At 40.0% G+C, this 144,179-nt stretch overlaps 2 protein-coding genes across 4 annotated transcripts; one reads left to right on the forward strand and one right to left on the reverse strand.

Moving 5' to 3' along the window:
• Window positions 1-7,414: 7,414 nt before the first annotated feature.
• LOC149311450 (microcephalin-like) lies at window positions 7,415-118,206 on the forward strand. 3 transcript variants are annotated; one of them, XM_089531087.1, is made up of 13 exons: window positions 7,415-7,495; window positions 9,259-9,377; window positions 13,747-13,831; window positions 17,037-17,151; window positions 19,129-19,269; window positions 20,529-20,624; window positions 22,109-23,086; window positions 26,925-27,025; window positions 28,008-28,045; window positions 29,239-29,401; window positions 33,526-33,603; window positions 114,393-114,630; window positions 117,389-118,206. In XM_089531087.1, exons 1-13 carry the CDS (start codon window positions 7,484-7,486, stop codon window positions 117,448-117,450), a joined length of 2,226 nt encoding a protein of 741 aa, XP_089387213.1. In that variant the 5' UTR covers window positions 7,415-7,483; the 3' UTR covers window positions 117,451-118,206. The 3 variants fall into 3 exon arrangements, with proteins under 3 accessions (XP_089387213.1, XP_089387215.1, XP_089387214.1); XM_089531089.1 differs by lacking the exon at window positions 22,109-23,086; XM_089531088.1 differs by lacking the exons at window positions 33,526-33,603; window positions 114,393-114,630; window positions 117,389-118,206 and adding an exon at window positions 32,135-32,210.
• Window positions 33,960-83,392, reverse strand: ANGPT2 (angiopoietin 2). Its single transcript, XM_089531090.1, has 10 exons — window positions 83,358-83,392; window positions 78,127-78,837; window positions 53,702-53,857; window positions 51,228-51,349; window positions 47,202-47,434; window positions 45,277-45,407; window positions 40,806-40,907; window positions 39,584-39,750; window positions 36,397-36,527; window positions 33,960-34,825 (listed from the first exon to the last, which is right to left on the reverse strand). Exons 2-10 carry the CDS (start codon window positions 78,412-78,414, stop codon window positions 34,665-34,667), a joined length of 1,491 nt encoding a protein of 496 aa, XP_089387216.1. The 5' UTR covers window positions 78,415-78,837; window positions 83,358-83,392; the 3' UTR covers window positions 33,960-34,664.
• Window positions 118,207-144,179: the final 25,973 nt, after the last annotated feature.

The following is a 144,179-nucleotide window of genomic DNA, read 5'->3' on the forward strand; positions in this document are numbered from 1 at the left end:
CTGCTTCTGTACAGCACTGACTAGTGTTAGCTATGATGCCACTGCCATTGACTCTGAAAGATCTTCCATTAGTGTCACCCCAACCACTACTGTATCTGGTAGCAGTTTGGCACATTTAGTCTGGCTCTTTAGCAAAAGCCTGTCTGACATGGGAGACCCTATCAGTATCACTGCTACCATCAGCAAAGCCTCTTGTCTCATAGGAGCACACAATCCCACCGCCATGGAAAGGCAGTGCTTACATTCTGAGCAGCTAAAATTTCAAAATAAAGAAACAACAAAGCATTGGCTGAATGACACAATTAGGTAAGCAGGAATCAAGATAAACATGCAACTCCACTACAGCATGCCTGGATTTTCACCAGGTAAATCTGGACTTAATGCAAACTTCCAAGTAGATGTAGGCCTCTCTGCATCCTATGGAATCCTGGAATTTCTAGTTTGATCAGAGGTACCAGAGGAACTCTGTGGCTACCAGTTCTACATCTGTTGTTATTGTGTGCCTTCAAGCGATTTCCAACTTATGGCAACTCTAAGGTGAACCTATCATGGGGTTTTCTTGGCAAGATTTGTTCTAACTGCCACCCCCAAAACTACCAACTGCAGGTTTTCACAGGATGGCACCATTACCATCGTTGCCAGTGCTATCAGCTGGTGAGGCACCCTCCCTCCATTCCAGCTGCCACTGCTGTAGACTCTGAGGGAGAGAAGAGCGTAAAACACCCCAGCAGAGAGGGAAGGAGGGTCACAGTGACTATCAGGAATCCAGGGGGAGGTAGAACCTACTGGTTCTACTGGTACTTAGACCTCTGCCTTCCAAATGGATTCCTCTCTCTTCAGGACGGAGGCCCTGACTCAGTAGGCACTGTGTTTGCCATCATTCACAACTGCTTTGCCTGCTAGGGCTATAAAATCAGGACCTGACAGGGCTCTTCTGCAGAACCCCCCAGCAGAGAGAATGGGAGGACCACAGTGACTATCTGGGGCCGGGGGAAGAAGAAGCTGCTGCTGGTTCTACTGCTACTTGGACCTCTGCCTTCCAAGTGCTTTCTAAGAAGCAGAGCCCTCCCTCCAGTCCATCTGGTGCCACCTAGCCATGGAGGGAGAGATGCAGGCCCAGCTCCATCAGGCCTGGCCTCGATTAAGAAGAGCCCTCCTTGCAGTCCATCTGCCTTGGTCCAGACCTCAGAGGGAGAGAAGAATCTGCTGGACCTGATCCCTTCCCCACCACCATTCCCTTCTGCCTTCTGAGTTTGTGTGTGTGTGTGACAGAATTTGTGTGTGAGACTGTGTATGAATGTGCATATGTCAGCAGGGCGATCAGATGCCATAACCAAAAAGGAAGATAAGGCACTGCAAAATGTAGGGTATTCACAAATTATCCACAAATTCAACCATCCACAGCTTGAAAAAAAAATTAAAATATAAATTCCAATAATCAAATCTTGATTTTGCCATTTTATATAAGGGAATCCATTTTACTATGCCTTTATATTTAATGGGACTTGATCATCCATGGATTTTGCTATCCGTTGGAGTCCTGGAAGCAAACCCCAGGGAATACCAAGGGCCCACTGTATTGTACAGTGCGCCTTTGCCTTACGCGGGGATCCATTCTGGACCCCTCCCCCACGTAAGCCAAATAGTGCATCTGCTCAAGCCCCATTCACTTGAACAGGGCTTGTGCACACGGCAGCGGCATGGTGGTGCGACAGTGTGCGTGCCATGGGCACGCACCCCATTCATTCCAATGGAACGCACCACCCCTTGCGCCCCCGTGTGCTCTCACGTGGCTCTCCGCAGGTTTGAGCATATGACGTGGGTGCACTATATGTTATTATTTATGCAACCGTACATAATATGCGTATGCCAGAGGAGCCCCAAAGAGATGGACAGTCTCTTTTTTAGTGTGCTAAAACAATGATCTGCATCAGGTGTAAAAAATGCTCAAAATGGAGGACATTTTTTAATTCCCGCTGAACAAAGAAGGTTGAATTGTAGGACATGTTTTGGAAAAGGAGAACATCTGGTCACACTGTATGAGGGAGTGTCAGAAGAAGAGCATTACTGAGTGTGTGTGTGAGAGAGACAATTAGTGTATGAGAGGAAGTCATTCACACACCAAGAGAGGTACCAAGAGTGTGAGAGAGAATTAATGAACATGTGACTGTGTGTGAAAGTGTGTCACAGTGTGCGTGTGTGAGAGAGAATTAACATGTAAGAAAGGCTGAGAATGTGTGTGAATCAGTGGAGTTTATCACATGGGAGGGAAGTGCCCAAATCCCGTGGCTAAACGGGGTTTCAATCTGTGAATATTCCACAAGTGCAGTATTGTTTTCAAACAATTCAGAGCACTTTGGCATTAACCCGTGCAAAAAGCTGCAAAATCACGCCATTTTTTAACTTTAAGAAAATCCTGAAGTTAAAAAGCGGTGAGATTTTGCAGCTTTTTGCAGGGGTTAATGGTGGGTTAATGCAGTTCCCCGATTCCCATTGCATTGCGCCATGGCAGTTAAAGCATTGTCAAACCAGATTATTCCTCCAGTGTGGATCACATCAACTTCCTCAAATGCAGACACTGGTCCAAAACAGACTGCAGAAATAATCCAGTTTGAGACTGCTTTAACTGCCCTGGCTCTGTGCTAGAGAATCCTGGGCATTGTAGTTCATTGTGGCACCAGAGTTATCTCTGACAGAGAAGGCTAAATGTCTCACAAAACTACAAATCCCTAGATTCCCTAGCATTGAGCCAGGGCAGTGAAAGCGGTCTCAAACTGGATTATTTCTGCAGTCTGTTTTGGACCCTAGTCATCAAAAGTTTATACTACAACTTCTGTCCCTCAGTTAGGTGGAAATAAAGCAGTTTGACACTCTTGACTGTCATGGCTCCATGCTATGGAATTCTGGGATTTTCATTTTGCTGTGGCTCCAGCTCTCTGACAGGGAAGGCTTACCTCACAAACTACAATTGCCAGAATTGTCATAGGACTGAGCTATGGCTGTTAAAAGTGGTGATAAACTGCTTTATTTCTGCAGTGTAGACACACCTTTCGTCTCAAAAGTTGCAACAACATCCCTTTGTGCCAAAACAGACTGCAGAAATAATTTTATTGGTTTGTATTTTAATATATTATATTTCAATTTATAACTGTTTTAATCCTTAAAATTGTGTAATTGTTCATTGAAATTTTATATTTATGTATTTTAACATTCTGTATTGTTTTTAAATTCTGTTGTTTTATACTTGTTCGCCGCCTTGAGTCCCTGTATTCGGAGAAAGGTGGAGTTGGTCATTTACACTCTTTTTGCTTTTAATAATGGCCAGAAAAGAAGAGGAAGCAGGGAAAGTGCAACAACAAACCATGACTCTGTGGAGAAAATGTATTTATTTTCATCCTGTGGAATCCTGGGATTTGTAGTTCTTGGTGGCACCAGGCCTCTCTCTGACAGAGGCGACCAAGGTCCAAAACACACTGCAGAAATAATCCCAGTTTGAGACCGCTTTAACTGCCCTGGCTCAGTGCTATTTGGGAATCCTGGGAATTGTAGTTTATCGTGGCGCCTGAGAAAGCTAAATGTCTCACAAAACTACAACTCCCGGGATCCCCTAGCATTGATCCAAGGCAGTCAAAGCAATGTCAAGATGGATTATTTCTGCAGTGTGTTTTGGACCCAAACGTCTCACAATGCTACAATTCCCAGAATGCCATGGTATTGAGCCAGGGCAGATCACGTGGTGTCAAACTGCATTATTTCTGCCGTGTGGAGTGTACAGGAGGGCTTTGGGCACATAAAAGTGGTAGTAGTCTCAATCTGCAGGGTTATTATATATACACTGAAGCCTGTCCCTGCATGATTGATTGATTGATTGATTGATTGATTGATTGATTGATTGCGAGGGAGGGGGAGGAGGTAATGAGTCACCGCCTGCAGCACTGAGTCGTTGCCGGGGCAACGCTCTTTGACAACTCTATGGTTCCCAACTTCAGGCCAGAGCGGCGCCGGAAGAGGGGAGGAGCCAGCCGAGAGACCTCGCTCTAGGCCTGGCCACGTGACACGTGACACCGCGCGCGCGGTTTAAACGGGGCTGGCCGCTTCTTCTTCCTTCTTCTTCTTCTTCCAATGGAGGCGACTGAGGGCCCTTCTGTCCTCGCAGGTACTACTGCGAACACTCACAAGGAAGGAAGGCAGGCTCTGGATGTGTGTCTGATGCAATCCCTTCTGTTGGGGCGACAGGACAGCCAGGGACCCCTGGTTCTCATGGGAAAGGCTCAGGATTTATATATGTCTGTGTATATGTGTCTTGTGTGTGTATAAATTAGGTAATATATATATATATATATATATATGTAAATAGTTATGTATATCTATAAACGTGTGTGTGTGTATATACACACACCTGTATATAAATGAATTATATATGTGTGTGTGTGTGCATGCATATATATATATATATATATATATAACTATAATATAGTTATCTATAATATATGTCTGTGTCTGTGTGTGTGTATATATATATCTCACTATAGTATAGTTATATAAATATATATATGTGCATATCTATATAAATATCTATAACTATAATATAGTTATATATTATATGTGTGTATGTGTATATGTGTGTGTGTGTCGGTATCTATATAATACTATAATATAGTTATATATAAGTATATATTTATACTTGATGTATGTATATATACATCAAGTATAAAAATAATATATATATATATATATATATATATAGGTGTGTGTGTGATATACGTATTTTTGTATTTATATGTATACATATATTTGTATATAAATGTGTGTGTGAGTGTGTGTATCTTGACAGTCAGCATGGCCTGGTGGTTTGACTCTAGAGACCAGAGTTCGATTCCCTGCTTGGCCATTGAAACCCACTGGGTGACCTTGGGCCAGTCACAGTCTCTCAGCCTCAGAGGAAAAGTAAACACAAACCTCCTCTGAACAAATCTTGTCAAGAAAACCCCAGGTCAGGTTCTCTTTAGGGTTGCCATAAGTGGGGAATGAATTGAAGGTACACAGCATCCACAGTTTGGTGGGGTGATCCTACCTTGGCACGAAGGGAAGCATCTCTTTCAGTGGAAGAGAACTAGAATGGGGCAGGAAGGGATAAAACCTTATGATTGTCGTGAGTCGGAAAGGACTTGAAGGCACACAACAACACACACACACACACACACATATATATATATATCAATCAGAGCCATTGTAGGTAGTAGTTTTAGTGTTGGACTCTCACTCTGGAGACTAGGGTTAGTTCCCTGCTCAGCCATGGAAACCTTCCTCTCAGAGGAAGGGCAAACCTCCTCTGAATAAATCTTGCTCAGAAAACTGCCTAATAGGTTTGCGACTTGAAGGCATGCAGCAACAGCAACGTGGAGAGCATAGAACTCTATAACTAGTCAGTCTGTGAGAGCCAGTGTGGCCTAGTGCTTTGAGCATTGGACTGTGACTCTGGAGACCAGAGTTTGATTCCCAGTTTGACCATGAAACCCATTGGGTGACCTTGGGCGAGTCGCGCGCTCTCAGCCTCAGGAGAAGGTAAAGGCAAACCTCCTCTGAACAACTGAAAGCCTCATATCCATCCCTAGGGACTCGCTGTCACCAAGTATTCTGAGTCTGGCAGTGCTGCTTCTGATTCAAAGGATAAGCACACTCACCATCTAAGTCAGTTGGCACTTGTGGACTAATAACAAATAAACCTCCAAGCTCTGGCCCCAGCTGTGCTCTGTGTTCAGAGTGAAAGCTGACTACATACATATCTCCCTGCTGGTTTAAAGCAACATATGGAGCTAGTACTGAGTGTACCCTTTTATCATAAAAATAATTAGTTAATTGGAATACAGTTATAAGTAACCTTGAAATAATGAAGTAGCAGGGAACAATGTTTGTATGCAAATAGTAACATTAAAAAAAAGGTCATCAAAATCTTTCTTGCAGAGCACAGTTGGAAGATGGCAAGGGGTGACTCCGTGAAACATCACTCTGACATTGATCGTATCTGCCTCCCTCTCCTGAAATCCTTCCTACACAGCCATTAATAGCTACCTCTATTCCCGCTACCATTCCCAATGTATCATAATAGTATAATAGTACAGTGCGCCCTTGCTATCCGCAGGGATCCGTTCTGGACCTCCCCCCCCCCCCCCCCGATAGCAAAAAATGCAGGAGCTTAAGTCCTGCTCTTTTCAATGGGAAATGCTCCTGCTCATGCCACTGCTTGCGCGTGTCCCTTGGAAAAACTGGGGGGGTGCTGTCCGTGGAAGTTCAAACTGCGGATCGCAAGTTGATGCGGGCGCACTGTACCTCTTTTTATATCTGATACCTGTCTTGATTATATACTGTCTGTCACAGGAAGGCTGCTGCCACACTGCAGAATTAATGCAGCTTGACACTGCTTTAACTGTCATTGCTCCATTCTGTGCAATTCTGAGATTTGTAGCTTATTGTGACACCAGAGCTGTCTGACAGAGAAGGCTAAATGTCACAAAACTGCTAATCCCAGAATTCCATAGCATTGAGCAATGGTGGTTAAAGTAGTGTTAAACTGCATTAATTCTGCAGTGTGGCTGCGGCTGAAGTCTACAGTATTGCCTTGGTTCTGAAATACGACACATTAGAGAGTTCTAATTGTTGAGAAGCAAAAGTTGCTGAAGGAAAGCTTCAGTCTGCAGGGATATAGTTGAAGTCTCTTCCTGTGTTACAACTACCTCAGCAGGAAATTGAAGACATCTGCAGCAGAGAGACTTTGGAAAATAATGATTTTACCATTGGTATTTCACCCTAGAAAAGATTTCCAAGAAGTATAAAGGTTCCTCAGATTTGTACTTAAAATGTCATAGAAAAGAAGGGACTATTTTTTTTAATGTGAAAGATGAAATATTTGGACTCAAATCCATAATTTGATGGAGGACATTTTAAAAATTAAACTTTAGTTGGATCCAGAATTATTCCCATTAGGACTTGGATGATCACTTGGAGAAGACTTAGGTTAGAATGCTTCAATATATGGCAGTTGCACCTAAAATAACCTACACAAGAGTCAACGATCCCTTTGCATGACGATTGGTTGTTAAAATTATATGATTTAATGGAAAAGAACTAATACACGGGAAAGCTTGGTTTAATTTTAAGAAACCATGGAGGATGTTTATTGAATACATGAAAAATAAGGGAGGTTCTGTTATGGCTTTAGTTTTTAGAAGAAACAAAAGAGAGTTAGATATAGGAACCCTAGTTGTGCAGTGGTTAAAATGCCAGTACTGCAGCCACAACATTGTGAGTTGAATCCCAGAGGGCTCCAAGGTTGACTCACAGGTTCAAAGTTTGACCTCCCACTTCCATCATTTAAATTCACCTCTTTTTTATTTCATTCTTAGGTGTTACAGCATATGTTGAAGTATGGTCATCCAGCAGAACAGAAAACTATTCTCAAGCCTTTACCCAACAACTCCTTGATATGGGAGCAAAGGTGAGTTAATACTTTGCAAAGGAAGCTGAATGTTTTAGTTTAAATCGCACTGTGCTTGTGTTGTACGTAATTCTGGTTGCACATTCTTATCATGCATTACTGACTTGAATTTTGAACTGTCAGAGATTCAGATTTTATCCAAAAATGTAGGAATCAGTGAGATATCCACAGATAATGCATCTTTTCCCAAGCAAAGTCACTTTTTGTCATTGCGTTGTTATGTTACTCTCTATAACAATACAATTCAGATATTTTGTCAGTCTCTTTGAAACTGCTTCCAGAATGCCTATCAGTACTGGAATCACAGTTGTTTTCTTTTCCTAGAGACAACAAATTTGGATTGGTAGGTCTCAGTATTTCATAATGTTTTCCATCACTTTGTCTTCAATTCTGTTGTCTCTAGGGATTGTTACATCTATAATCCATATTTTTTTCCTCAGCAACTGTTGTTTTTCTGGCCCTTTAAATGGTAATTGTTTATCAGTATGACCTTTCAGGTTCAGTTGTTGATGTTATTGTCCATTTATGAGTTTTTCTAATATGAACATTGTGATATCTTGTCACATACAAATGCACCAATTTAGAGTCTGTTTTTGTGAAGTCTTTTGCATAACGCCTAATACTGGCAATCACCCAGTTAAGTATGTTAATGTAACCAATAAAGTGTGGCTGTCTTCATGTGTGTGTGTTTTTTTGTTTGTTTGTTTAATCTTCCCTTCATTTCCTTTCTCTTCTTTTGTTGTCCCATGACTTTCCCTAAATTGAAAAAAAAATCCCCTCTCATTCTTTGTAAATGTTCAATGATAATTTCATATTATGAATTAATTAGTATTCAGTGGAAAATATGGAAAATGTGTCCACCATTTTTTAAAAATAGTAATTCTATGGATTCCATGCCCCCTTTCATTGCTGCTGAGTTATAAAGAGTCCATTTCAGCCATGAAACAGAGGGCTGTTGTTCATTGCCTCCAGGGGCCTCATATCAAGTTCATTCAGCATGTAGGATGGTATCAGTCCCCCCAGGCTCTGCTGCCTTAGCAATAAGAACTCAACCAATATACAAATACCTGCTGAGAAGTGCTTTGCGTGTTGTGAATCATATCTATTTATTTTTATTTTAGCCTTTGTATTATTAGTGATAGGAGTTCTTGCACACTTGCACTCATTATTGCGCAGTAACATGCACCCATCATTATGGAATAATATAATCACCTTACTCTGCAATCTTTTTTAGTCTTACTACAATCCTATAATGTTTTTTAAAAAGAGAGAGAAGATTCCTCCCTTCCTGCCACCCTACATATTAAATGTCTCTGTAAATATGTGACTAGGAATATCTAGGATACCAAAGACTTTAGATATGGAAAACACATATGGGATTTCAGCAGTCAAATGACCTAGAATTTTAAGGAATTTTCCCAAATAGTGGATCTACTGAAACCAGTATCATAAATGAAGAGCTAAGAAATAACAGGTTTAATTTTTTTTAGGCATGCTCCTAACTGAGGATGTCAGTGAATTTGAGGGTTTCTGTTGGACTAAGTGTGCAGTAACCTACTGAAGAGTAATAATCCTCTTTTCCCTTCAGTTGTAAGCAAACTAGTGAAACAAGAGTGTAAGATTATTTTGAAGGCTGCAAATTCACTGACACAAGTTATCTATAATAATGTATTACTTTTAGACATAACTGATCAACTTAGTTTTGAGGAAGAGTTTCTAGTCTCTCTTAAAATACTTTATGCTCTTTCCTTTATATTCTGTAGGTTTCCAAGAATTTCAACAAGCAAGTGACTCATGTGGTTTTTAAAGATGGATTCTCATCTACATGGAAAAGAGCGCAGAAGGCTGGGATTAAATTGGTGTCGGTACTTTGGGTAGAAAAGTAAGTGCTAATATATTCTTTAAATGTGCCAGGAAAGATAATGCTGAAAGATGTTATTGTCATCCACATGGAAATTTTATAGTTGGATAAAATAATTATAGCTGAGAACAGCTGGCCACAAGTTTCCAAACTGAGCATCCCAAAGGAGGCATATATTGCAGAGAGCACATAATTCAGAAGTAGCACATATGCTTTGCAAGTGACAGGTTCTAAATTCAATTTTGTGATATTGCTAGTTAAAAGTATCTTGGACAGTATGACTGCATGGCACATCCAGAGACTTGCTGCCAGTTAACACAACAGTGGACATTACTAACAATAGTGGTATAGATAGAAACAGTGGTCTGCCTCAGTACAATGAAAATAAAGAAAAGGACAAACCAGATATTAAAAGATGGATGGTAACACAAAGAATCAACTCATTTTGAATAAACTACCCACATAATTGCTGCATGAATTAAAAAGAGATATTCAAAAATACATGAGCGTACAAGGGCAGAGCAATGCTAGATGACAAAAAATACCCATGCCTTATTCTTTTTTCTTCACAAGACTATTTATTGTCATATGTTCTTGTATTATTGGATTATTTGTTTACATTTTTAGGAATATCAGTCTGTTTAGCTTTGATTTTGGAACAGGTTTCATAGTATATTCAGCTTGTTCATTCACATCTATGCAGTAGCAAACTGTACGTAATTATGTTCTTCTTGCTTATTTATTTTCTACAACAATACACAAAGGCTTTTTTATACTATGGCATAATCTAAACCATTGAAATAATGTAATTTGATATTTCTTTAACTGCCATGGCTCAAATGCTACGGAATTGTAGTTTCCTATGCTATTTAGCCTTCTCTCTCAGAGCTCTGGTGCTAGAACAAACTACAAATCCCAGGATTCCATAGGATGGAGCCATGGCACTTAAAGCTGTGTCAAACTGCATTAATTCTGCAGTGCAGATTCAGCCTATGTGACCTACTGTCCTGTGTTTTGTTACTGACAAAAGTATAACTTATTTTGACATATTTATATGTCGTCAGCAAGTAAAGGACTTCCAATTATTTTTCCTTTAGAATGATAAGTAGTGTGATAGAATTCACATTTTTCTATACTTTGGCTCAGTCATTAATCAAAATGTCAAGAAATCAGAAGAAAGCGAAGAATTGGAAAGACAGCCATGAAGGAACTAGATATGATTTCCAAATGTAAAGGCATATTATTAAATACCAAAGTCAGAATCATCCAGGCCATGGTATTTCCCATTTCTGTGCATGTGTGTGAATGCATTAAAAAAACAACAGCTCATTTAAAATGTGATGCTGGAGCATGGTCTGCTAAAATGACAAATGAGTTGGTTTTAGAGCAAATGAAGCCTAAATTCCCATTAGAAGCAAATACGACTAAACTGAAGCTGTCATACTTTGAACATATCATGAGACAATGTGACTCATTGGAAAAGACAATAATGCTTGATAAAATGGAAGGTAGTAGGAAAAGAGGGAGACCACACTACAGGTGGACTGAATCAAGAGAGTCACAGTTCTGAGTTTGCAAGATATGAGCAGGGCAGTTGATGACTACATCTCTTGGAGGTCTCTCATTCATAAGACTACCATAGGTCAAAGTAAATATGATGACTGGTAACAACAAATTGTTCCAGACCTAACTTATGTAAATTACAAATGAAATATATTAGTGCATTAGTAATGTGAAATATTTATTGAGAAATGAGTAGGATATTGTGGACATAGATGAAAATCAAAATATATAGTGATTAACAGTTCTGTTTAGACAGTGTTCAGGTTAATCTTCATTGTGAATATCTGTACCAACTTGACACTTAGGCTGCATCTGGACTGCAGAATTAATTCTCTTTGACACCACTATAACTGCCATGGCTCTAGCCTATGGAATCCTGGGATTTGTAGTTCATTGTGGTGGCAGAGCTTGCTGGCAGGGCTGATAGCTCACAGATCTACAATTCTCAGAATTCCATAGCATTGAGCCATGGCAGTTGATTACCACAGCAGTTATAGATTTACAGCGACAGAAGTACAAGGAAAATGAAAATTGGCTGATGTTCTCAAATAATTTTAATTTTGAAATTGAATCTCCTAACACAGCAATAATTCTGATTAGTGTTCTCATGACCATATACATTTTCAGTCCTATTATTGAAATATGCTATATATCTAGGGTATAGTTATACCGTATGTGCTTTACAACTGTAAGATCACTAGGTGTCGCTAAAATCATACATGCTACTTGAAGTTTGTATTAATTTCTTTGTTGTGAAATTGCTTTCTTGATCAGTCTTCTGAGATATTTGAAGGTGGGCACTGAGTCCTCAAGGGGCAGTCTCCAAGACTGCCTCAGTATTGCTGTGTGTAAACCAAAGGCCTATTCGAACAATACCCTAGAAATTGCATTTTAGGTCAGGTCACAACTGCAGCCCGCAACAAAATGTTGCACTGTGTGGAATGCGTGGTTGTTCAGTATTCAAGCAGGTTGATCATAGTCTTTTCTAACATGCTCCATTTCCTGTCCTGTCCTGTCCTGTCCAGGTTTCCATCCCTACTGCACCTCATAACCAGCCAAAATATTGCCATGATGCCTGAGCAAATTTAATCTATACTAGTCTGGTTCGGGAGATTTGTACCCACTTAATGTATTTTTGTTTGTTTCTATAAATATGTTTTGCTACTTTCTCACATTTTACAGTTCTTCCAGGTTTATTGATATTCCCTCTTTCTTGGTATCCTTGTTTTTTCTACACAGTTATTACAATTCAGCACCTGAATTTGCTAGTAGTATAAAGAGATAGATTTGCAAGAAAAATTGTAGTGCAGAGTGCTTCTGTTCAAGATGCCAGCCAGCCATTCTCTCTTCCAGCATTCCTTGTTCTGCTCCCTGATTTCCCATTGTTGTTCTTCTACAGCCAGTCAGGCTGTTGTCAGTGTTCTAAAGCTTTTTTTTTTTTCTGTTTGCACATCTTGGGGGTTTCCTGAGTTTGCTGATAATTTCCTATTCTTTTTGAATGGTGTCATTTTGACTATATTCCCTTGGGGAATGAATTTTCTATTAGGCTGTATGATGATTAAGAGCAAACCATCTTCAGGAAAGTTTGGCCTGCAGTGCCATCCTTTTCATTAAGATACTATTTGTGAAGAACTTAGTGCTGCTTTAGGGGGTGGTCTGCGGAGCAGTGTCAGTCCCTAAACCACGGGCTGCCAGTCCCTAGTAAGTTTCTAGGGAAGAAAAAAAAGTATCTTGGGCTCAGATTTAGCATCTGTCCGTTGCACACTTGGAAAAGTAATTTCTGGGACGCCCCACCCATACCAGATAGCCGGAGAAGTGCAGCCATATAGTTTTTGTAACACTGACTGTAAAACACTGCTCTAGGGTAACACAATAATTTTAGAATTAGAGAACTGTTAGTTCAAATGATACAAAGGAAGTGTTTATATCTTTATTCACACAAAATTCAGTTTCATTTTTATATAGACTATAGTTGCTTATTTATAAAGCAAGATTCTTGGGGAAGAACTTGTGACCAGGAAAGAAACATAGATCTCATTGCAATAAGGTGGTTTTGCTTTCTATTAACACTCTACATGCTTGGAGTGGGGGGAAGTCAAGTCATGCTTCTTTTCTCCCAAATTTGTTTTGGTTGATTTACTACTAGATTATACATGTCATACAGAATTGTGATTTCTTGGCATATGTATAAAATGCAGCCAAGAGGTTCCTTAGGCAACTAGATGATTTTGTATTCTTCAGTTTTCAGGACTGAGGAAATGAACCAGAGAACTATCAGATTTAGGATATATGGTCTCTAAAATTCCAATTTGGTATATAAAATTCCAATTCACAAAAAGGGTGAGGGCATGATGGCCTTTGCTTCTTAGAATGTAAACCAAAGTGATTGGTCTGAATGACATTTAAGACTTGCCAAAAGTGCTTTGTCTTGGATTTTGACTGCCAGCAAAACTCAGGAATGTGACCCCTGTCCTCAAAGATTCTCTGTTCCCTTCCTATCTTGTGTCTAAATTACTAGCTCTTTACAACTTCATGCTCTATCTTAATTCAGATGAATCAAAATAGAAACTGGCATTTCACATGTGACTTTTACAAGCAAACAAGTGGCTCTTTTGATGACCTGAGTTTTCTGTACAAGATATGTTGCACAGAGATTTAGATATCACAGAAGAAACAGATGAGAACTGGCCTGAAAATAGTTCAGCTATCAGAAAGAGTAGACATAGCTTGTACTAATTTGTTCTCACATTTAGCAAGATTGTCAGCAATAAATCCATAAAGTGTTCACCAAAGAAATGCATTTAATAACTTAATTTGTTCTACTCAGATGCCGAGAAATTGGAGCACATGTTGATGAATCATTGTATCCTGCAAAAAATAGCAATGAAGGGTTACCTCCATTTGTTAAAAAGGTGTGTATGTCACTTGAAATTGTCTTGGTACTCTTTAATTTCTTATAACAAATCTGTTTTAATAATCTCAGATTTTCATTAAACATATCCCAACATACCTATAAGATCTCACTTCAAGTAGAACTCTCATGCAACCATAGATAGTTCCCTGTTAAAAATTTCTTGTAATATTTTTAAATAAGAATAAATAAAACATAAATAATTAATAAGAATAAATAATTAAATCTGGTAACTATTATTTATAAACCAACTCTGTTTGAAACTAGATTTTTTTCAAATAAAGCCAAAATGTTTCATTTTGCATATCACAAATAATATAAAGGCCAAATTCCTGTTGATAGTTCTAACTAGAGCATACCCAGTGAATCAGATGTTTATTAATGAGTCAACACTTAAGTAATTAATTCATTGGGCTTATTTTGATTGAGACTAGCAATAGGATTCAGTTTAAAATGTGTAAGCACAATTAGGTATGGCAATGTTTAAAACGTGCCCTTTGTTTCTGTGGAGTTTTCCTATTTGATTTCCTTTTTCTTGTAAGTGTGCAAACTTTGGTGAGTTTCTCTGTATTTCTGAACATGCAACATTCTTCTAGTGCAGTTTACCCCACTTCTCTGAAAACGAGGAATAGTTCTCTTCCAAGAAGTTTAAATATCTTGTCTGCAGAGAGCTTTTGAAATTAGGCCAAGGGCTGCAATTTCTCCACTCTAGTCTATATAATTGCAACTTAGGGTCACTAAAATGAAGTTTGACCCTTTTAAAATGGAGTCCGCTTCAAAAAGACTCAATCACATTCCTCTTTTCCTCTTAGCTAAAGAAGGAAAGTACAGTTAGGGAGAAAGATGAACAACATCTATTTTTTTTCCAGATTATAATATCAATTGATAGTTTAGCACTTGGCTTCTCTGGCTTTGTCTGTTTTACTTTATTTTGGTATATATTCAAAATTCAAACTTGGGCATTAATTTAAAAAATGCATGTACAATGCGCCCTTTTTTATGCGGGGGATCCGTTCCGGAGCCCCCCATGTAAAAAAACCACGTATGCTTGAGCCCCATTGAAAGTAATGGGGTTAGTGCATGGCCGCAGGCATGCGTCCCATTAACCTTAAAGGGACGTGCCACCCCTTGGACCCAGCACGCTCCCGCGCACTCCTTTGCAGCTTTCAGCATATGCTGAAACCCGCGTATAGTACGCCCACATATGACGTGGGTGTACTATATATCTTTTTCCTGCTTTTTGTAGAACATGTAGAATTAGCACAACTGAGGGATAATATTTCTGTTTCTCAGCTCCTATAAATAATAAATAAATAAAACTTTTATTTATATACCGCCCTTCCATTGATCAGGGCGGTGAACAACATAGTAAAAAATTTATACATACATTACATGATACATAGTAAAAGCAGTACATACAATTAAAGCAATTTAAAACAATCGTAAAAAACCCCTCGGTCAGCCATCCGACTTGCCGTCAGCAAAGAGAGGGAGGCCGTCCAGGTCTTCACTCGGGGAATGCCAATTGAAATAGAAGGGTTTTTAAATCCCTTCTAAACTGGGCCAGGGAGGTGGCCGAGCGGAGCTCTGTGGGCAGCGTGTTCCAAAGGGTCGGGGCAACGATGGAGTACGTCCTCCTCGTTGTGGAGGAGAGTTTGGCCCCAGGAACCCTAAGTAATTGCTGCCCAGAAGTTCTGAGGGTGCGGGGCGGAATGTATGGGGAGAGGCGGTCCTTCAGGTATCCTGGGCCCAAGCCATGTAGGGCTTTATAGGTAATCACCAACACCTTGTACTGTGCCCGGAAGCGAATAGGCAGCCAGTGCAGATCTTTAAGCACCGGTGTAATATGGCTGGTCCTGGAAGTACCAGTGACCAGCCTGGCCGCCATATTCTGTACCAGCTGTAGCTTCCGAGTATGATACAAGGGTTGCCCCATGTAGAGCGCATTGCAGAAGTCCAATCTAGAGGTTACCAGAGCATGTACCACCGTTTCAAGGTCCCTCTGGGCCAGGTATGGGCGCAGCTGGCGAATAAGCCGAAGCTGATAACAGGTGTTCTTGACCGTCGCATTCACCTGAGATGTGAGGTGGAGCGACGAGTCAAGAGACACCCCCAGACTGCGCACGGAGTCCTTCACAGGAAGCGTGATCCCGTTCAGGACAGGTGGAACCACCGCCATTCCTGGACCAGGGGAACCTATCACGAGTACCTCTGTTTTCTCTGGATTCAGGCTGAGTCGGTTTTTCCTCATCCAGCCCATTACCGACTCCAGGCACGCCACGAGAGGGGAGACGCCATCCTCGGTCACTGCATCAGTCGGAGACATAGAGAAAACTATCTGGGTGTCATCAGCGTACTGATAACCCCGCGCCCCATGTCTCCGGATGATCTCTCCCAGCGGTTTCATGTAAATGTCAAATAGCATGGGAGACAGAATGGCTCCTTGGGGGACCCCAGTTATAAGGGCCCTCCTATCGGAGCACACGTCTCCCAGCTGCACCATCTGGAACCTCCCAGAGAGGTAGGACCGGAACCACTGGAGCGCAGTGCCCCCGATTCCCACCTCAGCCAGGCGTTCCAGAAGGATACCATGGTCTATGGTATCGAAAGCCGCTGAGATGTCCAAGAGCACCAACGGACACGCTTCCCCTGTCGATGCCCAGACGGAGATCATCGACCAAGGCGACCATGGCCGTCTCAACCCCGTAGCCCGCCCGAAAGCCAGTTTGAAATGGGTCCAGATAATCCGTTTCATCCAAGACCGACTGAAGCTGGATTGCAACCGCCCTCTCGATCACCTTCCCCAAAAATGGCAGCAGCGAGACTGGCCGATAATTATTATGTACCAGGGGGTCGAGGGAGGGCTTTTTTAATAAAGGTTTTACAATGGCCAATTTTAGCTCCGATGGAAATTGCCCTTCCCTCAAAGATGTATTAATAATCCGTTGCAGCAACAAAGTTACTGCCGGTCCCCCCTGTGCTGCTAACCATGAGGGACAGGGATCGAGAGAGCAGGTTGTCTTCCGAACACTTCTGAGGATCTTGTCCACATCATCGGTACTTACCAACTCAAACTGATCCAGTTTAATGGAGTCCACGGAGGCTCTGGACGCCTCTACCCTAGATTCTGCTCCAATGCCAAATGTCAAATGTGCAGTGTTATTGCAAGATTTATGAATAAGTGCTGTAATCTTTTTGTTTTGCAGCACAAATGCATGCAGCCCAAAGACTTCATTGAAAAAACTCCTGAAAATAATAAGAAGCTACAGAAAAGGTTGGAAATTATGACTAGAGAGTTGGCAGTACAAAAAGCAACAGTAGGCAAGTATCTGATTTGTTCATATTGATCCAAAACACACTGGATAATTAATCCAGTTTGAGACCACTTTAACTGCCCTGGCTCAGTGCTAGGGAATTCTGAGAATCGTAGTTTATTGTGGCACCAGAACTCTCTGACAGAGAAGGCTCAATGTCTCACAAAACTGCAGTTCCCAGAATTCCCTAGTTAAAATAATCTCAAACTGGATTATTTCTGCAGTGTAGTTTGGACCATTATTAATTTTTTAAACCAATGCAGTAAAAAAAAAAATTCTGGTGGATTGTGAAACTTGACGATAGAATTAAGATACCATTTTACACCCGTGTTTGCAAACTGATATCAACAAATGGGAATCTCTGTGAAATTTGTAGAAGGAGATGAATTGTGGACAGATAAAAGGAAGAGACCAAAAACTACTGGTATCTTCATTTTTCAGTCCTCTCTCCCTTCCCTCTTCCCACTGATGGATTCTTTCTGGACGAAGAGGTATAAAAGAATAAAGAGAGAATACTCATGTTTTCCTGTGCACACAGTTACCAAATTCTTCTTGGCAAGATCCTCCCCTCTGTTCCCACCGTTCAATAGAGGGTCAGATTAGCAGCGAAACTGTCATTTCATTGCCTTTGGTGGGGGCAGGCGGTGCTCAGCCGTATGAAACCAGTACAATAAAATGAGCTCCTGATCTGTGCTGTTACCTCTAGGGGTAACAAAAGTGCATCACCACTATTCATGTACAGAATCAGCTTTGACACTTACACTCCTCCAATATGTTTTGAGTTGGTATAAAAGACCCTTCTATCCTAATCTCTCACCCCTCCACCATTCAGGCTCCCAGTCTTTTCACAATGTGGTGGAATATTGTAGAATATTTAAACTGTGGAACACAGTGGAATATTGTAGAATAGTGTACATTACATAGCATCTGTTTGAAAACATATATACTCTTAAAGTTGCTTAAAAATTGTTATCTTTAAACACTGTGCTTAAATGCCAAGAGTAAAATCAGCGTAGTACAAGACAGAGCGCAGGAGATTTACTTTTGGCAATTTCACACAAATCCCCACAAACCTGCTGCTGTATTCACATGTCACAACAACACTATCCCTAAATGTATGAGGGCCAGGGTCTTGTGTCTTATACTGTTCAGAAAACTTTTTCAAAAACATTAAGCAACCTTTGGAACAATTCTGCATAAAGCTTGGTTTTGAAATTGTTGCTTAATCTATATGCTCATGTATAAGTCTTGAAATGTTAGTTTTAAACAAAGTCAACCCCTAAACATGGGCCGACTTATCCACAGGTTGATGTAAGTACTGTGCCTTAGCTCTTACAAAAAAAGGAGCCATCCTCTTCTTTGAGTAGAATGACAAAAAGCAAGAACTTAGCCTTTCTCAGGAGAAGCTAAAAGAAGCACTGACACTCCCCAACTATGCCCACCGTGGCACTGCTTCTGTCCTTTTCATGTGCCTGGATGGATAAATGGTGTCAGCAGCAACTCTGGTGTTTCCCCTCAAAGCAGCATTGAGGGGAATCGAGTTTTGGAGGATTTAAATAAAGATAAAAACTATAGTCACTACTGAGGTAGTCATCATTTTCTTTGCTTTGCCTTTTCATCCTTTTTGACATTCATACATTTCCTTAGCCTTGCCTGTGCCTGATCCACACATTGCACAGCCACCATTTAATGTAGTTTCCTCCTCATCCATCCAGCTTTAATAATGAGCACAAAGTTTTGCCTGTGGAATTTGTAAATGCTTTGGCATCATTTTCCTTTGCTCCATCCCTTACATCCTTTGCTATGTGTCCCTAAGTTTTATCCTTGACTTATCCACTTATCAAACGCCATAATTTTGGCCCCAAAATCTGCCCCCAACTTATAAATGAATATATATGGTGCATGTTTATATTTGTTTGCTGTTGAAATAGACAATCTTCCTAAAAATTAGTCAGTTTTTCCTAATAATTTCTGCACTTTTCAGAAGCGGATACACCAGTATTAGTATTTGAAGATAATGGTTCACTAGCATACAGCCCAGCAAGTAAAATAAAGTATCAATGCAGTGCAATGGAGAGGAGAATAAAGGACATGAAGGAGAAGCGGGAAAATCTTTCCCCTACAGGTATGATGATAAATGTTGTTTGCAGTTTCTAAAATGAGAGAAGTAATTTCCCCTTTTATTGCTCACACTTTCTTATCATTGCTATTGCTTTGTCCCCTCTCCTTGCTGAAAGTTTGGCCCTGCACTACCCTTTATTCCTTCAGTTTTGTTGAACTGTAATCTTTGCTGTTTAGTTTGTTAATACATGAATTCTGCACTTATGCATACAGTCAGCCCTCCATATCCATGGATTCACACATCCATGGCTTGAATATGTTAATATATACATTCAAGCCATGGATGTGTGACTACACACACACACACTCACGCACGCACACATATATATTCCAAAAAGTTAACCTTGATGTAAGAGACACCATTTTACTATGCCATTGTATTTAATGGGACTTGAGCATCCATGGATTTTGGAATCCATGGAGGGTCCTAGAACCAAACAGTGGTGGATACCAAGGGCTCACTGTATATATTCATATGTTGTTCACCTTGTTCGTAATGTACTCAAGGTGAGTACCTTTTTAGGTGCTCCTGAAGGGTTGTATTTTAACACACACAAAGAGAGTGTACTATTCTTGTCCCCTCTGTTATCACTTCCCATTGCAATCTGAAGGGGAGAGCCTCTTCCACCGTGGAGCCTCCAACATGGAGGAAAATGTTGCATTCTTGATCATGAGGCAAACCTCCATAGTTAAAAAGGTTCTCCTTTTCAAATAAGTTGATTTTGAACAAGTGAAGGAAAGATAGATGAGGTTGGGACAGCACACTCCTTGTGTGTTTAAATATCATTCTTTGAGCATGCTTGATAAACAACAGGCGATGTGTGTAGATTTCCCCATAGACTCAGGAAATGTTGTTGTTTACTACACACACAGATAATTCTTTCTCTTGTGGCTGTGCTTATGGCTTCTCTGATTGTAGAGTGCAAGTGAATTCTTGTACTGTGGTGGAAATGTAGTAGCAATATAGAAAAAAATACACATTTTCAGAATGGGGGAAGGGGTGGTGAGTCAGCAATATATTCTTTTTCCTCCTTTCATGTACCATAGCTTCTTCAGTTACATGTATGACAAGGTGACAGATATCTGCATTCAGTTATGTAAAAAAAAATGTATTTTAATGTAACAAGTCATCCTAAGCTTTTTGGAAAGCTGGCTACACATTCAGGTTATCATGCCACTCTGGAGAGAAAGTTACAATTTCTCAGCACATTCAGGGTATTTCCCAAAATTGTTTTAATCTATCTGAAATTTAGTTTCTTTTAGCTTCACAGATGTCTCAGGTGTCTTATTCCAGTTCTGGTCCAGCATTGCATGAACAGATCCCATTTTCTACCAGTGCAACTTGTGAATTGTCACCAGGTAAAAAAGAAAAAGGGTTAAAAGCTTTTAAGGAAAATTGTAAAATTGAGTGTACATCTACTTTTAAAAACTCAATAGAAAAAAAATGCTCTCCATAATTAACATTTTGAAACATAAGTATGAAATAATAATAATTTATATCCAAAATTTAGCCTAAAATTGAGATATTGTGAAATATCTCTCACATTAGTATAATTTAAATACAGGTTGAGTATCCCTTATCTGGAATTCCAAAATACTCCAAAATTGAGCTATGTACCTTTACTGTATTTGTGAGGCTGGAGAGAGACTTGGCTGGAGAGAGATGCCAAGATCTCTGACACGGTGGAAAGAGTGGATTCATGCCAAGCACTACTCTTGGATTCCTGCCACTTCACAGATCCTTAGTTTCTCTCCAGCCTTGTCATGCCTCATTATGTATATGCAAATACTCACATTCCAAAATCCGAAAAACAAAACACTTCTGGTCGCAAGCATTTCTGATAAGGAATATTCAACCTGTAATAAATATTTGAGGTGAAATCTATATTATGATATCTTAGATGGTTCTGTAATAAACAGTATAGTATGGTTTAGCACAGGGAAGTCAAATGTGTGGCCCTCTAGTAGTTTTTGGAGTGCAACCCTCATCATTGCTTGTGCTAGGCTGCTGGGGATTGCTGTCCAAGAGCACATTCTCTATCACATGCAGAACTGTCTTAACATATATAATAGAGAATTAGAGAGTTAAGAATCCCATTTAAAATATGTAATATTTAACTACTTAAACAAATTTGAATTCAGAGTTGCCTAGAGATGCCTATCTTTTCATGGATATCATTCTATGCTTTCAGTTGTGAAAAGTTACAGACATGTAGTATGTGTATCAAAACTGAAGTCATTGCAGCAAAACCCTAGTCCTATATCAATACTCTTTCTCTGTGGGGAAATCACGTGTATTCTGTTAGTGTGGACAGCTGTACGCATTCTGTTTCATCATGGGTGCCTGTGGTGACCAGAATCCCATTGGAATACTATGCTAACAAGAAAACTATTATACAGATAGGTATGCATTCTCAAGGTAACCTAACTGAGGTCCTTAGCACAGCCAGTCTTTACTCATACATTCACAGCCACCCTCACTTTTTACTTGGCGAGCAGAGAGCTGATTGTGTGTTGCATAATTGATGAGTGCAAGGTCCTGGCAACCATTGTTCAGCCAGTGGCACAACTGTTAGATCCATTTTATTTATCTTGGCATATAATTGTACTGCCTTAGAAGTGTATAAGTTTTAGCTCTATATTTCTGTTTAGTACACATTGTTGTTCATACAGTAAGTAGCATTTCATTAGCAAAATCAGCTCATAGAAGATTTGTCCTTTAAACTAGTAACAATCGATAGAGGACTGAACAGTGTTGTGTTTAATTTTATTTCAGTTTTTAATGGTTAAGATACTGTTTGGGGGTTTAAATAGTTTTTTGGTTTTTGTTGGGTTTTTTTTAGGAGACAGCCGTGACCTTCTAAGTTTAGCGAATTTATTGGAAAACGTTGACACAGAGAATCCTGTGAAAGACTCAAATGAATTAATGTCTGAAGGTGACAGTGCTACAGATATTTCTATAGCCTCATTATGGAGCTCTCCACTATCTACATCTGACTTCAAACGTACAAGCCTAGAACAACCTAATGGCGAACATTTGAGAAAAAAACTGATTGCGCCCAATGGCTTGAAAGATAAGTATCTTGTTGAAAAGGCAAGATGTGACATGTCCTTTGCACAAAAACACATTGAGAGGAATGGTTGCTTTACAACTCTGATTGGAAATCATCTTTCAACGGCAAAGAATTTGGATTACAGCGTTTCTTCAGAAAGAAGGGTCCATTTGAAAGTTACTGAAGAGACCAGCAGTAATCATTTAAATTCAGAAGTCAATCTGCCTTCTATTAATCCTATTGATTCTTCTTCAAAAGAACAAAAGAAACCCAGAAGGAGATCAACTCTTACAAGGAGCACCTCATCTTTACCTAAGAGAGATTCTCCTGATGACTTTTTGCAAGCAATGCTTCATCCTGTTGGGACCATCAAAGACCAAGATACTTCTTTTGAAGATTATTTTTCACCATCTAACGTTAATAAAAGTAAAAGAAGAATTAGCCTTCCTTTTTCACGCCTGCAGAAATTGCAGAGTCCTGTTGAAATGGTTTGCAAATACAGTTTATCAAAAAGCAAAACAGAGAAAGTTTTAAAAGGGCCTAGTGAAATCAGTGCAGATTGCAACAGAAAGAGAAAAAGAATGAGTGAAATTAATGAGACTCCTGCAAGTAGAGACTGCACACTATCGCCAATGCCTCAAAATAAAAGAAGTCCAACTCTAAATTATATGTCAAAGAAACAAAAAGGAGACACAATGGAAGCAGACTCCCTTCTGAATCTCAGTGTTCAGGAAAAGATAACTTTAAATAGATGCTCTCCCAAAACTGGTAAGTTGCTGCTGAAATATGAACACCCTAGGAGATAACACTGAACTATTTTAAAGCATTTGAATATGGGCATTCTAACAGTTAAGAATTACAAGAAGGAAAATACTGCATGTAGTGTCAGTATTTTTATTGGAGAAAAACAAACCTGCACAAAGATATAATTACAGGGACCAAAATATGGAAAACGAATGGGGTGAAAAAATTGAAACATAATTGGCTAGTGGTAGGGTTCATCAGTGATTCATCAGTGATTCAGTGCAAATTGTCCATGTGTGGATACACAATTGGCTTCTATTTGCAAATTCAAGACAACAGTTAAAGCAGCACAATGCATACACCCTGGATTTTTTTTGATGCTTTAGATCTCGTTCTCATTTGGGAGAAATCTAACCTGATGAATCTTATGTTCTGGAATGGAATCAGGTTGGCAGGGTTCTAAATACACCATGAATGTGTTTCTAGCCTGATTTATTGCTCATTAAGTACTTACAAGTCTTCAGATTAGTGAAACAAATTCCAAAATGTCTCTTGCATTCAATGTAAAAAAAAAATGGTTACAGATCAATTAGCAGACATTAAAGATGATAACTCCCAAGAACTGGCCAACTTGAAAATGTGTGTCCCTTCTGTGAAAAATGAAGGAAGGGAAGCTCTTACCATGTATGAAGGACGTCTTTCCGGAAGCACTTAGGACATTTTGATACAGGACTAACTTTATATGTGTAAATGATGTCTGAGATTGTTAAAATTAAAATCAAAAATTATGTTGTGCATGGGTCAACAGTGATGATTTGTTCAAACTCATACAAGCAATTGTAATGTCATTCTGCCCCTAAACATGTCATTACTAAAAAACTTTATACGAAATGAGTCAGTACTACTGTTAGAAAAATGCACTAAATTCTTTCTGCTTTTAATAGGGAAGCAATGTGATTGATTTGTATAAAATCTAATGTGTAGAAAATTTAACATAACAGAACTTGTAATTTGTTCAAAAACTAAATTAATTTCAGTATGTATCATTGTTAAAGGTGGGGAAAGTGGCACAGACTTCTTATATCACTGAATATGTTTCAAGACAAGTTGAATTGCTCCTATGAATTACTGAAATGCTTATACCTAGACACACATCTTGAGTTCCTGAAAATAGTTTTGACAGTTTTGCATAGGGCATGAAATTTTTATGTTGATCGGAATTTACATTTAAGCTTTACATAATTCTGTTATTCAAAGAAAAATAGAATGTAATATGTAGAGCCAATTTCTTGCATGGAAAATCTTGTTTAGTAATTTCACAGAGTTACAGGCTATAGTGAAGATGTATTTGCATTTAAATAAGCGTTGTCAGTGTAAGATTTTATAAAGGTTTAAACCATGGCCACAGAAGAAAGTTATTACTTGGATAAATCAGGTCTCCCAAAAATGTAGTTCAAATAATCTTGAATGTAATTCCATGTTATCAACATGAATTATTTCAATCATAAAAGTGAATGTCTGCTGTGTTTTTTGTTCTTTTTATTTCTTTATTGCAAATGTTTGTACATGTGCAGCAATCATTTCTAGTGTGAAGTTCTAGTATGAAGCAAGATACACACACACACACACACTTGTGTATTAAAAGCCTCCTTTAACTAGGCATTGTTGGAAATGCCCCCCTTCTCTCTATATATATGTCTTTATAATGGGAAGTTGTTAACTGTACCTCTGCAAGTCATAATTCTTGACTGCCCAGCATATGCATAGGTTTGCACTAATGGCCTGCAGTTCTTAACACACTTATGGTATGATCTCATCTTACATACTTTGTTTTTCTTTGCTTCATTCTTTGTTACATGCCCCTAGGTTTTACCTTTATCCATGGGTCATATCAAAATCCATAATTTTGGCCCCCAAACCTGCCCTTGTAGTTGATTTCTATTTGGCGTGGCTCCTTGAACGTCTGAGCTGAATTCTGTTGTGGTGGAAGCCTCTCAAAATTCCCACAAAGATGTTATTTGACACCAGCTGATAATGAGGGTTGTCAGTTGGACATCATGGTCAAAAAGTTCTATTCCACTTTTGCTTTGGGTCTGTGAATCTAGTACTACACAGTCTGTAAGGGGTTTACCAGCAGAATTCATGGGAATAGCACCTACCTTTTCTTCACAATCTCCCTGACAAAGAGAAATGCCTAGCAAACACTCTCCAGTCTGAAGTGCATGTGTTGACAAGGCAGCAAATCAACTCTGTATGCCATGTAAGCTGGTTGCTCTATCAAGATCCTAACAGGAGCTGTAACTCTTAGAAGACTTGTATGGTTATGTTCCTCAGGCTTGTCAACTCCAGTGAGAGCCACTATAGAGGACATGCCATTTGATGAATCTGGCCTTTTTAACAAGGAGACAGATGAAAAACTGGAGTTTACGCAAAAGATGAGGTCTTCTGTTAGGCAATGTAGCATGCTCTCAAGTTTTCAAAGTTATTCAAGACTGAGGTACAGTTGGCATAGGTCAGCTCTGGTAAAGAGGCATACTTTTAGTCCATCGTTCTAACAATCACAATTCCTTTCCCAATCTTCATCTTCTTTAGGGAAACAACTTCTATCCTCTAAATACCAATCTGTGTTCAAGAAAAAGAATCAGGACCAAGGCAAGAGGTGCCTTTGACTGCCTGTTCTCTCCTCTTCCCACTCCATCTGCAACTTCCAGGACAGACTATCCCATTTTTCCATGCCTGGGCAGCAAAAACAACTGATTCGTGGCTCCTTAATATCACCCAAAAGGGGTATACAACAGTGTTGGAGGAATGCCTTCCATTGGAAGTAATCTGCATGACCTCCGCTTCTGAAATTCTTGACAAAGTTGTTACATTACTGTACAAAGGTGCAAATGAACCCATCCTAACAACATCTATCCATTGGAGGGGGGTGTCTTGATATTTTATCATCAACAGAAAGGATAGAGGACTTTGCCCAATTTTGGACCTCAGACATCTCAATGCATACATCTTCAAATGCTTCAGGATAGTCACCCTGTCTACCATCCTTTCCTTGTTGCAAAGCCAGGACTAGTTTGCCACAATAGATCTCATGGATGCATATTTCCACATTTTGGATTCAATTATCGTAAGTCATTTCCTGTCCTTTCCTGTGAAAGAAGAGCATACCAATTTTGAATCCTTCCCTTTAGTCTCTCCATAGCACCACGCATATTTATAAAATGCATGCCTAAGGCAAAAAGAAATAATAGTGTATCCACACATGGACAACTGGCTTCTATTTGCAAAGTCAAGACAACAGTTAAAGCAGCACAATGCATACACCCTGGATTTTTTTGATGCTTTAGATCTCGTTCTCAATTGGGAGAAATCCAACCTGATTCCATTCCAGAACATAAGATTCATCAGTGCAATCCTAGACTTGGTGTCAGATATGTCTTACCTTCTGGAGGACAGATTTCAGACTTTGCTTTATGCTGTTCACAAATATCAGTGTTCTTGAAGGATATCAGCCATGTTCATACAAGTACTTCTTGGACATATGACATTAGTCATGGCTGTCACTTCTTTGGCTCAACTTCAGTTTTGGTTCAATATACACACTCACTTTTTAAATTATAGATAGATTACAAATTACAAATACTATTTTGGGAGAGATCCAAGATATAAAATAGATTACAAACAGACTTCTCTGTGCAGCTTGAAGCTAGTTTATCAGTCACATTTTGAAAAATGATTATGTTGAGAAAATCACAGGCTATAGATAAATGTTCAATTACTCCCTTAATTGAGATCTTTTGCAGAGTACTGCATCATATTTTACTCTTGTTGCAAATTATTTCTGAATGGATTTGGCTTCTAGGTGGTGACAGCGTTTCTAATGTCAAAGATGATTCTTGTGATCTTTTGCATGACCCAGTGAATGAGCCTAATAGGAAAGTAAAGAATACTAAGGAGATGAAGGTGAGTACAGCCGGTCAAGACTTGCTTTGATCAAGACCAGCAATGCAATATTGAGGAACTCCATTATTCTGGGTTAAGAGATCTGTAAATTGTTTGGGGTCTTGATAACACATTGTATTTGCATAGTTGATCCCGCCATATGTGGTAAAAGCATTCATTCAAGGATTACAAGTTGCACTAGTTAGCATCTTCAGCAACATTCCCACCCACTGTTTCCCTTTCTAGTCCATGTGGCATGGAATCCTGGATCGGTGAGGATTTCTTTCCATGTGAAGAGGAACCTTATGTGTGTACAGATCACACACGTTCCATACAGGTCTCATGGGGTTATGGCCATTGTGTGTGCCTTGCCAGTAGTAGAAGGGTGGTGCTAGTCTTTCATTTCACAGTTGCTCACAGTGTGATAACATACTTAATTGTAGATACCTAAGAACTTCTCTTTATTGTGAGTAGAGAGGGCAGAGGATGCATGTCCCTTCCCTCCACTCCATGTGTTGTCTAGAAGAATCTTTGCACATTTGCAGAGTCCAATGCTGATAGAGACCTATTAAGGCAGGGCTTCCAACTGCATTGATCACTGCATTTCAATACAGTTACATCTTTTCAAAGCTTCCCTGTCAGCAAAGGGAGGGGAGGAACAAAGGACAGGATACCCCCAGCTCCCTTTATTCATGTAAAGCAAAGGATGCTTGAATAAGGCTCAGAGTCCAATCCATCCATTCAGAAAACCCAAGATTTTATTGAATCTGCTGTAGTACTGAGTCTTTTTGGGAAAGTGGATGCGTAGCTGAGATCTGGTTAAACAGAAAACAAAATCAAGTCCAGTTATTATTTGCTATCACTGCTAAAGCCTTCATATGCCATATCATATAAACCTGCATGCAAAAACATTAACATAATTTAGGTCTTCAGTGGAACTGTACATATCTGTGTGGAAAAAGAAATGTTATAATTCTCTCATTTTCCTTCCTTAAATCTCTAGCCGTTGAGAACATTAGTCATGACAAGCATGTCACCTGAGTAAGTATCGCATATTAAGAATAAGAGCTGAATTTCTCACAAGCTATAGGTACTAAAACTACCATACCAAGCTTACTTTTTTAGTATGTTGTATGATTGGGAATGTGCAATTACATAAAGATGGTGCTGAAATTTTATATTTATAGGGGGGAGGAGTTATGCACAGCTAAACTTTCCCACAGAGCTGAGACAAAGAACATCCGATAAACTTGAACTTTCAATTTATGTTGTTAGTGTGTTCCTGTATAAAAAGAAGGTGATGATAGAGGGAGAAGGAGTCTTATGACATTTTTAAGATTTGGTTCATTGTGAACTTGCTTGGATCCATTTCTTCAGATGAATTGAACAAAAATGTTCTGTTCATGAGGGGAAAAAACAATCTCCCAATGCACTGATCATCAAAGAAATGCAATTTTTACATTTTCCATTAAACTTTGTGGCAGTGTCATGAATATCTCAAATACCTATACTATTTTTTTTTCCAGATTTCACCTTGTTATCTTTAAAGGATGCGGGGAAGGTTTCCTTTATTTTTCTCTAAAGATCTGTAAACAAAAATAATGGGGATGTTTCCTGTTAGTATGACTCCAATGACGGAAAGCTCTTTGACCTAGCAGAACTGTCTGTCAGTAGAACAAAAAGGGAGGTAGTGTTTGGTGATTCCTTTTACTTCTTGCAGGCTCTCCCAAAGTTGCACCAGAAAATTGAGGGGCTCTCAGACCAGTGTGAGTGTTGGTGGGGGAGCTGAATAGAGCAATTTGTGTATTTTGGAGGGGGAGAATCGTCACCATTTCCTTTCTGCTGATGAAAATCTCTGCTGGATGGAAGAGCATCCCATAGATGGAAATGTGTCAGTTGAATCCAGTACGATAGCTGCATGAAGGAACAAGTAACTGAATAAAACTGACATCTGCCTATGTATATTTACTCAGAAGTAGGCCCTGCTGCTTAAGAATTCTCTTGCAGCTGTGCTTAAAGTTTTAGCCTGAGACAACATTAGATATAGTGATCAAAGTGCTTTCTTCTTTCAGAGTTTATATCCTATGTGATTAATTTAATACTTAATATTATTGTATTATCTGTATTACTAATCTGTAATAGTGTATTTTGTACTTAAAATCATGTAATTTTAAGCAAATATAGTATTTTCTCTCTCTCTCTCTCTCTCTCTTTCTCTCTCTGTCTTCTTGAAGGAAGCAGAATGTGGTTGTTCAAGTGGTGAAAACGTTGGGAGGCTTTCTATTTTCAGATGAAGTGTGCAAAAGTACAAGTCATGTTATTGCAGGGAGCCCACGCCGCACTTTAAATGTGCTCATGGGAATTGCTCATGGCTGTTGGATTGTCTGTTATGAATGGGTAAGACAGGTGATCCTCATTCATTGCAAATCATACAATTTTTAGCTAGTTAGAAAAACAACAGTGATTCACCTTATGTAAAGTGCCTAGGGATTATTTATTATCAGGATTGCTTGGGTCTCTACAAATGAATAAATGGCTGAAATAGAATGAATGCATACATTTAGTTAACACCTATTTATTTCAACTAAACATATCAGTGGATTGCAAAGGATTTAACAACTTCTGTGATCTACAGAGAAAAAAATTATCAGGCTCAAAATGTTAAATGGATTTTTCTAAACAGATAATCTGCATATGTGGGAATATTTTGTATGTGTGATCTCGTGGAATAAATCCATAATGACATACCCCCCAGCCTATACATAGACAGCAGTAATATCATAAGAAATATCATAAGAAATTGAAGCATCTGAAATATTGCTAGCTTTGAAATGAGGTAACCTGAAAGATTTAGAATAGATAAGCAACAGGAAAGTACACTCTTGCCATATTTATTTTGAAGGTGTTTTTAAAAGAAAAAGAATCAAGAGAACAGTCATATGTTCAGTGAAAAATATGTATAAACTGGGGGTATGCCATTATGCATTTATTCCTCGAGATCATTCCATACAATTATGGATAAAAGTTGGTTATGCATATTACACAGCCAAGTTTTTACTCTGCTAAAAGAATTTTGGAGATGAAAGGGAAACTAACAATAAAAAGCAGAAAATCAATCCAAAAAGGCAAATCAAATTATTAATCCGAATTAGAATAGACACACTGAATTGATGGGACTTAGATGACACACACCATTCATTAAATAAATTTACTTTAGCTGGAAAATTGCTTTGCATCCTCAGTATGATCATTCATTTCAAAGTTATGGCAGTTTATAAGGCTACTGTTAATGAATTGCTTTTATCAGAGTCCAGAGAAACCCTTTTTGCAAACAGAAGACATTTATATGTTTATATGGCAGTTTGGTTTTCAATTTCCACTATCTGTCCAAACGCCATGCTGGAATGTCCCCCAGTTTTCAGGAACAGGTTTGTGTGTGTATGTACCTTCAAGTCTCCTGTTGAATTATGGCAACCCAATGAATCTAATAGGGTTTTCTTAGGTATGGAACATCCAGAGATGGTTTTTCCAGTTCCATCCTCTGATATATAGCCTATAGCAACTATTATTCATTGGCAGTCTCCATCCAAGTACTGACCAGGACAAATCCTGCTTAGCTTCCACAATCAGACAGGATCTTGTGCCTTTACGATATTTAGGTTCTAGGAGCAGATTTACTGGAGGCAAAAAGGGAAAAGTAAATCTATATTGCACAAAGTAGAACTCTTCTTTGTGATTATGCTGAATCCCACCCAGTGCTAATTTTTTTGCTGTATACCTCTTGGTCCAGATTAATTGGATGAATTTTGACTGGAATACACACACACACACACTATGTCTCTGTGTTTTACACATTTAAGTTTTAAACTTACAATGTTACATTTGCTATGCTGTGACATAGCAAAATAATTTTTTCTCTTCAATTGAGCTTCCCTAAGCACTGGTCAAAGTGACCTGAGCATAAGACCAATATAAGACATTCTGTCTACAACAAATGAAGCCTTCCTCCTTCTCCCAAAGTCTTAGTGCACAACGTTTACGGCCAGCCAAGTTATTTTGGCTAATGAGGCCAGAAACAACTCTCCCCTTTCCTGGCAAGAATAGTATCACAATAATAAATTTAAAGGACTCGTGTTTACTAGTCTCATGACATCAAAAACCAGTTGCGTGCTGTGCCCTAAATGTCCCATTTTATGTATACTAGTCAGGATGTGAGACTTCAGACTCTTGAAATCAATGGGGCAGGGTGTGGTGGCAGAACTTTCAGTGTCCAGGGGCTTAATATGACCCTAGGTGGAATGCCACACAAAAGATATGTGTTTTCCTAAAATGTATGGAATTTAAAGAAAAGAATAGTGGGGAATGACATTGACTTTCTTTTCTGGCAACATGGATATGAAGGGTGATGAGGGACAGAGGGTTAACATAGGAAGCTACTACATATTTGCCAAGTCAGATCTAGAATTGGAATAATCTCCTTTTCTTTGCTTGGATTACGATTCCCAGAATCCACTGACCAAGCTAACTGAGTGATTTCTGAGAATTTGGGTACTTAAAAGTGATTTTTCTAAGCTTTGATCAGATCATTGGTACATTTAGTCCAATATCATTGACATGAAAGTGCTGTCCAGAGGTTCAGGTAGAAATTTTTCATATCCTACCTGCAAATTCCAAGGATTGAATTTGCGACCCCTTTGGCATTCAGGGTAAGTCCTTCAGGGCCACTAACTTGTCAGAATTGAGAAGGATTATTATGCATCTACAGGCATTTGGCAAAAGTTTTGATAGCATTAATGAAATTTATGCCTCATTTACCAGATAATAACAGTGTTAATATTTTATTGGTGAAAAATAAAGAGGCATACATTGAGACTGCTACTTATTTTAAATAAAGGCTAGTGGAGGAAATGACACATTTAAGCAGGTTACTGTAGAGGATGTCATATTGTTCCTGTGGAAAAAGTCATTGAACAGTTTTAAGGTCCTCTTGTTTTGATCTTTTGTTAAAATCCTTTTGTAATGGTCCTTCCGGGACTGGACCTGTTAAATCATTGTTATAAACATCCCAGCTGCTGACCACTGACTGATCTAACAATGAATGGTTTTGATTTTTGTTTCACACATACTCAGTTTTGCACATCACTGACAATAGAAGACTGCAGTCACAGCTACTGTAATTACTGAGAAGTTACAGCTGAAAAAGGTGTACTAGTTTCTGCAAGGAAGCCAGACTATTTGTGTAATCCCAATAGCAGTCTTCGATGGAGGACAGCTGGGTCCGTCACAAACTTCTTTGGCCCTTCCCCCCCACCTCTTAGCCTATTCTCCAGTGGAATTACTGTCCCGTCACCCATGATAGGGTAAAATTTAACTTCCAGTTCAGTTGCCTCTCTACATGGAATTGTGGTAAGGGGCATCAACTTATTCTTTCCCTCAGCTAGTAAAACATCTGGGACCATTGCTACAAGAAAATGATACAAAAGACATTAAATAATGACATACATGTTGTGACAATTATGTGTTGCATTCAAAATGTATTCCCACATCCTGAGGTTAATACCTTTTAGACCTACTGTTTTAGACCTCTGGCAGAAGTGGATGGCACTCCATATCACACTGAACAGAATTTCTGGCTTCCATCAAGCTATTTCTCTAGCTGCTGGATTTTTAGCACATTAAACACTATCCTGGAACTTCACCCAAACCAGCTTAAAGGGAGGGTGTTTGGGTAGGTTCAAGGGGCTACACTGGGAAAACAGAATCTCACTGTTCATCCTGCAAGGTACAAGACACATTCATTCATTTCCTGAATGACTGCAACTACAGTATACCTGCGTCCACTTGCTTAAAAAAATATGACCCTAATTCATTCTTCAGATTATCAGGATGTCTCATAAAACCTTCCAAAATAAAATTTTGTAAAATGTTAGCACTGGTATTCTTGTGTGGCTCTTTGAACATGGAAGGGCTGGGCTGGATTCCAAGAACCAGGCAACTTTTTCTCATTCTCAAAATGATGTTTGAGTTGTGTTCTTGAAAAAAAATATTCCCATTGCTATGAAGCAAATTTCTGAAAATGGGAGTACCCCAAGAAGGCTTTGTGACAGCTCAGGCATCAACTGCTTGATCCAAAATCTGAAAAAGCCACTGTGTGCCATACCTGAAATAGCATTAAGCATCCAGAAACAGACTTGGAAACCTCCATTCATACTTTTATTAGAGTCTAGTTCCTTGCCTCAGATTTATGTCCATTACATTGCCCACATATCATTGTTCAGTTTGTATTTGTTAAGCTGAAATTTTCGCTTCTCAGAAATGTTTAAATAGACTAAACTATATATGGTGTACAGTATTTTCTTTGCCATAGTATGTGTAAATCATACTACTGTATTTCAGAGTGGCCATGGGGGGGGGGCACTCAGCTCCTAATTTATTTTTTATAATATATTCAAAAAAGTCCTACTTCATTGCTTTTGAATACAACTATTGGTTACAGTTCCCCCCCCCCCTTTACTTTGTAGGTGCTGTGGTCTCTAGAATACGGCCACTGGATTTCTGAAGAACCCTGTGAGCTCTCAGTGGATTTCCCTGCAGCTCCTGTAAGTAATAAAAGCTCATTTTTAAAAGCTACTCAGAAAAAGTCACATTTATCATGCAAAATCTAGAGGATAATGATTTGTTTACAGCATTGCAGATCAAATGTTGATAGATAGGGCTATCTTCTTTCCTTCCTCAATGAATACTCATTGGTAAAGGAATATGCACACTTGAAGCTTTTAATCAGTAGCTAATTTTCAGCTAGAGAAAGCAAAAGTTGTTTGGTTTGGGATTGTTTAAAATGTATTCAAAATACTGAGTAATTTTAATTACCAAGTAATATTAAAATAAAGGAACTGAGAAAGAAAAATGGTCACTTTTGTACAAATTATATTTCAATCACATAATAAAACTCTTATCAGCTGCAGGGATATTTCAGTCTTAAAATATTGATACATATTCAGGACATTTTAAGAAATAAAAAATGTGATCTAATTATACACAGTACTGGACTTTTAAAGAAGACATGTAAAGTGGAGAAATATACATAGATATGTATTTATGTATGTATGTATATTACAAAAGCTTATTAAATATACTAGCCTGTGCTACCAAATATCCCTGAATGTGTGATTACTAATTGCAAGAATCTAAATACAGAAATTAATTACAAAACGCCAAATTATCTACATACTTACAACTATGGCATGAAAAAGGAGTAGGATATAGTTTACAATGGAGTGTCTTTTTAAGGAGGCACTTAGAGTTCGGTGAAAAAGCATAAAAATTCTTAAGCTTGGTAATTGTATATGATGATCTAGATGTATTTCACAGTTCCAGTTATGCTCATGTGCTATAAATGCTGAAGACATTGTAGTCTTTAAACTTGGGTAGCATCCTTCTAGCTCTTTCTTTTTGCCAAATCATTCTTCCATCAGATATCTCTAGTTCCTTGACATTTAACCGTCCTGAACCTTTAATTCAGGACATGATTCCTGCAGCATACTTAAGCATATTGTCTCGGCAGGAAGAGCAGTCAAGTTTGATCTGTAGCTGTTTAAAATTGGAATACTTGTCAAGTGAAGTATTTTGAAGTTATTTCAGTATGCAAGTGCAAATACTTTCAAAAATCCGCTGGTCGGATCATCATACTTGTGGCCTTGAGAGAATAGCCTGCTCCTTTCCAGTAGTACCACTTAATCCCTTTAAATTTGTTTGTGTTCTGTCGCAGTGGATAATATACACCATTCAGATTGGAAGGACCACATGCATCAAACCACCATCCTGTTTTTAAAAAGAATAAAATGTTAAAGAGAATTCTGAAAAAAGAATGGATAGCTACTTGTGCACAGCATATTCCATATGTATTAAAATTGTCTCCTAATATCAGATCTCAGTCTAAGCCAATAGTTCAAGTGTGATCCCAGATTGGCTTCCTTAACAAGAGCTGCTCATGAGCTAACAGAAAACACCTCTTTTCTGTGAGGCATCTACCATGCTTGGAAATACTGTACTGAAATACAACTCCCAGAATTGCCCAGCAAGAATGGTGCCTCTTACAGTATGGCATCTTTGGTGTTGTTATCACTATGTTGTTTGTGCTGATCCCACCAATGATCTGCATGGGAATTGCCAGAATTCCTGCATAGTCTACAGCAGTGGTCCCCAAACTGTGTCCTTTAAGACATTTTGGACTTCAGCTCCCAGAAGTCCCAGCTGTGTTGGCCAGTAGTCTGGAATTCTGGGAGCTGAAGTCTAAAATCCCTTAAAGAGCACCGTTTGGAAACCACTGGTCTACAGGCTCTAGGCAGATGTATTCCATACACTGGACATTCAGTAATGTCCCCAGTGGAAGGTCTGTGAAGCAGCTTATGCTTTTGCAATAAATAATAATAATAATAATAATAATAATAATAATAACAACAACATAAAATAAGTTTCAAATGATTTAAAAGAAAGCATTTTAAATGATCTATTGAAAATATTTTTTAAAACAAAACTTATGATTCTGATGTGCATTCCACAACTGGTTTATATTAATGCTGACAAGGTGTTACTGGTAATTTTCAGTACTTAATGATGTTATCAACAGGTTGTAGATTCCAAGTCTTGACATTAAAAAGTCAGTAGTACAAAATTTTAGTGTTCATGTGGGACTTACAAATAATTATTTTCAGTACATTTTTGTATTAATATAAAGCAGGAAGGATACAGAAAGATTCAGATGATAAATCTTCTTTGGTTATATGTATTTTGTGTTTTCACACACTGTGGTTAATCCACAAGTGAGTAAATGGCTTTAGTCTCCATATTGTATCTGTAGTAAAGGAAGAAAGGGGAATGAAGAATGTGCAATCCTGGATGAAGCTTAAACTGCTATTTCTTTTGTCAGAGTCACATTCCAATACCTTAATCTTAAGTAGCATCCTGAGATCTTTTTTGAGCCATGGATCTTAATTCTTTGTTCTTATATCTTAACTTAATGCTCTTGCACTATTTTGATTACTTCAGACTGGTGCATAAGGGGGGTGGGTGGGTTTTGTTTATTTCCCCCCCCCCCCATTTTTTCTCACATCTTCTCTGCCTCTACATATCTGATCTGTGCCAGATGTGGAAGGGTGCATTCTGGTAGGCATAATGTCTGGAGTAGTTATACTAGTGCTGTGAATGATCCTCATCTGGTTCATGAATCTACTTATTCAAAAGTAAGCAGCAGAATATGAAAAGTGGAGAGTAAAATAATAGCATCTCTCTGCATAACAAAATTCGCCAACAGTTTGCTTTACAGATTGATGAAGTGCCAATAGAAATAGGAAAAGTGTGAAAATAGGAAGAGTAGAAAATGCTACTCTTACCTCCTGTTAGCATTTGTGAGCATTTGCAGATACATTTGTCATTGTCTGCATCCTTTGTGCTAAACCCATTTCCTGGCTGGCTTATGCTGCTTATTTTGCCGGCTGTACCAGTAAGTCCTTTAAGGTTGATCCTGTAGAAAAAGCAAATACATGTTGAAGTGATTGTTGTGGTTCTGCAGTAGAGAGGAAGTATTTTCGAAGAAGTATCCTGTGCAGTTCTCTGGTTAATGATCTCCACTGTGTCTTTTGCAAAATATTTGCCAGGGACTTGTTGTCAACAGAATATGTTGTTCTGGAAAAGGAATAACCTGTTTGCTCCTGAGTTGCTGTACTAGGGCTTTGTTTTGCTTTGTTTTTTTGCAGAGGAGGCAGTTGTTTTTTTAAGTAGAATGGATTTTTTTAAACTATCGTGCAATTGCCTGCGTTCCAGGATCATAATGTCAAAACAACAGATGGAATTATATGTATTAGAAATTACTGGTGGTGCCTCCTTATCACACAAACAACCCAGTTCCAAATAATCTTCTAATCTGCATCAGAGTCACAGCTTGTCTAAGAAGTTTGCATTGAATATGCGTGTAATCAAAATGTTATTTTTCTAATTATGTCCTCTGGCGTGTATCAGTTTAGGTCTGTGGAGTGGAGGAGACAGAAAATGCAAATCATTTTGTTCATGTTCTCTGATTTTAATTGTTTCAGTGTTAATTATTACTTATCCATTTATGTACACCATAAATGACTATAATGTTTAATTTCTTGGTGACAAGAATACCAAACAATAAAGTGCTTCATAAAGGGGAAAAGTAGCCCTCATCATACAATGCATTTTTTAATATGAGCTTTTAATAAAGATACATGATTTCAGTTCTCTCGTAAAAGATGCCTTTCCTCTTTCATCCATCCCACTCAAAATATGTCCTTCTCTAATATGGTGCTTCTGTGAGATGTACGTGCATTGTTTAAAAGTTTGGCTTTTCCAGATGTGGGACTGCAGTCTCAGCAGACTCAAGCAAACATAGCCAATCAGAATGGATTGTGGGAGTTGTAGTCCAAGCAACTGGAAGGTCAAAGGTTCTCCACAGTGTTTTGGGGCAGCATTCATGCATCCAAGGTGGAAAATAACAGGAGGTTACTCTATAGTTACATGCAGACTTATGGACCTTACATAGTACATCCTGCTCTTGGGATGAGGAAGATTTCATTGTTAGCTGATGTAGAATGTCTTTGTCAGTCTGCATTTTAATTCATATGTACCAGTGTTTCAATGTTATGTTTGGCTTTTCTTCTACTGTTTTGTATTTCAAGGTTTTTAAATGATAAGCAGAAATTGGTCTTAAGTAATGTTACAGTATAGCTAAACAATTAGGTTGACTGTAAAAATATGTCTGTTTCATCAGTCGAGCATGTTTTTAAACACACTGTTTCATGGCTCAAAAACTTGGTTGCATTTCAAAAGGAACTGTATTTGCAGATAGCCATTTTTGTCTGTAGAAAATATTTTTTAATAATGTAAATGGACAAGAGTAATGGCCCATTTTGCAAAGGTTACCTTTCTAAACATTATAGTGCCTTAATTTTAAAAATACGAATCCCTGCTGTAGAGTCCAACTATTTCCAGATGAGGAAATATTTGGGTTGGAGTCAGAATGATTTTTTGCTTCCTAGCCATGAAAGATCTACAGCTTTCTGTAGGATATTGCTATGACCCATAAATGTTTAACAGATCACTCCTAAGCAGAGTTGTAGTGAAATGTTAGTTCTCTCCACTAGCACACACATGCACACACCCTACTTCCAAAGACCTTCTGGCTCGCAGGGTGTGAGAGGTTTTTCTTTTGCCTTCCCTGTTCAGTTCCACAAGTCTTCCTTGCCACATGAGTTTCAGACATGGAAAGGAGTGGAATAGTTATACTAGCCTATGGGAAAGAGGATGCCTGATCCAGGATTGTGTCTGGTGAAGAAAGGACCTTTGGATCCTGCAGTTCCAAAGATAATTGGAACTTGGGTAATTTTAGGATCTGACACATACTACTGCCAGCAGTAATACCACTGACAGTAGATTTTAGCCAAGACAGTAGGCATTTTAGGAGCCACCATGGTGATCAGGATGGAACTCTTCACCACAGGCAGAAAGTGGCCTATTTAAGTGACTTCATTGTTTCTGTAAGTAGGAAAATAAATAGTTGTACTCTTGTCTTTTCTTCACTGAGGTTTCCAGAGAAAGGAAAATGTATGTTCCCTCCCACTCTAATGATAATTTTTACATTTATAAAAACCAAGCTCTCCAGGGTAAGTTGTAGCCTTTTGTTCTCTCACTTAATGGGAACCCAAGAGAGGAAATTAATCATGTTGCTGCACTGGAGAGCAGCATATCATCCCCTTCCCCATTCTGTTCTGGGAAAAGGTGTTTAATACATGAATAAACTGAGGATAACTGTAGTCCTGAAAAATAGGATTGATACAAATAATTAACATAAAATAATACTCCTGATTTATTTTATTTTATTGGTGAATCCAAACATAAGAGTGACTTCTGTTTTTAACTACGTATATATGAGGCTGTGCTACACATTGTTGTTAAACTGAGGTGCACTTAACTTAAGAATTCTCCAGGAGAAAAGCTTCCTCTTCACATTTCTAGGATTTTTCTTGTCTAAATTATATATAAGCATGCTAGTGGTCTATAGTCCAAGTGGAATGGAAGGTTATGCCTCACTCCATGTTTCATACATGGTTCCTACCCCCTCCCCCCCAGTGTGAAACAGACCGATATAAAAAGCCAGCTTCCGGGCGTCTTGGGTGCATGGTGTACAGACAGTGCACACCCCTAAGATGCCCAGAAGCCAACTTCAAGCCGCCCGGTTGCCCGGACATGAGTTGGCTTCCGGGTGTTCTGGAAGCACAGCATGTGTACGCTGCACGCCACCAGAGTGCCTTAAAGCCAGCTTCCAACCACAGTGGGGAGGAAAAGCCAGCTTTTTGCTAACGCAAAAAAGAGCGGCTGTTTGCCACTTCTTTTTTGGCTGGCAAAAAGGCAGATTGAGGCCATGGCATGCAGTTACTGCAGCCCCCATCCACCTTAAAGCCACCCCTTCAGGGTGGTCTGTTTCAACCCCCCTCTCTCACACATACACAATCAGTATATTCATGTCTAAGAAACTTTAAATTTATTTCAGTGTTGATTTACCTGTATTTTTGTTCTTCATTTGCTAGATAAAAATGTTCATATAAGGAATATGCCTCATTTCCTTCCCAGTCTTTCAAGTATATTCTAAGAGCATACTGCTTCTGGCTGGTTAGTTGAAAAACTAGCTCATTTCCTAGCCAGTGTTCTCCAGAAGGATTCCCAAATCCCTGTAATCCAAACAGAAAACATGGGTTAGTTTTGTTTTTCTTTCATCTGTTTATGCTTTATTTGTGTGTGGGGGGGGGGGAGTTATGGCCATAAGCCTGTAACATTAGGGGTATTACAGCTCCATAATTTTTAGGTACAGTTGCCCCTTTGGATCTGCATGGGGCTCTGTTCCAGAGCCCCCACCACCACCAGACAGATGGCAAATTCTGCAAGACCACAAGTCCTGTTTTCCTCAATGGTGACATGACATGCGCGTGACTGCATTGGTGTGGCTGTGTGCACACACCGCCATCAAGGAGAATGGGATAGGGCCATCTGTGGATGTTCCAATCTGTGGATGGCACGCCCACGGATAGACGGAGTTGACTGAATTTTTCCCAGTTTTTGAGAAGGCGAGTTCAACAAATACAAATTTAAAGGTAGAAGAAATTACAGGTAGCCATGTTTTGAAAAAAAACACTGCAAATTAAACAACTGTCTGTTACCAGCCTACAATGGGGGGCAAATTAATTATCTGTTTAGGTATTGATGTTGGGAACCTCCACCTCTGCTCAAGCTGCATATTTGTAAATAAATGCAAACAACCAAAATATAAGTAAGATTGTTCAGAAGAAATCAATGTGGAACAATCACCGGGATACCCAAAAACCTCACCACTGGGGCACACACAAGACAACTACATAGGTCAAAGAAATGTAGGCCATCTTCAGCATCCAGAACCTGTGGTTTGAATGCAGAAGAGCCTGGTTTCAATCTCTTGGCTTCTCAAATGAAAAGGATTCCGGATACCAGGGAAAGATATTAAAACTAGAAATTGAGGTAGATGACATCAGTAGAAGCATGAAGAAAAATCTGCCAAGGTTTAATCAAGACTGTTCAGAAGTGTATTAAAAGCTAAATTAATAGAGAATAAAGAACTTACTTTGTTATATTCTCATGTTAGAGATGAGGAACCTTCTTCCCCCAGTGGCTTGGACTGCAACCCTTTCAATTCCCTACCATTGACCTTACTAGGGCTTTGGGAACTTCAAATCCAAAAGTCATTATGTCTTACCGTTTTGTACTCAGCCCATGTTCGGTCAAAGTCTACACTGCCATCTGAACGTTGTTGAATTATCGTCCAACCTCCTCCACTGGTTTCCATGTCACAATATGCCTGTTAGAACACCACAAGCAAAGAGTTTACTTACTCTTCATCCTATTCATTGTATCTAATATTATGGGAAAGATAATTCACATATGCATGTCTGTAAAGATGGTGGTAGGGAGTATTGTAAAATAACCAATCTGGTAACAAAACATTGTTGCCATTATCCAGCACATATGTAGTGAATTGGTGTAGTGGTTTGAGTGCTTGGGCTATGACTCTGGAGACCAAGGTTCGACTCCCAATTCAGCCATGTCAACCCACTGGCTGATCTTAGGCAAGTCACACTCTCTCGGCCTCCGAGGATGGCAATGGCAAATCCCCTCTGAAGACATTTGCCATTAAAACCCTGTGACAGGTTCACCTGAGGGTTGCCCTAAGTCGGAAGTGACTTGAAGGTACACACACAACAACAACAAGATAGTGAATACTGTGTTAAGAGTGAATCCTATTATTAGTCTCCAGTAGAGTAAAACCTAGTGTACTGATGTTATTTACTTATGTGTTTATTCACTATTCAATGTTGGATTCAATGAATCTACTCTGGTTGGGAACAATCAAAATTCAGGCCAGAAACCTCACTTCAGAGTGGGAATGTGACCAAATAAATACAGCTTTACTTGCACACAGACAGTCATATGCCTGATGGTCATCCCTTTGGAAGCCTGAGTGGCACTAATTTGGGGTTGATCAGTTTCCTTAAATTTATCAGAACCAGACATCTGTTTGGTGAAGAAAATCATTGTGCACAGTCCCATGCTTGTACATAGGAGTGCATAGATAGGAGCATGTTTAACTACTCTGTGTTGCAATTAAAGCATATTCCAGAAGTGGTTAGAAATGTCTAAAGCCTCTTTCCAGCAGATCATGTAACTTTCTGCCAATTTTGGTTTCCAAAACATTTCTGTTTTTGTTTTTGAAGTCTTTCCTCTGTTATCCTGAGGGAGACTTACATATAGCTGAAAATGTAGAAGCATCATTCGGGGATAGAAGCCTGTACTGTATAATCGGGGGGTGGATTAAAAATATAATAGAAAGGAGCATATTGTCTCCCCCCAAAATGCATGACTAATCACAATAAAATTTTCAAGAGATTATTTTCTGTAACTCTTCACTTTTCTGAACAAGATAGGTTTGGACATTTTAACTACCAGAGGGTATAATTTAAGCTTTAGAAAGGAAAGATTGTCTCTTGAGCTTTTCAAATAGATGTTGCCATTAAATGTTAAACTACCATATAATTCACAAGGTTACTGAAGTGCACAGGCTTGGCGGGTTTTTTTTTAGAAATGTACTATATATAAATTCCACAAAATATGAGACGAAAGCCATAATTTGAAGAACAACATGTTCAATAAAATTTTGGCCTTCTGTTTCTCAAGCACCAGCTCTCCATGGCTCAGAGCAAACAGCTTCTTAAATGTGTCACTTTTGTGTTGTGGCAAGGGGAGCCTGCTATTATGTGGAAGTAGGAGTAGGGGAACTATGTCCTGTTGGCCTGCCTAAAGTAATTTCTCAAAATGTTCCCTGTAAAGTCTAAATATAATATGAAATTAAATTACTGTTTGTTTTTTAATTTTATGAAAAGGGGAAAATGAGATCATATCAAAAGAGCACAGTAGTAAATTTTGGACAAAGAGGTAAGCAAGTCAGTTTTATGTTGCACTTGCTAATGAAGGCTTGTGAGGGGAAAAACAAGATCAGTAATGTACATTGTACAGGCAATGTTTATATATCTCTGGAGAGGCCAGAGCGGGCATTAACAGGAAAAGATCAAAACATAAACAGCTGCGGTCTGGCAAAGAAAAGGTAATTCTGTTTCTTTGCTCAGAACGTAATATAAAATAACCTCAGTAACAGCTGAAATATATGGCAACTTGAAAGAATAATTTGGAAGCCTAGCCTTTTCTGACAAAATGTCATCAACATTTCCTCTATAAAGGTAATGGTAATAATTCTGTGACTTCTAAATGAATAGTGAAATCCACCAGGACTGCTTCTGGAAAGTTTCAGTTTTCCAAGGGTGTTATATAGGGCTCCATGCAAGCTGCATTGAAATGAACTCTGCAATAATAGTGTTTGATGGATTGCACTCCTAAGGCTGAGATAATCCATTAAACTTTTCCTTCTGCAAATAGCATGCATTATGAGGAAGTCTAAACACTATAATCATTGTACTCCATATAGCAGGTCTGGGAATAAAAATAGTATCAGTCATGCTGCCTAATTGCTGGCCTAACATTGACCTTGTTTGGGGGCACATTCTTTAAAACAAAGTGTTTTTACCCAAAAATAGTAAAACTGTGATAGGTAGAAACCTGAGGACAGTTTGAAATATGCATAGCTGACAGATTCTATCTAAAGCTCATTGGGTGAAGTATTAAAGCCGTAAATGAAACCAATCAAGACTGCCAAATAGAGAAAAAAATGTTTAAATTGTAAAGTTGTTTGCTTTGTTTAGTGGTATGAATTCTGTGGTTATCTACCTGATGAGAAACCTATACTCAGGACAAGAGGCTACTGAATATAGAATATAGAGAAATAGAATGGATCACAAGTGCTCAGGCAAGGCTGTATACTATCACTCTAGTTGTTCAACTTGCATGCAGAAAATATCATATGAAGAGGAGACGTAGATTCAGAAGAAGGAAGAGTGAAGACTGGAAGAAGGAACATGAACTAAGATATGCAGACAACACAATGCTACAAAAAGCAACAAAAGCTTGGAACATTTATTGAGGAAAGTTAAGGAAGAAAGTGAAAAAGCAAGCTTAATGCTGAACATTTAAGGAAACAAAACTAATGACTAGAGAGGATTTAGTAAATTCAACCTAAACAATAAAGAATTTCAACCTAAACAGAAGAAATTCTTATACCTTGGATCCAGCATTGACCAGAACAGAGATTGCCGTCAAGAAATCAGAAGGGAAGATATATTCCCTGCCCTAAAGTTTATGATATGAAAGAATTAGACGAAGTCCTAAAGTTCAAAGATATAAAACTGAACATTATAGTAAGGATAGTCTATGCCATCGTATCCCCCATCACCATGTACAAATACTAGTGTTGGATAGTGAAGAAAGCTGATAGAAAAAAATATCAACGCATTTGAAATGTGGTGCTGGAGTAGAGTGCTGAGCATACTGTGGATAGCCAGAAAGTCAAACAAATGGGTATGAAAGCATATCAGGCTTGTGTTCTCCCTGGAAGCCAAGATGACCAAACTGAGGCTGTCATACTTTAGCCACATTGAGATGGCAAGTGACTCACTGGAAAAGAAATGCTAGGAAAAGTGGAGGGTAGCAGAAAGCAAGGAAGGCCACATGAATAGATGCAGTCAAGGAGGCCATAGCCCTCTGCCTACAGGACCTAAGCAGAACAGCTGAGGACAGACAGGCTTGAAGGTGTCTCACTCATGGGGTCTCCATGAGTTGAAGTCAACTCAAAGGCAATTAACAACAAGAAGAGGAAACAGTTCAAACAAGCTAAAGGAATTTCTCTGCTAACACCTCTTGATAGTTTTCTTTTGATTACTTTATTCCTCAGTGTCCTGGTTTGGTAATGGCTGTTCCTTAAGCTATGGAAGAGGGAATAATTTTAAAAATGAATGGGGGACTGCAAAGGGATTGTGCAACTGTACAGCCTATTCTGTGTCCCTAAAGAAAGTGAAGGCAAAGTGCAGCCTTCTTGGTGGTGTTGGACTGCAGTTTCTATCAGCAGTAGCCATCATAGGCCATGCTGAGGAATACTGGGAATTGTGGTTCATATTTTGCCTGTCCCTGTCCTAACCAATGACTGGTCTACACCACAGTTGTGGGTACCATATGGAGTGGGCCCAAAACAGAGGACATTTGTTCCAGTTTCCATGATTTGATAGGCAAGGTTCTACAAAGCTCTTCCATTAATATTCACTTATTGCCGTTTGACCTGAGTAACTCTCTTCATGTGCACTGCTTGCCAAAGCATTTGCAGAAAGCTGGTTCTGACAAGGAAGTAGTCCTCCAGCTAATTAGTAAAATAATTTCATATGTATAGATTATGTCTGCTGGATTTTATTTCGTAGTGCAGCTTTGATAGGATGCTTGTAGAATTGTCCTGCCTTTTCACTAATACTGTACAACTCTCTCACCTTCAGATGTTCTGAATAAATGAGCAACAAATGATCTCATAAGTTTATGAAAAATTAGTATACTTGTTCAAAACCAATTAGCCAAGGGTTCACGTGTGCATCATGGTGGGTCTGAAAAAGCTTGTCAGTATTAGGGTGGTTTACTCAAAGATGGATTGTAGAAAAGAATGTCAGTTCTCTTTCAAGAGACTCTTGATCCTGAAAAAAAAAATCTCATTCTGATTAAACTTAAAGAAGAAAACGCAATACCTTTTTCTCCTCTCCTGTATTAGGCACTGTCAGTGTGTAGATGCCACTAGTTGTAAGTCCTGATCTGAATGCCTCAGCACAGTCCTTGAAATTGATCTGTTCTTCTCCAGCCACCAAAGCATTCTTGGATGCTATAAATGAAGAACATGAAGACATGTTGATTGGATTCAGTCTCTCTTCCTTTGGCAGAAGGGTTTGGCTCTTCCATTCAATATTCAAGGAATTACACTACTCCCCACAGTTCACCCTATTCTGTAGGATTCCCTAGGCCTGTGTAACATTACTATGAGGAGGAGGTCTCTCTCTGTCACCCCAATTGTACATCCTTAGTGAGAATAACCCAGTAAGAAGAGCTTCTACAGTGAAAAATCTCTCTAAGATATCACCATTCTCATAACATCCTATCCCCCAGTGCATTCATGAATCATTTTCACTCAGCTCTGCAAAGTGTTTACTGTTCAGGCAGGGTTTATTCATTTTGTTTGCTTAAAATACAAGCTTGCTTCCAGGCTTCTAATTGTTTTTCCACACTTCTTTGATAGTTGACACTTTTAGAAGTGTCCCCCTTGACTCTGGCAATTGTTCAGGATTTTTTTTTTCCACATGGGTGCCAAAGCCAACAGGGTTTGTTTACTTGTTTGTGCACTGCTATCAGCAGAAACATGCACACTTTTGGAAATGTTCTTAAAAGACTATTTTTAGACCTGTCAAGTCTTATAAAGCACTTTGGTTTTGCTGAAAGAAAGAAAAAAATTGTTTTGAACTGTTGATTAAATATTTGTAGCTACAACTAGGGCCAGAAACAAACTATTGTAGTGCGCTCCTGTTCTGGCTGCCAGCCAGCTATGTATATTTCCAGGATGCTTCATTACATTTTCTCTGCCTTCTTTTTGCATCCCCACACACATACACACACACACCACTAGTAAGTATTCTGTCCCTCCTAGGCTTTCTCAGGCCTCTTTGGGCTGTGTTTGGGTTCCAGCAGCACCATCCTGAGGGTTGTTGTTGTTTTTGACTTCTGCAAACCAGCTGTTACTCTTCACTCAAAGAATAAGTTTGCTCTTACTAGAGGGGATTATTGTAATTTAGATTATTAGTATATCTCTTCTGAAGTTAATCTTTAAATAATGACAAAATGGCTTCCCTGGCAACTTCTATTTATTCTATTTATTAAAACTCCAGGAAGAGATTCTTGGGACAGATCTTGGCTTCCTTGCGGGGTGAAAGCTCTTACATGAAATATATTGGTTATGTCTGGACAGTGGTCCATATGTTACATACAAAACAGCCTTATTTGTTAAAGCTGTTAAAAGTAGCCATGCCTAACTATCTGAAAGATATTGCTATAGATTGTGCAGGGTATTCACTAATCTATATTTTATATGGAAATACATGCATGTATTTATATATTCTTTTACTGGGTTTTATTGGTTTTTTATTTGTAATGGCTTTTAGTCAAATACAATAAACAATTGACTGACTATAAGAGAAATTCCTCCGATTCTCAAAACTGAGGGAATGGGAAGTGTTTTTGTTGGCATCTTTGCTTCTGGTATTATATAAGCGCCAAAACCTTTTGACTCCTCCAAGGGTTAATTCAATTCTGATACTAGAGAACAACCAAAATTTGTTTTTGGCAGAACTTACTCCTCTGTGATTACACTGTCACCGGACCAGAGATTGTTGTGGCCCACCGGGTGACTCATTCTCAGAATTACTATGGTATGAAGTCTTAACACCCACACATAAAAGTAGGCAAACCAGTTCTCACAGCAGTGCCAAACTCATAGTAGCTTTGTCACTTTGGTTCCTTTTCTTTATACCCAGATAGATAGAGGACTTGTGCCCATGCATGCCTGATAAAATTATATGTGAAGAAAAAATAAGAAAAAAGCTGATTCACAATTTGTGTGTCCACTTACGATTTGGTGTAGAAATCATGGAAAACAAGTTCTGCACCGTTTCCCTCAGATCATGCTGCTGTTTTTGCAGAAGAGAGTTATTAGCTGTAGCAGTAACCAGCTGCTTCTCTAGTTCTTCGATGATGGAGTTCTGTTTGGAAACTAATGACTGAAGTGTATCTTTTTCATCCTTTATTGATTGTAGCTGGAGTGTATGTTTGTCTTCCATTTCAAGGACTTTTTTTTCTAAAAAGCTAACAGATATTAGCAGAAGGGAAAAGAGTTGTGAATGGTTCAATGTTTCTCAGTGGACAAAACTAACAAAATAAAATTGATCCAGTTAAAAGACAATGATGGTCCAGTTATACAGCCTTGCCTCAGATTATTTACCATTAAGAAATCTCAACTTGATGAGATCTTCACATATTTTCCCTCTCTCGGGGCAAAGTTACATCTGATCCAAGATATATTTTGATTACAATGTGCCCGCCACATTCACTAAAGTTAGGTTCACAGGACCCCCATGAAAATGGGAAAACTGGTTAAATGAAAACACTATTATTATTATTATTATTATTACTACTACTACTACTATTATTTGGCCTGACAGAATATCTTTCTACAAATCTCTAGCCCCTCCGGCAGATCTCTGTGGTCAACATCCAGCAGAATTGCACTGGAGGACCTACAGATGACTAGAGACAGGTCCCCCCCCCCCCCAAGGAATCTCTAGGTCCATCAGTTTGACTCTTATGGTCAGCCTCTCTTAGAGTCATGCTGGAGGACCTAGAGATTCCGATAGAGAACATGTTACTCAAGTCCACAAATAATTAAAGCGGCAAAAGTCAAAGCTGTAAATTTGGAGGGCTAATTGTATTTGAATGCAGCATCACTACATGATCTGTTCCCACTGTGCATACAGTGTGCAAGTGGTGGGAACTGCACTGTACAATCCAATTCTGCACTGGGGTGGTCAGTGACTTCCATGTCAGTGGTGTGGTAAATCTGTTGTAGTTAGCTGTCCTCAAGTCAACCTTGATTTAAGGTGTCCATGTGATTGAGACAGTTCCATGGTCCCCTATTCTCAACTTCTTATCTCAGACCTGGCAGGTTCATGCCTGTGGCCTCCCTCCAGTCTAACCATTTGTCATGTAGTCTTCCTCTTTCTACTGTTCTCTATATTTCCCAGCACACTGCCTTTTCTAAAGAGTCATGCCTTCTAATTCTGTGGCCAAAGTATGACAACCTCTGTTTCGTCACCTTGGCTTCCAGGGAGAGTTCAGGCTTGATTTGTTCTTGGACCAAACTGTTTGTCTTTTCAGCCATCCGCAGTGTGCTCAGAGCTTATTCAAGATTTTAAAGGAGCTCTCCAAGGTACTGGACATATTTTGAGAACAGGGTGCAGAACCTTGGATAGGTCCCTTGAAGTCTGAAATAAACCTCAGAGCCCATTCCCCACACCACTGACATGGTTGCCCCTGTTCAGCACCATATATAAATGATGCAAATTAACCCAGTGTACACAATTTTCACTTGTATCAGAAAATTCTGTAGTATTTTTTGTTTTTGCATATTTTATTCTGATTTTTATTGCTACAGGGTGGGGAGAGCTAAGATATATGCTGTTGTGTGCCTTCAAATTGTTTCCAACTTATGGTGACCCTAAAGCCATAAGGCCTATCATAGGGTTTTCTTGGCAACATTTGTTCAGTGGAGGCTTGCCATTGCCTTCCCTTCAGGCATAGATCATGTGACTTGTCCAAGGTCACCTTGTGGCTTTTCATGGCTGAGCCGGGATTTCAACCCTGTTCTCCAGAGTCATAGCCCAACACTTAAACCATTACTCCATGCTGGCTCTCCAAAGATCTATACAAAGCACTAAATCCCAATCCCAAGACCTTGCTGTCTTATTCAGCTGTTCCTTTGGTTTTGGTAGGCATTGGCCACAACATATTCAATACCATATATTGTTCAGCGCTCTTGCAGAATTGCTGTATATATGTGATCCTTGTTGTGCTTCTCCCAGATCAATCCAATACAGCCTGGATCACATGGTTTTTCAGTTGTTAAGTGAGTCTTACTTTAGTGTTAGCACTACCTCTGGAATGATCTTCAAAACCTTAGTGTTCTATTGAAGTATAAACAACATATTGTGTAGAGTTTGTGGGTGGAGTCCAGTGCAGTCATTTCACTGATGTATTTGCTTCTGTCAATGAACCAGGAGGTGGGATTTCCCCTACAGCCCTCCCTCCTGCATCCTTAAAACTAGGAAACTTCCCGGATCTAATGTAGGGGAAGCACTGCAGAGATGAGAGGAGGAGAAGTGTGTCCATCACACTGGTAGACATCCACTAGTAGCATCTTTCATGTGAGTTTTTATCTCTTCCTGGTTTTCCTATTATCCTGAAGAACTCCTTGTTATACTTGGGTCAGAGATTAAACATCATTTTACTTTTCACCCACTAATACTGAAAGAATCTCTTATAGCATATGATCCATTATATACTAATTCAGCAAGAGTGTCTGTTTCAGTAGGTAGCAAATGGTATGTGATAAATGTCTATCACTACTTCTGTGCTTACCACGATAAATGACATTGTAAACCTAAAGTCGTATTTACTTTTCTCCTCTTGGGTAAAGTATTTTGTTTGCATAAAACAAACCTTTCAGGAACATACATAAATACAACAGGAGAGTGAAGACAAATGTGAAAACATGCCCTTTCCCCCTAATGTTACTGTTTCATAGAACTGAGGGAGGTTCTTTCAGCATAGCGTTCCTACTGAATAACAATGTTTGTCTATTCAGTCCTACAGTATACTATGATATGTAAAGTCTAGAGACTGTACAATATGAACTTGCTTGGTTTTTATTTTAGAAAACAGCTCCATAATATAGCAGGCTCTCACTATGAAGATCAAGACCTATAAAACAGCACAGATGGACTAATCATGCATTCATTATTTATCACTTGCATTGTAGCAAGTTACAGTCCAGTTTGGAAAACAATGATGTTGATTTCTGTTACATGTGGAACTAGCCAACTACAGGTCAAACACAAAGCTCATTGAGCAAAGAAAGGTCACAGTTCCTTCTCTTCTCCAGCTGGCTTAATGTGATCCCGGCACAGCAAGAAATGTTAACAGTTCTGCTGGCCAGCTGTCACTCAACTATTCTGGGTAAACAAAAGGAATTCAAGATCTTTTGATGTTGTGCACTGAATATGGTTGCAGGCACTCTCAGCTGATCCAAAAGGAACAGTCACCAAGACGAATCAAATGTTTTATCTCTTCAGTAGTTAAAACAATGATATTAAATTGTTGTGGTATCCAGTGCAACTAGATGAACAGGTTTTGGTTGACAATTAAATGAGCTTGCATCATTTTTCCCCAGGATGATGATGATGATGATATCATCATCATCATTATAATCATCATCATCACCTCATTGGTACTTTCCAGATGTTTTGAACTAAGCATTTCATTAGCCCCATCCAGCTGGACTAACGGTGAGGGATGACAGGAGATAGTTCAAAGCACCTGAACAAGATCAGGTCGCAGCTATTAAAGTGTACAACCATTTTCCTTTTCCAAACAGTATGTCAGTTTTGTTAGCATTGCTCATCGCTAGGAATGGAAAAAATAGTGGCAGTAGGATTTTTTTGAGAGTGAAGACTATAAATTGTTTCTATATAAGCAAGCAGAAGAGACCTTAGGCAGTTCAGCACATGGTTCGTTTTATTTCTTCTTGGGATCCTATTTTAATGTAAGCTGCACATACAGTATTTGTGTAATGGCTTTGTATGATAAAGATTTTGTACAGCTTTTATAGAGTTCACAAATTCCATGTACACAAATTACATTTCCTAGTGTGGATCACTCAGTTCAGTTTTAGTCCATTTCTGTTCATTAAACTAAAGGCATGTTTAATTTGTAGTAACTTCTGACATTTTTTGACACAAGCACTTACAGACCTATATAGTTTCATAACTGGGAAAAGGGACAATTGATAGCTCTTAATAGATTGGCGCATAGGAAGGCTTAGTACCTGTTTTTTTCTTGCAGTTTACCAATCTCACTGGTCTGATCTGAAATCTGCATTTCTAGCTTGTTAGTTGAAAGGGAATGTTCCAGAAGTTGAAGCTCAAGTCTTGTTGTCTGATTCAATACCTATATTTTGAGAAATTAAATTCTGAATCACATTTGAATTAAACATTTAGAACAGTATGCAAGATAACAGTATATCTATTTATCAGAATTAAAGGATAATCAAAACTTGGTAAAATGTCGGTGGCATTTACTTAGGGCTACATTGTCATAAGACTAAGTGCAATTTATGTTGCCAATATCCTTTCTATATGTTGCAATCTAAGTTGTTCTCAGTACTGTATAATTTACTGCATGTAGCCAAGCACATCCACACATACAGCCTCCTAGATGTGGCAGCATTTTTTGTGACAGTATCACTTTAAGAGAGAGTAATTGGTTTATAGTATCATGCACATTTGTTCACAGGAGTATGTCTACATCATCATATCCTGTAATATTTAAATCACTGCTCTTATCCTATAAAATTACCTCATCTTTCCCCCCTATTCTCATGGGGTTTTGTGTATGTGTGTGTGTTTTCATATTTCATCACCATTGCCATCGTTTCAGTTTTTGGAATTTTGTGACTTGCATCTGCATCTTAGGTGCATTCTTTTAATACTCAAATATGACATCTGTTTTTAAGAATGAGGAAAGAGAACTGTCATGTGGAGTGTTGCTTTCCGTTCCATTCTGCTTCATGTCCTTTAGTCCATAACACTTCCCTCGTTGTGTTTTAAAACAACTCTTTTAATTCATCAAAATTTGGCTTCAGCCGGCAGGAGGAATTTACTCACATCCTTCATGTTGGACAGTCATTCAGGACATGATTTCACACTTAAGTGTATTTCCATATTGTTCCTGGAGATTTATTTTTTAAAAAAAAGATTTTAATGCTACCCTTTATTTAATATTTCAAGGCAGTGTACAAAAAACCCTAGCAGATAAAACTTGAATACAGATTAAAACTTGCATCATGCAATTAATAAATTTATTTTAAATGCCCGGGTAAGTAAAAAAAACATATTTGCTGGTCCCTAAATGATACTTTTTTGGTCCAGGGAAACCACTCTGAGAAGGGGATCTCATAACAAGAATGTTGTGCCCCAGAACACGTTCCTAATAAACAATCTTTGTACCTTCCTCTAGTAGAAAAAACACACATAGAAAGGCTTTGGCAGTAGAACTTAAAGAATGGTTGAGCAGACACGGAAATAGGGACTCATTGAGGTAATTTAGTTCTAGTTGTATTTTGAGGTGGCCTGATATTTAAATGAGTAAGATAGTGTTATAAAAAACCCTGCTCCTGGTGGACTGCTAGATCTTTAAAACGTACATGTAGATCAACATAGCTACTACCCCCATTTTTCTCCAGACAGTGAAGTAAATGTGCACAGTTTCATTTGCAGCTCCCAAGGCCCTATGATATATAACATTCGCTGTGATATCATAGTAGAAACAGTAGTTAACTGAGAGCCATTCTTTAGTGTAGATGTCTCCATCGTCTATCACTTTATTACAACAAAGAGTTTCTGTGTTGGGATTTGAAAAATACAACTTTGGTGTTGCATTCCACAGTTCTCTCACCTTACTTAGGGGTATATATAGAATGTTTTACGTTTTACGCACATCAAAAAGGTACAAAAACCCTCTAAAGCAACAATGCAAATGAACTATGTACTAGCAAATCCTTTGAAAGCTAATGTGACTATATAAAAGTTCATTGACAAAACAAAAATTACTGTAACCTATTTTGAATAATATAAGGAGTTTTAAAACAAATTTATTATTTCAGGGTATTATATTGTTTGTTCTGCAAATGTAACAGTTTGTGGTAGCTCTGTAAAAACCACTCTTTTTGGGTGAACTTAGGGCCATCCACCAGCCAGGCATGAGTATGGGAACCTCTCTGTTCCCCGTAAAGAACCACAATTGAATGGGGACTTGGACTTCAAGTTGAAAACATATCATAATTTATTTTTCTTTGTAGCTTCCTGTTCTTTCCAAAACTTTCGCCCACGCAATACATTGTTTTCATTTATCCTGCAGTTACATCAGAATTATTGAAATGCTAAGTTTTCCCTAGTTTCCTCACAGAATGTTGTCATATGTAAGGGTGCATAATGTTTGCCCCTAGGAACCTTCTAAGCAAGGAAGGACCACAGCAGTTGATCTAGATTCTCATCAGATTCTCTTCTCAGTTTGAGGTCCCCTCTGTGGTGGGGTACAGGAATGTGACTAATCATTGCCATCCTCATCGGTTTATTCCTTGTAGCTTTTCCATAGCAAAACAATGGTGTGTGTGTGTGTGTGTGTGACATGTAAACTTCATCTCAAAATTGTGTGTGTATGTGTGTGAAAGAGAGAGAGAATTCTTGAATTATTACAAACCACTGCAAGATAAATAGACCAGTCAAACAAATTACTACTTACATGTGCTTCAACATCTGTTAATTTCCGAGTCTGTTCAGCGGTTTGATTTAAAAGGTTTGTGCCAATTTCAATCATTACTGCCGTCTGGTTCTGCACTGCATTCTGCTGGATTTCTACCATTTCTTTTTTCATGTTATCCTGGATATAATTTTCAAGCTGCATGACAGAAGGAAGCATTTATGTTTACAGTATGTTCTTGTACTGTTCTGTTTGTTCATAAACCATTTTCATAAATCTGAACTAATTGCTAAGTTTTCTTCATAGTCAGATGATTCCTCTCCATGATTTTTAAAAAATGTTTGATAGGCAAGAGAAATCTGGTATAAGTCAGAGATCAGCAACTGGAGACCCCTGAGCTAAATCTGGCATCCTGACAAGACCAATCTGGTTTTCGTGTACCAATGGAAAGAGACAACAGGCTGGGAAAGAGAGCAGTTGCTGTGACTGCAGGACTTGCCAGCAGTTTACTAATGAGTTACAGTGCTTTTCTCCCTCTTCAGAGTAGCCTTTAAAAACAGTTGCAAAACAACAGCTATGCATTAATCACAGCTTTGACCAGCGAACAGGTACCTGGGGAGAAAAGGAGGCATATTCCATATATATGCTTATGTACTATAAACAGTTCATATTCTATTTCAAACTCTGAGTAGTATCCAGAAAATATAGAGAAAGTAGCTTTGTGTCACTAGCAGTAACCCAAGCATTAGTGAAATGGCTGAAAGAAATACCTATCACAATGGGATAATAATAAGTGTCCTTATGAAGCAGCCTGCAGAAGCACAAAATACACCTGGAATTTACACTTGCTCCAAGTTGAAAACAGTATTTTTGTAAGCACTAGAGTTTTGTGCTAGTGCTAGAAATAACATTAGATCTGTCATACTGTCCCTATTTTGTCCTGTTTCTGTTTTTGCAGAAAGAAAGGGGTGCTTTTAAAAAATGCTCCTGTGTACATACCAAGACTAGAGCTGCTCTGTTTTCTTTTGTCTCCAGATATAAATATCTAAGTGGAAAGGAAAGTTTCTTAACGCTAGGATGCACAGAGATAAACAAACATGTCCTGTACACTGCTTCCTTTCCATCTCTACCTTGCACCTATAATAATCTAGATAGGTAATATATGTTGCTGAAGGTAGAATCTGTTAAAAAAGTGGTCAGCTCTAACGTAAGATTAAATGTCCTATTGAACATTATCATCTTTTGTGTTCAGAGGATGGTTAAGTTACATTATTTTAAGGAAATTGTTATAATCAGTTCAATAACAGGCCAAACGTTTCAGCGAAACCTCATGTAGGTAGTCTATTCAAGTACATGCATTATGTAATATAAAATAAATATAGATTTCTGGTGGTGAGGAAGTGAGTTCAGATAGTGGCCATTGTGGAGTTAGATATACCCATCATTTTTATCTGTATAATGTTGAAGGAAGGCCTAAATACCTTAAAGGCACCAAATCCCATATGATCTTTGAAGTTAAGCAACCCTGGTTAGTACTAAGATGGGAGAATTTCAATAAATACCAAGTGCTGTAGGCTATATTTCAGAAGAAGGAACTGACAAAACCACCCCTGAGCCTAAGAAAACTATGAAATTCATGGTGTCACCATAAGTCAACAGGTCACTTGAAGGCACATACACACACAATGTTGAAGAGTATGCATTCTCTAGCATGTTCTGCGCATGCTATCAGGAGCCATGGGAAGTTGAGTGGCTATCTCAGAACTTGGCTTCATGGCTATTTCCCACCATTGTCACCTGCCGTGGCACTGCGCCGGTATTAGCAAACAGTGGAAATTTTATTTAGAGATGAGAGTAGCCTATACAAAGGCTCAAGAGTTAATCACCTTCCTGAACCAAGAGTTCAAATACGTAAGAGTATCTCATACCTACATTGTTAAGGATTAGACAAGAAGTCTGGTATGCCATAACAATGTTGTTTGTACATTGTTGCTCAACTTTCAAACAAAACATTAAAAAGTAAGGGGTGAGAAACAATGTCTTCCTCCGAAGAATGCCAAAATAACTATTTCAAAATTATCTCAAGGCACGTTCTCATAACCATTTCAGCGTGTGCAGCCAATAACATAATCTAAGGCTTTTCTGAATGGTTGCTTTGTTTTAATTTTAAACTGTGTTTAAATTAGTAATTGGCAAAAATGATACTTTGGGGAGGAGTTGAATTCTCTGAATACTGTTTCTCCCAACCCCCTGACCCCATTTCTATGATAGTTTTATGTTCTAAGGTCTCTACTGCCCACAAGAACCTTCTGTTCCACAGCTGGGTGCTCTTCCATCCCTCATCATTAAATTCCATAGACCAGTCTCCCCTTACATTTACATGTAGTCATTGGGCTGACTACTCCACACAGAATATGGATAAAAATATTTTGTTTAGTGTGTGTGTTTTAGTTTGCACATTTTTGTATACTCATATTTTAACATTTTATACAGAAATAATATTCAAATTACCGTATATACTCGACTATAAGTTGAGAAATTTATGCCCCAAAATTGCACCTAAAATCTTGGGTAGACTTATAGAAGGGCAAGTGCACCAGTAGTGCTTAGAAAGGTCCTATACAGTATTAAGCAAGCCTGATGCCCCAATCTCCATTAATTCTTTCCCCCACCAGTCCGTTTGCAAGCCTTTGCTTCCTATCCTATCAGAAAAACTCCCCTTTGAAAAGCACTTGTCTGGTCTGTTTGCAAGCCTTTGCTTCCTATGGGGAAAAGTCCCCATTGAAAAGCACTTGTCTGGTCCATTTGTAAGTCTTTGCTCCTTATGGGGAAAACTCCCCCCTGAAAAGCACTTGCCTGGTCCGTTTGCAAGCCTTTGCATCCTATGGGGAAAACTCTCCATTTAAAAACATCTTTCGGGTCCCTTTTGCAAAAGCTTGCTTCCTATGGAAACAACTCTCCATTTAAATCCACTTGCTTCCTAGAGGTCCAGAAAAGGAGATGGGGGGGCGGAAGTGGTATTTCCCCCTTTTCATCCTTCCTTATGGCCCCCTAAGTTTTACCTTCGACTTATCCATGGGTCATATCAAAATCTAGGATTTTGATTCTGAAACCTCCCCTCGACTTATACATGAAGTCGACTTATACACGAGTATATACGGTAGAACAATTTTAGTTAAATAATTTCAATACCTACCTCAATACATGTGTACATTTTACACATCTTGTCTCAAACACAGACACACTCACCAACGCTCACAGATACGAACAGTCTTACTCTCTCATTCGTTCTTTCACTCATAGACATACTCATTCTCATACACACAGACAGAAACATTCATTCTCTTGTGTGTTTGTGAGTATACACAAATGCATATGTGAGCATGTAAAAAACAGATGAAGAGTGTGGCTGAGTGTGTGTGTGAGAGAGAGAGAGGGTGGCGGGACAGAATTTATGTGACAGACTGTGTGTGAATGAAAGTATCTGAGGAAGAAACATCCTCACCTATGTCTTCTCCTCCTGGGCAGAAAAAGTTTGGGATACAGAGGAGGAGGGAGGGATCAGGACCTCCATGTCTCGCACTCCCTCTTAAGCAATTCTTGCTCCCCCCGGGGGGTTCTGCCCCACAGTTTGAGAACCACTGCCCTAGACCTAAAGTTAGTTATTCAGAAAAGTGTCAGTCATAATTCTTTCCTATTAAGAATATTTCTGTCTCCTGCATCGGCATTGATATTCCTGGGCAATGTCTCTTTCTTTCCTCTTCTTCTGACGTGGTCTTTATGTCTTAATACTTTAGATGTTAAGCTCTTTCAAATAGGAAAGTGTAAAACTGTATGTGACAAACTGATAAAATATCTATGGGCCCAAACGGACAGACCAAAATAAAGCTGCTTCGGGTCACTTTGGAGGTATGCTGTTTAAATGACACACATATTTTAAGAGGCCAGAAGCTGCGCCAAAGCTGCGCTCCAGTCTTGTGGAATGGCCTCCCGGAAGAGATCCACCTCACTACCTCCTTAGAGGCATTTAAGAAGGCACTTAAGACGGATCTCTTCTGGCGAGCCTACCCACCTGACCTCATGTAGGAGATATTGCTCCGTTTCTTGACCATAATATAATCTTACTGTTATTGCCTCAGATGACAAGTTAGTTTTAATGGAAAAAAGTATTGTTATTGCATTTTATTGATGTGTTTTGTATGTATTTTATTGGCTTGTAATCCCACCTCAATCCACCCTGGGAGAGGTAGGAAAATAGTATTTATTTATTTATTTATTTATTTATTTATTTATTTATTTCTATGTACCCATTTGCTCTTCTTTAAGAAGAAGAAAGTGGTATGCATGTTTTCTAAGAGTGTAATGATTATGCCACTGTCAAGCAGGAGGAGAGATAGATTGCCTGCAGTTTGTAAGGAAATAAAAAGAAACACAACTTTGTTGTAGCACATACCATTCCTTGAACACCAGTGGGAACTATATTATTAATCATTTAAAAAAAAAAGATTTGCTATTTCCTATTTGAAATGAAGACCTCAGTGATCTTTGTTTACGTCTGTTTCACAGAACAAGTCAGACACCAGACTGACAAATTAGTTGTGTTTTTCTGAAGATGTTTTAGTTACTCTTAATCTATGTGATTTATAATTCCACATTGATGAAGAAGAACTAAAATTTCTCATTTATGAGGTCATAGTTTTGTTTTGTTTTGTTTTTTAGTGCTTTTCAAACATAGTTACGCATTCGTGTTCTTGGCAATAACAGTTAAATGCAGAACTCCTTTTTTTTTGCCACCTAAGTGCCACCCAATATGAATGGCACAAATAAATTTTGGAAGACATGATGCAGATCACTGTGTGGGAAAAAAAGTCTGTCTCAAATGTTAATCAAATTCAATGTTGAAAACATTTGTTGGCTTAGACACACTAGGGCCAGAATCCAAAGAGCTTGGGCATACCCAATGGTGTTCTTTGTCATGTATTTAGTTAGAAACAATTCATGAAGTAAATGTAATTGGCTAAGTTTTTTTAAAAAAACTGGAATGGGATGGTGTGGAGGTATTGCCCTATGTTTACTGGCCTTAAATATTACCATAAGCACTTAGAAAATTCTGGTGCTGGTTATGTTCAGTTCAACCCTCACATATAACCATATGCCAGCCAACCTGTAACCATTTTGTCTTGTTCAATTTCATTATGCCTGCCTGAGAAATCACTTTGCGTAATGTGGAACAACCAATTCAAAATTCGGAAGACTGTTTCAGATAAGTTTGGGCTGTTATGGCAGACATTGCCATGACAGCAAACCATAGCTATATGGTTTTTTGTGCTTTTTTAAGGCTATGTAGCCATGTTCTAGAATGACAGCAAACCATAACTATATGGTTTATTCAGCAGCAGGTTTTATTTCCATATACAGCACATATAAACACAATGGCTGCCTTGTTAATCATATGAAACTTGGATAAAAGTAATAATGAAAACAGCATTTCATAGGTGCCTTAAGGTCACTTGAGATTCTGTTTTGTTTTTCCTTTTCTAAAGAAAAGTACATTTCCTGTTGCCTCCGTTTTTGTCATGTGATACAGACTATTAAGGGTACGCAGACAGTGTACTGAACCATAAAAAAAGATCTCAACACAACTAAGCTATGAAACTATCTTCAGTAAAGTATCTAAGGAAATAATAAAAATCTGATTAAGACTGGTCTGTGAGATTAGTATATGTCTGAAGAGACACAGCAACTGAACTTGACTGAAGGTGCTTACAGTTGCCTGTGTTGGATTCCCAGGTGCCCAAAATCCTTGTATCCACATTCATCCAAACACAGTCACAGTTTGTTTTCAGACATTCTCTCACAACCTGAAGAGGTTAGTGTTAGGGTTAGGCAATGGAGATGGTGCCTATATCTGCGTGTCTCCTCCATTCTCATAGTTTTTTAAATACAGAATAGAGCTTTGACTTACTCCCCCAAAAAACACAATAGCCTACTCTTCATAAATTACTTTGATAATAGAGTGGAAAAGTATCTCAAATGCCATCTAGTCTATTCCATTACCAGTGTAGGAATGCACTGCTAAAGGTGAGAGGTAGGCATCCAACCTCTGTTTAAAAATGAAGGAATTAGATAACATCCTGAAGTGCAAAGATACATCATTGAATACTAATGTGAAGTTGAAGGCTTTCATGGCCGGCATCCATAGTTTTTTGTGTGTTTTTCGGGCTGTGTGGCCATGTTCTAGAAGGGTTTATTCCTGACATTTCGCCAGCATTTGTGGCTGGCATCTTCAGGGACATAGCCCGAAAAAACCCCAAAAACTGTTGAATGCTAAATTCAGGATTGTACATGCCATCATATTTCTGTGTATGGAAGCTGAACAGTGAAGAAAGTGGATAGGAGGAGACTCATCCCATTCTAGATACTGTCTTGGAGAAGAGTTCTACAAATACCGTGGAGTGCTAAAAAGACAAATAAATAAGTCCTAGAGAAAATTTAGCCTAGAACCCATGATGACTAAACTGAAGCTGGTGTACTTTTGTCATATCATAAGAAGACATAACTAAGTAGAAAAGACAATAAAGATTAGGAAGCCAGAAGGCAGCAGGAGAAGAGGAAGGCCACATTCCCGATGGATAGACTCAATCAAAGAAGCCACAGCTATGAGTCTGCAAGACCTGAGCAGAGAGGTTGAAGACAGGAGGACTTGGAAGCCCCTCCCTCATTCATAGGGCCACCATGAATCAAAGTCAACTTGAGGGCAGTTAACAACAACAAATGTAAGAAGCTTCAGCTGCCATGTGTTATTTAAAATAAGGAGAGAAAAGATAACCCATAACATGTTTCTTAATATTGTTCTCAAATTAATCATTTAACATGGCTAACTATTAAGTCATCAATTATCAGTGCTTAAAGGGAGGCAGCTATCCCTATTACTTTTTTGTAGTAGCCTCCTTAACTATTATACTAAGAAAGCTCCTGAAGGGAATGGTTCAACTAAAATTGGTGCAACGCTCATTATTTTCTTAATAATTTGAGCACTGAGTGGTATATTTAACATTTTGTAATCACTCTAATTCTGTTCTGTGCAGTCTAAAATTGAGAGAACTGTCTATTTGAAATACATTTTTTTATCGCGAGACACCATTAGTATCTTTTAAAACGCCCTCTTAATCTTAGAAAAGATTAATACGCTCTTCTGTATAGTTAAAAAGTCTAGCCTGTAATGAGGATTTGTGTCCTGTGTATTCACAGGCAAATGAAAATGCAAGTACATAACTCCAGGCTGGAAAAGAGTCAATTTAAAACTGGTTTACTGCCCTTTATAGTTCGGGCAGGAAGTCCCTGTAGACTTCTGTTGTTTGTCAAGAAAAAACAATCCTCTTGAGAATGCAGATGGGAATGCTTGAGAAGCCTACAGTATTAGTTTTATACACAGCCTGCTGAGAGCAATTCTGTCAGTCCAGACCTCCAGCTATGCTTTCCTCTCTTATCTCCTTTTCCTGTCAACAAACAAAAAAGGTGAAAGTAACTAAGTGAAGACTAACTAGACTTTGAGAAAGGGGGAAATGCTTAGGGCAACACACACACATATATACACAAAGACCTATGAACACACACAAATGTGTACATGTGCACGCACACACCATTATGAAAGTTTAAGTGATAACTCTTGGAGTAGTAAACAAGGATGGGAACCAAAACTGCTGGGCAAGCAATCATCTTAATGAAAACCATTCACTTGTAAAATACAGAAAGAAAGCTACTGTTCTTAAAGTCAAACACATCAACTCTTTTTGATTGATCCCCCCAAAAAAATTACAGTGGCATTCTATGCTTCAAATGCCTGGAGAGCTAAAACTCAACATGGCACTTAATCAGCAGGGATACTCTTGAGAGAACTGCCATTGCATTTTGCTTTTACTTCTGAAGACTGTGGGGTTCAGAAGTAAAAGCAAAATGCAAAGGTGGGCAATGCCTTTGATTGGAAACACTAACATTTAAAGAAAGTACTTTTTAGTTCTCCAGAACTTGTTGTCATCAAGTATAGAATCAGAGAGTTGGAAGAGGCCACAAGGACCTTCCAGTCCCTTGCTTTTGTTTAAAGAACACAAGCTCTTGATTTTCCTGACAGCCCTGTAGATATTATTGTCTCTTTGGTAATAATTACATGCTTCATCAAACAATGGATCAACCCTATAAAGTGCATAATTGCTGAAGTTGCAGGACTTTGGCAGATGTTTGTTTAGCATTTTTTAAACATACTATTTATACCTGAATAATATTTATTAAAATACATATATTGAAAACAACATCTAAAAATCTGTTGCAGAGTGTGAAAGGCATGAGAGGGCATGACTAAAATGTGGCAAAGACAGTAATAAGTGAGCATGTCTAAGAAGAGAGTTCACAGTTTAGGTCTTCTCCTCTGCTTAATCTTTCGAGGTGAGGGTACAATAAAAGGCCCCAGTGATAATGTATGAAAAAACATACAACAACTTCTGTATGTTTATTTAGAAGTTGAACTCATTCTGTTCAGTGGGGCTTATTGCCTAGGATGTGTTTTTAGGATTTTCATCCCACATGACTTACGGTAATTCAATGATATTGTTATATGCCCTGAAGCTTACTCCAAGTAATGGCAACCCTGTCCTTGGGTTTTCTTGGCAAATTTTATTCAGCGGAGGTTTGCCATTGCCTTCCTCTGACACCGAGAGTGTGTGATTTGCCCAGTGAGTTTTCATGTCTGAGTGGGGATTCAAACCCTGCTTTCCCAAAGTCCTGGTTCAACATCCAAACCAAGACACCACACTGATTCTCTAATTCAAAGTTGTTGTTGTTGTTGTTGTTGTGTACCTTCAAGTCATTTCAAACTCATGGCTATCCTACAGCCAACCTATCCTGAAGTTTTCTTGGCATGTTTCTTCAGAAAGAGTTTGCCATTGCCATCTTCTGAGGCTGAGAAAGTGTATTTAATTATAAGTGGTGTAATCCAACAACATCTTTCATATTGTGTAATGATGTCCAAACAGAGTAACCACATAGCAACTTTTCAATCTGCCAGTTTCCTATATTGTGCTTTTTTTCTTCTGAAGAAATTTTGCAATCCTGTGCCTATCCATACGCTGAAATCAAAACACTGACATTTGAGCACTGAAATAAAAAGATACATAAACTATGCAGTATATCATTTACATAGCAATGGTGATCATGAGACCTGATCCCAAGTGAGTTTTAGTAATAATCATGAGAATTGTAAACCAAGCCCAGGTGTGAGTGGTCCCTACACATTTATTTAGCTGTTTGTGCTTACACTCTGCAGATTTAAAATGGAAATAATTTTATTCAGAATGCAAAATATTGTAAAGGATGAGATTGTGGGAACAGAGAAGGGAGTGCCTCCAATACAAGAGCATATTTCTAATGCACCCCTACAGTATCCATGTGAAAAATCATGACCCTCTTGTCGTTTCTCAGCATTCCAAATATTTGGAATATTCCTTCTTAAATTCTGTCTTCGGACAAAATATGTGTGAGAATCAGGCAGCTTTTTTAAAAAACTGGCATTATTCCAGCTTTGATGTATAACATTTTTCTGCATTCCATGTACTGAATGCTTGATGAACTTCCCTTAAAAGTAGATTGGTTTCCATTGTGAACACTGTTGTGCAGTTGAGTTCCCTATAGTATTAGAAGTTGCTCTATGCAGAGATTTCCCTTCATGGCATTAATGAGAAGGCTTTTCAAGGGTGCTGTATTCTGTTTTGTCTGCATGCACACAGAGCAAAACAAACTAGTCGACTGGAGTTTCTCACTTTAGATTGCCAGTGAGGAATAATATTTTGAAGACTTCCCTATGATACAAAACACACACACACATACACGGAGAGCACATGCTGGACTAGAATCTCCCTCACTTATTTTTTAGCTTTTTATGTTTTCTTTAATGTTATTTTTTATTTTTTGCATGAGAGACCATTCACAAATGTCATTTTCACCTGCAGTCAGAAGTACAGTCTAGTCTGTAATTCAGGATTTTATGTTTACGTTGTTATAGAAGGGAATGTTGAGTACTTTGTATTAGAAGGGAATGTTGAGTACTTTGTATTAAAAGTCCTCCTATAAAAAGGAGATTGATGTCATTTTCCTGCTTCTCAGAGTAGGCAAGGTATCAGACTGTAACTAGTATCAGAACTTCCTTTGTCAAGTACATAAAAGGGGGATTTGTTTACTTTTAAGCTCACCAAACTATTAATATTAGCAAATAATAATAACAATAATAGTCCTGGACTTTGCATTCCCATGCCCTGCTGGTTGAGCTTCATTTTAAGAGTTCTATGAAACATGTTAACTGTTACAACGTGAATAGTAAATCAATGAGAATTTACAAGTCATGATACAGACAAGATGACCTTTAAGGCCTATCAAATAAATGGCATTCAATCTTGATGTCAGTGACATGAAAACTCATTAGTCTGTCTGTGTGTGTATTTTTAAGCGAGCCAATATTGGGGGGGGGGGGGGGAGTGTCCAGAAGCATCTGTGGTTTTAGAAGTCTTAAGGGTGAATTCTGCCTCATCAGAATTTACTAGATGCCGGGGGGTTCCCTTATGTGTCAAATATAATAATAAATTCTGTTATTTTGGGTAATAAAAGATGCTATAATGCATTATAAAGCATCTCCCCACATGCCAATACTGTGGACCTGCCACACTGGTGGGGTGGCAAGCTGTGGATTTGACCGCCCATGAATTGCCACACCAATATTATTCAGTGGTGGTGCATGCACTCAGACATGGGGCATGACCATCCACTTTTTTTGCCATCGCAGGGACCCCAGAACTGAACTCCTGCAGATGGAAAACCTCCGCTGTGCAATTCGTTATGCTTCACTTTTGTCCACTTCTAATAGAATGAAAGCTGTAACTTCTATTTGCAAAAAAGAAATTACTAATATCTCAATATTTGAAGTATATGTGAAAAGACAGAAATGTAATGAATTGTTGAGTTCTTGGTTGGGCGTGTTTTTTCATGGGTAACTAATAGTATTTCACTGGTTTAGCTAGATGTTCTAGTTCACTAGGAAACAATTAACAATATGGCTTGAACAGGGACTGAAGAGCACTTCATCGAAGATCAAGAATATTTAATAGGAACCTTGTATGTCATTCATAAGAGTGATGCTGAGATGGTGCAATCTGCACTCAACATTTCCTGAATGGTGTGTGAAATGACTCTTTTGGTTTCCCCAGTTGACAATTCCTTGGTTGTTGTCAAGTAGAATCCACAAGAAGCCACCCACTGGATTAATTGAAAAATGTGTTGCAACACACACTCCCACACGCTACACCCCGCCCTTTATCACACACACTTCTGTTTCTTCTTACTCTCTATTATGCTGGTTGGTCATCCTGTATCTTTTTCTTGTTTATCCTTACACCACACCACCTGTCTCTCCTCCTCTATTCTGTTATCCCTTATGCTTCATCTCCCTCTGCTTCCACTGTTGCCCTGTCTCTCTCTTCTGCTCATCTCTGTCTTACTGCCACCTCTTCTCCTTCCAATGTCCTTTCCCCTCCATTCCCACACTCTCCCCCTTTCATTTCAGTATATGGTCTGCCTGTGCCATCCACGGGCTTGCCATCCACAGACTTGAGCTCATGCAGACAGCAAACCCAGGGGTACAAAATGGTGCCTGTGCCACATGCAGGAGTGCACTGCCATTCAAATCAATGGAACTTGAGGTCCCATGTTTTTTCGCATACGTGGGGGGGGGGGGAAACGAGTCCCCCACATATACAAAGGGACCACTGTAATGATATCAAAAGGCTTTGCTGGATGGCATGTGTGTTTATCTTTCTTTGTTGTTCACCTTCCTTCTGTGCAGTTGTATGGCTGTGTGCCGATGTCTTGTTTGAAGTCCATTGCCTTCAATTCCCCCCTTCCCGTAAAGTGCATTTCAATACTTCTGAAAACCTACGTATATAGCCATCAAAGCATGCAGATAGTGTCCTCTTGTTGCTCCATTCTGACCCATTTTGCTTGGAGTTAGATGGAGTAATATCCCCCCCTTCACCTAAATTACTGTCTGTTTGGTAAAACATTTCATTAGGAGTTGCTTGCTTCTTACATATTTTTTCTTTCATATATTGATCAAAGAAAGAAAAAAAAGATAATAAGCATCTACCCAAAGAGATGTTACATCTTCAGATACTAAAAATGATAATATCATTTTTAAAAACCATATGGGAACTTACTGATATTCTGTCAAAGATATTATAGCAATTCAACTTACTTTGTTGCGGGGGGGGGGGGGGGCATAATGTCCATGGTCACATGACATAGTAAGCCAGAGATCCACTGGAATCTTGATTTATCATGGGCAAATATCATGCTGGGGCACATTTCATGATCATTCCCACTTGATATAAGAGCTACTAGACAAGGAACAAAGCTTTGCACTATGCTTATAATGTCATATGAACCTAGGTGCAGCTGCCACTCTGTTTTTATTTGTTTGTTTTTCTCTCCCCCTCAAAAAACCTGAGATGGAATCCACAGTTAGTTTTAGTTTTGTGTATGGATCAACTTAGGTTTGTTCAGAGAGAAACCAGAGTGGCAACTGCACTCAAATTATCATAAATGATAACCAAGCCAAGGAACAAAGTTCTGTGGTTTCCTTGGCTTTTTCCACCATGAAAGGGAGTGACTGGGTAGCATGAACCAACACACTGTTTGCCATTGCTTACCACTGCGGTCCCCTGGTTTATTGTTTTATGTAAACTAGGCCACTGTGTTGTGCAAAATCCCTGAAATAGCAGTCTGTTGGCTTTGATGGAGGGTAGGCAGACAAGCAGTTTAGCAGAGAAGGAAGAGTCCATCATGCATGGGTCTTACTGCCTTCTGCTGCATGCTCTGATTCTCTGGAGTATGTTTGTAGGACCATCAGCAGCTGTAACTGTGAGGAAATTGACATGCTCACACATAAAGAAACCCCTCCACTCCATCCATGAGTAGAGAGAAGTGCTTTCTGCTCATGTCAAGCCACAGGGTTTAAATGATGATGCAAACCCCCATCTGTTTATGCATCACAGGTTATAACATGCCTTCAGAGATAATTTTATATGCCTCCAGACCCCAACTGCGAAACTTCTCAAATTATACTCCTTACTATTTTTTGTAGAAAGCAACTGAGTTGGCTTTGCTTTCATACTAGATTTATATAGCAATAAAGGGACTGCACTGATTTCCCAAGCATGCTGCTTGTATTTTAGCTTCCAAGTACCTATTTGCTAGTTGCCAAGCATTGGACTCAAAAATAATGTTGCACTTGAAGGTAATTGTTCTTAAAATACTGTGTTTTGGAATAATATAAATATATCTCTGCTTGTAACACATGAATACAGGCTTTCCCATTCTTAATAAACTATTTGAAAAAGTTCATATTCATCATTTTAAACAGCTCACAAAGGCATGATATGGGTTCCCAAAAAGAAAGCTATCCAGCAGGCAAAAGTGTCTCAAATATCTATAATGTTTTCTACTAAAGAGAAAAAAATATTATTGCTCTTGAATAAAAATATTATACATTAGTGATTGTTGGCGATCGCCGCGGTGCCAAGGGGCCTCCTCCTCCCCAGCTTAGGAGGAAGCCTCGGCCTGCTCCCAGGCCGGGAAAGAGCGTGGGGGCCGCTTGGCATCGCAGCGATTGCCACGGTGCCAAGGGGCCTCCTCCTCCTCCCCGGCTTGGGAGGAAGCCTCGGCCTGCTCCCAGGCCGGGAAGGGGCACGGGGGCCACCCATCATCGCGGCCATCGCCGCGGTGCCAAGCGGCCTCCTCCTTCTCCTGGCGAGCAAAGGAAGGGTGAGGGCCCTTTTGCCGGCCTCTGATGGCCCCAGGAGGGACCCTCAAGGGCCGGCAAACACCGAGGGAGGAGCCAGAGGCTCCCTCCCTCTGACAAGGGGGTGGAAGCCCCGCCCCCTGGAGGGCAGAAGCCCCACCCGGCACCCAGCCCCCATCCTGGGGGTAGAAGCCCCGCCCCCGACACGTGACCTTAAAAAGGTTCGCCATCACTGACCTATATTATTACTATGCTATCTTTCAAGGATTAATGTGTGGCTCTAATGACATATAAGTGAGATGTCTTCCACCCAACTGCCTCCATATGTTCTACTTGTCCAGCTCTGTGTCCTCATCTGTGTATGAAATAGTATCTGCTGCTGTACTGGGCCACTACAACATCCTTTGCAACATGAGCCCACTTGTACATCTCCATGCATGAACTTTCTAAACAGTTATTTGGCAGTAGAGATAAATTTTGTAGATGCTTTCTGTTTTCTTTTCAAAATTTGCTGTTGTATTACCTATCCAACAGGAAATAGATGAGGTCAAGAAACTCTTGATGCCTAAAATACAGGTATATACAGAGTACTGGCTAGGGGAGTTTTATCCAGAGGTTTCCCTGCGTATTTTGAGAACTGTTAAATCTCCTCCTCTTATTTATTAAATGTATTTATTGACTGCTTTCTGCACAGCAACACTCCCAGAGCAATGTACAGTTATAAAGGATTATTTTAAAATAGTTTATGTTAGCCTTGTTACCACAGAGACATCTCTGCCTTGTGTGCTCTCCAATCCAGGCTCTTGGAGTGAAGAGACACACAACGGAGTCTGTTGTTGTTTTAGTAGTTGTTTCCAACTTATGGTAATCCTAAAGTGATCCTATCATGGGATTTTCCTGGCAAGATTTGTTCAGAGTGGGTTTGCTTTTGCCTTCCTCTGTGGCTGTGACAGTGTGATTTGCCCAAGGTCACCCAGTGGTTTCCCTGGCTGATTCAAACCTTGGTCTCCAGCCCTCCATATCCACGGATTCAACCATTTTTATTTATTTTACTTAGTTATTTTATTTCTATGCCGCCTTTCTCCCAAAGGAACCCAAGGCGGTTCACAATATAAAAACACATGAAAACAAAATTGTTTAAAACTATTAAAATAAACTAATTAAAACACTACAAAGTTAAAATTTAAACATACAAAAGTTAAAAAACACAATGAAAAAAATCCTCCCCCCCAAAAAAATAAAATAAAACCAGGCTAGTGTGATTTTAAAAAGCCTGCCTGTATAGAAATGTTTTTACCTGCTGGCAAAAAACCAGCAGGGAGGGGGCCAACCTAGCCTCCCATGGAAGGGAGTGCCACAGGGTGAGAGCAGCCACTGAGAAGGCTCTCTCTCATGTCTCACAAACGAGCCTGGGGTGCTGGTGGGACTGAGAGAAAGCCTTATCCTGAGGATCTTAGGGCTCTAGTTGGTTTGTATGAGGAAATACGGTCTCTCAGATAATCTGGACTTAAACTGTATAGGGCTTAATAGGTCATGACCAGTACTTTGAATTGTGCCCAGAAATGAATTGGTAGCCAGTGAAGCTGTTTCAATACAGGAGTTATATGTTCCCTATAATTGGCGCTGGTCAGCATTTTGGTTGTGGCATTTTGAACCCACTGAAGTTGCCAAACCATTTCCAAACGCAGCCCCACGTATGTGTTACAATAGTCCAAATGGGCTGTAGTCAAGATATGTGTCACCGTAGTCAGATCTAACATCTCAGAGAATGGGTACAGCTGGCGCACTAGTTTTTACTGTGCAAATGCATTCCTGGTCACTGCTGAGACCTGGGCATCCAGGCTCAGAGTGGAGTCCAGGAGGATACCCAAGCTGCGAGCCTGAGATTTCAGGGAGAGTGTAACACCATCCAGCACAGGCAAAGCCCCAGTTCCTTGATCTGCCTTACGACTGACCAATCTGTCTTGTCTGGATTAAGCTTCAATTTGTTTGCCCTCATCCAGTCCATTACTGACAGCAGACCATTGGTTCAGCACAGAGACAGCTTCCTTGGAGTCAAACAGAAAGAAAAGATAGAGTTGGATGTCTTCTGCATACTGGTGACACCCCAAAGCTCCAGATGACTTCTCCTAGCAGTTTCACGTAGATGTTAAATAAGATGGGGGAACAACACAGAACCCTGTGGGACTCCACAGGCCAGCAGCCAAGGAGTCAAACAAGAGTCCCCCAGCACCAGGATGGAAATTGGCCTTGCCGCAGTGAAGTACAGTGGTCCCCCGGGTTACGAAATTAATTCGTTCCGCTGCCCTTTTCGTAACCCGGAAGACTTTCGCAAGCCGAATTGCCATAGGCGCTAATAGCGAAAGCCGCTTTTTGGTGCGAAATAGCGCCGAAAAGCACCAAAAGTTTTTTCGTAACCCGAAAAAACTTTCGTAACGCGGAACAGTTTTTTTTAATTATTTTTTTTCGTAACCCGGGAATTTCGTAAGGCGGTGCTTTCGTATCCCGGGGTACCACTGTATTCACCACTCCTTTTACCCACTCGGCCAGTCCCCCTCTAGTTGATTTCAGAAGCCAGGAAGGGCAAGGATCCAGTATGCATGTGGTGGCCTTCATTTCTCCAAAGATCAAGCCATCCATGGCTTGAAAATATTCCCCCCCCCCCAAATTTTGAAAAGCAAACTTTAATTTTGCCATTATATAAGGTTCACCATTTTACTGTTCATTGTATACAATGGGACTTGAGCATCCATGGATTTTGGTACATGGGGGGGGGGGCTGGAATCAAACCCCAGTGGATACCAAGGGCACACTATGGTCCATCATTCAGACCACTGCACTGCACCATGCTGGCTCTCTGCTAAATATCTCAAATTCTGGGCAGGATCATATTGAAGAAGCAAATTTTCAGATATTGTGGCTTCAATATATTTACATGTTGTAGGTCACAACCAGTGCCTTGAACTAAGCTCAGAAAGAAACTGGAAGCCAGTTTTTAGGGCATATAGTCTTCTTTCACCCCATCAAAGTCAACAATGCATTATTTTTGTGTCTGGGGAAAGGTTAATGCTATTATATCTACAGAGTTAATATTTTGCTTGTAACAAGTTTGTTTAAGTATTGGGTAAGAAATCAGTGATATGTCCTTTCTCTACCGAAAAGGGGGATACAATTGCGCGGCACTGCTGCGCAGCAAGAAAGGAGCACACAGAAGCGGCTCCTTTTTTGCGGTGCACTTGCACCGCACCAAAGTGCCAGCAACAGCGTGATGACTTGCCAGCAGCACAGCGCTGTTTGGACGCTGAGCTGCTGGCACATCATCACTGTGCACACCATCTGGATGGTGCGCAGCTGCGGTGGCCCATTATGTGTGCACACCCCGCCCCCGAGCAACCCTAGCACGTCATGGGCATGCTGCCGCAAAGGGCCCATCTGTACCGGGCCAAAGTTATTGAGATTATTTTGTTTGTTAGTAAGACATTCTGGAGATCAATTTCGCTTCTAGGTATGCTATACAGAGGACATGGAAGAGCAAGACAGCTGCCTCAGGTATTATATGCTGGAAGGCTGCAGAAGCCTCCTAGCCATCTCTCCCATGTCTCCTGGTCATTTGCCTCTGTGAAGATCTGAGCTGTGTCTGCCACATAGCTTCTTCTAAACTAGCCTGCAGACATTAGATTCAGTGGAAGGAATTATTATTATTATTATTATTATTATTATTAATGTTATTTATACCCCGCCCTTCAGCCCTAATGGTTCTCAGAGCGGCTTACAATTATTATTTTTAATAAGACGGTTCCCACCACCATTGTCAAAGTAAAATTAAATTTCCAGTCTAATTGGCTTCTTTATATGGAATGGCAGGAGGAATTGCCTCCTTGTCATTTATCTTATGATCATGGCTAAGTCACATGCTCTCAGCCTCATGGAAAGGCAATGGCAAACCTCCTCTGCACAAATCGTGCCAAGAAAATCCCATGATAGGGTTGCCTTAGAGTCACAATAACTCAGAAACAACTTGAAGGTACACAACAGCATTAACATTTGCCTTAAGCAGTAGAATGTCATGGCTTAGCCCTTTAAGTTAGCTAGAGAGATCCTTTCAGATCCCAGAGAGCTCTCATATTTGTTAATAGCTGTGCAGGAACAGCTTCCCAGGCTATATGGCATGTTATATCTTATCTCTATTACAATATTAAGGGATTTGAAAAGATCAGTACATTTTCCTGTGCTCAATTGACCTCAAATTGCCAAAGCAAATAAAGTTCAATCAGTGATACAAGCAGAACCAATGCTAGTAATGAGTAGTATATAATTATTATAAATAAAAGTAAATATTCTAACTGACATGCCAGAAAGGTACACATCAGTTATTTGGGATTTCAGTGTATGCTATAGTATAGATTTAATTAGAAGCCTTTGCATGACATAACTTAAAATGCTTATTTATATTAAAAGCCAGGCAAACATAGTTAGCAGTCTAAAAGATTGTGTCTTTAACTCTCATATAGTAATATTAGGTTCTGTCTGAGAACCACCTCTCTGCAATACTGCCTTGTTGATCTTTTTAATGCAATCAGCCGCATAGCCTTAACAGTGGGATGAAAGTCTGTCTATGTGAAGTTGTCCAAATGCTTGTATAGGGATGGGAGATACTATAGTTTTCATGTCCAGAATTTGGAACTACATCTCCCAGAATCACTCCATCAATACTGGCTATATTCGCTGGGGAATTCTGAGAATTGCAGTGCATCAAAGTAATATTCCAAGCTGTGATCCTGCCTGTACAATTCAGCCACAGTGTTCACAGTATTTTCAGTACCAGTCAACTGATTAATCAAATATTGAACATATATAAACATATTCTATATTGAGTAAAATCACAGTTCCATCTAACTCAGTAGTGTCTCTGGCCCTTCAAAAAGACATGGGAGACAGCAGGGATTAACATGTAAGTCAGAGAGTATGTTTTATTATCAAGCTAAGGTTTCCATTGACTACCTGTTATGTAAGAATAAAACTATTTGCTTATTTCATTTTTGCATTTTACAACAAACATTTCAAAAGTTTTCTCCCTGCTGCATCAGGTTATAAGAGCTCTTGGATATTTTCCAATGATTTATTTGATTTGATTGTTTGATTTTTGTAAAATTTGACTCTGCAATGATTTTGTGCGCAACCTACTTTTTAGCTCTTCCTGATGGTTGACAAATTGCTGAAGAGGTAGCACATTAAAAGTCTTATTGCTCTTACATAGTTGAAAAATTGTGTGATGGTTGACATTTCTGATGAGTTACCTTCACCTGTTGAGACATCCTTTCTTAACAAAGGCAAGAAAAATTGTTGTTCTTTATATTCCTTCTGTTACTTGACCATGGTAAATACTTTGATATATATACAGCGTAGTATGATAAGTAGCAGTGACAGCCTTCTTTTCTGCTGTGCTTGAGTTTGATGTCAGACAGCATTGGTAGGAGGAAAGAGTCTGCTGCTGTCCGATCCTACTGAAATCAGGGTCACCTAAACACCTTAAGATCACACATTTACAGCCTTCCAACTTTGTCCAGAGTTTTACTCCTGTGTTCAGTTAAACCACATTGTATAATTTCATGCAAGGAGCCCTGGTAGCACAGGGGTTAAATGCCTGTACTGCAGCCACCCACTCACAAACCACAGTACCAGCCAGGGGCGCAGGGTTGACAAAGCCTGGCATCCTTCCGAGGAGGTCGCTAAAATGAGTACCCAGCTTAATGGGAGCAATCAGCGTAAACATTGTAAACTGCTTAGGGAGTGCTTAAGTGCACTGAAAAGCAGTATAGAGATGTACTTGCTATTGCTAAACAAAAATGAAGCTTTATGATTCCCACATTTCAAGTGATCCCAATGGCGCAAGTCTCAGATTGCCAACCTGCCATGGAGTAATGGTTGCACATGTCATATAGTACAAACATGTGCACTATGGATGGTTTGTGTTACAAGCACACAAACTGGGGTGTTCCATCAGCCTCCATCCATAAGAGCACAAAGAAGATGGCTGGCACACTGTGCATTTGATGATATTACTACACTGTGTTAATCTCCATAAGTCATGCAGATGAGCCAGTCATGTCAGAGTTCAAGAAGAGTTTTAATGCTTTTACTACCTGTCATATCAGCCCAGGACAGAACTCAGGCAGCACAATATCCAGCATCAGTGAAAGCCCTCTTTTTATTTTAGGCCCTATGAAGGGGGCATTTTTGACACAAAATGCCAGGGAGAAGATTTGCATCTTTCGTACACCAAACTGGAAATTGATTTTTAATTTTTTTTCTAGAAAGTAACACAGACAAAGATATCAAACTAAATGTTGTTGTGTGCATTCAAGTTGTTTCTAATTTGTGGCAACCCTGAGGTGAACTTATAATGGTTTTTCAAGATTTGTTCAGAGGTTTGCCCTTGCCTTCCGAGGCTGAGAGAATGTGATTTTGTCTAAGGTCACCTAGTACATTTCCATGGCTGAGCCAACCTTGTTCTACAGAGTCATAGTCCAATGCTCAAACCACTACACCATACTGACTCTCATTAAGCTAATACTGCATATTGAAGATAGTGTATAGTTTAACCCTTGAGAGTTAGAGGTAAAGAACAGGAGATCCTATAGTTTCTCAGAAGATCTTGTACTTTCTGAGGAAGTGTTTTCTTAGCAATACAATGACACTTAATTTTTGCTGAGTAACATGTTGCTGTTATTTGCTTTTTAAAAATAATCAGTAAGGAGGTACCTTTTAAAGCAAGAGTAGGCAACCTGATACTCTCCAGATGTTTTGGACAACAACTCCTCTAATCTCCAATGATTGGCTATGTTGACTGAGGTTTATGAGTTTCAACCCAAAGCATCTGGGGGGCACCAGATGGTTTACCCTGGCTTTGAAGCTTCTGTGAGAGAATAGACGGACGCAGACAGCTACTGTACATTTGCTGCTAAATCAACAGATCACCTCACAGCTCCATTCATCTCATTTGAAACTACACACAGAGACAGTGGCCTTTGGTCAGTTTTGCAGTGCTCAGTGAATTTCATGCCTTATGTTACTGACAGTCACTGCAGGATATGAGAGCAGCTTTAAAAATGTTAGTAGTCATAATGTTTCATTAGTGTGTTGAGATGTTAAGGGAAAGGAATTGGACAGTTAATGATTACCAATGTATAGTAGAAGTGGAAAAGAAAACCAAGAATAAACTGAGCATACAGAACTGAGCAAGAAACAATATTGTTCCTGCCTGGACACTCTGATAAGTCTCAGTACAATATTTGGGGTATCTGGGACATATTCTGCACATTTTGGCTGAACAAGTATGTATGTGAATGTATGCACATACATGTCTGTGTGTATATGTATGCCATTAATGCTGTGTGGCATGTTTGTATATTTGTGGAAGAAAAAAACAAGTTATTAATCAAGAGAAAACAGTAGCTAAAATTTGTTTACAGTGAATTGTGTTTGTAAGCACATTTTTTTTATCTATCATTACATAGTATTTTAGATGCGATTTTAGAATGTTTTAAATAGAGATGTATTTTGCCTAGCCAAAGGCAAACTGACTGGCTCCTATGCACTTTGCAAAAGTGGAGAAACTAACATAGAAATGGAAAATTCCAGAACTGGTGCAGGTTTGAAAGTAATTTGAGGGTTTCAATACATATGTGCACTGTAGATTTCACTCTTCTCTTGAAGTATGAGTTGCTGGAAAATGCCACAATAACCTGCCCTGTGGATTGGTATGTTAGACATTTGTTTTAATTTTTGACTACAGACATACTAGCCCTTGAATTTATTTATTTATTTTTAGCAAAATTAGTTAAACAACAGTATACAATTGCTGCTGCTAGCAACAATCGCTTTATCGTTGTCAGTGAAGTCTGGTTGTCTAGGAACCTGTGCTACACTGGCTTTGATGTTCATTTCCAGACTGCACACAACCACTGTGACACCTTGAGACTTCCTATTGTGACGGTGAAGCAAGCACAGTGATTTCCACACTCTTCCATTCAGACAGTTAGGTATCCATTCAAAAAACATAACATTTCGTCTGATGAGTGATTAAAGACAGGAGGTGTAATACTGTTTGAGGATGTAAAATGCATTAGGTGCATGGCTTTTGTGAATAACTGTTTTCTAAAGGGAATTAGATGTTGACAGTATTATTGCAGTCACATGTCAAACAGGAGGGTTCATTTTCATAGCTTGAAACTAGTAACCATATTTAGTGCACAGGACACCCTCTAAATGAGAGGAGATGATAAAAAAATCTCAATTTGTGAGACATTTCAAAACTATTATTCAAGGTTTTGATTTTTAATATATGAACTAATTGAACTGTTTAGTTCCAAAATATTGTTTGAGAGTACACAATGTTATCTATGCCATCATTAATAAATAAAAGATGTTTAATGAACTGAGTTATCCCCCAAAAATCTTCCTTTATTTTGCTTTCATTGAACAGATATCATTTTTAAAAAGCATGTTTTGAACTGATGCTCAATGTTCATAGAGAGACTAAGATTGAATAAGTGCCAAGTGGGAAAGAACTGACAACCCAAACATAAAGCTATGCCAACTGATAAAGTTCGGTTAATAAAATGTAGAAAGAATTAACTGTTTAATTTTTTGCTTGATTATGCTTGATTAGTATATCTTATTGTGCTTTTATTTGATTTTTGGCCTCATAAATAAATCTTTAGGTTATCAAATAAATCTGAGAACCTAAATGATAACCTAATTTCTACAATATTATTTATTTAGACCAAAAGCTCAGTCCTTATATGTGTTTGTTGTAAACAGCTCAATAACCTAAATAAATCTTTAGATTATCAAATACTGTTTTAAATGCTTTTGTTGCTGCTCAAACTTATTTTAGACGTTTTTTTGTATGTCTGACATAGTCAAATAGTCAATTGCTTTAAAAAGAAATGGGAAAATGCAGTCCTATATACATGACTGAAAGAAACAAGTTCCAGTTATGCTGGAGTGTGGGGGTGGAGGAGACATATCAGTCTATAGTCTCTGTTTTAATAAATCTTTGGTTGAAAAGTTCAGAGGCTTATACAAGATTATATGTTTAACCCGCATCCAGACAGACAGGATTTAGTCCCCTAGAGTTACGTTTTGTTACAAAAAGTTCACAAAATTAGACCTACAAGGTAGGCTTCTTACAACATTGTCACCTGAACTACATGTCCTCATGTTTTAGTACCTACCATTTACAGTTTATTTTACAGACAAAACTACTATTTTAAAGATACAGAAATTGTATTAAATACATATTTTAGAGGAGGAGGAGGACACTGACAGCTATTCCAAACAGACATTTCATCTCATGTGTTCTTTGCTTTCTGACTGTGTGTTTGACTATTGTGGAATACCCTTATTTCTTAGCAAATTTATTAGGAAATTAATCCCATTTCATATAATGGGACCTGCTTCTGAATAAACCTGCTCCAATTTTCTTAAAACACAGTTGTTGTATCATGAGACACTGAAAGGTACCTGGCACTCTAACTGGACTTTGTATTCAGTTTTTCCAGGTGGCTTAGGATGATGACATCCTATTCACACTTACTTGACAGTAAAGTCCACATAACTCAGTGCTGCTCAGAACAAACATATATAAAGACAGAGTTTTTAGTCTAAATAAATAATACTGTCAACATTAGTCTTGTTTTGGTTCTTTCCTATGCAAGCACCTTATTTTGCTTCCTGTAATTAACTTTTTAATTATCAATATATATATATTCCACCATTTATAACAGTGTAGTGGAGAAATTACACAAGAGCTTTGAGAAAACATTATCAGTTCACCTACTTCTATATAATGTTTCACAAAAAAAGAATATGGCATGAACATTCATCAAATATTGTTCCTTGAAATTCTACTCCCCCACACCCACCCCATAGATTCAAGTCATAAATTCAGCCATGCCATGGAAATACTACATACACATAACTACTACATGATTCCAGTGTTATAGACAAATCTATTTTGTAGTTCATCATCAGTTATTCCCAAATGTTGTCACTGAAATGCCACAAGAATTAGAATTCCTCTACACATCACATGATATACAATATATATATGGTCTTTCTGCTAATGCCCTTAATACCTTTTTCACTGTAGGCTTCACTCTTAAACAAATTAAACTGGAACTAAATTCCATTGGAATTTATGTGTCTGGGAATGTGGTGCCAGATATGGAACAGAGTATAGCACTTCAGATGCATGCACAAACAGCACAGAATTCTAAGAATATAATGTGGGGCGGAATAAGGTAGCCACTCTTCATAAAAGACACTTGAGATCTTTTTATAAAAAGCAGAATATAATTTAAAGCAACTCCTCAATGAATCAGTTTCTCTGATTCAGGAAATAAACTTTCTCATGATGGATCTTTCACATGGTTCTAAATGGCATGCTTCTCTATTAACAGCTCCCAGCAAATTTGTTTGTACAGAATAGCTGACGAAATTGTCCTGACATGCATTCCACCCAACTACAAAAAGAGTAGGAGCAACAGATTAGAATACTGTGTTAAAAAGGCTGAGCCTTCAGGAAGGATAGAAATTATATTCTTTTTGCCTTTTTTTTTTTTACCTTTATTAGCCACTGAGTGTTGTTTTCCAGGATGTTTTCAAGAAGCTGAAGCCTTTGTATGGAATCATCATAATCTAAAGGTGCATCTCTCTGTACTGCATTAGAAACATAGGAAGTAGAAGAAGATCGGCAGTTGTCCATCTCCGGCAGCAGAAAAGTATAGCTACACAATCCATGCTGGACTTGGTATTGTTTCTTGCCTAGGGTCTCTATGCTTTTCCGAAAGGAGTTGTATCCTGAAACTAGTACAAGACTCCAGCTCACAATAAAACAAACAGGCAGCCACATTTTCTCCTGTATAACAGTCAGCAGGGTGAGTGTTGTTAAAGAGTTCAGGTTATCTTGATTGCCTCTTGCAACCGTCTGTCAGTGCCTCACTGACATGGGCAAGTCTGGGGGAAAGAGTCCCAAGTTCTCCTGATAGCCAAAGCGTGGTTAAAAAGTTGCAGGCTGTCCCATGCAGATCTCTCTCAGCTGCTGTCAGATCTGTATTCCATGTTCAGACATCATTTTTTTCCTTATGTTAAAGAACATGTCATACTCTGCTTTCCAAATTCTCCACTTTCTGTTTCCTCAGATGTCTTGTTAAGAGGACCTAAACATGTGCAGCTGAAATCATTCTTCCCTCTTTGGGCATCCGTTATCTTCCTGGGGAGGGTCCTGTTGTGAAGGCAGCGTGCCTGTGCAGAGCATGCTGTTTTATCCATTGAGCTGCAGGAAATGGGGGTGGGGGGAGAGATCAGCTGCAGGAACACTCTGAATTTCCTAAGCACCTCCCCAACTAAGGGTCTCAAAGAGCCCTTGCCGTCCTTGGAAATCTTCTATTTTGTGGGTTTTGGTTTGGTGCTACATGAGTATATTTTATTTTTAATACACTGCTTTAAAGGCACAGTCACACACATTGTTTGCTTCCCTTTGGAGAGATGAGGAAAGTCCCTTGGTGTTCACTAGTAAGTAAACACTGTGTAGTCTGCTCAATATGGGGATGCGGAAGCTATTTCAGCTCAAAGACTGAATTTGCTCTTGATAAGCAGGACAACATACCATACTGTCATTTACAGACACATACAGTGGACTTCACCTGTCACTATTTTTCCAGCGTTCCTCAAGTCTGTGAGCAGCAAACGGTGGCATGGTCATATCAGTGGCCTAGTGAATCTGTTCTTTTGATTCAGATTTTACAGGAGCTACCCATGTCATGTCATATGAAGTATCTGCTTTTATTGGAACTTTTGACTTTGGTATATCAGCAGAAATCACTGTTAAGTACCATATATACTTGACTATAAGTTGATGTTGTGTATAAGTTGAGGGCAGGTTTTAGAACCAAAATTAGGAATTTTGATATTACTCGTGGATAAGTCGAGGGTATGCCTTCCTCCCCCTCCACAGCCCAGCTGTCACCTCGGAGGACAGCCAGAGGACATCCAGGCTGAGGAAGGAGGGGGAAGCAAACGTTTGCCTCCCAAACCTTTCCTCAGCCCAGCTGTCCCTTTGGGAGGCAGTCAGGCTGCAGAAGATCCTTGAGGGACAAGCCTATTACTGTATTGCCCCGTATATACAGTAAGTCAACCTAGGTTTTTTGGGGGACTTCTTGGCATACATTTCTCATCTTATAGGCAAGTATATACAGTATGCATCTCATACACTTGGATTTGTATATGTGGTGCCACACTATATGAATCTAAAAATGGACAATTTAGTAATTTTAGAAGCCAGTTCTTTCTACTTGTCATAATGAGTTTTCCCAAGCTACTACTCAAATTGAAATACATGCTCCTATTAAAAAGAGGGTTGATTTTCCCCTTATAGATTTCAGTTTATATGGCATATACTCTGCCATATCTGCTTTCTAATCTCTATTTTTTTTCCTGCAGGAATAGATCAGAGCAGCCAGTCATTTCTCACTTCACTAGTAATGTGTCAACTATAGGATCAAAACCAGCTATGCCTCACCCCACCAGGCTGGGAGTCAGACTAATAAAATTTTGTATAGCTTTTGCTGCAGGCTATAATGCTTTTTTCTAAACAGATAGCTGGTCTAAGACAGGGAGTGGGACAACAGCTCAATGGGAAAGTCAACGTATTGCATGCGGAAGAGTCAGATTCTGGCATCTTCAGTGTAAAAGAATCACGTAGCAAGTAATGGAAAAGGCTGCTGCTTGAGAATTGCTGCAAACTAGAGTAGATATTGCCAGCTTATGGTGATTTAGTCACTAGCTGGACAAAAAGCCTGACATGGGATGAGGCAGTTTCCTAAAGTAAAGTTCCTAAAGCTTCCTAAAGTAGGTGAATGTGATATATACATCTTTCTAGCTGCCCAAACTGTTAGTAGTAGCATGGGAAATTTAAAATGGTAACAACATATACACACACACATACACCTCTCTTTCTTGACTGGAGGGAGGATTGTTTGACCACATTTCATTGAAAATTATGCTAACTTTGTTAGGAATCCTAAAAATTCTTCTCCACAGAGGAAGGAAGATTAGACTAACACAATTTGTCATGTTTTGCTTGGCTGAGTATTTTGAGTTTTGTGGTGAAGGTCGTGTTTTGTGGATTTGTCAGGCCAATCATGTATTTGCCTTCTGTGCATGGTGCATTTTCTCATCAATGTCATGGTTAGAAGCCTGCGGAGGAGGGAACATGGTTGGAATCTTCTGTCCTGTCCTGCTAATTTTACCACAGGATGTTGATGTGGCAAGAATTGGGAAACCAACAGAGAGAGATTCTTGGCTATAGTCCCCATGATCTAGAAGGTCTTCCACTCCCACATAGTTATTTGAGATCTTTCCGAGGTTCACATAGTTCCTAAACTATGTTATTTCACTGATAAATAAAGCCACATAGTGGTCCTAATGGTCATACTTACAATTCCTGCTCATCTCAGAGCAGTCACTACACTTACTGTATCCTTGACCCCACTAAACTTCTCTTCTCTATCCAGCCTTCCCCTGCCACAATGTTCTGGAGTACTAGAAAGCTTGCTCACTACTTCATGACATTTCAGTTGGCCTTGATAAATGTGTTACTTTTTCCTTTAATGGGCATTTTCCTGTAATGGGCCAACATGACTACATCCATCTTTTTTATAAGTATTTCTGTGCCTGGTAACAGACACCCATGCATAGAAGTATTTGAAGGAACTATATATATTTTAAAAATGAAGAGTGCAGTCACATACACAATAACAATTCACACAAGCACAACATTCAGAGCTAACCAAAATGGAAATATGGAAATGGGATAGCAAAGTTTCAGGGGCTTGCAGGGGAAATACACACACACACACACTATATCAGCTATTTTTTCTTATTTAAGATAGGATAATTATACGTATGATAATTGTGATAATAATATCCAATTGCATATAGAATGGTCTCACTTCTATAATTCTTCTGAATTATAGGGCCAGCCACATTACACCGGTGTTGAAAGATCTGCACTGGCTGCCGATTCGCTTCCGGGCACAATATAAGGTGTTGGTAATGACCTATAAAGCCCTAAATGGCTTGGGCCCAGGATACCTGAAGGACCGCCTCTCCCCATACATTCCGCCCCGCACCCTCAGAACATCTGGGCAGCAGTTACTTAGGGTCCCCGGGGCTAGGCTTGTCTCCACTGCTAGGAAGACATTTTCCATCGCCGCTCCGACCCTTTGGAATACGCTGCCCATAGAGCTCCGCTCGGCCACCTCCCTGGCCCAATTTAGGAAGGACTTAAAGACCTTCCTTTTTAGTGTTGCATTCCCCGATTAAAATCCAATGAGCCTCCTTCCTCTTCACTGGCAAGGGGATAGGCTAACTCGGGGCTTTTCTGTTTGTTTATTGGATTTGTATTGCTGTTTTATTGTACCGTTTTTAACTGTGCTGTTAACCGCCCTGATCTGTTGGAAGGGCGGTATATAAATAATTTTTTTTTTAAATTCTTCTGAAGTGAAAAATATTGGTCGGTATCATTGCATTAATACATAATTACTACATTACATTACTACCTATCACTACATTATTGTACTGTAGTGCCTATCTTCTCTATGAAGTCTCAGGTAATAAATCAGCCGGGTTAAATAAAACATTGTGCAGATGAAAATTTGTTTTGCCACAGACCCGTATCATGCCTATCTTCTCTCACACTTCACCACTCTGTATAGGGTGACCAGATGTCATAACTGCAAAGGAGGACAAGGCACTGCAAAATGGAAGACATTTGAGAAAAATGTAGGACATTACAAAATAAAAGCTAAAAACACTATTATAAATATAAATTCACGCTGCTTAGTCATGCTTAAAATGGAGGACATTTTGAAAATTCTCCCAGACAATTCTCCAAGTCTTAAAAATGGAGGACATTTGATCATCCTCTCTGTACCACCCAAAAATATGCTTTGGAGGATTGCCAAGGCACGGGGGAGGGAGAAAAATTGATCCCCTGTCAAGTTTTGTTGCTGAAAGCAATTCTGTCAGCAGAATTATAGTGTTGGATCCAGGTGATAGTATGCAACTAGGAATGCAGGAGGTACCTGTCTGTATGTGCTACAAATAAAGTTTTGCAATACATGCAAAAGGTTGTAATTTTACTCTGTGTTGCCTGTGGGATTTTTAAAAAGCATCAATTGGATCACTTTTTGATTTGTTTTGTTTTTCTGGTCACTAATATCTTCCTCCCTTCCTTTAGAATGTCTTTGCATTTATTGCATGTGCCTTAGAGGCTTGTATTCCAGCATAAGAGCAGGGCATAAACATTTTTAAATAAATAAAGCAAGAGGAATGCAAGCCTTTTCTTAGATTGCTTGCACCCCAGAGACAGAATTATTAACATTTAAGCAAACTAAACTATGAGCTGTCTTAGAACCACAGGATAGAGTGGGATATAAATCAAATAATTTTGATCCACACTTTTTGCATATGTCTTTGCATATTTGGGGATTTCCCAGCCTTCCTTCTGCTCCTCAAATCCTAACCAAGTATGAGGAAGAGAGTTTGGGGAGTCTAATTGCTTCATATTAATCCTGTTATTATATTTTATTTTGTTTTGTTTTCCATGTAATCTCTCTTGCCATCGTCATGAATGGTGGGTTCTTCAAATGGAACATTTGTTTTTGCATTGTGATTTCCGGCTTATTTTGGGTGGATTATACACTTTTAAAGATAAAATAGCAAATACTAGCTCTGTTAATTCTATCCCTTTCAACAACAACAACAGGATTTAGTTTACTTAGCGTAACTCACCTTATAAAGCAAGAAGGGGAAAGATAGGCTTTGCCAGATGTTCTTCAGGCAGTTATCTTTCCTGGGAAACAGTAATTTTCCTCATCCTTTAAATAAATAAATAAATAAATCCGCACAGTATATTACTTTTCTCTTTTAAAAGAGATGCCTGCATCCCATTGGTATGATCTTTTTATTTCCAGCTGCATAGCCTCTTTTTAACAGACAGACAAAGACACACTTTTGCGAGCTTTGGTTCCAGAGGTTGGGGAACTAAACACATTGGAAGCAGTACAAAACTATACGGACTAACCTGCAGGCAGATCCTCAGCATTTTTCTTTGCAAGATCATCCCATTGATTCCAGATGAATTTCAATTCCAGTAGAGTTTAGATTTCAGTAATAGTACTTCTGAAGTCGGGTGAATATGGGATGGAAAAGAGTTCTTAAAAACATAAACTCATATTTTATTTTCTCTAGATTGGAACATTGTTTGGGGTGGGGAATGGATTTATTCCTTTTATCCTTTTTCTTACATCAAGAAAGTCTTATATCCATTGGATAAGTCTTACATCTAGACAAATCATGCATAGATGGACATAGATGGACAGAAAACCTGCATAACAGCTCCACTTTTCCTCCAGTGTCACTGCTTTCACATAGTGGTCTGTTTCCTTTTGCTCCTCTGTAAATCTAGCTCTAGCTGCCTAAATTCCCCAAAGGCAAAAGATCCAATCTTATCTCGGAAGCTAAGCACAATCAGCTCTGGTTAGTAGTGGGATGAGAGACTGCCAAAGAATACCAGGTGTTGTACGCTATATTTTAGAGGAGGAAACTAGCAAAACCACCTATGCGTATTTCTTACCTAAGAAAAGCCTGTGGATTTTATCACACCAGTCTCCTGTCCCGCAAAAAATTACACTAGTTTAAGAACAGAAGTATATAGGTTTGGCATAATTTCTTATCATATTTCCCCCAACACTTGTGCTTTGGTGATCCATGATTGCGTGATCTGTTTTCCACACTGCCAAACACCGCCTTCTGGGAAGAAGGTGGGAATGAGCAGTTGCAGCTGCCAACTGCCTCCTGAAGCTGGCCGCTTTGTGAACATGCACACAGCAGCCGACTTCAGGAAGGTGTTGGCAGCTGTGACCATTGCTCCACACCACCCAAAGCGCTGGGCTGCTGTGTGTACATTCACATAACAGCCCCAGGCAATCATGGCTGCCAGTGACCCCCCCAAAGCCAGCTACTATATGAATAGGCACGCAACAGCCAGCTTTGGGAAGGTTTTGGCTGCTGTGGTCACTGGGAGGGAGGGAGAGAGATGGGGAGAGGAACAGAATTAAGCTCACTCACACTATTTGACAGCCTGAGAACTGCAGTGGAAGGGGCCTATCATACAAAGGCAGTAACGAAATAGCAGTGAGACTAAGAGCCTATTGATGGGTTTTGACCACCAGTGAAAAGATGCACTACATTAATGGATGGAATACAAGGCGGTGGCAGGATGGACACAACATTGCGTGATAAGTACCAGCCAAAGTCATTTTTATCCTGCTAGAATTCTGCTTTTCTAGCCTTGTGTAATAAAGTCCTATGAAATTCATGAGGTTGCCATAAGTCAACAGGCAACTTGAAGGCACACACACAGATGTAGCTATGAAGAGTGATGCCTTTCAGTGGCAGAGAGTAGCTGCTTTTCCCCTCCATGAGGGGCCTAGTAATTTCTTTGCTCAGTCCATGTAGCCTTCACTTTATAACCTAGGTGCAGTGTGCTTGTTCAAAAGGATATACAGTAGGTAGAACAGCTTGAGGGCTCAGAACAAAGCAAAGTATAAGGCACAGGGAAGTGATGCAGCTGCTGACAGTCAGTCAAGGCAACTTGGTAGCCTCATGTTTGCAATCTTTGTTCCTTGAACAGGATTGGGAATTGTGTGACCCTCCAGCTTTTGCTGGACTGAAATTCCCACCAGACCTAGCCAGCATAGCTGATAGTGAGGAATGCTGGGGGGTAGCAGTTCAACAACTTCTGGAGGGCTACATGATTCCCACCTCAGCCTTAACGTGAAAAAGAATATTGAAAGCCTACAAGCAGGAAGTTGAAAGATTGGTAGGTACAGACCATGATTAAGGGAAGATATTTTCTTAACAGGTATAAATTTCAAGGAAGGATCTTGATCTAAATCATCATAATCCGTAGACTATGAATTCATAGACTTTGGATCTTACACATCTGGATCTGAGAAGGTGATTTTACATTGCATTTCCTTTTCAATGAATTGTAGAGTTTATTTTCAATAAATTGGAAAGCCCCTCCGCCCCCTTTCCATACATTCAAGGACAATCCTGGCAACACGTAGCTGTGAAATGATAAATGCCTTTGCAAGCCCTGAACTGCTCCTTGGGTTTCATTTCTTCCCCAGTCGTTCATTATTAGCTCCCAGTAGTAGTGCTACAGCGAAATAAATCATCTGCTATGCTTTCCTGAGAAAAAGACTGCCGAGTTTCTTCAACTCAAGTCAGTAATAGAAATTTGACCCCTGATCCTGTCAGTGTAGGTGACAGTCCTATGCACAAGCAATAGAAAGGAAGGCTATTACAGATCTACAAGGGAGGGTAACTTTCTTTTTCATAGGTTTCCCCAAGGGTAACTGGTAGCTTCCAGATAAATATGCATCTGTGAAAGGTCTAAAACACAAGCCAGTTTTGGAGCAATGTGGTCCTTCACATGGGGAAGATTTCAAAGGAAGTTTCCCTTTAATTCAGCCAAATATTCAAATATTTTTAAATGCAGTTTATTTGGGAAAGGGGGAAATGAAGAGAACAAAGAATGGCAACAGTGGGCTCATTCACACCACAGAATTACAGCACTATGATTCCACCTTAACTCCTATGGTTCCATTCTATGGAATCCTGGGATTTGCAGTTTAGAGAGGGGTGTTTAGAATTCTCTGCCACAGAGCAATCCAACAGGTAGAACTGGCCAGTTCTAACTAGCAATCCATATGGCAAAAGATCTCATGTTTTGGTTGACCCATCAGGAACTAAATGGTGAGAAGTGGACTTTTCAGTTTTCTTTTCAGGGTTTCTTCACAGAGTCCACACACATAGAGGGACACAGTGGGACTTAACTTCCAAGTCACTGTCTGGAAAACTATTTTGTTGGTATCTGTAGTAGACATGCAGAGCACTATGCTGGCAGTATTCTCACCAGCCTATAGTATACATTTGTGATTGGTTTATGCCTCTTTTCCCTCTTAATTTGTATATATACTTCTGTCTATATCAACAGATAATTTTACATCTTCTTTTTTTAAAAGTGCTTGTTTCTCTTTCCACTACTTCTTTTGGTGGCTTCTAAATGTACTGTTCCCACAGACAACTTGTATGCCATGGTAATGCATACCAGGCCATGCTCCTTAGCTATACCAGTTCTTCAGAAAGACTAAACCAGGTCTTTCTGCTTGTTTTAGGAGCCATTTCTAAGATTATCTTGCTAAATAGGTCCCATGGGCTTACTATCACATGCCTTCTCTCCTTCTCACTGATTTGGGGTATTAACAGCCTTTATTCATGACCTTTAGCCTCAGCTAGTTACAGTCATTTCACCTCATAAGGAAATTTCAGAATAGCTGCCAGACTGGAAGAGGAAAGGTCTTCCTTCTCCCTGTCTTTTTCTCCATCTGTCTGTCTCTGTGTGTGTTTTGTTTCTTTGCTATAGCCTTTTCCTGCTCTTTTTATTCTCCTAGCCACCTCTGTATCCCCCAAATTATTAGGGAAGGGGTTCACTAAGTTGTATTAGTAATGTATGCATATTTTAAATCTTTTAATCTTGACAATCCAATCCTGTGCATCTTTACTCAGAAAAAAGTTCAATTGCATTATGGAATACGATAATAAACGCACATATGTATTGCAGTATCTAAAACATAACCATGTGCATTTAACCAAAAAAGAATGAAAATTCCAAGCAACACTTTTATCTTTCTCCAATCTCCCACAGTTCAGCATTTTGCACTTGAAAGCAACATTAATTTAAGTTAAAAATTGTGTCCATAGTTCAGATTTGGAACAGGCAAGGAAAAATATTTGAACAACAAAATAAAAGGTTTTTATAAAGTTCTAAAAGTTAAGTCTGAAAATGGTATGGCCAAAATTGTGCACATTTCAGGCACAATGTTTTAGTCAAGGAGACTGAACCAGGTCTTAATTTTACTATTGAAAGCAGCAGTGGTTTAAAATGAACAGTTTTCATTCAACTGCGCCATGTCTTCAGAAGATAAAATTTGCATTATAGTTGCTTTTTCTGCTCTTCAGTGAAAAGACATGCTTTGGTTACACAATTGTTTCTTCTTTTTGTTTTACTTGAAATTTTTCCTCTAACCTTTAACTGTTCTGCTCTTCACAACAGAAATTGCTACACATAACATGTTTGAAGATACAAAAAGATTTTTTCTTAGTTATTAGGACTGAAGACACTTTCAATTCCTGCCAAACCTAACAAACTACAGTTCTGAATTTTCAGTGTGAAATTAGAGACATTAGGTGCAGTTTCCATATAAGGGCTTGCTGTAGAAGTCTGTAGGGTAGATGGTTCAGCATATACAGAAGGAGTTTCCATTGCCTGAAATGGGAAACCTATTTTGCAGCTCTTACAACTTTTAAACAGGCTTCATTTATAAGTTATCTGAAATTTATTTCCAGACTATCTATTCTTCCTGTTATCACTTAAATGACAAAACAGTCTCTAAAATGCTGTCTTTACTGTACCTTAAACTGCGTTTTTACAAAGAAAAGAGCATATGTTGTCTTGCTCAAGCAAGTTTGTTAATGGATTTTTAAACCATTTTAGCCATTTACCATTAATTTTGTCTTCCATACACCCTTGGACCTTCTGCTTAAGAACATTCCTGCTTTAAGCTACTATCAATGGGTATAAATACATGTTACCTCAACTTCTGGAGTCATACGACTCATTCAATATTGATGTCAGAGAGAATGAAAAGGAAGTGAGAAATTGTGTAAAAGGAATAAACAACCATTTTAGAGCAAAAGGACACTTGTGGCAAGAGTAAAGTAATTAGTTCCTGACATCTGTTTCCCTCATAGAAAAGGGCAGTCATATGCTAACCGTTTTCTAAAAGCAAGCAAAAGGGTGTAGAAAATGTGGATGTTAATGTATGTGAGTCTGCTTTTCACATTGAATAGAGTTCCTAAAAGGTAGGCTTCTTTGTCTCAGGTGATTGCGGATTATTCTAGGATTCTTATCAGTTGGGTTCTAACATTTTCTGGACTGGATCTAAAATACCGAAAAATATTTTGTTCAGCCTGCAAGCCACTAACCTATGTGTATAAGCCTTCAGCTTTGTTTAAACCAAATAGGTCTTTTCTCCATCTCATATTTTTCTCTGTGGAGTTTTGGACGGATCAGGATGTATGTGTTCACAATTACTTTGCTTTGATCTTAATAAGGAATTTATCTTCATGGGCTTCTGTGGCATACACTCACAGGCAAAGCAATGCCATTTCACAGAGGCTGAGGTTAGGTTTGACCCTGTATCCTACTTTACAGGGGGCAATCCTCTGCTTCAACACTACCTCTGCGTAAATATAAAGAAACAAAAGAGGGGAGAGCAGAGACCATCAGTAGTTAGCACAAGACAGCAAACTGAAGCAGCACACAGATGACCTTCACTATGATGTGGTGCACTGTATTTCTATTTAAATTATAAACATTATTTTTAATGAGACAGTGTGGTGTAGTGGTTTCAGCATTGGACTATGACTCTGGAGGCAAAGGTTCAATTCCCTGCTCGGTCATGGAAACCCACTGTGTGACCTCAGGCAAGTCACATGCTCTCAGATCCTGAAAATCCTTGATAGGTTTTCCTTGGGGTTCCCATAAACGAGAAACAACTTGAAGGCACACAACAACAACAACAACATTATTTCTAAATTTTCATTAATACATAACAATTGCTGTTGCAGATGTTATACACATTTGCGTCTTAAGTTTGTCTCCTTTTAGAGCAAGTGTATTTCCTTCTCTTTTTTGGCAATGTGCAAGTGGCCCTCCTAGGATGAACCCAGCTGAAGGGTGCATGATGTAATAGGTATACAGTGTTGCATTCTAAAGTCTACCTCACAAATTGCACATGATTGTATATCTTGATTTACGTAGCAGGAATTAATCGCTTAGGAATTAATGAGTAGGGGTAAAATTCTACCTCAGGGCTAGACTTTAGGATATTATTTCTAGGACCAGGTTTGTTGAAGTTTGAGAGTGCTCCTTTTCTTCCCCTTCCTGGAGCTTTGATACAGCCTATGAAAGAATATATAAAATGCAATATGTGAAGCCTCCCTGCTGATATAATGTCGTTTTCCATTCAAGCTTATTTGCATAGAATAAGGTTGATGATGAAAGCAGGAAAATTAAATCCTCAAAACAAAACATTTAGTTCTTTCATTTTTTTAATACCAATACTTTCGTCTGGTGCCACTATGTTTTTACATTTTATTAAAAATATCTCAGGACCTAGCAAAACATGACAAAGCGAAATTTATGAATGAATATATATTTGTTGTTGCTGCTGCTGTTGTGTGCCTTCACATCATTTCTGACTGATGGCAACCCTTTCATGGGGTTTTCTTGGAAGAATTTGTTCAAAGAGGATTTTCCCTTTCCTTCTCCTGAGGCTGAGAGAGTGTGACTTGCCCAAGGTCACCCAGTGTGTTTACATGACTGAGTCGGCATTTGAACCCTAGTCTCTCAGTGTCCTAATTGAACACTGCACTACACCATGCTGCCTCACATGAATATATACATTCCCATATAAATAACAGCTTGGGCTGGAAAGGGAAAATAAACAACTGTAAAGGGTGTTGTTCTTGTTGTTCTTGTTTTTTTTTAAAAAAAGGTAACTCTGAAGCAGTAGTATCAACTGTACCCTCACATCTGAAACTCAGTTGTCCTGGTGCCAGATTAGCAAACCTGGGGGTTACTTCATGAAGAGGCAGTACAAGCATTACCTAGCCTCTTAAAGCAGGGTTTCCTAGAAAAAGGTCTCCGATAGTTACCATAAATAGAAAACAAATTCATGCTGAAAGAGTCCTTTAGAAGAGGCCTGGCACCAGTGTATGACTTGGCTTTGGCAAATCATGTTTTAGCAAACCAGTACTCCAGAGACTTCACCTCAGCTGACATTGGCAGTCCACCTTTGAGAAATACCAGGCCAAATGGCTGGAGTGACTACCATCTTTAATAGCCCAGAGTTTTTGAACCCCGTATAAAAACCCTATATAATTCTACATTAGGTCCAATGGGCATTCTGGGGAAATGAATACTGTAGTTGTTCCAGCCTGACATTTTTTCTCTACAACTGACAGAGGACATACAAAACAGATATAGTTGCTGTTCTTTTCAGAAGTCCCATCTCTGCACTGTATGGAGGACCTGCCACTAGACTTTTGGGAACCAAACAGCACCTTGTCTAAAATATACCCAGTTCCCAAACCATATTTGAATTTAAAAATAAAAACTTGCTGTGTTTTGAGGCAGACAAAAAACCAGCGCAAGTGTTTTCAACTGGTGACTTATCAAAGTTGGTCATCTAGCTGCCATGTTATGAATCAATTGTAGGTTCTGAATACACTTCAAAAAGTATATGTTCCCACATGTCACCAGAGTACAAATAACAGTGTCCGTGTTTGTCTCTTTCTAGAAAGAACTACAGTGGGCACATCAGCCCAATGTACTTCATCCCATAAATGGCCTTGAGCATCAAGAAGAAAGCAGCATCTAATATCACACACAACCAATGAAGTTTATTCTTTAGAGAATGCCTGGTACAACCACCATCCTACTTGAGCACATTGCCCAAAAAGGGAAGAGAGAGAGAAAGAGAGAGAGAGAGATGCATACAAACACATACATACATACTAAAAAGGAGACACAAAAGAGTCCGGCAACTATGGGCCCGAACAGACAGGCCAAAATAAAGCTGCTTCAGGTCACTTTGCAGGTATGTTATTTAAATGACACATGCATCTTAAGAGGCCAGAAGCTGCACTAAAGCTGTGCTCCAGTCCTTAGGACTGGAGCACGGCTTTGGCGTGGCTTCTGGCCTCTTTAGAACCTATGCAGCATTTAAACAGCATACCTACAAAGTGATCCAAAGTATCTTTATTTTGGCCTGTCTGTTCAGGCCCCAAAGGACCATATCATTAATTTCCCACACAAGCAAAATTATGACTAAAATTCTGCAACATAGACTCCAGCCATACATGGAGAGAGAAATCACAGAAGTCCAAGCAGGATTCAGGAAAGGAAGAGTCACTAGGGACTACGTTGCAGGCAATCAATGGCTAATGGAGTATATCAGGGAATTCCAAAAGAAGATCAGCATGTACTTTATAGATTAGCAAAGTCTTTGACTGCATAGATTGTGAAAAGCTATGGAACACTTAAAGACATGGGAGTGCCACTATATTTGATTGTCCTGATGAGAAATCTGTACTTAGAACAAGAGGCCACCTTTAGAACAGACTATGGAGAACCAAATTGGTTCCCAACTGGCAAGGGGGGGTCAGATAGAACTGCATTTTATCATCCTAGTTCTTCAACTTATATGCAGAAAATATCATATGAAGAGCATGTTTAGAAGAAGGAGGTGAAGATAGAAGGAAGGAACGCCAATAATCTAAAATATGTGGATGACACCATATTATTAGTGGAAAACACCATAGACTAGGAACAATTACTATGAAAGGATAAATAAAAAGTGCTGAACATAAAGAAAACAAAGATAATGACCACAGAGGACCTACATAAATTCAACGTAGACAATGAGGAAATTGAAATAGTTAAAGGCTTCTCATAGCTTGGATCAAACATTAATCAGAACAGAGACTGCAATCAAGAAAGAAGAAGACGACTAGGAATGGGAAGGGCAGCTATGAAAGAACTAGATAAGATCCTAAAGAGTAAAGATATACAACTGAGCACTAAAGTCAGAATAATTTGTGATATGGTACTGGAGAAGAGTGCTGAGGATACCATGGGCAGCGAAAAAGACAAGCAAATGGGTTCTTAGATCAAGCCAGAACTCTTTCTGGAAACCAAGATGACAAAACCGAGGCTGTCGTACTTTGGCCACATCATGAGGAAAAATGAATCATTAGAAAAGACAATAATGCTAGGAAAGGTAGAATGTAGTAGAAAGAGAGGAAGATGCACATCAGCTGGCTAGACTCAATCCAGGGCGGTCACTGGCCTGATTCTACAAGGCCTAAGCAGAGCAGTGGAGGACAAGAGGTCTTGGAGACGTTTCATCCATAGGGTCAATAGGAATCGAGGTCAACTTGAGGACAGTTAACAACAACAACACACATAGAAAGAGGATAATTCAAAAACAATGGTGTAAAACCAAGTAAGAACAACTTTACTTTTGCCATGGCAGGCAAAAACATTGGCTAGTATTCATTTCAGGGAAATCATACCTACTCCTCCACACAGTCGACAAGCCTCTAATACATTACCTCACAAAGTATTCCACTCTGTGCCCTTATTTTATTTTTAAAAGAACTGAATTATTGCCTGTGTGTGTGTGTGTGTGGCATTTTATACAGTATTTTGGACATGTCACAGTTAAAACTCATGCCCCCATATAGTCATCATATTGTCTGTGTACATTTCTGTTACAATCACAATATGGTAACAATAAACAATACATTTAGCAGGGAGAGTTTGGGCGAACACCACAGGATAGCTGGAATGTAACAAAGAGGCCATGTCATGGTATTTGACCCAGTGTAAATCCAGCTGTTTTTGAAATGGGTGTATGATTTCTGGCAAGGTTTTTGCAATTTTTTGTCTATTTCAAATAATGTCTAATATTCAAAGCCTGAAAGGGCAAGAGATTTTGGCCTGTGTTCTGTTACATTCAGAACTGGAAAGTTACAGGAAATCTTCTGAAACAGTTCTGATTTGTTGGCTTTCTCATCCTTATTGTAGATTCAATGTGTATATAAAGAATTACAAACAATATAAACATCAATTAATGTAATTTCTATTGAATGCAAAGAAATTGTATACTTGTGGCTATTTAATCATTTGTTGTTGCTGTTGTGTGCCATCACATTGGTTCTGATTTATGGCTACCCAAGGCAACTGTGGCTGCTGCCCCACTGCAGACTTAATGCAGTGTGACACCATTTTGATTGCCATGGCTCCATCCTGGAGAATCCTGGCATTTGTAATTTGTTGTAGTACCAGCACTCTGTGACAGAGAAGGCTAAATATCGCACAAAACTATAAATCCTAGAATCCCATAGCACTGAGCCATGACTATTAAAGTGATGTCAAACTGCATTAATTCTGCAGTGCAGTTGCAGCCTGAGTCACAGTGTGTGGGGTTTGGGGGGCAAGATTTGTTCAGATGCCATTGCCTTCCTCCGGGACTGAGAGAGAGTGACCTGACCAAAGTCACACAGTGAGTTTCCCTAGCTGAGCAAATATTCAAACCCTGGTTTCCTGGAGTCTTAGTCCAACACTCAAACCACTGCACAACATTGATTCACCACCATTCGGCATTCTGTGTTACTTAATCATAGAATCATACAATTAAGGAATTAGAAAGTTCTCCAAGAGCCATCTCTACCCCTCATCAATACAAGAATCCACTGCAAAAGCATTCATAATGGATGGCCATGTGACCTCTGACCAACAAAGAAGAATCCATGAACTTCTGAGGTAGTCTATTCCACTGTCAGGAAATTCTTCCAAACATTTAGTCAGGATCTTCTTTGGTGTAATCTGAATCTGTTGGTTTGGGATTTTACCTTTGGGGGAAGTAGAAAAGAAATTTTCTCTGTCTTCCATGTGACAGCCCTTCAGCTAACTAAAGATGACTTGGAATCTTGTATGTCCAATATCTCATCATATTGTGGAGAATTAACAACCCACATTGTAAGGACAGGATTCTTCTCAGTATGAAATTAGTAAATTCATCTTTGTTTCCCTTTTCATGTGTTTGCTTTGTGCTTTGTGTCAGCTCCTTTAGTTCTGATTTCCAGTTAGTAGTATTGTCATTTGTCTCAGTTTACTCATCAGAAACCATTATCCTATACTTTTGTAGGTTTTTTTTTATGTTTTTATGGTTTCTTCCAGTACCTCCAACTTGTTTCGTAACAAACTTCTCCAGCTTTATTTTTCTTCTTTGTCTGATTTTAATGGATTGTGTGGAAGTTCCATTGATTAATATGGCATCTTTGTTGAGGTCTGTTCTGGTCATCTGCTCCTCTTTGGAACATAAACTAGATTTTATCTGTAAATCCACCAAAATAGTTAACAAATTGCCAGCCACAGATGCTGGCGAAACATCAGAAAGAAACTCTGCTAGAACATGGCCACATAGCCCAAAAAACCCACAAAAAACTATGGATTCCGACCATGAAAGCCTTCAGAGTTAACAAATTATTGCACTCAGTTAAAAAGGTTTTAATTTAGGCTATATCTGTGATCAAAGTAGGGAACCAACAATCTGTTAGCTGGTCGTCTTCTTCACTTTCAATCCTGTAAGAACTCAACTCATTACAAAACATCTCTTCACTTTGACCCAACTTCAACTCAACCAGCTGCTTTAAATGGGCATTCACGGTTTTTGTTTGATTATGAAGGGACAAATTCTTATATCAGCTATCTTTACTGTCTCAGACATAAGTATCTCTAATTTGAGATTTTAGAGACAGGGACTCATAATAGCAGACTCAAGAGCTCCTTTGGTTTCAGATGACCAATCCAAGATTGAGTGTGAGTACAGAGGAATTGATCCAGTGTCTTCATTTATTTCAATTACTTCTTCACTTTTTGCACATTCTTTAAGTTCTTCACATTAATTTCTTATTCTTTCCAGAGGTTAAGAAGTCTGTCCTGGAAGGACTCAGAGTTCCCTCTAAGTTGCAGAATACTTCTTTGTTGAGAGGCCAATCTCCCTGAAATATCATGTGACAACTCAAATAATCTGCCTGTGCATTTGTTGCTCAATGATAGTTTTCATTTAGGGAATTATACTTCCCTACCTTTACTTTGCAAGGCTTACATACATGAAGGAATTGGAAGTTATCTGCAAATACTATAACAGTATGTGATAAAGCTTTGGATGCACAATATATTATAATGAGGATTTATTTATGTTCGTGTGAAATGCACCTTTTTCTTTCTGTTAATACTGTATATCTACAATTTCCTGCAGCTTTAGGCTGAACAGCTGGAGAAGCAGATCTTCAGCGCTTGATATTTATAGCTGTCTTAAATCTTAGAACAGAAGAATCACAGTTTACCAGTGTTAAGCAACTGTTTAAAAATCTTTATTGGCTCGTGATTATCATTCATTTAGTACACTATATCCAGCAATAAAAAATGATAGTAAATCTGCTTTCTCTACTATGTGGACAAAATTGATTTTTAAAGAAGTCAACTTTCTTTATGCATTAAAAGGAATGTTCCCTTGTGAATGACCACAATACTTTTTAAAAGTACATACATCTTGTTTTTACCTCATACTATGCACAGTGGTATTTTTCTTTATATTTGTAATTCCTTTTAATATATGTTTCTGTGCTTTCATGTGTAAAGCAGGTGTTCTGGGGAGAGCTCAGAACATTGCCAGGAATGTTAGATTTGAAAATTAATTGAATAATGTTAACCACTGGAAATTGGAAAAATAGCAATAATTTGATTTTTTTTAATTTACTAAATTACCAGTAATTAACTTGTTGCGAAAATGTTAGTGTGGGCTAGTCTGTGGGATTTACACAGAATATCATGAAGGTTTTCATACTGTTGACCTCAGGAGAACCCATTTTCTGTCTTTTTCAAGGGCTCTTGTTTTAGTTTAAAGTTGCCTACATCTGACCTGAAGTTTTCATCCCATGGACTACAAATCCCATAATAGGATTGTTGCCTGAGAATGGTGGGAGTTCTCTTTGTATAATATCCCCCAAGGGTATTGGTACCACTTGAAACCAGAATAGTAAAAGTCGCTCATTAGTAGGTTTTCTCAGTGTCCACCCTTTTAGGATAAAAGATCCCTTAGTAATTGATCATCCTCATACTATACATAATACTGTACAGATTGGTCAATTTGTTCTCCACATTATAGCCATTGATGACTAATAGTGCCACCACTGAGAATATTATTGCCTGTCCTATTACCAATCCTTAGGAAGTTACTCTCCATCACGTTATTACCACCATTGTCCATCCACTATAGTATCAAGACCCCCTGTTACCCTGAAAGTGGGTGGATGTGGGAGGCAGTACCAGCATCTCCTTGAAATTTTGGTGAAATTATATCTCAAAAGGAGGTCAGTGAGAGGAGAATAACTTTGGGGATCTGTTCACCTGTGTATACCAATACTAATTGCAGAAAGACTCCAGTTTCAATAAATAAGAGAGTTTTATTTAGAAATGTGCAAAGATGAATGCAAACACACAATACCAATACAACCTAAAGACGCATACAAGAGTAACATAAGGAAAGGTGTGGAAAGTTGGATAGCGAGGAATCAGAATTTAAAGATGATGATAATTACCAAGCCTAAAGATAGGTCAACGGAAAACAGAATGGCTCAGAAGTGTCTTGGGGTTACAAAGGGAGAGAGCGGTACCCTAGTTGATTGAACAGAGCCCTGGTCTTTGAACAAAATGGCTATGTCTGGGGTGAATATTTATATCTTATTACATACCTTGAGGGGGTGTTTGATGTTACCCCCATGGAGTAACAAAGGCTTTGAGGTTTTTCCCTTGGAATTGGCAAAAGGGATTCGGAATGACTGATAGCTTTAACTCTGGGGTGATAAAACATTGGATTTGAAACAAACTCTAGGTAATTGAACAGGAAGGGTGAATACAAATGCAACACGAGGTGAAGTGGAAGGTGTGGACTTTGCTTTTGCAAAGAGACTCGCTTTGTGTCTGTTGCAGGAGGAAACACAAAGAGCCTGCAGGAGTAAGCCGCAAACCCATTTAACGTTCATCTTAGTACCATCTAGGTCTCCCACATGCCCTTAGGTCAGTGTGACTCCTTACACGTATAATGGACCTTTGCCTTACGCGGGGGATCCGTTCCGGACCCCCCCCCCGCGTAAGGCTAATTCCATGTATGCTTGAGCCCCATTCATTTGAAAGGGGCTCGTGCGAGGTGGCATGGGAGTGCGCGGGTTGCCACAGACGTGTGCCCCATTCATTTGAATGGGATGTGCCACCCCTTGCGCCCTGCGCACTCCCTATAGCTTGAGCACATATGCTCAAGTCTGCGTATAGCGCGCCTGTGTATAACGTGGGCACACTGTATGACTTTCTAATCTCCAAAGGTAATCATGAACTCTCAAAAGCATACTTGACACTATTACGTGTGAGACCGCTTGCCCAGCAAGAAGGGTGTATGGTATGCCAACACCTCACTGGACCTAATTTAATTTGCTGTATATCTTATATACTGTTATCACAACTATCATTTCTAGTTTTTGCAAAGCCTTTCTTGCCTCTGTCTACCCACTACTCGTTTGCTGTTGATTATCCTGTCACAATTCACAAAGAATCCTTTTTAACTGCTGTCTTGTTTGGACTTGATTACATACCTTCAAGATGGCATTCCTGCTCTCCATTATGTTGGCAAGATGGGTGAACTAACTTTTCCAGCTGAATCATGGAGAGGACCACACAAGCATACCACAGACTTCCTATTCCCCTACATCACCTTCCTTCCTCTCAGGCTATAACATCCTCCACTGCTATAATGCTGGGACGTGTAAATGTGAGTTCACAGTTTACCATTTAAAGAAGCACAGTTACACACAAGCAACCTGCTATTCTGACAAAAGACACCCTAGTCCCCCCAGTTCATGTGCATGTATCACATGCTCCTTCAAGTTAACTGTCAACCTATGGCAACCCCATGAATTTCACAGGGTTTTCTTAGGCAAGGAATACTCAGAGGTGGTTTGCCAGTTCCTTCCTCTGAAATACTTCTACCCATATATTATTTAGTCCAAACAGTGTATGGTTTTGAGGATATTTCTTTCACTAGCCCTATCAATGTCAAATGAGTCTGTTTTGTTTTCTTTTAATGAATATTCCAAATTTAGTTCTCTGCTTAGAGTATCATTTCCCTGATCCTACTCTGCATACCACCTATGTTCATACTGAATATATAATCATGATATCTATGAAATGATGGAGAAATAAATAATCTGAAAGGATAGCTGTTCAGTTGTGTGAGTTGCTGCACCAATCATTGTTTTCCTTTTCATGGCCTCTTAGTTCTTCACTAAGACTAATCACTCAGTTTCCCATGTTTATTAACATAGGTATAATTCCTGCTGCATCTAGCTACTGCTTTTCCACACAAATCTCTTTGTGCATAGGCATGACTACTCAGAATGCTAGCATTTGCAGGGCATAGCAAAATCTTGTTCTGTTTTCCTCTCTTGAAATGGGTGAGTAAGCTGTTGCAGGTGTAAGATATCTCAGTATGAAACAAACGCTTGTACTTAAAACAGACAACTGGGTCAGATTAAACTAATACCATCATGAAAGGTGTTGAACATAGAACTCATTCAGGTGAAAAGTATGTAAAATCCTGTGCACAGCTACTTGAAGGTTAATCTCACCAAATGCAATCTACTTGCTTCCAAATAAATATGTGCAAGATTTCACAGTGATTTCACAGTGATTTTATATAGCCATTGATTAGCAGATTATTTTTTTCAGTGTTATCATTCCACTCCAGAGAAAACATCCTTCTAAAACTAACAAGAATTTGGTTCCTGAAAATGAGAGATAAATACACCCATGTACATTTCAAAACAAAGACATCTGCACATGTTTCCTTGCTTTATATTTACAGGTGTATCTGTTTAAAAAGTTGGATAACAAGGTTGGAGAACTGCTGAGATAACTATCATCTGATAGTTGAAAGGATATGAAAAATTCAGCTTTTACTGAGAAAAAGAGTGTATGATTCCTAAAAAAAACCCCACATTTTATTCATAAACAGTACCAAGGGACTCAAGAAAGGGTTTGAGGTCTTTCATTGTGCTTTATCAGAGCGGTTATTATTGCACTGGTACATTCTGTTTTCCCAGTAAATCTTTATGCTGTTTTAATAAAGTGGAACCCACCCACCCTCTCCGGCTGCTTAACCTAAAATAAAACTTCAGATCTGAAAGAACACTTAACGAAAACTTGATATTTTGCTCTATACCAATTTTTTTTCTTAGGCGCATTACAGACCGCCCCTTTGAGGTGGCCTGTAGGCGCGCCTTTCCCTGGTGTATCGGGGCCTCAGCGGCCAGAACAGCAGCCGCTGAGGCCCTGATCCGCTGCTTTCCGGGCCGCGGGGAAGCGGCAAAAGGCCACTTCCCCGCAGCCTGGAAAGGGGTGTCCTTGGGGCTTCAAGCCCCAAGGACACCCCGCGGTGGCGGGGATGAGGAGAAAGGGGCCGCTTGGCGCCCCTTTCTCCCTTGCATTGCTGGGCGCAGCCGTATGAAGGCTGCGACCAGCGACGCAAACCAGGAAGGAGCTCCGAAACGGAGCTCCTTCCTGCTCCGCGCAAAGGGCGCATTAAGCGCTCTCGCACGGAGCAACAACATCACGTCCGCGCTGCCCCATATAGAGGCGGCGCGGTCGTGACATCGTCATGGCGGCCCCCATGTGGAAGGGGCGCCGCCATTTTGTATGGACTCAGTCCGTACTTAAAGGCCCGTTTGTAATGGGTCTTCGTTTAATAAATGTGATGCTGCAGTTCAGAATTGGGAATCTGGCAGCTCTCCGAATGCTGTTAATTCTCAACAGCCTTAGTCATATTCAATGGTGAGGAATGATGGGAATTGTAGTCCAACATGATTCCTACCCCTGCTGTAGCTGATGGCCATCTAAAAAGACTTAGGCCAGAGCCTTGCCTAGAGGGACTGTACTTTTGGATACTGGTCAAGGAGCTATTTCTTTTCCTTACATGTACTCTGTACAATTTTGTTCCATGCACGTTATACCAACAGTTAATATATTTAGTGTCTTCTCCTGGCATTTTGAACCCCCAGTGAGTAAACTGTTACCTAAATTCTTAAAATGACAAGGTGCAAAATGCCTTTTGCATCAGTTCCTTTAGATGTATCCTCTTAGAAAACAGCAGGAAAATCTACAGAGAATTTTTTAACCCAAGATTGGGGATGAGTGGTTGAATTATTGCCAACACACAAATGCCGATATAATGGAATTCCCCCCGCCCCAGTTGCAATGAACCGGACATAATAATAGGCTTTGCCTTGTGGCCTATTCACCTCTCCCTTCCTTCCCCTCTTGCTATTGTTTCCCACCCAACTGAAATTTAGAGAGTGAGTTCCATGAAACAGAGACCTGTCTTTGGCACATTCAGCTCTGTCAATCAGTACATGGCACTTGATAAGTAATAAATCAATGCTTTTACTAATACAGTGTTCTTGAAGCATTTCTATTCATCAAGAGAGTACGTAAGGCAAAAAAAATGACATCCTCTACAGAGCCAGTAAAACAACTTAACAGTGCAATGTTCTTTCAAATGTTTGCTGTGTCTGTGATGAATGATGCTTGTTTTTCTCCATCTCTTTAATTAGACTGTTTTTACATTTGCCAAAGAAAATGTTGGAATGTAGACAAAAAACCTGAAATTATAGGAACAAGGCTTGATGTAATAGCTTATTTGTATAGGAAACACAACTTGTTTGGTATTTTATTGAAACAGGAAGTTCAGCAATCCGTTTGCAGCAGTAACAAAAAAAAATTTCTCAGGTGCTCATTGAGTCATCTGTTGTTAGTTGTAATTGCAGTTACTTGATTTGCTTTTAAAGTTTAATTTAGTTTAGTTTTAAAGAAGGAAATGTTGCACCTCTTAACATTTTGACATAAATGTATGGATTTAAAATAATCAGTACTTCAACACTGTCAGCAACATACCGTATAGATCCTGGTAGACCTTTATTTTTTAAGACATCCTCAAATTCTATAGGTTCCGGGGTTTTCTGCAAATCTGTAGAGATGCAGAAGTCAGCTTTAAGCCAAAGTTCAGAACAGTGACATGCTGGTGGCTTCATGGCAATAGGACAGTGAATCTACTCTAGATTTTTAGCTGAACTTTAAAGGAGCTATCCAATCCTGAACCCTATACCTCCAATAAATGTATCACTATGGATATTTGGACTAAAACTCAAAATAGGTTTACTACCATACTGACTGGTTTAGAGCTGGGTCTTAGATTTTTGTTAAAAGAAATGATGATTTGTGCAAGTCCTGCCTCAGTACCTTTGCACCCAGGCAACCTCACTAGCATAGGCCTTTTCTGTCTGCGATACTCTAGATTAGAAGGACACATTTCTCTCAGGGACATGTAATTTAATATACATTTAATATGAACTTTTTTTTCCCAAACTGTGTCTGGTGAACTGTAGGCTTCAGTCTTCAATCTGAAACCTGTAGGAAGATAAGCCCACTGCTTGAACAAAGCTACTAAGACCTAAAATAGGGAAGGGGAAACTTTGGTCCACAAGCTGTGTATGTCCCACAGAAATTTCTCATCTCCTACCTGATTCCATTCTGCTGGATCTAATCTTACTCCTCCTTCCCCCAGTGCAGTGTGTGTATGTATGTGGATATAAATGATATAGAGTGCATGTGTGTAACAGTAGTAATGGTAATGTATGGGGCATGGGAAATCATGTTGGAAGTTTCATGTACCAGCTTTGGCCCTGTCTACTTTGAGATGTGGCCTAGCTCACTGCTGGCATGCAGCCCTGATATGCTTGCGTTGAACGGATTCAGCCGCAAGCCAAAAAGGTTCCCCACCCCTGACCTAAAGGATGAAAGTGGGACACAATCTTTTTAAAAAGTTATTTGTAGAGTCCCAGGGGAATTGTGTTCCCTTCCCATCACTTAACTACAGCAGCTGAAGCAGAAATTATGCTTGAATTTTACTTTATTTTGTTCTTTAAGAAATTTGGCACACTGCAAGGTACTGTCGGGCGTCTTAATGGCATCTCAGCTAAAATTAAAGAATAAAGAATGTACTCTGCCTGTGCTTTTAATAATTGTAGTTTGTTTTAGATAGAACAGAGGGTCTAGCATAATGCATATTTTTGGTTAATAAAACAAAGAGTGACTCTTAATGTAGTACTCCATTTATGATGAACTAACAACATTGTTTGGGAAAGAAATCTTTAGGGAGCATGTTTGCCAGGCTTTTGCTTTCAACAGTCCCTCTGATACTGTTATTATTGGAATAAAAGCTCTTTCAATGCATCCCAGCAATAAACATACAAAAGTTGCCTTGTATAGTACAGGCAAAGACACCACTGGACCTTGACATGATGAAATGTTACTCTCCGAGGTGAGCATAAAGGCCAAGGTCCACAGAGCTGTGAAACTGGCTCTGTAAACTCAAGAGCTTTGGGGCTTCCAACCCCCATCCTAAACAGGAATCCTTTATGCTTTTTATAAAACCTTGCATGCACAAGGTCCCAGGTTGGCATGTCGTAATGGATCAGGTAGCAGATGACATGCAAGTGTCAGCCTGAGACTCCAGAGGGCTGTTGCCAGTAAGTGTAGACCAGTGGTTCCCAACCTGTGGGTTGGGACCCCTTTGGGGGTCGAATGACCCTTTTATGGGGATCGCCTAAGACCATTGGAAAACACCTATTTAATTACAGTTATGATGTAGCAACAAAAATAATTTCATGGGTTTGGGTCACCACAACATGAGGAACTGTATTAAAGGGTCGCAGCATTAGGAAGGTTGGGAACCACTGGTGTAGACAGTACTTGCCTAGATGAACAGACAGCCTGACCTTATAAGAGACAGGTTTCTATGTCCCAAGTGAATATCAATAGCAGTTTGCAACGTTGTGCCATAGGAGCCCGCTGTTTCAAGAGATAAGAGTCAAAATGCCATATAGACCCAGATCTTGAAGTCACAAGTAACCGTTTTACCTGTAATATTATTTTGGGGGGGTAGCTCAAGAGCAGAATGGCATAGAAATCTGAATGTTGGGCTATGACTCTGGAGACAAGGGTTTGATTCCTCACTCAGCCATGAAATCCACTGCTCTCAGCCTCAGGGGGATAAATGGCAAACCTCCTCTGAACAAATCTTGCCAAGAAAACCCCAAGGTTTATGGTGCTTTAGGGTCAGCATAAGTCGGAAACAGCCTGAAGGCATACACTACTACCTGGAACAATAACGTGTCTTTTTAATAAATAAATAATAATGAAAGTTTTATTTATATCCCGCTTTTTGTTAAAAACAATAAAAGCAGCTTACAAAACTTAAAATACAACCATATATACAAATATCCCCCCCCCCCAAAAAAAAAAAAAAAAATAAGCAGTGGCTGGTAACCTTGTTAATTTACTCATTGCTTTTACATGTTACTGGGAGAGGCATTTTGAAGGGATTTTCCAATTTAGAGTAATTTTCTTGATGTTTTAGTTAGGGGCTAAAGGAGCAGCTTCCTACCGCCCCTTTCCTTGCTGGATCAGGCCATGGCAACTACGTGCCATGCCCTGATCTGTTCTTTCCTCAGTGCAAAAAGAAGCTACAGAAAGATGCTTCTTTTCACACTGGGGAAAAGGCAACTTTGCCACCTTGGCAGCACTTTTTCTGAGATTCTTTGGCCAAGCCCGTGTAAATGCTGCACCAGAGAAGGGGCATGACACTGCCTGCCATGTGGTCGGTCAGGTGGCATCAGGGAGGAGTTGGTGCATCCAGTGGGCGGTCACCCCCCCCCCCCACTCCTCCACAATGCTGGCGTTTAGGACTGGTCTGTTGAGGCCCTTAGCTTAGAGGATTTTTTGCACACATATAAAGGAAAAGTAATAAAAAGTAGGCAATAACAATATCACCAACTTTAATTAGTCAGTTTGCAAAACCGCAATGAGTAATGCCAATGAGTTACTTTTAAAAACTGTGATGACTAACAGTAAAAAAATAGTTTTTGAAAGTAATATTGTAAACTCTGGGTATATAGAGCCCTTGGCATGAGCCTATGTTCCTTCTTCATGGTCTCTGTGCATCATATGTGCATATGTGAGTTTTGCATATGTGCTTAGCCTCTCACAGCACATTGTAGAGCTGAGCTTTTTTGGCAGGAACCTGGCCCCCAGTCCCTCATCACACATCCAGGTGTGCCTCAGCTAATTCTTCTCAGGTTTTGTTTTTTTTTATTCACCACATGGGCATCATCGACCACCCGTCTGCTTACACATCAGGAGATCAGTGCTATGCGAATCTGATACCCATGGGTAGGAGGTGAAAACTCAGAGTAACCAGGTAGAACATATTTCAAGATACTAGCCTTAGTTCAGCTTAGTTTAGCTTGTTTTCTTGGAAGCACTGACACACACACACACACACCCCACTTTCTGTCTCATCTATCTAGCCTTTAGGGTGCACAGCAAAAGTTATGTCTGCTGGAATTTTAAAATTCTTTGGCATCATTTTTGTTTGCATCATCCTTTAGAAGTTTTACACTCAATTTATCCACAGGTCATATTAAAATCCATAGTTTTGGTCCCCAAACCTGCCCTTGACTTATGCATGAGGTTGACATAGTCAAGTATATATGGTAGTTTAGATTCCTTTATTTCATTTTTTAGGTGCCCGTCCATTTTTGGGAAATAAACCGCAAACACTAGTCCCATCGAGAATTATCATAGACTGTGGTCATTTACTGGTTTTGAATGACATGTCCTTGTCAGATGAATCCCATCGCATTGAACCATGGCACTTAAAATAGCCACACTGGACTATTTCTGAAGTACAGATAGAGTAGAGTTGGCTAAGGCTGTGCAGGTGCCAAACTAGTACCTGGATACTGTTTGTTTGTATCCTGTCTTTCTCCCAGCATGGAATCCAAAGCAGGGTACAATGTATATGATGGGCTGGATGACAGCCAGTAAACTGAAGCTGAAGATGGAGGCTTTGTGGATTGGTGGTTCTCATGTTTGTGTGCTAGATAAGCAACCTGCCCTGGGTGGTGTTGCCCTCCCCCTGAAGGAGCAGGTGTGTAGCTTGGGAATACTTATAGTTCCATCTTTATCACTGAAAATGCAGATGGACTCAGTGACTCAAAATGCTCAGGCCAAGTTCGTCTGGTTCTTCAGCAACAGCCATTTCTGGACAGATATAACTTCTGGACAGGTATAACCACAGTAATCCATGCATTGGTAACAGCCCAGTTAGACTACTGCCATGCACTTTACATGAGGCTGCCCTGGAAAACAACTTGGAAACTGCAGCTAGTGCAAAATATATTCATTAGTCTGTTGACTAAAACATGATACAGCATCTGTGTAATACCAGTTTTAAAGAAATCGTTCTGGCTGCCAATATATATTTCGTCTGAATGCAAGGTTCTGGTAATGACATTTAAAGCACCAAAGAGGTTGGGACCTTGGTGGGATACAGGTCTACCGCCACCCTGGTTTGCTCTGCGGGGAAGCCGCAATGGACAAATCGCGCGGCTCCCTCATGCAGTGAAAAGGACCCGCAAAAAGCGGGTCCTTCTTGCAGTGCCATAAAAACGTCACAGTGCACCAATGGTGCACTCATGATGTCTTCATGATGCTGGGATGTGTGGAGGCTAAGCGTCTGTCACATCAAAATGGCGGTGCCCGTGTAGAAAGGGCGCCGACATTTTGCCGCTGCCAGTACGTACTAGGCTAACCCTAGTATGTACTAGGGTTAGGGAATGTCTAAATGGTGCACGCTCCCTAACCCTACTGCCGCCACGCTATATTTTGCTCATCTGTATCCCGCCCTTGATACTTGAAAGAGAGAATATATCTCCCTATATATTCCTTCCTGAGGTTTGATATATGCTGGAATGGCCCTGCACTAGGGCTCAAAACAGGCCAAACAGAGTGGCTTCTGGCCACTTAATGGGCATGGCATTTAGACAGTGCACGCTTCTGAAGTGGCTAGAAGCTGCCAGCAAAAGGAGCAGATTTAAACCGCTTCAGGAGTGGGCCATCCAGTCGCTGCGGTCCTGGAGCAATGGTGGCCAGAGATTACTCCTTCTGAGCCATCTGCTTCGGCCCTGTGTCATCTTTGCTGTACAACCCCAGTCACAAAATACTCTCTCCTTAGAGGCCCAGTTGGAGCCAATGTTGCTCTCATTCCAGTATCACATGAAAATGCAGTTGCTTACTAAACCCTTTAGCAACAGCAATAGAAAGTTTGAGTCCTAAGTGATTTTACTTTAATCTGCACATGTCCCACACTATTTTGAACTATTTGAACAAGATAGTTTGTCTTCTTTTAACTTGTTAAATTGTTTAATACATTTAATATTACCGGCTAGCATTCTGTAGTGCAGTTACACATTTGTAAAATAGGGTTATAAATCTGTAAACTGTTCTGTATTCAGTAAGACTATATAATCACGATTGTGGTATAATCATAAACGCACACACACCGAGCTCACCTTAACAGTGAACAGCCACATTAAGCAAAGGAGGTCTGTTGAGCCTCCAATCTCAGTCATGCTAGATGACATTTTCAGTCCCTCCCACCAGTCATCAAGGCTGCAATAAGAAATTGTGAAAGGATCCTGCCATTAATAGTTGTATAGTCCCTCAGTAGTGGGATGGGACTAGAAACATCTTCCTCCTTACACATTGATCAGCAAGTTGATTTTACTGAGATCTTTAATAAATAATAATAATAATAATACTTTTATTTTTATACCGCTTTTCCTGCAGATCAAAGCGGTTTACAGTCAGATCTCTAGGGTGGGCTATACATATTCAAATAAATAAGTATGGTTGTTGCTTTTTTAAAAAATAAATGTTGGATATATGTTAGTCACATGCATTTATATGATTATACTTGGTTTCTTTTCAGATCCTATAAATTTTATGTCACTGGCGTCAGAGTGTGCCATAATGAATGCCACAGGTTGTTGGGTTTGATGTTATTGTTTTCTCACAACACTCTTTTCATCCTGTCCTGGACATACCTTTGTCTGTGCCATTATTCAGAGAATTTGGCATACAATATAGATGTGAGGCATATGCAAAAACGCAATCTGGAGTGAGAGCCATAACAATTCTTAGATCACGAGACATGTAATCACCAGTTTTGTATCAGATGTGAATAGTTTGGAATGTGCATTCATTAATTTAACCTATCTTTTGAAAAAAATCTGGGGCAGTTGAAAAGATTTGGATTATTAATAAAATGTGCATAGTTTTTACTCCTAAAATTGTTTTGTATTTTACACATGTTTAGAATGTAGATACAAGTAATTGTTTCTGGTAGAAATGTTGTTTGCTGCACAGGAAAAAGCAATTTAAACATCTTCAAGTATGAATTTGAATATTTGCCAGACAGTAGATTTATATGCCAAACATTTTCACAGAATATTCCCACTGGAATATTGTCTTTCAGAAAATAATTGAATTTAGCTTTTGTTATCAGTGTGTGTGAGAAGTAAGCCTTAACTGCCAGCCCACAGTGTTAAGTCATATTTTAGTCACATAGCCTGCATTCTAGTTTCTTCATCGTCCTTGATATAGTATATACTTGAACAGGGGAGAGAGCACGGTTCTGTGCATATCCTACTCAGAAGTGCAATCCACTGAATTCAATGGCACTTATTCCCAAGCAAGTGCGTATGGTATTGCAGGCTTGATGTAGCCCATTTACTTTCACCTAGGAATAGACATATAGTAGAAGCAGAACTTGGAGACATTCTTTTTCAGACTACACCTTCCAGAAGCCCACAGCCAGCAAGATCAGTGTCATACAAGTTTTTGGAGGCTACAGTCCAAAAAACAACTTTTCTGAGAGGAAGTAGGATAGCATGCACACACAGATACAGGCTGACAAATATTTTATTTTGTGAAGACACCCTGTGAAGAAGAATTTTTTGTTAAAATGCCCAGTAACTTCACTAGGCATTTACAAGTCTGACTTTACATGTGCCCTTAAAGTCTCATGGAAGGCATCATATACAGAAAGAACAGATTTTAGGCAGTATAAATCTTTTGTTGATTTCAATGGCCTTTCAGTTTGTTCTAAGTAGGTAGAATGAATTCATGCAGATATGGACTCTACTGCACTTCCCCCCAACCACAGGCAATCATTATTGAAAGGATAGTCACTTCCTTATCTATCCAGATATTTTCAGCTACAGTCTCTTACCATGGCCTTCTTGGGTGAGACTCACAGAGTATAGGCAAAAATGTCTAGAGGGTCAAAGGTTATCCTTTGTTACATTAATGTGTAGAATCATAGAATCGTAGAGTTGGAAGAGACCACAAAGGCCATCCAGTCCAATCCCCAGCCATGCAGGAACTCTCAATCAAAGCATCCCTGACAGATGGCTATCCAGCCTCTGCTTAAAGACCTCCAAGGAAGAGTGTTCCACTGCTGAACAGCCCTTACTGTCAGGAAGTTCCTCCTAATGTTGAGGTGGAATCTCTTTTCCTGTAGCTTGCATGCATTGTTCCGGGTCCTATTCTCTGGAACAGCAGAAAACAAGCTTGTTCCCTCCTCAATACGATATCCCTTCAAGTATTTAAACAGGGCTATCATATCACCTTTTAACCTTCTCTTCTCCAGGCTAAACATCCTCAGCTCCCTAAGTCGTTCCTTATAGGGCATGGTTTCCAGACTCTTCACTATTTTAGTCGCCCTCCTTTGGACACGCTCCAGTTTCTCAACATCCTTTTTGAATTGTGGTGCCCAGAACTGGACACAATATTCCAGGTGGGGCCTGACCAAAGCAGAATAGAGTGGCACTATTACTTCTCTTGATCTAGACACTATACAGTGGTGCCTCGGGTTACGAAATTAATTCGTTCCGCTGTCAATTTCGTAACCCGAAAGGCTTTCGCAAGCCGAATCCCCATAGGCGCTAATGGGGAAAAGCCGCGATTTGGTGTGAAATCGCGCAGAAAAGCACCAAAAGTTTTTTCGTAACCCGAAAAAACTTTCTTAACCCGGAAAATTTTTTTTAAATTATTTTTTTTCGTATCCTGAAAATTTCGTAACCTGGGTATTTCGTATCCCGAGGTACCACTGTACTTTTGTTGATGCAGCCTAAAATTGCATTGGCCATTTTAGCTGCTGCATCACACTGTTGACTCATGTTCAATTTGTGGTCTGCTTGGACTCCCCCATCCTATATCTGTGCATTTTATTTTTCCTCCCTAAGTGCAGTACCTTACATTTCTCCATGTTGAATTTCATTTTGTTAGCTTTGGCCCAGCTTTCTAGTCTATTCAAGTCATTTTGAATTTTGATCCTGTCCTCTGGAGTATTAGCCATTCCTCCTAATTTGGTGTCATCTGCAAATTTGATTAGTATGCCCCCAATTCTGTCATACAAGTCATTGATAAAGATGTTGAATAATACTGGGCCCAGGACAGAGCCCTGTGGGATCCCACTGCTCTCCAGGATGAAAAGGAGCCATTGTTGAGCACCCTCTGGGTTCGTCCCATCAACCAGTTACAAATCCATGTAACAGTTGCCTTGTCTAGCCCACATTTTACAAGCTTGTTTGCAAGAATATCATGGGGAACTTTGTCAAAGGCCTTACTGAAATCAAGATATACTATATCCACAGCATTCTCTTCATCTACCAAGCTGGTAATTTTATCAAAGAAAGAGATTAGATTTGTCTGGCATGACTTGTTTCTCTGAAACCCATGTTGACTTTTTGTGATTATAGAATTGTCTTCTAGATGTTCACAGACTCTCTGTTTAATGATCTGCTCTAGAATATTTCCTGGGATTGCTGTCAGACTAACTGGACGATAATTGTTGGGATCCTCTTTTTTCTCCTTTTTGAAGATGGGGACAACATTTGCCCTCCTCCAGTCTGCGGGGACTTCTCCTGTTCTCCAGGACTTCTCAAAGATTATTGCCAATGGCTCTGATAGTACAGTTACCAGTTCTTTTAATACCCTTGGATGTAGTTCATCTGGGCCTGGAGACTTATATTCATTTAGATTAACAAGGTATTCCTCTACTATCTCTTTGCTTATTCTATGCTGAAATTTCCCCATTCTGTCCTCTGCTCCTCAGGTTGAGCACCCTTTTCCTTTTCTCATCCCACCAAGTTTCAGTGATGCCTATTATATCATATTTGCTTTGTTGTACTAGGAGTTCAAGTTCCTCTTGCTGATTTCCCATGCTCTGTGCATTAGTGTAGAGACATCGCAGACCAAGGGTCCCCTTTACTTGCTGCCTGTGCAAGTTTTTTGGCCTCCCACTGTTGGGTCCTTGAACTATTTGTCTTGTTTCTTTTGTATCAGTTTGACTATTTTCTCCAGCCCTTTTGCCTTCCTTAATATTGTCTCCCTCCCCCATGTAACTCAGTTTAAAGCCCTCCTGATCAAATTCTTGAGACTGTTGGCAGAAACATTTCTTCCAACTGGCGTGAGATGCAACCCATCCGTGTGTGGAGTCCTCATTTGTAAAACTGTGTGGAGGAACTACAAATAATTTTGGCTCAGTCCAGATGGGCCAAATATGGCGTGCTTGTGCCGTATTAGGGCTAACGGACTGCACGGCAACTGCACGGTCCCTAGTCCTATTACGGTGCCGTGTCGGAACAATGGTGGCATCCTGTACAGATGGTCACCACCATTGCTACATAAGTGCTGCACGGCTTCCGCATGGCACCGCGCTGCACTTATGTAACTAGTTCACCATGGCTCGCCATGGCGGACTATTTACACTGCAAGACATGTGGTGTAGTATGTACTCTATTGGCAAGGCTAGGTAGAGACATGAGGCTGGAGAGAGATGCAGCTGAAGACGCACTTAGGATCTATGGCTGGATTCCAAGTTTTGTGATCAGCACAAATCCTTGCCTCCCAAGATTTCACAGATCCTTGCATCTCTCCAGTCACACCTCTCTCCAGCCTTGCATCTCATTTGTTCACTACTTGGCTGAAATGAGACTGAGGATCTGAGAAATGAATAAGCAAGAGCACCAAACAGCTGCTGCCTTAAAGGAAGAAGCAGATGACTAGCAGCAAAAAGTTTTGCATTTTGGAAGTTTTCAGATTTCTGGACTAGGGATGCTCGACCTGTAGTACAGGCTGTTAAGTATACTTATGTTTAGTACAGCTTGATGCCATTAAAAGGCTTGGGCCTTTTAATTTTGTAATACCATGAGTTTTAGGCTTTTATTTTGAAAGGTATAAAATGTAAGGTTCTCCCCCATCCCAGTTTTCTTGTCAGCTGAAGTATATTTTCAGAATAATAGGGTTGAGACTGTGAAAATAAAATGACTCTTTGGTTACAACAACCACAGCAAAGAAAAGTCTTCAGATACAAGGCTGAACAAGCAGGAATTCAACAGATCTTTCCCATCATTTCTTCCAAAATGTGTTAAACAGCAGGATTACAATCAAGTTAAACTGTATGTATGTTCCTTGTGGCAATGTAAGGCTCTTGCTGGGTTTTTAACATAAACAGAGTTTGTCAGTTCTAATCAGCTTCAGATTGAGCTCCAGGCTAGCAAAAGCGACAGGACAATTTTAGCACAACGTCTCTTGAAAACTGGTTTGATTATTAATTTTAGATAAAGTTATGCTAGATTAAAGTCTCCTGCAGATTGTTTTTCTTCTTTTGGATTTCACTGATTAGCCTAAACAGGAGATTAAGTGATGTCTGTGATGTAAGGGAAATGTCCTTTTGGGTACTTAAAAGTCTATTTTGAATTTACAATGATTCAGTTCTAGCACTTTAAACATCATGTATGATATCCCTGTTAATGTGAACATTTAACTGTTTAACTGAATCACTTTGTGTTTTCAGGAGGAATATATATTTTGCAGTTGCTTAAAGTCAGTATATAGGCCCAATGCATACATCACAACCCATCTCTTAACCTTGGCTGAAAAATAAAGTTGACTCTCTCTTTTGCATAATTCCTACTCTGTTCCTAGCATTCACCAAGCTTGGATCCTAGTCAGGGAGAATCCTTTTAGTATTAACCATAAATTACTGTCAGCATACTTATAAACCAAGATTGAGGCTTCTTACACATTGTGTTCAATAAATACAAATATTAGACTTTGATGCATAAGACAGGAAAGCTGTCTGTTGCCAGAGACTGAATGGACAAGCTAGGGCTGATGGTGGCCCTCTGACCACCTTGGGAAAACCAAGCTGTATTCTAAAGGCAAACTGGACATTTTCCCACTGATCTGACATTAATTTGAATATCTCAATAAATAAGCCTTATCTACTAAAAGAAAAATCCCAGAAATGTCTGCTAAATGTGTCCTTATTAGAGAAATCTCTATAAGTGAAAAGAGAGAGAGAAAGATAAATTCTGTTCTGAAATGCTGGTTCACATGTTCAACATATAGTATTACGTCAGCATTCGTATGTATTTTATTATTCCTAATATGAAATTACAGAATGAAACTACTAAAATCTCTAAATCACTGGATGATACAGATTTTCCTGCACTAAAAATATCATAGACTATTTAAACCCATTGTATATTATTTTTATCGGTCTTACACTTGGTCAGCAGAATCTGAATCTGAATATGCTCTTGAGATTCTTGAATTAAAACAGAAGTCAAATTGCACCTGACGGATCTTGATTAAGTTTTAGCTTATTTCAAGTTGGAAGTGCTGTAGTGGTAATGAAATGTTCTTCCATTGAATTTATATTCTGATTGTCTATTTCTAGGATAATACATAGATAACACAGTGACTATTACGTGATCAAATGACAGCATTTGTGTTTTAGGAACATTTTCTTCAATACAGACCCCATAGGATTTGATGTGAGCAAAAAGCTGCATAATAGTAAAATTAATAGCATAATAGCAGGATGCATTGGCTTAGTGGTTAAGATGCCAATTCTGATGATCAGAAGATTGGAAGGTTGGCAGTTCGAGACCCAAGTGCCATGCGATGGAATGAGCTCTTGTCACTAGTCCCAGATTCTGCCAACCTGGCTGTTCAAATGCAAATAGGTAAATAGGTACCACTTTGGTGGGAAAGTAAGCAGCATTCTGTGCAGTCATGTTGGCCACATGACTACTAGAGTAGTCCTTGGACAATGCTGGCTCTTCGGCTAAGTAACGGAGATGAGCACTATCCCCTAAAGTGGGTTACAACTACACATTCATGTCAAGGGGAAAACTTTACCTTTACCTATCATTTCCCCAAAAAAGGAAACCTATTAAGTTCAATTCAATATCTAAATAATATACAATAAATTTTTAAATTTTTCATAGTTTTTCTAAACTGGTTTTCACAGAGCTTATATTAATGTTGTCTGTTCTGCTGATAAATCTAGGACTATGTCTAGGACTTAGGTCTTTTCATTTTAAATTGAGACTATGGTGGGAACTCGCTTGTGTTTCTGATGGATCTCATTCCTTCCAAGAGAAATGGCAGCTCCCTCTCTGTCCTTCAGATCCTCAAGCATCCTGAAACCCTCTGGAGCAAGTATTTTAGTATTCTGACAGTAGGCCACAGTAGGAGAGGGAGGGAAAGATAAGTAGTCTTAATTCTACTTCACTTGGATACCAAAATATATCATTGGATCCTTGCTGCTGAAGTAATAGTATGTATTAACATGCTGCTTGTTTAGATTTCGTGTGTGTGTGTGTGTGTGTGTGTGTGTGTGTGTGTGCGCACGCACACACACATATACATACATGAAATTTTAATAAGCAGCATGTTCTAAAGGCAAATATTACGTACTGATGTGGACCAAGGATGTCCTGAGACTTTTTGCTATCTAATGGAGTAACAGATGGTATCTCCCACCTGCCCAAACCAAGATACATTGTTGAAACCAGGCAAGATGCAGAAAATTCTTCAAGCAAAATTCCTCAATAGCAACTGACCAACTAACAATTTTCTATCCTTCAAGACAACCCAAATCTGCTGCCTGCGCCAGGCTTATCAATCTACTTAATGTTTAGGGTAGCCCTGGTGTCACAAAACAATAATGTGAGCTTTTTTCCTCTTTAAAACAGATCTGCCGATTTCAGCGGTATCTTCCAAACAAGAAAGATCATCAGAAGCTTTTTTCAGATCAGCCCATGATGTTCATATCACGTACAAGTCAACCTCCCTGCAAGAAACTCTGTGAGTTAGTAGAACTTTGTGGAGGAAAAGTGTGTAAAACAATCCGTCAAGCTAAAATCTGTATTGGCGAATGTAGGGTTGGCAAGTACACAGATGTGCAGTGTTTATCAGAAAAATGGATTCTAGGTAAGAGATCTCATTTTTTTACTTTGTAGTATAAAACTATGCTGGTGTTAGCATCTAATTCTTGAAATTGACATATCTGCCACTAGTACTGTTAATCACATGATTGCTGTCAATTTGCATGTTTGAAAAGCTAACTCCTTCTCCAAGTAAAACTCCGGCGGGATACAGACCGCCATATAGTACGTCTTCTATACGTACTAGGGTTAGGAAGGGGCGGTTCCTCCTCACCCCCCTAACCCTAGTACGTATAGAATACGTACAACATGGCGGCGCCCCTTCCACATGGGGGCCGCCATGTTTACGTATCGGACGCTGAGCGTCCGTACGTGTCGCGGCGCCTATGACGTCGCGAGTCCGCGCCAGGCGCCTCGCAACGTCATAAAGGCGCCACAAAAAGAAGCTCCGAAATGGAGCTTCTTTTTTGCTCCGCGCAGGAGCCGCGTGGTTTGGCTGCTGCGGCTCCCTCGCGGAGTAAATGGCGCCGGCGGGAGACCGCCGCAAAGCGGCGGTCTGTATCCCGCCACTGTGACCTTGAAAACCTGCCATAACATGCAAGCCTACCATAACCTGGTGGTGGTGGTGTTCCTTCAAGTTGATTCCAACTTGTGGCAACCCTAAGGTGAACCTATCATAGGGTTTCCTCGGCAACCCTATCATACAGTTCACCACTACCATCTTCTTAGGCTGAGAGAGTGTGACTTGCCTCAGGTCACCCAGTGGGTTTCCATGGCTGAGCCGGGATTCTAACCCTCGTCTCCCAGTGTCCTAATCCAACACTCAAAGTACTATACCACACTGGCCCTCTTAGGAATGTGTTAATGTGCAAATTTGGGTTTGGTTGGTTTTGTCAAGTTAAGGTTTTGATTCTTTACTACTATGAAGTGGTTACCTATAAACATATACTAGCCTGAATCCTATTGATGGTGGCACAGTGGTTAAATGCCTGTACTGCAGCCACTCACTCAAAACCATAAGGTTGCAAGTTCAGTATCAGCAAAAGGGCTCAAGCTTGACTCAGGCTTGCATCATTCTGAGGTTGCTAAAATGAGTACCCAGCTTTTGGGGAGCAATTAGTTTAGATTCAGGCTACTGAGTTCGGTAACCAGGGTTATACTTTTTCCTGTTCCTAGGATCAGAAAAATTCCTGTTGCCATATAAATCTATCACTTCAGCTCATTCAAAGGTTTCCCTATCTGACTGCAGGCAAATGCATGCCAAAGTAGAGCTCATGATTGCTTGCACAGACAGGAGATTGCTGTGTGATCTAGTTGTTGTAGTCTGAGCTGTGACAATTTTTCCCTGTATATGTGCATTATTTCCCAGATGGAAATTTCCAGGGTACATTGGGAATGCTGGCTAGAGAGCTGCATCCCCATCCATGCACTAGGCCAGGGGTTGGCAACCTACGGCCCGCGGGCCGGATCCGGCCTGGCGAGGCCTTGGGACCAGCCCCAGCCTGGTCCTGCCACCAATTGCCGTCCACACCGTTCCGGGCACCATTTTGAGTTCGGCCCCCAGTTGTCTGAGGGACAGCAACCCGGCCCCTGGCTCAAAAAGATTGCCTACCCCTGCACTAGGCTAAAGCCCCATTCACTTCTGGAAGCATATTTAATCAACATGTGGGGACAAAAAAGAGGCCTGTTTCCAGTGCTGTCATTCTCCTTTAGCAGAAAGCAACAGGACTGCACAAAAGGGCAGAAAAAAATTAACTTTTTAACAGATTTGTTTTTAAAAAGTAAAATTTTAAATTTAATTTTTAAAAGCCTGGAACCTTTCCTTTCTCCTCCCACTGAGCCTCACCTAACTCACACCAACTCTTCAGCATTTTAAAGGGACCCAGGCAAACGCCACATCCCATTTCTGCAAAAAGGCCAAAATTTGGGGAACAGTGATTTCATTCCTTCCTTAAGATGTCGCCTAGTGTGGCTCACACACCCCTAGTGATGCCCCTGCTCCTCTCTACTCGCATTAATTCAACACATTTTCAGAATGAGTGACCACTTTAATAGTTTCAGTATCCTCAGTGAAAGAAGATCCCACATTGAGTTAGTCAGTAGATCTCCCAATTATCTATTTGATTTTATGCAGACAAAGAGGAAATGCACGCATCCAAAAGCTGCTTCTAATCTCACCATATATCAAAATATTGTCTGAGCATTAGTGACATTCCTGTGATTAACAGGATAATTTTTCCCCAAACAGTCTGCTAAAAATCAAAGTCTAGACATTTTCTTATTAAAAATAAAAAAGATGGTTCATAGCCTTAATGTTGTATATTTTCAGTTCTATACTAAGTTATATCTCAGTTGGGGGAGTTAATTGAACTGAACCTTAACACCCCTTTCACTTCTTTGCCCTTTTGAACACCATTTTTTCTAGACTGAACAATGAAGGAATACACTAGATTTTACAGTGAAATTGGATGTCACTATTTTTATATACTAGGGAAAATACAGTGGACCCTTGTTATACGCTGGGGTTTGGTTCCAAGATCCCCCGTGGGTAACAAAATCGGTGGATGCTCACGTCCCATTAAAAATAATGACATAGCAAAATGGTGTCCCTTATAAAAAATGGAAAATCAAGGTTTGATATTTGAAATTTATACCTTTCTTTTTTAACATTTTCAAACCATGGATGCTTGAATCCGTGTATAAAAAAATATGTGTATAAGAAGGGCTGACGGTATACATGTTCAAGTGTACAGATCTGTTGATTCTGCGTTCATTCTAAATAATATTCTTTACTTTCCATCCAGATTCAATTACCCAGCACAAGATCTGCCCCATGGAAAACTACATATTTCCCAACAGAGTTTAGCATCCATTGGATTATTAATTGTCACAATCTTTGGAATTCATCTAGCAAACTGAATAGTGAATCCTTGCAAGCTTCAGTTTGTCAATGGAACATTATTGAAGTAGTTGAAAAGACAAGCTTTACAAAAAAACTCCAAGAATTTGCAACATTGAGAAGTAAGAGAATGTGTTTAATGCACATGTTTAGTTTCACACACAGTATAGCCCAATGTTTTTTTTAAAAATACTATCTGAACAGTCAGTGAACATCACATAGATAATTATATTGTGGTAAAGCCACTATTTTAATTTAGTGAATGTTAAATTGGGCTGAAATATCTCTACCTGGTGCTTATGAAGTCAAATTCTAGAAAATATAAAGTTGCACAAGATGAATCGGATCAATATTTTTATTCTTTATGACCATAAAGTCTCATCTATTGGCTTTGTACAAATGTTTAACAAAATTGCCAATGCAAGGCTGTTTGCCAGTGAGGAACCACTCTTCATGGACAGCCATACAAACTCTTTTATTAGGGAATTTTCTGCCAAGGCAGCAATATGTCATAGGCTGAAACAGAAATATTTTAATGAAAAGTGACATGTGAACACATGGTTCCCAGTAAACACCAGAATATGATGTTTAAAACTGTATCATGGTCTTCTAGCCCTCTCATAAATGTTTTACACATGAAAAACTTGTCATCGCTTATTTATGTAACCAAACATTCTAAATTGGTTTTGTCATAAATTCTCTTGAAATGAATTTCAAGCTGTGAACAGAGCAGCCTCTTGGGATAACTGTTCTTTTTTTAGGCACATGTGTAACAGTTTCTATAGTGAGAGCTTAATAAAGATATTTATTTAAATGACAGACTTGACGCCATTGTTTTCATAGGTATTGCTCCCCACTTGGTAGCTGTGTGGCAAATGTAGTTTTTTGTGCATTCATTGTTAAACAGTCTTGCTTTTAGCTACTTACATGAAAATATGTCTTAGAGTATCTGTAGTCATTAGAACATATGCAAGTAGGAACTGTTTTGACTAATATATATTTGCAAAAAGTCCTCAGAACAATCCATCACAGGTAGAAGTCTCCTCTTGCACTTGGGGCACTTCACTCACTGCATACCTAAATATCAGGTTTGCCACCAGTTGCACACTGAACAACAAATTTTATCTGTATAATGCATGTGTTGTTTTCAGACATTATGTTTCATCAAGAAACATTAAAGTTACTGTTGGACATGAGAGCACGGCCTAGGTCATTCAAACACAAAGACTGGTGAGGACATTTGTGCCTATTCTGTGAACAACATACTGTGAAATGTTAGCCTATCAACTGGCATAAGGTCTTTAAGTCTGGAGATGATCTAGAGGTCTTTGTGCAAAAGAAACAGCAAATCCAGGGAGATCATCATTCCTGCAGAATTACCTTCTAAATCTGCCAGAGAAAATAATGAAAGCCTAGCTTGTCCTCTACAAGGCAGGAGATCTCCTTGGTGAGTTCCTGCATGGCAGGGAACTGGATGGCCCTTGTGGTCTCTTCCAACTCTATGATTCTGTGGTCCTAGGTGCTCCCAAAGCTGTGAATCCTGAAAAGGTAACTATGGCTGTGACACAGTCAAAAAAACCAAATGCATTAAGCAATACTAATTGCTTTTACCTTTTTCAATTAATTTTCCATGACAAGTGGACATTCAACATCTCTTGTTTACAAGCACAGATGATGGTCTACTTATTAGAAATCTCCAATACCCAGAGTGCATTGTAGCATAACCTGTGAGGAGTGATACATTATGCCCTTTCTCCATTTACATGAGTGATAATATAGACTAATTTTCCTTGGTAGAAACTACTTACAAAAATAGGTCTTCTAGATAGTGCAGCAACTATGGGATAGTTCCCAGTGGGAAGATTGTCTGCCCTTGGATAAACTGCTTTCGGACATTCCCAAGCTAGAGGCCTTGGGACAAGAAATGGACTGTGCCTCTTAGAGCAGTGGTTTTTAACTTTTTCTTAACCAGTGACCCTCTTTAAATATCCTTTTTGCAGCAGAGACTTGCAAGACTTAACTCAAAATTTAAAATCCTAAAGTGTATCAAATATTTATTTAAAGGGTCTTCATTTGGAGAGAAGGGAGAAAGAAATGTACAAATTCCTATTATTTTAGATTGTAAGCCCAAGGGCAGGGAATCGTCTAACTAAAAGATTGTATGTACAGCGCTGTGTAAATTTACAGCGCTTCATAAATAAAGGTTAATAATAATAATAATAATATTTTTATTGGAATGATTCCAACAACAACAACAAACAACAATAATACCTGAACACTGAACCATGGCCTAATATTATTTGTTAATTTTATTTAAATAATTAATGAGAAGGCTGGTGTTACATTTCATTTACAAGCCTTGTTATATTGGGCTTAATAGCTGAAACTTGTATCCAGAGTTCTGATTCTATGTTTTTCAAACAGTTTCTTATACTTAATTTTAAGGTAAATGGGAACAGAGAATGATTCTTCACACAAATATGTTGTTACAAAAGGCAACAATACTTTCATGCTGTGCAGCCTAGCAACAGTGGAGCCAACAAGTCCATCTTTGCCCTCTATCCCTCCATCCCATCCTTTCCAGCTGAGAGCACTTCAGTCTCCCATCAGAAATGCATAAACACCAGCTCAGCTGCTTAACCCACCTCCTCTGGAGTTGAGATATTTCTGACAAGAGACCGAACTGCTCTTGGCTGGAAATGAGGGAAGGGAGAGGAAAAGAGAAGGCAAAGGCTGGCTGGCTCCACTGTCATTTAGCTGTTCAATTCACCTCCTACTTGCAGTGGAGCAGCCACTTGACAAGGAACGCAGAGGCCCAGCCAGCCAACCAGCTTTTGCTTTGGCTCTTGTCACGTGGCCACTCCACTGCAGTTAGACCATGAGCTGAGCAGCTTTCAAACCTTTGAGGCCCCCAGATGGCTTCCAGTGACAATGGCAGCACAACTGCTCAGTGTCTCATGGGGCTTATGAAAGAAGACTGTAAAATAGCAGTGGAAGCACCTTTTCAATTGATTGCAGAAAAGTACAAATTGCCCCCTTGCTAAATAGTGATCAGAGGAACTCAGCAGGGACCTGATTGCCAGTAGTCAGTGTCTGGTGGATAAAGAGATCGGGAAGGAAAAAGGACCAGGACCGGGACACAGATGGCACTGAGGAGGTTGTAAGAGCTGTTCACAGCTGCTTTTTGCAGCGTGTTGGGTGTGAGTGCCATCACCTCTTTTTAAATTCAAGATAGAAAATAAATTCGAACAAGGTAAGCGACACCCAAGGAGATCCAAGAGGTTAATAATGCTCCCAAACTCGTATACTAGCTATTTAATGGAGTATGGCATCACAATAAGAGAAATATCACATAGTTCATTCAGGAGATGGCTTATGCTGTGCCTTAATGCTGCTGAATCAAAAAAAAAAAAACATTCAGTTTTCTAATGAATAACTAAAAGTAAATATTTTTATTACTTTTGAGAAACAGGATAGTAAAGAGTTGCTTTTAAAAAATATATTCATAATGTTGATGTTGGGTTGGGTTGATGGGGGTACTTTTCCTATTTCTTTTCAAATATCCCTTGTTGCAGGTCCAGGAAAAATTGTTCTCCAGTTACATTTATGGATTGTAATCATTTTGGTCCAACATTATTTTTGGTGCTACCGTTGTTCACAGTTTTTGGTATCTGGGATCTGAAAAAAGAGGCTTTTCTTACACCAGCACAAAGTTCTCCTGAAAAAATACATTTTCCCAATCAACCTTTCCTTAAGAACACTCTTTTAAAGATATATATTTCCGTTCTACAACTGTACTATTCATCCTGATATATAGAAAGTGCACAAATTGGCTTTCTGATATAAGCTTGTTGCCATAAATAAAAATCCAGTCACTTCTTTCTATTGAAAATAATTGGGATGCTACTTGAACAAACTTCTCTGAAGGCATCCTATTCACTGAGTGATAAAACCATTACCATGGGAATGTCTCATCTATCAGGGTTTGATTCCAAAGAAACCCTGCAGAAGGGGAAAAAATTATTAGTTAATAGACAATGATGTGCGTGCAGTGCCATTGGCTAATGTGGAGTGGGGCAAACCACAGGAGCTCCAATCCACAGATGGCTAGCCCACTAATACAGTGGGCTAAATGTATTAACTAGCACACACTGTATATACTTATGTATATGTCTAAAAATTTGGATCAAATAATCAACAAAAAATCCGAGTCATCTTCAATGTAAGTACTCTAAAAAATGCAACCTGGTGAAAGACAAGAGCGTAATCTTTCCCAGAAGTACTGACAGTACCACCCCTTTGCTGACTAATCCATCCAGTTTTTGGTGTTAGCGCTGTTATGCCCACTGGAATTTTGTAATGTCTTTGACATTTATTTCCTTTGCTTCATCCTGTAGATCAGGGGTAGGCAACCTTTTTGAGCCAGGGGCCGGGTTGCTGTCCCTCAGACAACTGGGGGGCCGAAGCTGGGGGGAGCTTCCACCCTCTGGGGGTGGGGCTGCATGCCGGGGGTGGAGCTTCCACCCACCGGGGGCGGGGCTGAATGCCGGGGGTGGAGCTTCCACCCTCTGGGGGCGGGGCCAGCACTGGAGGCCTCCACCTCTTTGCCGGCCCCTGAGGGGGCCTCCCGCCAGGCCCTGGACTCCCTCAGGGGGCCCTTCCTCCGCCAAACCTCTCTCTCCGGAGAGAGAGGTCTGGCGGAGGAAAGACCCCCAGGGAGCCCAGGACGCTGGCCCGCCAGGCCCTGGGCTCCCTCAGGGGGCCCTTCCTCCGCCAAACCTCCCTCCGGAGAGGTTTGGTGGAGGAAAGACCCCCAGGGAGCCCAGGAGGGAGCAGGAGGACCCCTGCCTCCCTCCCGCCTGGCCCGCGGCTGTGAGGCAACCACGGGTAGGGCAGGAGGGAGGAGGAGCACCACCGCCCCCTCCTGCCCTGTCGAGGACTAGAGGAGGAGCTCCTCCTCTTGAGGCTGGCTGGCCAATGTGGGCAAGCTGGAGCTCCAACAGCCCGCCCCCTGCCAGCAGCCATTGACCAGCCAGCCCCAGGAGGAGAAACTCCTCCTATTTAGCCCTCCACGCAACCCTGCAGGTGCGTGCAGGGCTATAGGAAGCCGCGGGCAGGCAGTGGTGGCGGCGGCGCACTGTCTGTGGCCCGCCCTCCTCGCCGCCGCCGCCCCAATACCACCTGTGGCAATCGGCTGCAGGACCGGGCTGGGGCTGGTCCTGCCGCCTCCGTGGGCCGAATCCGGCCCACGGGCTGGGGGTTGCCGACCCCTGCTGTAGATTCTTTGTTTCATGCCCCCAGGTTTTACTCTTGATTATCCATGGGTCATTTCAAAATCCATAATTTTGGCCCCAAAACCTGTCCTTGACTTATACATGAAGTCGACTTATAGTTGAGTATGTATGGTAAGTAATCACAGAAGTAAAAGAGAGCTCTGCTTTCCAGCAGAAAGTTCCAAAGGGAGGCCCATTTAGTGTTTCACAAATACAGCCAGCCCTCAGTATCTGTGGGGGATCTGTTCCAGACCCCCTCCCTATGGATACCAAAATCTGCAGGTGCAAGTCTCGATGTCCCCAATGATGGTGAGTGCATGTGGCTGCTCCACTATGAGGGACAGCTCGTCCTCACCACTCACCCTTTGCAAGTGGAACTGGTGGACAGGAAAAAAGAGGAGAAAGAAAAAGAGAGAGAGGGTGGGAGAGAGGGAGCTCACCTGGTGTTGAATCCGGGGCCAGGGGACATTGGCCTTCCCCCCCTGGGGTGTAGGGGACCCTCCCTTTGCCCCATCCTGTCCTGGCCCTGGCTCTTCAGGGTGCATGCAGAAGGCCAGCCCAGTCCTGCCCCCCCCCCCCACAGGGACTCTTTACTGCTGCTGGACCCCTCACTCTGGTGAGCCTTGGGTTCCCCTGGTGAGTCAACCTAGCCAAGTGGCGAAAGCTCTCCTCCCCCCGCCCCCCACCAGCCTTTGGCCCTGCATCTCCCAGATGCCAGGAAGGTGCAGTGCATGTCTCCCCATTTGTGTGTGTGTCTCTTCATGGCCCCCTCCTTCCCTCTCTCTTCCCATCCTGGGGGAGGGGGGCAGACTAAGAGGAAATCCCATTGTTCCTAATGGCAGTGCCCCAATGTATACGCACCGCCATTGGGAACAATACAGGCTTACCATTCACAGATACTCAAAACTATGGATGGCAAGTCTATGGATACCAAGAGCCAACTGTAGATGGAAACACCTCCAAACCTTTTGCTCATGGTCTGAATGGAATATTCAGGGACATAGCCACTGGAATATCAGCATACAAAGGGATCTTGCAGCATCTTAGAGACTAACTGTGCAAAATAAGTTGTAACATGAATTTACGTAGACTTGGTTTACTTCCGCAGACAATATTGTAACTGTGGGATGTATGTCAGTGCCTATCCGTAACAGTCTTCCATAAAATATCACAAAAGCAGAAGGCATTAATATGTCCTTCTAGCTAACTGCTTATTAGAGGACGGTATTCATTATTACTGCAACCCATTTCTTGAACAGAGGTCCTTTTCATCATAAAACAGGGCCTTAAAACAACTTTCTTCCATCCAGCGCAGCTAGTAACATTAGTAATGAGATTGCCTGGAGGTAGTTGATGGCAAGGATGAAAGCTAATGATAAGTGGGTGGATCTGACATCTCATTTGTCACACAGAGCTTTCCATTATAGTGGCCTCTAAACAGCATGTAGATAACCAGTACATAAATGACTATGCTGGTGCTAATGTCGGAAGATCTGCAACAGCTTTCCCAGGGCACAGATTAGTTTTGCCATGGTTACTTTCATTTCCTTCTCTTGTTTGGATGAAAACCTCTGATGGGCTTGTTTACAAGCAAATACTTGTCAAGCTTTTAAGATATTTGCATTGTGCAGCAACATTTTTTGGATTCCTGTATCCTTTGATCAGATGTTACTATTTTATTTGAGGTCAGGAAGCTGTTAAATCTCATTCCAGTTTCCCACTGAGTGACTAAGCCACAGAAAGGGCACGTGTTGTCCCCCTCAAAAGTTGTTGGACTGCAATTTCTATCATCTCTTGCCATTGTTCATGGTAGTTAGGCTGATGGGAGCTGCAGTCCATGTGAAGGGTTATTATTCCCATCCGGGGCTAAGCATTTGATTAGACACCCATTTTGACTGGAGGTAGCTTTTCAGGGAAATCCTTTAAGTAGACTGACACAATCTTGCCTTGTTGTACAGCACATTTTCAACAACATCATTTTATTTTAAATGGAATTTTGTAACATTTCCATTACATTCCAGTTCCCTGTACCTGTCTGTAGGTGTCTTCAGGCAAGTTAGTGGCAGGAATGGTGTATTTCAACCACCTTCAGGGTAGGAATACAGGAGCGTCTCCTAATGGGAGTCATTTGCCTTTTTGTGGTTTCCAGAGCCAAGTTAGCTTAAATTTGCAATGAACTGCAGTTCCCATCAACCTATATAGCAGGTGGCAAGGGACGATGAGGACTGAGGTGCATCTAGAGGACCACCTGTTGTCCACCTTGACTGTAGGGCTTTTTATAAGTTTTATAAGTCCTAGAAGAAAACAAATAGTATGTGTGTTACTTTCTGAATTGCGAACCACTACTACTCCTGAACTAGTAGAATCTTGGACATATTCATGTAAAGGAAATTCTCCCACCTTTGTCCAGGCTATTTCCTTCTGGTTTATATTGCCTTTTAGCCATGTCCATTTGATATTTAGATGTAAATATCCTGTGTCCTGTACAGCATGAGAGACATGATATCATATTTTTAAAGTCTATAAACACCAGTATTTCCTCACTTGTCTCAAAACAAAATGAGCTCCTTACTTTCTATTTTGTTCCTGCATATGTCATTGAAAGGTATTCATCCTTCTGCTTAGAAAGCTGCTTCAATTGTTTTTTCTTGCTACCAAAAGCTGAGGTGTTTTTACATGCAAGATATCTGCTGCAATGTAAATTGAAAGCCACTGGTATGGTAATGACACCCAGTTCTATTTTTTCTGTCAACCTAACTCCAAGGAACTTGTTTCTGTGCTAAACCAGTATTTGGCATCAGTAACGGACTGGATGGAGCTTAATCCAAACCAGACAGTAGTACTCCTGGTCATTTAAAATGCAGATCACGGTACAGGAATTCAGCTTGTGCTAGATGGGTTGACCCTCCCCCTGAAGACACATGTTTGTCATTTGGATGTCCTCTTGGATTCAGACCTGAACCTGAAGGTTTCTGAACTGGCCAGGAGTGCCTTTGCCAATTAAAGTTAGTGCACCATCTGAGCCCATTCCTGGAAATGTCTAATTTGATCATCGTCTTGTTTATATCTCATGGATTACTGTAATCCACCCTGTGAGGGTGGTACTTTTGAAAATTGCTGAGAGACATCAGTTAGCCCAAAGAGCCAGATTATCAACCAGGCCTACAACTCCCTGAAGATATGGGTTTTCTTCTCTTTAACCAACCAAATATGAAGATTGCAGTCAGCAAGAGAGAAGGCTTTCCTCTACCATCAGTGTAAAAACTTCCTCCTGTCCCCCTTGTGTGACATCAACTGTAGGGACCATCTAAATGCCATCAAAGGTCGTATTAGGATTTATATAACTTCTTTCCCTAACAGACAACACATCTCTTTATTTAATGTCACCACAGACACCTTGCCTTGAGCCCAGGCTTTCAATTAGATAGTACTCCCAGAGGCCAAAAGTGCATTTAAAAAACCAATTCTTTATTTAGAGAAGTTAAAACATAATGATTATTTATTACATTTAAAAAACCCCACACTTTCTTGCACTCCTCTCTAGCTAACTCAGACCCTTATAAACCACTCATTTGTTCCTAAATGCTCTCCCTAATACCAAAATGCTGGTGCTTCTGCATTAGCTGCTGACATCCTGAACTGTATGTTTTCAATTAGAAACCTCTTTGTGCAATCAAAGATATGTTTGATTTCTGTATGAAATTCTAAGAAAATTAAGAATATGCATGTTTAAAAAAAATAGAATTGATCCATGTACTCAAGATTGGAACTGGAAAACAAACAAGAAGAAAGACAGAAAATGCTGAAATAAGATAGGCCCATTAAAATGAATCAGTGTGAGTAGAGGTCCTGATGGTTAAGGGAGGAGTTGGCAAAACTAAGTTAGTGAACCTAAGGATTTGTGGTTGGAGGAGGAAAAGTCCTGGGGAAAACATATTTGCTATTGCTATTCTGTACAAGTGCATCAGTGGTGCCTTAGGCCTTCGAGATGTGAGGCAGTGTTCACAGTGCAGCAACCTTAGCCTAGTACAGGGCATAAGAAATGGAGAGGTGAGCAACAGTTTCTGGAGGCTCCCATGTCAGTGATGTGATAATAATAATAATAATAATAATAATAATAATAATAATAATAATATCTTTATTTATAGCCCGCCTTTCCTTGGTAGATCAAGGTGGGTTACAAAGTACATAAATGTACAATTCCACAATAAACAAATACAACAATAAAACAGCAATAAAAACAAGTTAAAAATTACAGATTAAAAAACTCACATATCTAGCTTAAAGTGCAAGTGCGATAGAGGGAGAGCAGATATTACATCGATTAGGGGAAAGCTTGTTGAAAAAGGAAGGTTTTTAACCCCTTCCTGAATAGGTCAAGGGAGGCGGCCGAGTGGAGCTCACCGGAAAGAGAGTTCCAGAGCTGTGGGGCTGAGACAGAGAACGCCCTCTGTGTTGTTGCAGAATATTTTGCATCTGGAACCCTCAACAGTTGTTTCCCGGCTGACCTGAGAGCACGGGGCGGATTGTATGGGGAGAGGCGGTCCTCCAAGTACCCTGGGCCCAAGCCATTTAGGGCTTTATAGGTGATAACCAACACCTTGTATTGCGCCCAGAAGCGAATAGGCAGCCAATGTAGATCTTTCAGCACAGGTGTTATGTGACTGGCCCTGGAGGATCCAGTGACCAGTCTTGCTGCCATATTCTGAACCAATTGTAGCTTCCAAGTATGGTACAAGGGTTGCCCCATGTAGAGCACATTGCAGAAATCCAACCGAGAGGTCACCAGAGCATGTACCACTGTTTCAAGGTCCCTCCGGCCCAGGTAGGGTCGCAGTGATGTGTTCATGAACTTGGTTTTCCCCAGACTTTAAGGTTGCTGTCCAAAGTGCTCAGCCTGTTGAGGGGCCCGTGGTTCAGCATGTTGGATAGCCCCTTTAAAGTCTGGGGTGCACCCTGCACTACTACAAATTTCACCTGACCCCTGGCATGGAAGCATCTGTTTGCCTCTGGAGGTGAGTGTCCAGGCTCTTCGTGGCCCAGGAAACCTAATTAGGAAATCTAATTAGCCCAAGCAATTGAGAGGTGAAATACCAGCATTTGGAAGTGATATTATTTCCTTTTTTATCAAAACAGTTGAAAAATGTATAATCTTGGCAACATAATCACCCAGTAACAATGACCATTTATTTTACTTCTTTCTTTCCTCTAAAATGAATTTTATTGTTCCACTGGCTGATTACAGGTAGAATTCAGAAGTAGAAATAAACCAGCCTATATTAAATAATTTTTTTTATGTGCCTTCAAGTCAACTCCAGTTTATGGTAATCCTATCCTAGGGTTTTCTTCAGATTTATTCAGAGGAGTTTCGACATTGTCTTCCCCCAAGGCTTAGAAGGTATAACTTTACCAAGGTTACCATGGCTGAGCAGGGACACAAACCCTGGTCTCCCAGAGCCCTAGTACAAAACTCAAAAGACTACACAACACTGGCTCCCTAGGGTGTTTTATTGTGTTTTACATGCATACTTAATAGCTGTTACTATGGATACACAAGATCAGCCATTATGCTACACTTTTCAAAATAGTGTTGATGTTGGAAGAGTTTGAAGGAATTGTTGAACCAGTGCTGAAAATTCCTAAGCACTCTCACAGAACCTCATTTCCCGGAAACCCTTCTGGTTGGTTACATGTCAAAACAGTCTTGAAGAGTATTGCATGGCTGGAGCCATGGCTACAACAATTTCAGACATTCAGCACAAATTATTGTTCTAAATCACTCACCAACTTCTCTTGCACCAACATATGTAATCCCAAACTAGGATAGAAAAGATTTTCCAGGGAAGTCAGTAGGTGCCTGTATGGTTAATTCTATGACTTGTACAGTGGACCCTTGTTATACGCTGGGGTTTGGTTCCAAGATCCCCCATGGATAACAAAATCCATGGATGCTCAAGTCCCATTAAATATAATGACATAGCAAAATGGTGTTCCTTATTTAAAAAATGGAAAATCAAGGTTTGATATTTGAAATTCATACTTTTTTGGAACATTTTCAAACCGTGGATGCTTGAATCTGTGTATAAAAAATCTGTGTATAAGAAGGGCCGACTGTAGTTCAGAGAGATGCACATCTCCTGTGTAATATGCTGTCAGTCATTTGCTTGTGCCAAGTGATGTTTATAGCTTTTTCCCTAGTTTTTTAAAAAAACTGAAATTTTAATGCAGGTAAAATTTAGAGAGAGGGGGGAAAGGAAATAAGGAGCAAGAATACTGGATATAGTCATGAACAAGAATATATATTAATATAATCCGATTATAGGCTAACAAATAAAAATCTGATTTAAAATGTGTAAGATACACACCCAGTGTAACACTAGGATGTTTGTACAGGATTGTTTTCACATGTAGCTGGAACTGAAACAAATGCAGGGTGATCCTCTAGCCATTGAATCATGGATGATGAGTATTGATCTTTGTAACCATGAAGTGCTAAAATATAGTTTGGAAGTAACTGCCCGCATCAAATGGAACATGCAAATAATAGAAGCATTACATCATCAATATTTAGCTGAATGGGCCAATTTCTTGAGGTGTCCAGTACACCTGAAACATTGGATTTTGCTGTGCCAAACAAGATTTTAAATCCAGAGATTTATATACTTTCTTATACTGAGAGCAGGGCATTGTTTTCATTGATTTATATAGGACAATCTTTCTTTATTTCACTTAGTTCTAACTTCCTTTACATCAAATTTAGTGCTTTTAGAAAATCATTTATAAATTACAATTGTTTCAATTTTTCTGAGGATGCAGTTAATATTCCAAACTTTACAGGAGTACCTGAAGACTCAAACCTGATGCCACACATAATATATTTCAATAAGTGTTAAAATGTTTGCACACAGTAATGGTATGTAGATTGATGAAAAAGTTGTTGCCTCAAGAAAACTCAGTTTGTAAGGCAACTTGGTCAGAGGGGTGAAGCAAATGGCTATGTAAGAGTGGTCAGAGGCTGCTCTGGCAACAGTTGGGCCAGGACCATGGCGACTGCACAGCCCATTCTCAAAGCAGACTGCCACCGCAGTCTTAAAGCCAACTGCCGGCAGGAGCGGTTTTTCTCCATTCCCTTCTCCGTTAGCAGCCTCAGAGTGGCTTCCGGACTCTCCGGGGCATGCATCTTCTCTCATCATCATGCTCCCAAAGCTACTCTTTTTGCCCTGTCTGTTTCAGGCCTTAGTGGAAGTGAGAACACAGCCCAAATATGCACTGCTTTTTGCTATCATTACACATTTTGTCAGAACTCTCTTCTATGCTGACCTCTCATCTCACTCCAGTTCCCTGCCTCCCCAATATTTGTCTCCTCACCCTTAATAAAAATATATCTTGATTCCTCCAAGCTCAAACAGGACTTGTTTCCTTGACTCATCTTAGCTGCAAGGCTATACAACTTCAAAGAATGAATTTTCCCAATAACTGCTTGTCTAACGAGTCGTTCAAGATGTGCCAGTGGGTGTATTTTTTAAATTACTCTCAGGGTGAGATTGAGAATGACTTCTAAAGTTGGTTTTCCCTGCTTTACTGCAACTAAGCCTAAGGCTTATTTTTATGTACATGTGTCCAGGAGCAAATTCCACTGAACACAGTGGACCTTCTTGATGAGCATGTTTGTACAGAATTGGTTTTACTTGTATTTGGCACTCAAACAAGGGCATATTCTTTATTTTGCCATCCTCTCTTGTTTCCTAAATTTTTAGATTTTAAGATCCTGTGTCGGGGGAGGGAGGCAGGAATCTTTTTTCTTGTTATTTCCAAAGAGCCAGGCATATTGATAGTGCTGCATAAATAATAAATAACAATATTTATGTCACTAAGAGGCAAATCTTCATAATCTTGCAGCATTCAGTTATGAAGCATGTGATATGGAAGGTATAAAGAGGTCTGGGAAGTTTCCAAGGTTCTTCATCTCTGACCAACATATTCACTGGTACATTCACAACCACAACCACATGGAGCCAAATATATCATATTCCTCCTTTTGCCTCAAGTTTATACCAGGGTGAGTTTTGTTAGGTTCTAGCATCAGCACCTTTAGTCCATTTGTGGCCTTCAATCTTTATTCAGGAACCATGTGATGTCATTCAACTTTCCCTAGAATTGGTCTTTATTTTATAAGTGTGGTTGAGCAATTTAAGCACCTTGGCTCATAAGTGTCTGATTACCATCTCTAAATATTAGACAGAGGCTTTGGATACACTCACTAAAGAAGGCAACATGTTTTGGAAGGTACAAGTAAAAGGAATACTGACTTAAAAAAAATATTTATATCCCTCCCCTCTATGAAATGCAATCAGGGTGGTTTACAAAGTTAAAATATATATTTCCAAACCCTCAGTCCCACCCACCCCCTTAAAATACAATTAAACAAGTTAAATTAAAACATACTTAAAAAGATAGCATGCAGGCAATAACAGTGGCTAAAGCAAGGTCGGGTCACAACTTGGGTTTTTAATCTGGTGGTCAGGTATCTATTCAGGAAAGACCTGTCAGACACTGCAGTGCAGGACACTGCAATGACAGGGAGGATAACTGGTATAGTTCAGAGAAGAACCAGGAAAGAGAAGACACAGGAAAGGAGGTTGAAGAAAAGCCAGTACAGAACAATGTTAGCGAAGTACAGTATGAGAAGACAACTCCAAGCCTAAGGAAAGCCCTAAGAAGGGAAAGTCTGGAAGATGCTGGGCTCTTCCATTTTGAGCTAAGCAAGCATGACTTTTAACAATATAACTCCTTGGCTTTTGCCGATTATTGTAACTTCAGTGTCCATTCATTCTATTCATTTGGGGGCCTGTTTGTAGTGATATCTTGGATCTGTACTAAGGTTCTTCCAAAGGTATTTCTTTTTTGTTTTCTTTTTTTTAATGGGATATGATTTGTTGAGTTGAGCTTATAGTTTGAAGGGCAGATTTTTCCTGTTGTTGTGTTTTTTAAATGCTTAGTGTCACAGTGCAAAAGTGCCATTTCATTGATGCACTAATGCATTATATTGCTATAACTCTTTTTTCGAAAATAAAATAAAATAAAAAAAGAGACAGGGAAAGGAAGAGAGGAGAAGACTTTTCTGTCACTACATGTCTCAGAATTAAAAAGATACCCATTCATAGGTGGGAATAAAATATTGCAGCATGCGCCTGGAAATGCCGAAAAATAGTCCAGGTTGTGTGTGTATGTGTGTGTGTGTGAGAGAGAGAGAGACAGAGACAGACAGACAGACAGAGAACCACCACAAAGTAATGCCCCAACTCCCAGTAATAGGCCAATATACCACAGTATACCACAATATACCACATAACACCAAAACCTGTCAAGAAGTCCAAGCTGAAGCAATAGGAACACATTCCTCTTGTGATTTTCCCATCAAAAATTATAAACCACTGACCAAGGAAGGTCAAACCAGATTTTGATAACTAGCTTTATCCAAGAATTGGGAATGTTTTCTTGACAGCGCTCTGTCAAGCATTCTGCCAAAGAACAGCAGATCAGACATCATACATTGTGAACAGGATCCAAGATCACTTCAATAGAAAGTTTGCAGAAAAGTGGGATAAAGAAAAGATGAATAATTATTCCAAGATGAAAGAGTCAGTGCAGTGGTCTGAGTGCTGGACTAGCAAGTGAAAAACACTTCTTCTCTATGAATTAACTTTTTAAAAAAATGTTCAATATATCTTCTAAAAATCAGATTGCTTAAAAAGTTGTTTCTTAGACATAATTGTAGGGATCTTGTAGCACCTTTCATACTAACCGTGTAAATGACTTGTAGCATGAGCTTTCATAGACTAGGGCCTGTTACAGACTGCCAAAATAAATCTTCTTCGGGTCTCTTTGGAGGTATGCTGTTTCAATGATGCATGCATCCTAAGAATCCGGAAGCTGCACCCCAGTACTTAGGAATGGAGTGTGGCTTTGGCATGACCTCCAGACTCTTAGGACCCATGCATCACTTAAATAGCATACCTCCAAAGAGACCCGAAGCAGATTTATTTTGGCAGTCTGTAACAGGCCTAGGTCTACTATCTCACATGTATCTGCAAAAGCTTATGCTACAATTTCTTGTGCACAATTAGTCTCATGGCGTTACAATATCTCTTTGCATACTGATATTCCCGACTAACATGGCTATGTATAATTGGAGGGAGTTTTGTATCTAATTGGTTTTGACCTGCCAGGTCATGGTTCTTCATTTATTAATGAAAGTCCAGAATGTTAATTCACAGTAATTTATTCCTACTGATTATCTTATATTACAACGCCAAGGCAAGATTTATGCAGTTTTCATGATTAAGGATTTTTCTTTTGCAAAAAAAAAGTTGCTGTGTTTTAAAAACTGTCACTGTCATAGTCATGCTTAAAGCTAAAATAATTATGTTGATAAAGCTACTGGAAATGTTCATGGTGGCTAGAATGGTACGTTCCTCTATCTTTGTTAGTAATTTATATACCAATTCTGTATTTTTCCTTGGTATAAACTGGGATGTGTTTTTGTATTTTAGAAACATAAGATCAAATGTAATCTGCTGTCTTGGGAGCAAACCAAGACTCAATATCCTGGTGGTCTCCATAATTCACATGTATGCACCACTGCAGAGTCACATCCATAAAATTGTAAAACCTAATAGCTTTTGGTGGGAACTCTACATCACTATGGATGCTTTGGCACACCTGGAATACTGTTTCCCAGTTCTTTGTTGTTTACTGCAAGAACAACATCATTTGGTCCTTTGAGTAAGAAACTAATCAATTTTTTCATCTTGCCACTCTGCTATCTGGTTCTCATTTTAAAAGATTAGCTGTTAGCTATTTCATTCTCCTCTATTTGAACTCTGTCCCCTTTCTTCCTCTCCAGCCCCCTTTTAAAAAGTATATCATTTACAGGGGTTAAATAGCTCCATTAGATGGTCATACACTATGCTTATTCTGTCTGAGGGAGGACCCCAATATTTATATCTGTTTCATTTGATATCATTGCACCAAGCAGGGCCTCCAAAACTGTCTGTCTGTCTGTCTGTCTATCTATCTCTCGCTCTCTATCTATCTATCTATCCGTGTATAAAATATCCGTGTATAGGAAGGGGCGACTGTATAGGAATCCAAAGCTCTGAACCAATAATCTTTTCTGTTGGCTCTCTCTTTTCTGCAGGGAAATAATGGTTTTCTTGCAAATTCTGATCCTGAAGCTGGATCTGGTGGCCGTCCTGCGTTAGCACCCTGCCTTCCATCGCAGTGAGTTTTGATTCTCCCCGTCTCTCTCTCTCTCTCTGGGGCATGGCTTTCCCTTCTGGGCCCAATACAAGGCATTGGCCTGAGTTACTTGCGGGAATGCCTTTCCCTAAACAATGCGCCTGGCACTCTCAGAATAACTGGGAAGAATGTGTTAGAACATCAATCAACCAGGCTCATATTGACTTCCCAGAGAAAGAAAAGAAATTTAAGAAGAGAAGATAAGTAATTAAAATCTAAGGAACAAGTAGAATTTTATATAATCCTCTTTTTAGTAGGAATGAAGATATATATGTATGTATGAAGATAGCTATGTGTACGTGTATATATAAAATATGTAATTATGTATATGTGTTGTTTTTTCTCTTTCTTTGTGGTTATATAATTGTGAGTGTTTTTTTTAATTCAATAAAAATAAATTTTTAAAAATCCACATATAATTTCTAAGGTTCTGAATATAAATATTCCGATGCACCTTCTTAATATGTTATTTATGCTTGGTGATAAGATGGAAAAGAAATATCCAGAGATTATTTTGTATATGGGGACAGCACCAAAGATCATCTATGCACAAAAATTGACAAACCGATTACAGTCGGTCCTCCACATTCGCAGCTTTGATACCTGTGGTTTTGATTGTTCACGAGGTCATGTCCACATGCATGCGCACTCCTCCTACTTACTACTCTGGAAAAAAGCCCAGGATGCAGCGAGCAGCCAGGAGGGGTGTGTGTGCCAACCCTGCCCCTTTCCCAGTGGGATAGTTGTCTTCCCTAGGCAGTATCCCATTGGAAAAATAGGGAGGAGAATCAATCCCCTCTTGCGCTTTTCCGGTGGGATAGCTATCTGGAGGAGACAGCTATCCCACCGAAGAAGAGGCAAGGAGGCAGTTAATGGGATGGGAGGGCTGGGGGGAAAGAGGGGCGCTATTTGTGTTTTTTTCCACATTCGCAGTGGTCTTCTTCCCCTAACTCCTGCAAATGTGGAGGGCTGACTGTACATGATTCGTTTAGATCAGTTAATAGTTATGATCAAGGGAGAATCAGTGCCCAGACACAAAGAAGATTGGAAAGACTTGATTCTATTTTGGAAAGAAAGATAGGTACTATTGGTACTAACTTTGCAAAGTTAGAGGAGCATAGAATCATAGGCGCGTTACAGACCGCCGGATTGCGGCGGTCTGCTGCCGCCACCGCTTGCACCGTCCGGGAGCCGCAGCCTTTAAACGGCGTGGCTCCTGGACACTGCCGAGAAGGAGTGCGGAAATCGCGCTCCTTCTCAGGCCCCGGAAGAGGCGCCGCAAAGCGCAAGGGGCGCATTTGCAGTGTCATTTCCGGGGTGACACATGCATTATAGACGGGCTTTTAATATGCTCCCGTCACGTGCTAGGGGTTGGCCGAGGACCTAGCATCCATACCGGCCTCACCCCTAGCACATGATGGGGGCGTAAAGATGGCGGTGCCCTATACACACAGGACACATGCGGACGCAATGCGTCCAGCACGTAAAGATGGCGGCGCCCGTGTGTATAGGGCGCCGCCATCTTTACGCCCCCGTCACGTGCTAGGGGTGAGGCCGGTATGGATGCTAGGTCCTCGGCCAACACCTAGCACGTGACGGGGGCATATTAAAGGTCCGTCTATAACGCGCCATAGAGTTGGAAGAAACTACAAGGGCCATCCAATCCAACCCTCTGCCATGCGGGAACTCTCAGTCAACAGAGCAGTCATCTCTAGGTATGAAAAGTAATTTGTTATAATAGGTTTAACGACTATCTAGATGTAATGGTTTACTCACTTCAGTTAAACATTATACTCATTTAAAGTAATTACTATTGATGTTCAATTGATAGCCATCCAGGTAATTTCGTGGCTGTAGGGGACAGATAAAAATCATAATCAGTATATGCAGAAACTGGGAAGAGTGGTGGAGGATAGGGGTTCTTGGAGATGTCTCATCTACAGGGTCGCCATGACTCGAGATCGACTCAAGGGTGGATAACAACAACAACAACAACAAACCAACTGTTAGAAATAGTGTTTTATTCCATACTGACTTGTTGAAACACTGTTAAATAAGCTAGAACATATTGAATGGAAGAAGCAGAGATAACAAAGCATGAAACCAAAGAAAGAAATTAAAAGGTGTATAACCTTTTAAAAGGTGTAGAACCAGCTATGCGGAAAGGAAGTCAAAGGATATTAGACAAAACCTATAGTAAGATGTATGTTTGATATATGCTGCTGCTTTATTTATTATTATTTTTAAACTTTATTTTTCTAATTTATATCACAGATATTAAAATAAATACTTTTACAAGAAAACAAAGAAGAAACAGATAAGACATATGGGTTATTCTCTAAATCTAACACCATATTCCAATAGATACTTCCTTTATAATGTACAGTGCTTATTCTATCATCAACTTCTAATGTCATAATATATCTTAACCCTTGTTATAGCAACTCTAATTAACTTCCTAATGTCGTCCCAATAGTTGATTCTGTTATTTCTGACAGCTTCTTGTCATATTCTTCCTCAAAATCAAAATCTCTTTAACATATAAAGTTTTCTAATAGTTCTCTATTATATTCTTATTAATTCAGTGGATCTTCCACTAACTATTCCCCTAACAGTTACTACTCTCTCTCTCACTCACTACCCTTCTCTGGGTACATATTTCTAATACCGGTGACCACTCTTTTTCAGTCTGATTAGTGTCATAATCGTTCAATAGAGCAGTCAGTTGATCCATATTTCTCATTTCTAGCACCTTTAGTAGCCAGTCATCCAGACTCGGCATATTCTCAACCTTCTATCTTTGTGCCAAAACCAATCTTGCCACAGTGATCAGGTATAGAAAAATACGCCAACGTTTCCTTTTGATCCCCTGTGGGAGTTTATTGAGCATATTTAAGAGGTATATTTCCAGCCTTAATTCAAATTTTATTTGGAATATGTTTTCAATGGACCTGTGTATTAATTTCCCAAACTTTTTCAACTTTGCACACTGCCACCAACTATGTATCCAGGCACCTACTGCCGCTTTACACTTCCAACAATTCTTTGATTTCAAATTGCCAATTTGCTTGGTGTCAGATGCCATCTCTGCTCCATCTTAAAGTAATTTTCTTTTAACATTTGCAATTTAGTAAACTTCTTTGTTATATTCCTTGCATACCTCCAACTTTCTAGAGCAATGATCTTCCCACAATCCGTTGCTGTCATGGCCAGCCAAGAGCAGCTCGAGGAGGATGAGCCTCCTCCAGAGCAAGAGCTAATTGAGGCTACACCAGGTGCTAATCCTGCTCTGCCAGGTCCCAGCTGTGATCCCCCAGCCCCAGAGGAGGAGGCCCAACCAGGTCCTAGTGCTAGTGAGAGGCCTCCTGTGGTGCAACAGCCTAGTGGTGACTCTGGGGAGGAAGCTTGCATGGATGTGCCTACTTACAGAGAAGGGCTGAGAGTGCTTGCAGGCGCAGATCCAGGAGGATTGCAGAGAGGCAATTAGCAAACCAGCCTCAGGTGGCACGGGGGAGAGTTTCCCTTACTTAAGCTGTAGAGAGGCCTCAGTGCCAGAGTTTATTGCCTGATCCTTTGGTGTGATTGCTGCCAGCACTGGCTCCTTGTATTCTGTTGCCTTGACCTCGGAATGAACTGGAACCTTGTTATCTTCTTGCTGCTTTGACCCTGGACTGATTTGACGACTCTGACTTCTGGTATCCTGACTTCGGCTTGGCTTTTCAGACTGCTCTCATGCTTACTCCTTGCAAGGTCTGTGTTCTGCTTCCACTTGCTGTGCTAAGCCATTCTTATCGGTGTGTGTCTGTGTGTGCTGGCTGCAGTCCAGGACAGTTGCCCACTTGATCATTGCTTCTGAATTTGGGTCTTCCTCATGTTCGAATGTAAGAAGCGCTTTGTAAATCTTTGCAACTTTTTTTATTTTCTTCTACATTTAATATTTCCTCCAATTTAGTATATGCTTCTCCAATTTCCTGCATTTTAGCGTCCATTTTAAACCTTTCTTTCAGTTGTGTGTTCAGAAGCCAGTGTATTTTTGGGTCAATCTGGGTAAGTTTACATCAATTGCAGAGCTGGAGGGCAGAATGCTGCCACTTTATGGCAAAGGATTTATATTTTCTCTGACATTACCCAGGTGACACACATTCAGTTACAAGAAAAACGTCCCTAAAAGCAGTGTCTGGTCTGGGAAGCAATTATGTTGTTTTGCTCCCAGTAAATTCTGTATTTTATTTAAAGTCCTGCTATAAATGTAATGGTGTTTTATACATTTTAATATCCCTCTGTAAAATCCAGGATGCTGGGTGACAAAAGAAGTCCTCTTGGAAGGAGATCCTTCTTAGACCTGACTTTGAACTGGTTTATTTTGGTTCTTTAACTATGCAGCTCATAGTAAGGGGAAGAACACTAGTGCTCTCTTTCTGTTGGTCCTGATAAATAAGCAAAATGAATGCTACTTTACATGGATGGCAAAGTGTGAATTAGTCAAATCCTCTAAAATAGTATGGGTACAAAGTCTTGATGGCGATATGGGATCTGTAAGTGTATTTGCACATAATATTGTAGGTGTTGTGAGCCTTCAAGTCGTTTCCAAATTATGGTGAGCCTATGTTAGGTTTTCTTGGCCCAATTACATTTACTAAGAAGACCCCAAAACTCCAAATTTAATTTAGAAGCAGGGTATTAAAATGATGCAGAATGATAATTGTTGGTAAAAACCATTATCAGAATTTAAACAACATTTTTAAAATGTTTTCAAAACTGTTTTCAAAATTTAACAAACTGGGGATAACATTAATTTTCAATAAATTATGTTCAAATTCTGTGTCAGCTGAGAGTTATTGAGGGGACCAATATTACGTGTGGGTGAATACCATGGTAATTTGATCTCGGTCTCCTCAATCATAGGCTACTATCCTATCTTGGTCACAAGTTAGAACAGTGGCCATCTTTCTTATTTCAACCCACAGCACTGTTGTAAAGCTCAATAACATAGCACCAAACACATGATGCAAACATACATATGCTTCCTACCTGGATCCAGAAAAGCAGATGATTGCCTGAGAAGGATCTGCATAATTGGCCATGAATTCTTAAAGATGATAGCAGCACTATAGGATTGAATCACAGAACAGGAGCTCTGACACTGCTTTTTTTTTTTTTTTAACATCTAAGGGGCATGGGATGAGACCAATACATCCATTTCCCAAGATCCCATTATCAAACTGGTAAGAGCCCAAGAATCAAGTGCACATTCATACAGCCTCAGTCTCATACTGCACACAGCTGGAGGATGTGTGCAGGAGTGCAAACTTCCTGCCCAACCACCTGTATGGAATCACTGGGCTTCAGACATCTAGTGATTTTGTGTTTCTGTTGTATTGCTGCTTTGTGGTATAAGCTCCCTTATCCCTATGCTCACTATCTGATTTTTTTCCCCCTAGGTCATTTGTCTTCATTTCCATATGACTATCTTAATATCTTCCTAAATGAAGTCTATCGTTTGTAACTGACTGATAAAAGCAGAGAAATGAACAGAGCTCTGTCGTTTTCACCAAAAGCGTTCCTATAAATAGACGCACAATGTCTGGGATCTCCACAGCATAAGTGCTACTATAAATAGTTTCCCACATTTTCCCACTTCATGCTTTTGAAAAGAACATTCTCCACTTCCTTTCTTGGCCTACCCTTGGGAATTGTGCTGGAGCACTACCACTCAAAAATATGTATATTAGAAGAGTTACAAAAACATGGTTAACAAACTTGGTAACGGTTACTACAGCATCTATTGAAAGAGGTCAAGTGTATTGAGCTAACACTTTCCGAGTCATCATTCACACTAAAATGTCTGAACCAATCACTTCTCTTCAATTTGGTTTAAGAATATTTTTCTAACCTCCCTTTTTTATTTACAGTATAAACAGTATGGAATCCAGTGGAGGATTTCTTTGAATCACAGTAAGCAAAGCAGATGTTAAAAACCATACCTTCACAGTATTTCTTGGGGCTTTCTTGGAGCAATATGTACATGTTCTACAGTTTTCCTTCAAAAGAGACTCCTTAGGTGAAGTCAAACTCAAATTGCTGTGTGATTGATTTCCAATGAAAAGTATCAACTGACTAACTTCTAGCACACCCTGCTGGCTGAGAAACTAAGGGTGGAGGAGAAAAAACAAGGAGATACTAAACACTATTGAAGAAATGTGAGCAAGGTTTTTTTTTAAAAAAAATTCAAAAGATAAATGCAGATTCAATAAATATTGTAACTTCACATTGCCTTGCCTTGTTATGCTGGGGAGTGATCACAGCTTCATTGTCGAGCAGATGTTTCACATTATGAAGACCTCAGGTTCTTGACGCTTTGCAAACATCAGTGGCTGGCATCGTCAGGAAGAAACTCTTCTAGAACATGGCCACATAGCCTGAAAACTCACAAAAAAACTATGGATGCTGGCCATGAAAGCCTTCAACTTAAGAAAGTAGTTTACTTCATACTTTGTATATACCATACTTGACAACAAAGGTAGCAACGGAAGTGCCATTGGTACTAGAGAACACAAAACAGGAAGGAGGACAAAGAGGTACAAGAATGCAGAAACAGCACATAAATTCCTCAGAGGGAGCCATCAGGCAGACCCAGCAACATCGGGGACTGCCTGAAGGAAGAGGCCCCTCCCTCCTCAACTGTCATCTCGGCCTCAGAGGGAGCCATCAGGCAGACCCAGCAACATCGGGGACTGCCTGAAGGAAGAGGCCCCTCCCTCCTCAACTGTCATCTCGGCCTCAGAGGGAGCGATCAGGCAGACCCAGCAACATCTTGGACTGCCTGAAGGAAGAGGCCCCTCCCTCCTCAACTGTCATCTCGGCCTCAGAGGGAGCGATCAGGCAGACCCAGCAACATCGGGGACTGCCTGAAGGAAGAGGCCCCTCCCTCTTCAACTGTCATCTCGGCCTCAGAGGGAGCCATCAGGCAGACCCAGCAACATCGGGGACTGCCTGAAGGAAGAGGCCCCTCCCTCTTCAACTGTCATCTCGGCCTCAGAGGGAGCCATCAGGCAGACCCAGCAACATCAGGGACTGCCTGAAGGAAGAGGCCCCTCCCTCTTCAACTGTCATCTCGGCCTCAGAGGGAGCCATCAGGCAGACCCAGCAACATCTTGGACTGCCTGAAGGAAGAGGCCCCTCCCTCTTCAACTGTCACCTCGGCCTCAGAGGGAGCCATCAGGCAGACCCAGCAACATCTTGGACTGCCTGAAGGAAGAGGCCCCTCCCTCCTCAACTGTCACCTCGGCCTCAGAGGGAGCCATCAGGCAGACCAGCAACATCAGGGACTGCCTGAAGGAAGAGGCCCCTCCCTCCTCAACTGTCATCACGGCCTCAGAGGGAGCCATCAGGCAGACCCAGCAACATCAGGGACTGTCTGAAGGAAGAGGCCCCTCCCTCCTCAACTGTCATCTCGGCCTCAGAGGGAGCGATCAGGCAGACCCAGCAACATCTTGGACTGCCTGAAGGAAGAGGCCCCTCCCTCCTCAACTGTCATCTCGGCCTCAGAGGGAGCGATCAGGCAGACCCAGCAACATCGGGGACTGCCTGAAGGAAGAGGCCCCTCCCTCTTCAACTGTCATCTCGGCCTCAGAGGGAGCCATCAGGCAGACCCAGCAACATCGGGGACTGCCTGAAGGAAGAGGCCCCTCCCTCTTCAACTGTCATCTCGGCCTCAGAGGGAGCCATCAGGCAGACCCAGCAACATCAGGGACTGCCTGAAGGAAGAGGCCCCTCCCTCTTCAACTGTCATCTCGGCCTCAGAGGGAGCCATCAGGCAGACCCAGCAACATCTTGGACTGCCTGAAGGAAGAGGCCCCTCCCTCTTCAACTGTCACCTCGGCCTCAGAGGGAGCCATCAGGCAGACCCAGCAACATCTTGGACTGCCTGAAGGAAGAGGCCCCTCCCTCCTCAACTGTCACCTCGGCCTCAGAGGGAGCCATCAGGCAGACCAGCAACATCAGGGACTGCCTGAAGGAAGAGGCCCCTCCCTCCTCAACTGTCATCACGGCCTCAGAGGGAGCCATCAGGCAGACCCAGCAACATCAGGGACTGTCTGAAGGAAGAGGCCCCTCCCTCCTCAACTGTCATCTCGGCCTCAGAGGGAGCCATCAGGCAGACCCAGCAACATCTTGGACTGCCTGAAGGAAGAGGCCCCTCCCTCCTCAACTGTCATCTCGGCCTCAGAGGGAGCCATCAGGCAGACCCAGCAACATCAGGGACTGCCTGAAGGAAGAGGCCCCTCCCTCCTCAACTGTCATCTCGGCCTCAGAGGGAGCCATCAGGCAGACCCAGCAACATCAGGGACTGCCTGAAGGAAGAGGCCCCTCCCTCCTCAACTGTCATCTCGGCCTCAGAGGGAGCCATCAGGCAGACCCAGCAACATCTTGGACTGCCTGAAGGAAGAGGCCCCTCCCTCCTCAACTGTCATCTCGGCCTCAGAGGGAGCCATCAGGCAGACCCAGCAACATCTTGGACTGCCTGAAGGAAGAGGCCCCTCCCTCCTCAACTGTCATCTCGGCCTCAGAGGGAGCCATCAGGCAGACCCAGCAACATCAAGGACTGCCTGAAGGAAGAGGCCCCTCCCTCCTCAACTGTCATCTCGGCCTCAGAGGGAGCCATCAGGCAGACCCAGCAACATCAAGGACTGCCTGAAGGAAGAGGCCCCTCCCTCCTCAACTGTCATCTCGGCCTCAGAGGGAGCGATCAGGCAGACCCAGCAACATCTTGGACTGCCTGAAGGAAGAGGCCCCTCCCTCCTCAACTGTCATCTCGGCCTCAGAGGGAGCGATCAGGCAGACCCAGCAACATCTTGGACTGCCTGAAGGAAGAGGCCCCTCCCTCCTCAACTGTCATCTCGGCCTCAGAGAGAGCCATCAGGCAGACCCAGCAACATCAGGGACTGCCTGAAGGATGAGACTTCTTCCTCCTTTAACTGTGTTTTTTATTGTATTATGATTTTACTGTACACCGCTATGATCATCGTGGAATAGCGGTATATAAATAAAACATATTATTATTATTATTATTAAATTCCTAATGCAATATCTTAAGAATGATGATATAAAGATAATAGAAGTAGAAATGGGATGAGACAAAGTATCACTAGAATTGATTTCCCCCCCCGCTGTTGTGAAATACAAAAATTAGGGAAATGTTGTCAAAGCTTCTCTGACAGACTCTTTTTTTAACAGGAAGAGGTATGTATATTGAAATATTCTTTCTTTCAGAGAAACCCTGTTGCAAACTGTTGTATTGACATAAGCTAAGAAGCCCAGTCTTTCTTTTCAGACTACGATCCTTCAGCATCATGTTCCAATTTTGCATTAATAATTCTATGTGCTGAACACACACATAGCCTTTTCTTTGATGTTCTCATCTACAGTAAGAACCACAACATTGTCACCAATTTTTATAATAAACCCACTGATGCCTGCACCTACTTAGGGTGTAAATTCTGCCATCTCACATATGTAAAGAGAAAAATTATCTACATCTTATCTCCTAGGATTGGACACATTTGTAGTACTTAAGAAAAATGCTGTAAAACACCCAGTGATGCTGAGAAACTGCTTCCTCCTAATGCTGTTGGTTATTCATTGCATCTGGAGTGATTGTTTATTGATCCATCAATCACTCATTGATTATTGATAAGATTTTCAAGATAAATTTTCTCCATTAAATACATAAGTCAAAGTGAACAACATAATCCATTTGAGGTGCATTTCTGTCCAGTTTCTCTTATCTGTCACATGAGGAAAGCTGTCCATTATTTATGAGTTCTCAGTGCTCTGTTAAGGCATTCGCCAAGCTTCCCATTATAGTTTTCCATCAATATCCAAAGCTATGGAGATTGTGAGTCAGAGCTGTCTTCAGATTGCCAGTTGGAAGTCCTGGATTATAACCGCCTAAATGCAGTGTATATCTGACAAAGACAGTTGCCCTTAAGAACATTGTAACAGGCAGAATTTACATTAAATATCATCTGCAGATCTTGTAATCTTAGTTATGAAACTGAGTGAAGGCAACCAGGATGCTAGCTATAGCATTTAGGCAGAACTGTGGAAGGGCAGGGGGCTGTG

This window comes from Sceloporus occidentalis, unplaced genomic scaffold (genome assembly GCF_023333645.1).
Source record: "Sceloporus occidentalis isolate IW3139 unplaced genomic scaffold, rSceOcc1.0.p SCAF_6, whole genome shotgun sequence".
Taxonomy (NCBI): Eukaryota; Metazoa; Chordata; class Lepidosauria; order Squamata; family Phrynosomatidae; genus Sceloporus; species Sceloporus occidentalis.

Coding starts and splice junctions, on each gene's coding strand:
- LOC149311450 (XM_089531087.1), top strand. Junction 9,378..13,746: donor TCGGTACTTTGGGTAGAAAA/GTAAGTGCTAAT, acceptor TGTTCTACTCAG/ATGCCGAGAAATTGGAGCAC. Junction 33,604..114,392: donor TGGATTTCCCTGCAGCTCCT/GTAAGTAATAAA, acceptor TCTTTAAAACAG/ATCTGCCGATTTCAGCGGTA.
- ANGPT2 (XM_089531090.1), bottom strand. CDS start 78,414: ATGTGGCTGCCTGTTTGTTTTATTGTGAGCTGGAGTCTTGTACTAGTT. Junction 53,858..78,126: donor ACACTCAGTGGCTAATAAAG/GTAAAAAAAAAA, acceptor TCTGTCATGCAG/CTTGAAAATTATATCCAGGA. Junction 40,908..45,276: donor ATACAGGAGAGGAGAAAAAG/GTATTGCGTTTT, acceptor GTGTTCTAACAG/GCATATTGTGACATGGAAAC.